Source organism: Rhineura floridana, chromosome 5, assembly GCF_030035675.1.
Source record: "Rhineura floridana isolate rRhiFlo1 chromosome 5, rRhiFlo1.hap2, whole genome shotgun sequence".
In the NCBI taxonomy this organism is placed as follows: domain Eukaryota; kingdom Metazoa; phylum Chordata; class Lepidosauria; order Squamata; family Rhineuridae; genus Rhineura; species Rhineura floridana.
In genome coordinates this window covers 157133924-157252924 of record NC_084484.1, presented here as the reverse complement: position 1 = coordinate 157252924, position 119001 = coordinate 157133924, and the positions used below count along the sequence as shown (strand labels likewise).

The following is a 119001-nucleotide window of genomic DNA, read 5'->3' as shown; positions in this document are numbered from 1 at the left end:
AGTTTACAGTGGAAGGAAGTTAGGTAGAGAAGAGCACAGGTAAAGGTAGGCAAGCCTAACCAGCTGGAGGACCCTAACTCTATCTTCCTTCTGGAATACAAACAAAGAACCCAAACAGGAGTTGCTCTTTCCCCACTTCCAACATCAACCACAAATGACTTCAGTGACCCATATGCTTTTACTATATCCCCAATACACAATATGCCACAACAAACTTATAGCATGTTCATTAACAAACCTAGTTTACAGGAAACTAATGTGAAGCTTTATCCATATGGATTGCAACAGCCGTTATCAATATGTGTACTATTTGAAACATACTTGCAGTTATAGGATACCCAGACAACAGCTGTTTTCCAATTGCATATGATAGCACTCCCACCTTTCATTCATATGGTCTGCAACATTTAGTCAACTCATCTGGACCAGATTCTTCAAGCTCATGTAAAGAAGTTCAGTGGCATAGGCAAGCATATGAACTACCAGGTCAAGCTCCACATTGATGGCAATGTCAAGACTACAGCCTTGCCACATAGATGCATTTCTTTCTATGAAATGGAAACTGGGATGCCTGGAAGCCCTGAATATAATTGAGAAGGTGGAAGGTCCTACCACATGGGTTTCCCTAATTGTAGTTGCCCCACAACCCAAACAACCAGGAAAAATCTGACTATGTTGACATGTGTCTTCCCAACCAAGCCATAAAATGAGAATGCCGCACTACATTCACTATAGATGACATTATTTCAGACCTAAATGGAGGAAGAATATTATCCAAACTTGATTTCACAGCTGGATGTCACCAACTAGAGCTTCACCCTGACTCCAGATACATCACCACATTTACCCTCATGTTGGTCTTCAATGGTACAAAAGACTATGCTTTGACATTTCTTTTGCTCATGAAATCTTTCAGAATGTGATCCGAGAAACCTCCCTGGGACTCTCAACCTCATTGATGATATTCTTGTGTTTTGGGCAACTCAAAAGGAACATGATGAGAGACTGGAAGCAGTTTTGGATTGCTTTCAGCAGAACAATCTTACACTGAATCCTAATAAGTGTGAATACAACAAGACTAAAGTAGAATGCTTTGGCTATGTTTTGTCTTCACATGGTGTTTTTCCTGATCCAAAGAAAGTGGTGGCCATAAAAGAAGCTGCAGATCCACATGCTTTAACTGAACTCAGGAGCCCACTTGGCCTTGCCATGTATTGTGGCCATTCTATCCCAAATTTAGCCACCGTAACTCACCTCCTAAGAGAGCTCACCAGCAAAGACAAAACTTGGGAATGGACTGATAAACATTGGGCAGCTTTATCTCATCTTATCCCTTTCTAGTGATACAACAATGGCATATTTTGATACACAGAAAAACACAGAATTCATAGTAAATGTAATCCCTGTTGGGCATGGAGCTCTTTGACACAAACTGATCCCAGTGGTTGTGTATTTACCATAGCATATGCAAGTAAAGCACTCTCAGCAGTTGAAAGTACAAATGGAAAGAGAAGCATTGGCTGTTGTGTGGGGTTGTTTGCACTTCCCTTTGTACCTGTATGAGCATCATTTCACAATCATCATGGATCATAAGCCACTAATACTCATGTTCACCAGTGCTTCGTTCCAACCACCACCCCGCATTTAATGCTGGATGCTGCAACTTCAGGCTTATAATTATACTCTGATTTATCATTCTTTCAAGTCTAGCACTGCTGACAATTTTTCACAACATCTGTGTTCTCAGACTTTAACCATTCACACTGCCACAGAACTGGCTGAAGTAGATGTACTCTTTGTTTCCTCTCATGCTATTCCAAAAGCCATGACCCTACAATAAGTTCAAGATGCCACAGATAATGATCCTTGTCTGCAACATATGTCTGACTGTACAAAAGGGGCAATGGCCTGTTGTCCTTCCTACACGTACCACTTTTTCTCCTGAGGAACAGGCTTTCCTTAAAATTTTCTTCAGCATCCATCAGGAACTGACAGTCACTACCACAAATCTATTCTTACGAGGACACTGGATTGTCATGGGCCCCAAGGGCTCATACCATATTGATAGTTCATGAAGGGCATCAAACGGTGGTAAAAACTAAGCAGCTTCTTTTGGAAAAAGTCTAGTTCCCAACCATGGACTCAGAAGTAGAACACTGTATCCAGTCCTGTGTTCTTTGTTAGTCAACAGAGTTAGATCACAGAGTTCCACCACTGCACATGACCACTTTGCCTTCACATGGCTTGCTGGAAGTCAAGGGTTGACTCTTGTGACCTCGCCCCTAGTTCTTACCTTCTTGTTATTGACTATTCTAGATTGTTGAAATGGTCTCCTCCACATCAGCAGTGGCTGTTATGCCACAACTCAACAAGATATTTTCCACTTTCGATATATCACACACAATGAAAACTGACAATGGGCTCCCTTTCAACAAGTTGTCTTTTGCAGTTTGCTGAGTATCTTGGTTTCCACCATCGAAGAATAACACCTCACTGGCCACAGACCAGTGGGGAAGTTCAGAGCTTTATGTGCACTTCAAAGAAAACATTACAAATTGTAAATGTGGCTGGGTGAACCATCAAACGAGCTATATAAATTCTTATGAAACTACAAAGCAACTCCACATGGCACTACAGGGGATGTTTGGATGTGTACTAAACTACCAGGGGATGTGTACTAAACTACCAGAACTCATAGTCACAACTCAGGATGATGGGAGTCGGATGCGAGACAAGGTACCTCCCCCCTCCAAAAAAAATAAAGGCGAATGCAGAGAAGCATCAAACCACACCACAGCCAACCCTACAAGTAGGAAATTCTGTGTTGGTAAAAAATCTGCAGCTATAAAACAAGCTTTCTCTGCCTACATACGCCACCGATACAAGGTCATAAGCATTGAACGGACTATGATCACAGCCCAGTGAGAACATCATAAAGTCACCCGAGACCTCATCAAATGCCTATGGACAACATGGAGCTACCAGCCCTGAATGCACCGCACAATGGTGCCCCACTTCTCATGTCACCAGTTCCAGAACCAGTTTCTCCAAGTACTGGAGGGGCCTCAGGATATCCATGGCAGACATATCAAAAATATACAGAGCATTTCAGAGATTGTTATGATGTAGCATTGTGGGGACTGTTATATAAAGACAATGTTCAGGCTTCAGGAACAGGTCAATGTAAGGTACAGTTTACTGAGTAGTTCTGTTGGAGTTAGTAGTAAGACAAGGGAGGTTTTTTTAGTGGGAAGAAATGAGGGATGTAGGGTTTTTTTAGTCCAGTCCATGTTTTGTGTGTGTTCTGGCTCACCAGGAGTAGTTCCACTCCAGGTCTTACACAGAAGCTCTAGAATAGGCCCTGAGGCAGCTAACTGAGTTTTTTTGTGGGTTCTTTTTTCATGCTTCATGTTTGTTCAGGTGTGTTATAAATAAAAGTATTTTGATTATCACCTTTTGTGCCAGTCCTACATCTTACAATAGCTGTCTTCCATTTTTCCCCATATCATTAACTTTATTATCTATTACATTTCTTATCTGCCTTTTCCTTAAGATGAAGACCCGAAGGCTGGCTACAAACTAATAAAATGACATTTATACAGGCGGGCCCCGCTTATACGACGGGTTCCGTTCTGGACCCCCGCCATAAAGCGGAACCCCATTGATGATAACGGGGTATGTCATGCCAAAATGACGTCAAAATGGCACGCGATGGAAAAAAACCGCCGTAAAAGCAGAACAAGCGCCTTAATGCAGGGACTTTCCCTAATTGAAAGCCACCGCATTAGCGAATCGCTGTAAAGCGAATCGCTGTAAAGTGGGGCCCTACTGTAATGATATTTGCAAGTGATGCATTTCAGATTAAAAAACATTCATGTGGCCTGATCATATTCATGTTTACTCTAATGTAAACCCCATTTTGTTCTATGAGACTTCCAAGTGTGCTTTACACAAGTCTTCTGCATACGATTGTGTATGTCACTTATGGAAACATCACTTGTGAATACTGTTAAATGCAAATTAGAGAGCTTAAGAGAAATATGTTTAATTACATGTACATTCTCCTCTAGCCTATGTAGTATTTTCATTTGATTTATATATCCTTGGGGAAATGCAATAAATTATATTAATTGTATTATTGTGAATACAGCCATCATAAGGTGCTTCCAGATGGGGGTTTCATTCTTTGAGATATTGCAGAGGGGTAATTGGCAACTTTTTATTTATTAGATTTCCCCCAGAAAGGGTAAATCTGGATTAAATGGCAAAAAAACATGGGCTGGCATTTTGTTGGCAATGATGTCATTGGATTGCTGCAAAAAATTACATGCTTGAAGAGGACCAATCCACAACAAACACTTGTCTGGAAGCACCACTAGATAAACTAGAACACTTGAATTTAAAATCAGGGTAGACCTACTGAATTTTGTAAAGGCCAGGAAAGATCCTGCAGGCTTTTTCAGTTGTGATTATCATATGTTAATAGTGTAATAATTTCTAGAAGGGTAGCTGTGTATAGTCTGTTGTACCAACAAAAACAACAAAGAGTCTTGTGGCACCTTAGAGACATGTATTCTGACACCTGCAAAAGTGATCCATGAATGCTTATGCCATAATAAATGGGTTAGGCTGCAATCCAGTATGCACTTACCTGGGAGTAAGTCCAGTTGAACCCAATGGAACTTACTTCTGAGTAGACATGTACTGGATTGCAGCCTTATTCTTGAAGGTGCTGCAAGCCTCATTGTTATGCTGAAAGTGGTTAACTTGGGTATCAAGGCTGCCTGTTGGCCATACAACCTCTGACCTGTGGACCCTGTCACCTAATAAATGGCATTCTGTATATGCCTTTGTTCATACTTTCTAAGTTCCAAATGTGAATCCTACTACAGAAAAAATAAGATTCTGAGGTTGAGCTTTGGTAAACCCCAGGAGACTGTAGTATCAATCAGCCCAGGGCCTTTTTATATCCCCATTTGAGCCACGGCACCTCAAATTTCCAGACTCGCTAGAGCCTGGCATGTGATAATGCACACATCAACACCATTTATGCGGTAGTGGTACACAAGGTTATAGCTCAATGGTAGAGCATCTACTTTGCATGCAGAAGGTCCCAGGTCCAATTCCTAACACCAGGTAGAGATGGGAGTGTCCATGTTGAACTAGCCGACTGCTGGTTTGACTCCCTGTAAGTCAAGCTTCCTGTGTTTGGCTTTTGGCGCCCCATTTTAAGAAATCATGTCGACAGCGCGCTTTATTTTTTAACAAAAAGCCCCATCTTACTGGCTGGAGCACGTGGCGGCATATCCAGACTACCTCACTACGTGCAGGCCTGCTAGGCGGGACTTAGTTGTTTGCGGCTCCTCGCGCACAAGTACTCAAGCAGGGTAGCTGCAGAGGAAGTGGAGGACGGGAGGAGAACTGGCGGCTGCTCGCTCCGGAAAGAAAACCGGTACCACGGCCCTTAAAGGCATTCAACGAGAGTAGATTCCGTTGATTTCAGTGGCACTCACGGCTCAAGTGAGCAACGCTCCTGCAGGGCGCTCAAGCTGAAGTTTATTCAGAAGTGAGCCCCGCTGAATTCCATGGCACTTACACCCCAGTAAACGTGCTTTGGATTGCAGCCTTTGTTTCACACAAGCACGCCTTCAGTCGAATTCCCCGTCCCTGGGAGGAGGAGGGCTTCCGTCCCGCTAAAACATCTGGGAGTTTCCCCGGCGTCCCTCGTATCTGCCCGTGAGACCGCATCCTACAGCGCGTTTACTGCCGGGCCTCTCTGAGCACGATGAGGCTTACTCCCAGGTAAGCCTGCCCGCGAACCTGCCCAGGCTTAATTTGGGAGTTGCAAACTCGCACATAATCGGGCTTACTTCCGAGTAAACAAGCACGGGGCCGCAGGTTCACACAGTGACGTTGCCAGCTGGCCTCACGCGGGGCTGACTTCCGAGCGGATTTGCACACAGTCGGGTTGGAGGGCTTTATTCGCTCGCTCTTCTCCCCAGAAAGCCCAAGTGTGCCATCGCTAGTCAACGACCAAACACTTACGCCGGGATCCTCGTATTTAAATAACGCTCTTTCCTTTGAGCCAATACCCGGCCGCCACCGCTGAGACTGCAGCCCCCCCCCGCACCTTATTTATCCTGTACACTTTCCCTCTCCTGTTGCCCATGAGTGCCAAGATCCAACCGCGACTGCAAAGTTTCTGATCCCAGCCATGTATTTTATTTACGCTGCACGCCGCCCAGCCGGGGAGTGTCGCAGAGTTGTAAAAGCCAGAAAGAGCGAGCGACTCTGCGCGAGGCGATTCAATGGCATCGAGCTGGCTGGGGCTGGGATGGAGGGAGCCGGGCGGCTGCTGCTGCTCTTCTAATGCAGCAGGTAACGTTGAGCGCTAGGACCTGGAGGGAACCCTCGCCGCCCGCAAGCTGGACTACCTTAAACCCAGCCCAAAGCCTCTTCCTGCGCCACTTTTCCCTGCGTGCTTGGATGGAAGAGGCAGAGTCGAGAGCCGCAGCTCGGGGCTGGAGTACGACGGTACACGGAGAGCCCCGCAGAAGCGACACCTGTTCCAAGGCAAGGCAGCGGGAAGAGATCAGCCTTTGGACGTGGCTGCTTTCCTCGTTGCTCGGGGTCGATCATCAGCCAGGCTGAACCGAGAGAAGCATCCGCTGTGCCTCCTGAGAATTCTGGATAATAGCATCTGGACGGCAAAACTTTTCTTTTATTGGGATTTTCCCCCCAAAAAACGCCCTTTCTCCTTTTTTCGGGGGGGATTTGTCTTAGTCGGCAAATGTGAGATTCCCCCCACCCTCCTCTTCTTTTTCTCTTCCCCCCCTTTCTCTCCTTGCAGGATTCATGCTGATGTATGCAGTCAATTATAGAGTAAAAACAGCGCATGCCTTTCTGGAGTCAGAATCCATAAAAAATCCTGGCATCGCCCGTGCATCTTAAATATCTATATCAAAAATCTATGTATGCACCTCCCTCTAGAACGCCTAAGGCGCTGAAGTTGCTATGGTCATTCTGCTCTTAAGCCTGATGGAGAAACTATGGATTTTTATTCTCATTACAGTCGGATGGGCAGAAGAGCTTACTGCTTGCTAAGAGCTGAGGAATATAGATGATCTCTCGCCTTATACCTCTCTAGACCCCCGTCTGATGTGTTTATAAATATGTCAGTGTCTGAGTCGAATGCGGTGGTTTCTTAAGACTAACAGCGGCTTGACCTTGAACCTGAGACCAGTCAAAACAGAAGATTACTTTTTAATATATATATTTAGATGGATTAAAGCAAGAACATTTTTTCCTCCCCTCAATGTAACTGCAAGTGGGAGGGGAGAGGAGTGGAAACCACGGGTTTTCCTATCCAAAAGAAAGGGAAATATATCTATCTATCTATCTTGGGTTTGGGCACCAGCATTACAGTTTTGCTGCAAAAAACAGCTAACCTTCCCCCCTCCTCCTCCTCCTCCCTCCCCCTCGCTCCTGATGGCTCCCTTAGGTGAAGTTGGGAACTATTTCGGTGTACAAGATGCGGTACCCTTTGGGAACGTGCCCGTGTTGCCGGCAGATAGCCCGGTGTTGTTAAGCGACCACCTGGGGCAATCTGAAGCAGGTGGGCTCCCCAGAGGGCCTGCAGTGACGGACCTGGATCACTTAAAAGGGATCCTGAGGCGGAGGCAGCTCTACTGCAGGACTGGATTTCATTTAGAAATTTTCCCCAATGGTACGATCCAAGGAACCAGGCAAGACCACAGCAGATTTGGTAGGTATGGGCAATTTAACCCTCTGATGGCCATGGGATGACAATGACAGAAGTTGGTCTTATTTTTTAAAATTATTTTTGGTCGGGAGGAAATGGGATGGAGGAGAGTCGGTGCTGAGGATTATTGTTGTTGTTGAACAGCTCAGAAGAGGAAATGCCTCCGGAATTTGCAGATGGCATGCAAACGGGACACCCCTACAATCGTCCAAGTAAGAGTTTTTTAAACCAAAAAGCCACAAGTATAGGAAAAAACCCAAAATATATGGACCACCGCCCCTCTAGATTTGTGGCTAAGCGAAAATAAAGGTGATAATACTGATGAGGCATTCTACGGTTATAAAGAAGGTGTTTTAGGTTTCCAGTTTCAAATCCATTCACTTTCCTAGAGGAAAAGATTGTAGCTTCTTGGGCCAAATAAAGTGCCTTCATACCCCCAAATACCTGTTTCCACTGGTCTGCCTGAATTGTAAAAAGGGTTCCTGCCCCTTTGTCTCCCCCACCAATTGCGGGGAGGGATCCCTCCAAAGAGTCAGCAGCTCCTGCCAAGAGAGCTCTCTGCAAACAGCCACCACCACTGTTGGTGCCTGCATCATAAGCCCACATCTCTTGGTCATGAAATAATTAGTGTAGTTGCTTGGAAAGGCACAACAGGCACCCCCTTTTTCTCTGTCTCTCTGATGTGTACCCACATGCTTGAACACAGGTAGCTAATGTCAGATCCACACCTGCAATTTTCCATCAGCAGCAGGCAGGCTGTTCTGCCCTAGGAGCTATTTTTTAAAAGGGTCGTTCACAGACTTCATTTTTTAGGATTCCGATTTGTGACTCAGCATAAAGGAGCTGGGGTTTTGTTTCACACAGTTCTCATTTGCTTGAGAGCTTAAATGGGCCCTCTCCTGCCTTTCAAAGACACTGGATCGAGTGCACAACTACCACTGAGTTCTTAGAAAGGGCTGGTGCTGGCCTGATTTTAACCAGAATAGTCTGAAGGCGTTTGGGGTGCCACTTTAGCTAGCCAGCAAAATAATGCCACTTTAGCTAGCCGGCCTCCAACTGCGGTTGGAAGGAGTTAACTTGTGAGTGAATCCACCTGACAGCACTTAAACCAGGTTGTAAAAAAAAGTCCTGTGGTGAATTCCCCTCCCTTGTCCACCGTCATACTATAATGCCAGATGCTGAACAAGATCTAAACTGTGTTTCACTGATTGCTATTGAGAGCAGTTTAGATAACGCCTGTGATTATGAGGAAGGGATGCGCCTCAAAGGGGGCACTACAGGAATGGGAGATTTGAACAGTTACTTGCAAAGTCATCCGGTTTCACCTTTCACAACTGAATGTGTCTCAAACAGCGTGATTTTAGTTCTATGTATTGTACACATACATAGCCCCTTTTCATGCTTGGGTGCCGTTTCTTAGAGGAATATGATTTCTGCCCCTGAAAATAACAACGCTTCGTGTTTTTTTTTAAATAGGAAGGGTGTTTAAAGTGGAAATACACTCTGCAGGGACTCCCAGCGCTGATACAAAGCAGTAGAGATTCAATAGGCAGCTCCCAAGTGGAGATAGAAAGTTAAGGGATTATGAAGGAGTTGGCTCTGTCCGCATATATATAGGCGTGCGCGCGCTCACACACGCAAAAGCAGACACACCTACCTCTTGGTCCGGGGTGGTTTTGCACACCCAGAGTGGAGCAGAGCAAAGGCGAGATGCGGTGAAGGGATGTGCATGCGCGCTAAAGGAAGCGGCTGCAGTCTTTACAGTACATTTGCTGGTAGATCACAAGCAGGAAGCTCTGGTGCGTTAAGAGGCGAAATTTGCACGCTGTGGTTGAGCCCAGCGGCAGCCCGCGGGCTCACGCCGCTAGCAGGTGTACGGCGGCCGAGCTGGCGCTCCTGCTACCTCGCGCATTTGCCTTGGCAGCAGCGGGAGGCCACCGCAGGGTCCTACGTCGCGCCGTTTGCTCTCCTCCCAGCCGATCGCCTGAGCTGGGCTATCACACCAGCTGCTCTTGCTTTCCAGAGCGCCAGAAGAGCCGTCTAAGGAGGGAGGCGGCTCATTTTACATTCGAAAAAGTTTATTTCCTGATACAGTGAGCAGAGATGTGTCAGCCGTGCTCCGCAATAATTTGCATCAATATCAATGTAAAATATAATACATATATACACAGTTAGATCTAATAATATGTTCCTTAAAAGAGCCAGTGTGGTGTAGTGGTTAAGGTGTTGGACTACGACCTGGGAGACCAGGGTTCGAATCCTCACACAGCCATGAAACTCACTGGGTAACCTTGGACCAGTCAGCCTCAGAGGAAGACTATGGTAAAATCACCTCTGAATACTGCTTACCATGAAAACCCTATTCATATGGTCGCCATAAGTCGGAATCGACTTGAAGGCAGTCCATTTCCATTTTTTATCTCTTTAATATTTTTAAATAAAGATAACCTTTAAGAAGAGCAGAGGCATCTACTGGTTTAAGGTGGAGAAGGTAGAATCATTGTCTAGGTCTAGGAGAGCCTTTGCTGACTTGATGCCCTCCAGGAGTTTTGGCTCTACATCTCTTATGAGCCCCAGCCAATACTGGTGGGAGCTGTACTAAAAAAAACAAAACCCTCAAGGGCACCAGGTTGATGGAGGCTGGTCTAAGGGGCCCAAATGCAAAAAAGAATTCCTGTTATGTTAATAACTGTGGGGTTTTTTTAAGTCTTTGGTAGGGTGCAGCTTATTAGGCAGGAATTGTAAAATTAAACCTACCTTCATATATGCAAGGGAAGTTCAAGAGCTCTGTCCTCAGGGCCTGGTTGCCCCATATACAGCTGCCCCGTCTCTTACTTGGAAAGGAATAGGTTATGTGTGGTGCACAGCTCCAAAAGATCTGTGAGCTCAGAATGAGGTAAGGTGAGGTTGTAGCACTTTATACAATGAATGGACCTATACCCTCTGTTCCATTGCACCTCTTCCTGTAAACGGATGAAAGTTGGATCTGGGACCAAAGGCAACATAATTCAGATATTGTGAGAATTCTGTGCTACTTAGGAGTAAGCTGCACTGAAACCAATGGGAGTTACTTCTGAGTAACTATGCATAGGCTCAGGCTGCAGGGCCCACAATCTGCTTTTATGTCAAGCTGTTCCAAGAGATGGTAGTTCTGGACATGCACAATTATATTAATAGAATGGATACAAATTTCTCCCACCACATCCATAGGGGAGTATCCAGAGATCAGCCCACACAGTCATGGAGGACAGGGCTGTCGATGGCCACTAGCTATGCTGGCTATGTTCTACCTCCACTATCTGACGTAGTGTGCCTCTGAATATTAGTTGCTGGAAATGACAAGTGGGGAGAGTGCACTTGTGCTCAGGTTCTGCTTGTGGACTTCCCAGGGGCATCTGGCTGGCCATTGTGAGAATAGGATGCTGGACTAGATGGGCCACTGGCCTGATCCAGCAGGACTCTTCTTATGTTCTGAGACTACAAAATCTCCCAGTATGACACCTGCACAGAGCTATTAGCCCGAAAGGAATCAAACAAGCAAGCCAAATCAGATTCCATGTTATATCTTAACTTTGGGAATCTCCTGCATAGGTTTCATTGCCAATGTTGAGAAGCCAAGGTCAGAAAGTCCTTTCCAGATTAAGCTTAAGAGTTTTAAGAGTTGTACACCCTGGGCCCTTGTACCCTGGTAGTTAAACTGTTAAGGTCAGTATAGAATGCAGAATTAACACAGTCCCTTGCTCAGGTAAGGCTTGCAATGTAAATAAAAGATGGACAGCATGGTTCAAAATGGATTGGTGTTCTATGACTGGTCAGTTAATTAGGGGCTGGCGGGGCAGATCGGTGGAAGAGGGCTGTGATGCTAAAATATACTTGGGCTCACTTTGATCCTAAAAATATTTACTTGAATTAGTCCAGTACATCTCAATGACACTTCCAATTGAATTGCTTGTGTCTTTCCTAGAAAATAAGACTGTAACTCTAAATAAATTCTGTTCTAGTTTGTTGTAGGTGGCTCTGGGCACTCTGTGGCATGGCTAGGGCACTCCAGAAGAGGTTCCAGGACATTTCAGCTCCTTCACCTTTGTAGATTCCCTACAATTTCCAGGGTACTTTGATTAAATCATACATTATTTTTAAAGGCCCCACCTAAAATATAGATGCCCAACACCAGCGCATTTCTGTAACTCGCATCTACTCAGAAATAAGCCCCACTGAATATTCTGGAACTTACTCTCAAGTGAGTGGATATAGGATTGTAACCCCGATTTCCAATCCTCAGTTAGTTGTGTTGCAAGGATAAAGTAGGGAAGTACTTTTGATTCCAAAGTAAGAGGAGCTATCCTTGTATTTGAAGGCTTGTGGGTGGGCGGGGTTTTAAAGCCATGCTCGGAAATAGGATCCGGGAACCAGGTTGCTGCCTTTGTTGTGCACCTCCTCTCCTCAGAAAAAGGCTTAGATCTGAAGTCTATTTTTGACACGAGCCTAGACATCTCACAAATCAATCTGCACTGGCTCGGGAAGCCCTTACATGTAACATTCTCCCCCCCCCAAGGCTTCCTTGAAAAGCAAACTCTGTTTTGCAGAGACTTACAGGGAGATCCAGTTTGTAACGCGATCCTGTGTGATCAAAGCGTTCGTTATCTCTTGGGGAACATGGGCTTTTAAAATGTCAGTTGTTAGGCAGTCTCCTTTGGTCTAGATAGGACGTTGACACCGGAGTCGTAAATGTAAGGAATTCCGGAGGGGAGGGGAAGGTAGGCGTGCCTCTTGCGTCAGCATAACCACTGTATGGAAAAACTGCCCCTCAAATCTAGGATAGGAACTGGCAAGAAAAGGGAAGCTAGAGAGCGCTGCTAGGAGTCACTAGCCAACCCTCATCCCTGGTCCGGTGAGATCAGGTCAGAAGCTCCCAGCAGGGCTAGTGGCGGCACCTGACAAACCTACACCCAACCACACCCCCATCCGGCTGGGGGGTTCACACGCAATTGGCTGGATCCGCAGCGCTAGTTTTGTCCTGGGGAAACATGGGCGGGGCTTCTGCACAAACTCTGTTCTGAGCGTGTGATGCGCGTCGTGGAGCCTCAAAAGAGTCAAAACTATAGTTTTTTTTTTTAAAGAGTGATGCCTATCCTTGAAGTGACTGTAACTGAGAGAAAGCGAATCGGCTCCCCTACTGTCCTCATGCCGGCTCTTGCTTCTCGAGCGACGTTCTGTAGAGGTCTTTGAAGTGCGCGGGGAGGTTGCAGACTTGCAGTGCACCTGACAAGGCTCGGGCTGCAATCTTAAAACACGCTTAACTGCGGAGTAAGCCCGGCTGAAGTCAGTGGGGCTCACTTTCCTTTTTTAAAAAAAAACCGTGCACGAGATCCTCCTGCTGCAGCGTACTTTTCGTCGGCTGGGCAGTGCCGTAAGAAATGCTGTTCTGCTGCAGAGAATGACTCGGAAAAGCAGAGAAGCGGGACCTGCAGTACTGGTAGCAGCCCCGCCCCGTTCCCCATCGCCCAACATTTCCCGGTACCCCTCCAGGCTGAGGCCTTGGAAAGACGAAAAGAAAAATGTTAGCTGCTTTAGGATCTGGCCGGCCCTAATCCGGGAGGGTAAAGGCAGGCAAGCCCCTCCCTCTGAAAAAATGGCCCTGCCTCATTGCACAATTTCATTTCCCTCGCTGCTCGAGCTTGCTAGTTAAAACTGAGTTTTGTCTTTCTTTGCCTTTTCTTTTTGTCTTCGCCTTAGTGCGGTCACAGGGTAGAAATGAAAATACAGATTGCGCTCTAGTTTAGTTGGTGTGCCTCGCCTATTATACTTTTAGCTTGTCCTTCCCTGCAAGGACTCTGAGGCAGTTTACATGGTTCCCCCCTCTCACACGCAGGACCATCCTGTGAGGTAGGTTAGACAGAGTGAGGCCCAAGGTCACCCAGTCAACTTAATGGCTGAGGGACTGAGGAAAGGAGATTTGAATCCAGATCTCATAGGCCAGAGCTCTGTCTGCTACACTATACAACCACTAGCTTTCTTCTGTTAGCTCTATACATCAGGGCTAGGGAACTTGTGGCCCTGCAAATGTTGCTTGGCTACAGCTGCCACCAGCCTTAGTCAGCATGGCCAATGGTCAGGAATGATGGGAATTGTCATCCAGCAACATCTGGAGGGCCACAGGTTCCTACCCTTGGTGTACATAATTTTTAATAATTAAACATCTGTAGAGCACTTGGTTTGCCGTGGTTTTTCTTCCCAAAGCTAGCCCTATGGGGTAGTTCAGGGATGGGAAACCTCAGGCCCAGGGGCCAAATGTGGCCCTCCAGACCTCTCTTTCTGGCCCTTCGGACTCTCCCCAGCTGTACCCCTCACCAGCCTTGCTTTGCACACTTCTTGAGTGTCTTTGCCTGGCTGGATTGTGCCCTTGAACTCTGATGAAGCCTCTTGCTTGCCTGGAGGAAGGATAGAGAGGGATGTGTAGAAACTAGCCTTCTGTACAGATGTAAAATTTATATTCCGCCCACCACTGCCATCTGGCCCCCCAAAGGTTTTCCAATAAGGAATGTGGCCCTCGGGCTGAAAAAGGTTCCCTGCCCTTGAGGCAGGTCATACCTAGGGCTGTAGTGATTCTGCTGCTTTGTTCAGTCTGACATTCTAGGCTCTTGATAAGCTGTAAACTCTTGTAGCAAAAATATTTTCCCAACATCAGTGTTGTTAGCCAGATCTTTGTAAGCTTTTCTCGTGATAGCCCAGTTATGAAATAATTGTGACTAGGTATGTCCGAAAGGGAAATGCTTATTTTAGCTATTCTGTAACAAGCTATCCCCTCTAATCACCTTTCATACTCTAGAGCAGAGGTGAGGAACCTGTGGCTCTCTAGATGTTGTCACTCCCTTCAGCTCCAGCCAGTGTGATCAGTGTTGAGGAATGATGGGAGTTATAGTCTAATAACATCTGGAGGGCTACAGGTTCCCTCCTTGCTCTAGAACAGATATGGGAAACTTTGGTCTTCCAGGTGTTGCTGAACTACAACTCCGATAATCCCGGTCCACTGACCATATATGCTGGGGCTGATGAGAGTTGTAGTTCAGCAAGATCTGGCGGGCCAAAGGTTCCCCATCCCTGCCCTAGAGTAGAATCCTGAATGGAGTTCACTCAGACTCAGCAGGGGACAAGTTTAGCCCTTATCCTGAGTGCTTTACTTCTTCTCATATAAAAGTGATGGCTAGTATTCCTTCCTCCTCTGGGGAAGAGGAAAGCATTGCACATAGGGAACTGATGCAGCAAAAGCAAAACCTACCCTACATCTCCGATAATGAGTGGATCAGTTCATACTGGCAGCAATCTTGTGGGATGCATATGCAATATGTGAGAGCCAGTTGGTGTCATGATTTGAGTCGGCACAGGACCAGGGAACTCTAGGATCAAATTTCCACTCAGCCATGGCTCTCACAGAGTGACCTTGGGCCAGTCACAATCTCTTATTACGTTACCTCCAAGTGAGGATAAAAGGGGTGGGAACCATGTATGTTGCCCTGAGCTCCTTAGAGGAAAGATCCCATACTTGCCCCACACAAGCTGTGTATGCACATATATGTGTATGCACACATACATTTACACACCCCTGCCTGCTCTAATAATGGGACTTGTGTGTGGTTGTTCCTTTTCAATAGAGCTATAGTTTTCTTTCATAAAAGATGCCAGCTAACTTTCATAGACTCATACTGTTCTGGAATAGGAGTCAGTCCTTTGGAAAAGGGGGCATTTGGCAATGACATCTCCCATTAGCTTGAGAGAGAGTTTGCCTTACCTGTTTCTCCAGGCAAAAATTCCTGGATAGGATATAATCTTATAAGAAGATGGCAAGGAAGCGTGATGTGAAAGCTCCACGTGCACAACGTCCTTTCCCCCTTGATTCTTCTGCAGTCCGTGACCTTCCATGGATAGCTTGTCCCTCCAGCTCCACATAGGTAATGATGCAGCACCAGCAGCATTGTTGCAAAGGCTGAGGGTTGCTGCAGTTGCAACATATCTGAGTATCTCCAGGACTGCTGCAGATGAATTGCAGTAGCTGTTTCACAGGTGGTGTGCAAGCACTCCTTTTTACATCTGGAAAAAGTGCCTCTTCCGGCTGATCAGGCAGAATAGGATCACAGCTATGATTGGCAGGATATTTTTGTTCTAACAGTCTGGGGATACCCAGTTAAGATTTTCCTGAAATTGGGCAATCAGTTGGCTGTTGCACAAATACTTTTTTTGAGTCTGTGCACCTGTAAGACTAACCAATTTTATTATGGCATAAGCTTTTGTGGCCTAATGCCAACTTCATCAGATGCATGATCGGTAGTGATGGGAGGGGATGCCTGGCTTGTCTCTTTAGTCCATTTTGTACCTTGCTGAACTGTCTGTTCTTGCTGGAACACATAAGTTTGCAATTTCTGTACTTTCACTTGGAACAGTGAATTTATTTGAATTTTCAGCTTCTGTGTCCTTACTTATGCCAAAGAGTCAACAGGGCCGGACTTCTAATTCTGCATGCTAAGTGAATGTGTGTGTGCAAAGTGAGACCTAGTGGACCTAATATATATCCAGGATACAAATATATCCCTTGTTCTACATCAACTTATGCCTTCTGCTGCTTTTCCATTTTTAATTCCCAGAAGTTCTTTTGTTTAAGTTTTCTGTAGCAATAGTATTTTTTTTTAATAATGGTAACAGATTACCTTTCAGTCTGATGAGAATCCAGGGCCCAAGTTTCTCTTGCATCTTTTGCACCCCTTAGAAAACAATCCTGAGGGTCAAAGCTAGTTAACTGAAAACAACAACGTTCTAACATTCAAAAGGGGGAAAATGTTTATTGGACAATAGAGGCTCACTGTCTTATTTTTTCATAGGAAGAAATCCATATGGGGAAAATGATAAAATACTGATCTATCTCCCCCTGTATTTATCTTTCAATATGTATGTAGATTTTAAAACTTATCTCATTACCGAGGCTTATTTCAAATAGCAAATTAAAAACAATACATCGAAATATGAAAAGTAAATGCTATGCTTGTGTGTTTAGTTGGAAGTAATTTCCGTTGTGTTCAATGGGGCTTACTCCTTGTGAGTGTGCTTAGGACTGCAGCCTAAATCAGACATGCAGCCTAACCTGACATTAAGCATGTTTACTGAGAAATCCCACTGAACTCAGTGGGACTACCATTTATTTCCTAGTAAGCTTGTTTAGGGTTGTGGCCTAAAAATATGAATCTTCACTTCTCAAAAGTTATGCTGACTTAACCTTGGGCTCTTTGCCAAAACATCCCAAACAGGAAGGGCTTCTAAAGAGATGCTTAGACTTTAGTGAATCTCTAAAAGGCTAGCCAACAAGGATACCTACATGTACACCCTTGCTGTCTGAAGCAGATACTATTGTTGACAGGGCTCCCTTGATATTAGGAACTGTAGTGGAATATAGCTTTTTGTTTTTTTGCCAAAATATCTCTTCTCTTTAAATTCAAACCATACTACTTTTCTTATGGCTAACCACCTCCACGTATGGGGGTGCGTGCATGTGTGGTGGTTACATGTATTTTTCTTCTCTCTTGGACTAGTAGGATCAGACTGGGAGGGACAGCATGTGTTTTTAAATTGCTTTTTAAAAATGAGTTTTTAAATTTGTATATTTGTTTTTAATGTTTTTAATTGTTGTAAACCGCTTAGAGAGCTTCGGCTATGGGGTGGTATACAAATGCAATAAATAAATAAATAAATAAATAAAATAGGTCCAAGGCAGTGGGTTGGGTTCAACAAAGTTAGATTCAACTAAACTAGTTATGCCCATTAATTCAAATTGGTTTACTGCTGAGCATTACAAATATTGGACACAATATAGTGATGATAGCTCCATGCCACAGTGTGGATTAATTTTGCTCGCCTTCAGGTAGGGAGCAATGTTCGGAAGCTCCGTATTGCTTGCAAAATACATTGCAGTACAGTGTAGCCTCATTGGCCTGGTTTACATGCAAAGCTAAACCATGGTTTGCACATAACATTAAATGAGCTGCAGTGGCCGCAGTGAAGAGACTGGAAGATTTTGCTTCCATTTTAGATTAACCACAGTTCAGTGGTACTTCCAAGCTCTAAACTGTGGTTAATCTTAACTAAATAGGGATTTCTACCCAAGGTGAGAAAATAAATATTTGGGTCTCACCTAGTGAAGACAAAATAAAAATGGGGTTTAGATAAGAAGTATCCAGTCTTGTCCTTAACCCCCAAAGAAACAATTTTTAAAAGGATGGAATGGGCCTTGAACAGGTCAGAATGTTCTCAAACCATGTGCACACTCACTCTAGTAATGGTATCAAAAAGTTTGCAAAAAAAAAAGTTACTGTCTCATAGACTGCTGGTTTTTGAAAACCAATACAAAGGGTGCAATAAACAACCTCTGTAGTGTATTGATTGACTGGGTTGGATTGACACATTGTTTTCTGGCCCAATGAAATTACAGTTTGGGGAGGATCAAGGAGGAGCTACCTGCTGTCTTTGCCTCCTATGGGAGATCTGCCACATACTTTTGAGAAGCATTGAAAGACTACAAAATGATGTTCTGTAACTCCATTTATTATGTGCCACTGGAAATAACTGGTATTGTCATAGCGGATCTATTCAATCAATATCCTGTTTCAAACAATGACCAGTATCAGGTACTTCAAGAAAAAGTAAGATAAAACTTTGGGTTTCCCATTCAGTGATACTTGTGATTGGAATTGACTGTTAATCTTTACCATTTTAAAGATCTTTGCAAGATCATTATGCCTTTCTTCAGGATTCATAAAATATTTATGCCATCCTGGGACTAGGAAAAAGCTTGAAAGTTCACTTTGTTCCCAAATAGTCACTGGAGAAACTGCCAAAAGAGAAATACATGCAAAAATAGTTTTTTTCCCCCTACAGAACAACATAAAGTTCGGGATGTGGCAAAAGGAAGTACTTCACACAGCACATGGTTACATTTTCTCCCACAAGATATAGTGATGGCCACCAACTTCTATGGCTTTAAAAGGGGAGTAGACAAATTTATGGAGGATAAGGCTACCAATGACTAGAACATAGGAAGAATCCTGCTGGATCAGGCCAGTGGCCCGTGTAGTCCAGCATCCTCTTCCCACAGTGGTCAACCACATGCACATGGGAAGCCCAAAAGCAGGAACTGAGTGCAAGAGCACTCTCTCCTCCTGTGCCTAGCCGCAACTGGTTTTCAGAATTGTATTGCATCTGGCTATGGTGGCAGAACACAGCTATCATGGCTAGTAGCCATTGATAGCCTTATCCTCTATGACTCCCCGAGTACACTAGATCCACGCTATACATTTAAAGTACTGTTAGAGCACTTTAAACAATCATGGCTTTCCTCAAAGAATCCTGGGAATTGTGGTGTGTTAAGAGTGCTGAGAGTTGTTAGACCCCTCATAGGACTACATGATACACCTGAAGATGCAATTCTTCACCCTGGCCTTTGACATTTGAGAGATAATTTTTAGAACATTCTGTGTAAGATACAGGACTGGCACAATAGGTGATAATCAAAATACCTTTGTTTATAACAAACCTGAACAAACCTTTAAGTAGGAGAAAAGAGTCCATCAGAAAACTCAATTCTTAGATGCCTTGGGGCCTAGTCTCTAGAGCTTCTGTGTAAGACTTGTGTAAGACAGAGTGGTAATCTAGGCCCTGGTGAGCCAGAACACACACAAAACATGGACTGGACACAAAACACTATGCTCTGTAGTTGTGAATATAATTTGTTATAAACTGTCTTTAATATTGTATTTTATGTTGTTATGACCACCCTGGGACCTTCTGGTAAAGGGAGGGTAATGAATATTAGTATTAGTATCTCATCACCCTTAACAAACTACAGTTCCCAGGATTCTTTGGAGGAAGCCATGAGTGTTAAAGTGGCAAAGAATGCTTTAAATGTATGGTGTGGATGTGACCTTAGTCATGATGGCTATATATTACTTCTAGTATCAGAAAAAGTATACCTCTGAATATCAGTTGCTGAGGTGCTGCTGCAGAAATGGTTGTTGCCTTCATGCCCTGCTTGTGTTTTCCAGAAATATCTGATTGGCTACTGTGGGAAAACAGGATTCTGGAATAGATAGGACTTTGGTCTGATTCAGCAGGACTTTTCTTAGGTTTATTTTTCAAGTGTTTTAATCCTGAATATGTTTCTAGTCCCATAAAAATTATTGCCTCTTATACTCACATTAAATCAGACATGTACATACATATGTATTTGTGCAAGTGTTGTGTGTAACACTGAAGTAAGTTATTTATTTCTTACTCTGCTCAACTGAGCCCTGCTCCCCAGGCGTTTGATGGTTCCAGATGGATTCCTGAATGCGGTTGGGGATTTTATGGAGCCTGCAGACGGGCACTTGGCTGAATCCCTGGTGAAGGAGTGGAATGAGGCGATCGCTGGGGCATTGGACCGGGTGGCTCCGTAATGCCCTCTCCCCCTGAATAGGACTCAGATGGCACCGTGGTATACTCCACGGTTGCGAACTCTGAGGCAGGAGGTGAGATGTCTAGAACGCCGGTGGCGGAAATCTTGCTCTGAGGACGATCGGACACGGGTTAGAGCGGCTGCAGCAGCCTACCATGTGGCAATAAGGGCAGCTATTGCGTCCGCACAGTGGTGTCCCAGGAGGCTGTTCCAAGTGGTCCGAAGCCTGGTCGGTCCAGTTGATTCAGAACCGATGGGACATTCTAAGACCTCCTGTGATGAATTGCAAAGCACTTTGCGGATAAAATGGATCGTCTGAAGAGTACGATTCCGCACGCTGTGGATACAGTGAGTGAGCCAGAGTCGGCCAGTGGTTCTCCGGTGATGTGGGATCGGTTCCAGCTTCTTCCTTCTGATGAAGTGGACAAGGTGCTTTCAACCTTAAGTCCAACCACCTGCTTACTTGCCCATCGTGGCTCATTATGAGCTGTAAGAACAGACTGGGCGAGGGGATCAAGGCAGTGGTAAATGCGTCCTTGGAAGAGGGCGTGATGCCATCAGCTCTAAAGGAGGCAGTAATAAAAGCAATCTTAAAGAAGCCCTCCTTGGATCCCCAAGATCTGAACAACTTTCGCCCAATCTCAAACTTACCATTCTTGGGCAAGGCGGTCGAGTGGGTGGTGGTGAAGCAGTTGCAAGCGCACTTAGAGGAAGCGGATTACCTGGATCCATTTCAGTTGGGCTTCAGGCCTGGACATGGGACTGAAGCAGCCTTGGTCGCCTTGGTGGATGATATGAGGAGAGCTTTGGATAGGGGGTAAATGCACCTTCCTCATCCTCCTGGATCTCTCAGTGGCCTTTGACACCGTTGACCACGGTACCCTTTTAGACCGATTGGAGGGGTTAGGCATAGGGGGCACTGTTTTGCAGTGGTTCCGTTCCTTCCTTTCTGATAGGTACCAAAGAGTAGCACTGGGGGATGAGGTTTCGGACCCTTGGCCTCTCACCTGTGGGGTGCCGCAGGGCTCCATCCTCTCCCTGATGCTATTTAACATCTATATAAAGCCGCTGGGGGCTATCATCAGGAGATTTGGGCTGCAGTGTCACCAATATGTGGATGACACACAGCTCTATCTCTCATTTAAATCTTCACCGAGGTTGGCTGTAGAAACCCTGTCCAAGTGCCTGGAGTCGGTGAGTGCCTGGATGGGAAGGAATAAACTGAAACTGAATCCTGACAAAACTGAGGTACTGTTTGTGGGAGACAAGGGAAGGTTAGGGGACTTGGACCTGGTGCTCAGTGGGGTACAGCTGCCCCTAAAAGACCAGGTCCGCAGCCTCAGGGTCATTCTTGACTCCCAACTGTCCGTGGAAGCTCAGGTTTCGGCTGTGAGCCGGGTAGCACTGTATCAACTCCATCTGATACGGAGGCTATGCCCCTACCTTCCCAATCATCTGCTCCCATCGGTGGTACATGCCCTGGTCTCCTCTCGCCTTGACTACTGTAATGCGGTGTACGTAGGGCTACCCTTGAAAACGGTCTGGAAGCTGCAACTGGTACAGAATGCGGCGGTGCACCTGATTAAAGGCAGCCGCCGGCGAGATCACGTAACTCCAGTGCTCAAAGAGTTGCACTGGCTACCAGTTGCTTGCCGGGCCCAATTCAAGGTGTTGGTTTTGACCTTTAAATCCCTACATGGTTTCGGCCCAGCCTATCTGAAGGAGCGCCTCCAGCATCATCAGCTATGCTGCCTAACAAGATCGGCCTCAAAAGACCTTCTCTCTATCCCACCAGTCAAAACAGCTAGACTGGTGAGGACTAGAGAAAGGGTTTTTTCAATTGTGGCCCCCACCCTATGGAACTCCCTTCCAAATGATCTCCACCAGGCCCCCTCTACAATGAGTTTCTGCCGGGCCATGAAGACCTGGCTCTTCAGGCAGGCCTTTGGGATGGGCTAGATTTTAACATCATTGCTTTTAGATTTTAATGTTATTGTATTGATGTGTCATTTTGTGCTATTTTGCTTATTTTGTACGTCGCCCAGAGTGACTGGTTAGCTAGCCAGATGGGCGACTAAGAAATCCAATAAATAAATAAATAAATAAATATAAATAAATTCTCCCCTGCTACCTGCTCCAGCTTTATCCCTGTCCTGTTTCCTTGGCTGCTGCCAGTTTGCCACAGCTATGCCCTGTCTTCATTCTGCTTTTGCCCCACTATACAGCAGAAGAAGCTGGTCCATTAGGGCAAGTGAGGCACTGCCCAACTTCAGTCTGTCTTCCCGCAGCACTCACATGCCTCCCTTCTTAGCGCCACCACTCTCTGGACTGGTTCTATCTGTCAGCTTCCTCTTTCTTAGTCTCAGGCTGCGAGCACACTAGTCGCCTACAGCAAAGTGTTTCCATTGGCCATACCTGGAGGGGGAATGAGTTTATCTGCCAATCTGCAAAATTTGTGTGAAGCTAAATTTTAAAAACATGCACTTGAGCTGATCCCACCAGGTTTTACAGTAAAAAGAGGAGGGGTTTGACTAGCGTTGTCAGGGCCAGAGCCAGGCATGATTGGGCTCATGGGCACCAGCCGCGCGCCTGCCTGTTCCACCTACCTCTATCCTGTGTTTTGCTGCTGTGCATGCTGCTTGTGCAGGGCTGTCATCAACCCAAACTGCAGCAGAGGCTTCTCTAAGGTGCTGATGCCTCCGCCACCATCTTAGTTGATGGTGCACATGCGCCGTACACTACGTGCACGCACATGCCTGCCATCAACCAAGATAGTGGTAGGGGCATCAGCCCCTTAAAGAAGCCTCCGCTACCATCCTGGTTGATGGCAGCCCTGCACACGCAGTGTGTGCAGCAGCAGAACACAGGAGAGAGGTAGGTGGAGTGAGCAAACGGGCGGGTGGCCTGGAAGCTCTGTCCCTGTAATCCGCAGCTGGAATCCTGCCACGGATCGCGGTAGGGGAGCGCTGCTCTCCCACCCTAATGAGGGGCCCTTCAGGGGCCCCTCTGGGCTGTGGGGGTCCTCGGCCAGGGCCCCACCAATATTGTATCCCACCAATATTGATGGGCAATAACCATTACTGCTATACTGCCAGAGAGTGAGGTGGCTGGGATTCTCTCTCAGTTTTAACTTGAGCTAGCAGCAGCTCTTGCAGCTCTCAATGTGCATTCTGGCTCTTGAAGTTATGGAGAAACCTGGGTATGGCTGTCAAGTTGGCGCATGGATTGGATAGTTTTGCCACTTGGACACTTGCCCAGGAGCAGTTGCTGCTTGCCTCAGTTGAGCAGGCAAGTGGCAAACTGCAATCCTGCCCTTGTTTTCCTCCCCCCAAAGAGCAATAAGTCATGTCATCTGTACAAGTACTTTACTTCTGAATTGAGTGTACAGCTGTTCCACTGGAATTTAAACTACAGCTTTGCCTTTTTTGCTTCCCTGTCTTTTGATGAGAAAAGGAGTGGCTATTCCATATTACCTTGAGTGGTAGCTCATGGAAGATGCAGCCTTTGAAAAAGGAACTTTACCTCTGACTGGAAGGGCTGAAACTGTTGTGCTCCGCTTGAGATTTTTTTTGTTGGGTCCCTTTGAAACAATCTGGGGAAATTGCAGCCAATTTAACTCCAGATTGCAATTGGTCAAATGCAAACCCTGAAAGGATCACATCCAACAGTAAATGGCCAGAGTGAGTACTCGTGTACATTTTCATTTCTAGTTAGATAACATTGGCAGCCTAATGATCCGCATCTAAGTCTCTTGCAACCTGATGTATGGGAAATCACTGCTCAGCAACCCAATTGTAATGTTTGTTGCAACAGCATAGAAGGGCTTAGAATGGTACAGCAATCCAGCACAGGCCATGATATTGTTACACACTCCCCAATATCCAAATCGTGAGAGATTTCGGTGTGTGTGTGCCAGCCAGCACAGACTTTGGATATGGTTTCCTTAGAATGAAGGTTACCAGACACTGTGGTGTCTTTGTGATATATAGTTTTATTTATTTATAAAGAGATCATATTGTTGGATAATAGAATGGACCAAGGAATTTCAGAAGAAAATCACCCTGTGCATTTATCACAGCAAATCCTTTGATTGTATAGATTATGAAAAACTATGGAAGAAATGGGGGTGCCACAGCATCTGATTGTCCTGATGCGCAACATATACTCTGCACAAGAGGCTACTGTAAGGACAGAATATGGAGAAGCCAATTGGTTCCCATTTGGAAAGGGTGTGAGACAGGGGTGTATTTTATCACCCTATTTGTTTAACCTATATGCAGAACATATACGGAAAGTGGGATTGGACCAAGATGAAGGAGGTGTGAAAGCTGGAGGGAAAAATATCAATTTAAGATATGCAGATGATACCATACCACTAGCAGAAACCAGTAATGATTTGAAACGAATGCTGTTGAAAGTTAAAGAGGAAAGCACAAAAGCAGGACTACAGCTCAACATCAAGAAGACTAAAGTAATGACAACAGAAGATTTATGTAACTTTAAAGCTGGGAATGGGACATTGAACTTGTAATGGATTATCAATACCTTGGCACAGTCATTAACCAAAATGGAGACAATAGTCAAGAAATTAGAAGAAGGCTAGGACTGGGAAGGGCAGCTATGAGAGAACTAGAAAAGGTCCTCAAATGCAAAGATGTATCACTGAACACTAAAGTGAGGATAATTCAAACCATGTTATTCCTGATCTCTGTATGGATGTGAAAGTTGGACAGTGAAAAAAGTGGATAAGAGAAAAATCAACATTTTAAATGTGGTGTCGGAGGAGAGCTTTGCAGATACCATGGACCGCAAAAAAGATGAATAATTGGGCATTAGAACAAATTAAACCAGAACTATAATTAAATGCTAAAATGATGAAACTGGGGTTATCATACTTTGGACACATAATGAGATGTCATGATTCACTAAAAAAGACAATAATACTAGGAAAAACAGAAGGGAGTAGAAAAAGAGGAAGGCCAAACAAGAAATGGATTGATTTTATAAATGAAGCCGCAGACCAGAGCTTACAAGATCTGAACAGGCTGGTTTATAACAGATGCTGTTGGAGGTTTCTGATTCATAGGGTTGCCATAAATCAAAATTGACTTGAAGGCACATAACTGTTGGAAGTGGGGCAAGAGCAACTCCTGTTTGGGTTCTTTTGTTTGCATTCCAAAGGGAAGATAGAATTAGGGTGCTCTAGCTGACTAGGTTTGCCTACCTTTACCTGTGCTATTCTCTACCTAACTTCCTGCCATTGTAAACTGATATGCTCAGGGAAGCTTATCTGCCCCTCCTTCCTTTGTCCTCTTCTTTGACTGTCCAAAGAGAGAGGAGACATCTTTGTCTTTGCTCTCTCTCCTGAGCCATGAGGGCAATATGTCTGGGCATTGTGCCTCCAACTTATTTCTATAAATGTATTTCTATAAACAGTAGCTTTTCTTATTTTACTGTCTTAAGTCTCAGTGATCTAAATACCAGGTAAAAGCCTGCTACTCGGGTAAATACACACACTGGCACACACAATCTCTGCATATACAAATTTCCATAACAAATGGTTATGGGTGCCCAGTAAGCTAAGTTGAATTGCAAGTTGTGCCTGAAAGCTAAAAAGGCTAAGTCTCAAAAGGAGATTCTAGTTAGTGAAAGAAAAGCAGAACAAAAATAGGAAACCATGGCTGAAGCATCAACACTTAAGACAAGCGTCCCAAGGCTGGAGAAGAACAATTATGTGCTTTGGAGTCTTCAAATGACTGTACTTCTGGAAGGGGAGAATCTACATGGAGTCCTAACTGATCTTGAACCCTCAGCAGTGGATGAAGAAGCCAGTTCATCCTGGAGGCATAAGCCTGCCAAAGCAAAATCTCTTCTTATTTCTGTTTTATCAGATGAGGCATTAAATGTTTGCATGGGATGTAGGAATGTGAAGGAAATATGGGAAAAGCTTGAAAATGTATATAACACAAAATCTAAAAATCATGTGATGTTTCTCTGTAAGTCGCTGTACATGCCGAAACAGTTTAGCACTCTAAATCTGAATCAACATCTGGAGAGATTTACAAGTCTGCTCCAAGAGTTAGAAAATTGTTAGATGAAGATTTACAAAAAGTAATTCTCCTGGCCTCTTTGAATGAACACCATTATATAACTGCTAGCATACTAGAACAGACAAATCAGCACCTGGATCAGATTATGTCATATTTGAAAGATCAGGACTATAAAGAGAGACAGGAACAAGCTCTGTCTGAAAAAGCAAATTTTACTGTGAGCAGAAACAGCAACCAAAGACAGGATAGATAGATGAGTCATCTCTCGAAGCCACAGGAGGGCACAGATAAATAGAGGAAGAATTGCTTCAAATGCAAATCTCCTAATCACCTTCAAAGAGATTGCCATAGAAGGGAGACAGGAGAAAGAGTTGATTTTAAACAAAGGCAAGCTGAAAGAAAAATACATGGCCAGACTAAAGTGAAGCATTCCAGTTACCACGTATCTGATGGAAAGAATGATTATAAAACCAGGTTTTTAATTGGCAATGGTTGTACTGCACATTTAATAAATGATAAAAAATTTGTTTAAGAATTTTAAAACTCATACACAGAATATAATGACTGTGTCTGGAGACAAGTTCTGTTCTCAAGGAATAGGCACAGTGTAGCTACTTTGCAAAACACCAGAGGGTGCCACAGAGCTTGAACTGAAGAATTGCCTATTTGTTCCAGCATTTAAAGATAATAAGTGCCACTAAAATAATGTTACTTGTAGGTGAACTTTATCTCAGTGGCAAAGTTTGCCAAGTTTTAGATCAAGGAGAAGTATGTTGTACTGCAAAATTGAAAAATGGACTTTTGCAGTTAGAATATTTTGAAACTATGCATGCAAATACAGCCAAAGAAACCTGTGATTTTGGATGTTTACATGTTTGGCACAGAAGAACAGGACATGCCAGCTTCGCCAGAATCAGTGCTCTAGAGAAGGAAAATATGGGTAGAGGTATTAAAATTAGACAGTGTAAATCTACAGAAAAATGTGAGTGTTGTCTAAAGACAAAAAGTGTAAAACCAAAATTTCCTAAGAAAAGTGAAAGGAAAACTACAAAACCTCTAGAATTAATTCACACTGACCTTTGTGGACCCATGAGAATGCCATCACAGTGGAAATTTATACATGCTGACTTTCATAGATGATTACACAAGGTATACTACAGTGTACCTAGTGAGAGATAAAAGTCAAGTACTTCAAACATTGAAGGACTATGTTAGAGTTGTGTCCAACAAATTTGGCAGAAAGCCACAAATTATAAAATCTGACAACAGAGGAGAATTTGTGTCCAGGACTATGCAAGACTTTCTATGTGAGGAAGGCATAGAGCACCAGACTACAATTATCTATAGTCCGGAACAAAATGGTGTCATGGAACGTATGAACCAAACTCTTGGACATATGATTTGTTTCTTGTTTGAAGATGCACAGTTACCACAGAAGCACTGGGGGGAAGCAGCGGGTACTGCCACCTCTCTGCAGAACTAACTTCTGGGGTCTGCAACCAACAAAACACCTTTCAAGCTATGGCATGATCAGACACCAAGCGTGTCTCACCTTTGTGTATTCAGCTGCAAGGCCTTTGTACACATCCCATAACAAAAGAGGTCAAAATTTGGCAACACTACCAAGGAAGTAATATTCATTGGATATTCTTCAATGCAGAAGAGATACCGAGTCATAGATCCCAAAACTGGTGAAATTGGAGTATACAGGGCTGTCCACTTTGATGAAGGAAAGTGTGCACACCAACCAGAAGGGGCGCCACACCAAAGAGATGACAGCGAAATGGAAGAAGAAACGGAGCTATTCTTCCACAGCAGAAGGTATAACAGTAATACACCAGCAGAGGAAGATGAGGAGTCTGAGCCAGAAGGGGCAGCCGAAGCGCCAGCACCCAGACGCTCTGAATGCACCAGCAAAGGTGTACCACCAGAGAGACTTGCTTACCTTGTGAGAGATGAACTTCCAGAGCAAGAGATTGAAGCCTTACCCAAAGCTGAAGCTGAGAGATGGAGGCAGCCAGCCAAGGAAGAGCTGGAAGCTCTACACAAGAATAAAATGTGGACACCGACCAAGCTTCCTCAAGGAAGGAAAGCTGTAGGCTGCAAGTGGATATTCAAGAAAAAGCCAGATGCTGAAGGAAATGTTGAAAGATACAAGGCAAGACCAGTAGCCAAAGGATACTCTCAAAAGTATGGACAAGACTACTATGAAACATTTGCTCCTATAGTCAAACACACAACTATCAGAACTCTTCTGAGTGTTGCTGCTAACAAGAAAATGCAGGTGGAGCACATGAATATAAAAACAGCATTCTTGCATGGAGAAATAGAAGAGGAAATGTACATGCAACCACCACCAGGGTTTGAAGTTCCAGGAAATGAAACCCTAGTGTGTAAACTTCAAAACTCCATCTATGGATTGAAACAGGCTGCCAGAGACTGGAATGATAAACTGAGCAAAATGCTCTTGAAAGAAGGCTTTGTACAAGGCAGAGCAGAGCCATGCCTGTACAGCAGATTCAAGAACAACGGATGGAGTTACTTACTGATTTATCTTCATGATCTACTGTTGGCTTGTCAAGACCCACTGGACAAGCAACAACTAGTGAATCATCTCAACAAGGAGGTTGAAGTGAAGTGCCTAGGTAATGTCACTCACTACCTCAGAATACAAATTGAAAGAGAAGATGATGGATCCTTCTTGCTGAGTCAAAGACAAAAGATCCAAGACCTTCTCTAGAGTCTGATTCATAGGGTTGCCATAAATCAAAATTGACTTGAAGGCACATAACTGTTGGAAGTGGGGCAAGAGCAACTCCTGTTTGGGTTCTTTGTTTGCATTCCAAAGGGAGGATAGAGTTAGGGTCCTCCAACTGGCTAGGCTTGCCTACCTTTACCTGTGCTTTTCTCTACCTAACTTCCTTCCACTGTAAACCGATATGCTCAGGGAAGCTTATCTGCCCCTCCTTCCTTTGTCCTCTTCTTCGACTGTCTGAGGAGAAAGGAGACATCTTTGTCTTTGCTCTCTCTCCTGAGCCATGAGGACAATACCCACGTCTGGCCATTGCGCCTCCAACTTAATTAGTTAGAACTAGGTATCCTATCTACTATGTATTTCTATAGATAAAGTAGTTTTTCTTATTTTACTAAGTCTTAAGTCTCAGTGATCTAAATGCAGGGTAAAAGCCTGCTACTTGGGTAAATACACACACTGGCACACATGCATCTCAGACCGCTGACGAGCTCTGCATATACATATGTCCATAACAATAACAACATCAAATTTATTTATAAAAGTATTGATATATCGTCCTTTCATAAAATATCAGGGAATATAAAGCAATATTTAAAAAAACCAAGTAAAAGCAGTATAATACACTATCTAGGCTGAGCATAAGATGGAAGAGCTCCAACATACTTTGCTCCCCGTTAGGGCCACATTCACATCATACATTTATTCCACTATTATTCTACTTCTTGGTTCCCCGACCACCACCACCCCAATCCTGGGAAGTGTAGTTTGTGAAGAGAACTAAGAGGAGATTTGTGTTCTCACAGAGTTACAATTTGTAGAGTGGTTTAACAGCCAGTCCTCTTCCCAGAGAACTCAGGGAATTGTAGTTCTGTGAGGTCTCCTAACAACTCTCAGCACCCTTCACAAACTACGCTTTCCAGGATTCTTTGCAGGAAGCCATGACTGTTTAAAGTGGAATAATAGTGGAATAAAGTTATGGTGTGAATGTGGTCTAGGTTTCTAGAGCGGGGCATGCAAAGCTATAGTGTTGGATTCAGCACAGAGAACAAGTCAAATTTCATAAAATCATAGAATCATAGAATAGTAGAGTTGGAAGGGGCCTGTAAGGCCATCAAGTCCAACCCCCTGCTCAATGCAGGAATCCAAATCAAGCATTCCCGACAGATGGCTGACAAATTTCTGTGCCTTTTCCCAGCCAAAAGAAGACTACACTCACCAATGACACCACCTCCAGCCAGGACAGTGGTGGAAAGGCACAGCCTGTGTAGCTCTCTACTGGGAGTATCTTCAGCTAGTTTGTGTGGCAACCAGTCACATGTAGTCATGCAAAGAGAGAAACTTAACGGACTTGGCTAGAGCCGCTAAACAAAGAGACTGGTCTGATATCTTTCGCAGTCTGTCTTTCTACAGAATGCCATCGTCCAGATATACAGCCATAGGCTTGAATGTCAAAGATGACATCCAGAGCAACCTCGCGAATCCCTCAGGATCATTATCCTGGAGCTGTAACAAGCCTGTGCTAGCATCAGGGTCATATTCAGCAGTGTATACTGATTTGGGTTTTAAAGCAATTAGGAAAAACCCACAAAATCCTGCAAAGAGCAAAGGGCAGGGCAGTTAGCCAGTTGATATCCCATTGTCTGGTTGATGCCCTGTAGGTGGACGTATGCACCTTGTCGCTTTGGCCATAGTGGCAAAGTTATGCTTGATCTTTGCAAATAAAGCATTATTGAGGACTGCATCTTTAGAAGTTTTGGGGTATGAATGGGTTTCGAGAGGCAGGATTCAAACCTCAGGAATCCTTAAATTTAACATGATTCAGCTCTTAAACTGTATGTGTGTGTTGCTGTTTATGGAATGTGCACATCAATTATATACTGAGAACTTTCAGAAGAGCCCTGAGTTAAATAAAAGAGCTATTAACTTGGCAAAACTCATGTTATGGACAATGGGCCCAATCCAGAATGTTTTGTACTTTGATTTCAGTAGGTTTCAAGCTTGCCTAGGATACTCTGGATTGTTTTGCCTAAGAGAGTGTGCTGAGCAAACAGTAGTATAACTGAAGCATTTCCCATTGCAATATATAAACTGTGCTCTTTGTGGGTTTCACAGACTTCTCAAGAACAGAGAGACGTGGAAAAGCAGCAAGCAGCAGTTACTTTTACTTTCAGATGGTCAGCAGTGTGTGACCCAGCCATCTCAAATTAGAGTAACAGTTTCACTTCCAATTTACTTCTAAACTAGCATGAAAGAGACCAGATTTATAAATCTAGAACCTACAATATTAGACAATAGGCATATAACCTAAGAATTGGCCTCCCTTAACATTGCTTGGTGATTATATGTACACAGGGGAAACATGACAGTTTGGTGAAAGTTTTACAGGAGAAGCCCCGTTAGCAAGATTTGGAGCCCCTGTTTATGTAGCTCCAAACAAGGAGCAAGCTTAAATAGTTTCAATGGGCTGTTTGTATCAGATATTCTACCACAAATATTGCACTTAGCAGAATACTGATTTTATTTTGTTGTACTTAGCACAAATGTAAAGCAATTTAAAATTTATAGTTTTTTTCGAAGTAGAGGTTATCAGTGCAATGATGAATAAAATATACAGCAATGATCCATAGTAATCCCTTAGAGAAGGTACACAGTGCTTCTCTTCTGTGTGATCTTGGTTACAAAGCTGTATCCTTGGGCTTCTCCTTGTTTGCTGGATTTATGTTGCTGTTTCTCAAGGCAGCAATTATTTTGTGAAAGATGCAAAATGAATTGATCCATAATCCGTGCAAGTGCTTTTCTGTTGGTCATGCTGTTGTTTTCATCTTCTTCATAATAATTCATTTATTTTCATGGGAACCTCCTTTCTCCCTTCAGAATGCTGCCCGGTAACTTCTGTTGCTCTGTTTGACCCGTGCCTCACAATCCATCTTTCTTCATTGGCATTATTTTACACCCACCCTATTTCCCTGCTCTTGTCCTGCACATCTCTGGTTTTGGTTTTAATATAGATTTTGACCTGATGGCTTGGGTCCTTGTACAGCATGTAGTCAACCCTTAGTTGAGCTTTAAACATTTCTGTAATAAATAAAAATGTAGGGTAGTGCAAGAAATATTTTGGTAATAGTTTTTGAGAGAGATTTAAAGGAGGATGGGAAAGAGATATGCACTAGTTCATTGATATTCCTGGTTGGACCATGGTACAAACAAAAACTAATGTTTGGTAGATCTGTCTGGGGAACTGGCATTTCCCCCCATCCCACTCCTCCTCCTCCTTTTCCTTCCCTCCAGTTCATCTTTCTCCTATGGGGAAGGGGTGGTACCTTGGTGGTACAGCATGTGCTTTGCATGCAGAAAAGTCCCAGGATCAACCCATGGCATCTTCAGGAAGGGCTGGGAAAGACCCCAGTCTTAAACCCTGGAGAGCCACTGCCAGTCAGTGTAGACAGTACTGAGCTAGATGGACCAAGCAGTTTTTATAAAGCAGCGTTGTGTGTTCCCAGATACATATGTTTACTGGCTTAGACAATACCGTGATCATTTCTGAAGCTTCTAATAGAGCAGGGGAAGGGAACCTGTGGACGTCTGGATACTACTGGACTCGTAACTTCCATCAGCCCCAGTCAATATGGACAATGGCCTGGGTTCATGGAGTTCAACATCTTGTGATGCCATGAGATATATCGTGATCTTTGATTACACTTGGTAGAATAGCACATTTTTAACAGCTTTATTTGGCAGGTCACACTCCTTGCAGAATTTTGTCCATATACTGTAACTTATATGATATGGCAAAAGCTGGTTATTGTTCATAGCCCATCTGCAAAATCCTCTGATAAGGACATAAGAAGAGCCCTGCTGGATCAGACCAAAGAGCCTATCTAATTCGGAATCCCACAGTGGCTAACCAGATGAGAAGCCCACAAGCGGGACGTGAACGCAATAGCCCTCGTAAAGTTGACTGATATGATAAAATTGTGACAACACTGTAAAAGTTGATGTGGACAAATCCTAACTATTAGGAGGGAAAAGTTAATGATGTAAGATGGAAAATCACTTCAGTTGTTATCCGAGAAGATTATTGGTTTGGTTGAAAGAAAAAGGTTGCCAAGGGCCTTGTAGAAGATTGGAGGGGCAGTGCTCTGCAGGGGGACTGGTAAGACAGTGAGCTAAAGAGGGTTAGTTGGCTGAAAGCTAAGGAGCTCAACTAAGCACTGAAGGAGGAAGAAGGGACTAAGTACTTAAGAAACAAGTGCAAAGTTCTACATTTTATATTGTTTTAAATTTTAAAATTGTGTTTTAAATTGTTTTTAAAATATGTGTTTTAAATTGTATATTTGTTTTAATCCTTTTGGTTGCTGTAAACCGCCCAGAGAGCTTCGGCTATGGGGCAGTATACAAGTGCAATAAATAAATAAATAAATAAATAAAACTAAATGCACAGTTATAAGATGGGGGATACTTGGCTCAGCAAAACTACATGCAATCACAAGCTGAACATGAGCCAGCAGTGCAGTGTGGCTGCAAAAAAGGCAATGTTATTTTAAGCTGCATTAACAGAAGCATAGTTTCCAGATCGCATGAGGTACTAGTTCTCCTTTATTGGCACTGGTTAGGCCTCATCTTGAGTACTGCGTCCGGTTCTGGACACCATACTATAAGAAGGATGCAGACAAACTAGAACAGGTTCAGAGGAGGGCAAGAAGGATGTTCAGGGGACTGAAACCAAAGCCCTATGAAGAGAAACTGAAAGAACTGGGCATGTTTAACCTTGAGAAAAAAAGAATGAGGAGAGATATGATAGCACAAGTACTTGAAAGGTTGTCATGCAGAGGAGGGCCAGGATCTTTTCTCAATCATCCCAGAGTGCAGGACACAGAATAATGCGCTCAACTTACAGGAAGCCAAATTTCAACTGAACATCAGGAAAAACTTCCTAACTGTTAGAGCAGTACCACAGTGAAACCAATTACCTAGGAGGTGGTGGGCTCTCCAACACTGGAGGCCTTCAAGAGGCAGCTGGACAAGCACCTGTCAGGTATGCTTTAAGTTGGACTCCTGCATACACATTTTTGCAAGCAATTTCTCCTAGTATAATGCATTTTTATATTGTACTTTCACCAATATATTTATTTTTATGCATACTTTCCACTAAAATATGCATTTTTGTAAACATTGGTTGGAGAAATGCATTGCAAAATTTGGATAAGTGTGACTTTTGAAGAATGGCTGTGTTTCAGTTCTCATATTGTTTCAGAAAATAAGAATTTAATAGATTCGGCTTTAAATGGAAACCGAATAGACTTTCTTCCCCATCCCTATTTACGAGGCTGGGTTTCTTAGGGGTGTGTGTGTTTGAAGCATAAACATGGCAGGCCGGGAAGAAAGTACTCTACTCGTCCTTCTTCTCCAAATTACCCCATCCTGGATTCTTTTTTCCTGAAATAAAAAGATCCAAAGAACCATCAAGATTTGGTTATTTACTGTCTGTTGAAATTTAGCTACTGAATTACGGCAACACACAGGTATTGGTAACATAATGGGTTTATTAACCAGCTTTTCTACAGTCCTCTGGCAAGGCTTTTGCTGCAGGCCTGCAGGAGGATTTCAAGGGAAGGGAGGGAGGAGTTGTGCTCAGGGTTGGCGTCTGGTCAGCATGGTTGGGCACCTGCCAAGAGACCGTCTTCCTGCAGGGGGTCCACTGATGAGAGTCTCCTGGACATGCTCCTCCTCTTCAGAATTGCAGTCTGTTTATTTGTTCACTTCCCTCTTGTTTGTGAGCAAGTAAGCAACAGAGGTGGTGAGAAGGCTTGGTAAAGCTTGCAAATTGCCATCTTGTCTTTTGGCTCAGTCTGCCAAGCAGCCGTGAGGCAGAGGAGCAGCAGTAGGTGGGAACAATTGGAGGAAGAGAGCAGACTCGCTGAGGGAGGGGCACGGAGGGTGTGTCTTGCCCAAGCACCCCCCAAAATCTGGAGCTCGTTGTACTTCACAGAAAAATGCACAAATAATTGATAGTGCCTGAACATAACACAGGCTTACATACATTTGTATGTGTAACATGTATTTAGACGAGGGATGGGGATCCAAGAGCCAAAAGTGGCCCCCCAAGCCTCTCTTTCTGGCCCTTGGGGCTCTCCCCAGCTTCAACCCTCACCAATCTTGCTTCACACACTTCCTGAGTGTCTTTGCCTGGCTGGATTGGGCCCTTGAACTCTGATGATGCCTCTTGCTTGCCTGGAGGAAGGACAGAGAGGGGTGTGTAGAAACTAGCCTTCTATCGAAATGTAAACTGTATTACTGCCCACTACTGGTATGTGGCCCCCCAAAGGTTGTCCAGTTAAGGAATGTGGCCCTTGGGCTGAAAAAGGTTCCCCATCCATGACTTAGACCCAAAGAAGTGCTTTATGAACTTGGCGTTTGGTTTTCAATGGATTCCGAATAACCTTCCACAGCCTATCACATAAATACCTTTTTAAAAACAACAACCAGCCTGCAAAACATGTTGCCAACTTTCTGCATGTCCCAGCTTGCCAAAGGATTGCTGGAACGCTGGGTATGGAAAGGTACTTGATTGGAAGGACTTATGAAAAATCGCTTTGAAGGAGTAGCCCTCTTTGAAGGGCTGAGGTTTTCACTTGGCACTCCTGTGCCGTCTGCATTGCATAATTTCAGGAGAAAGCTCAGCCCGGTTGCCTTTTATATGCTGAGGATGTCCATATCTCCTGTAATTACTCATCTGTTGGCATTCCTCCTTCTGGTGGAAAACATCTGCCATCTTCATAATACCTCTCAGTCCATTTAAAAGTTGATCCAAAGTACTGAATCTGTGAATGGAAACGGTATGTACATTTTTGTGTTGTGTTTTGCAGGTATCCTGGAATTTATCAGTATAGCAGTGGGCCTGGTCAGCATTCGAGGGGTAGACAGTGGACTTTATCTGGGGATGAATGAGAAAGGGGAACTATATGGCTCGGTAAGTTCCTTGTAGTTTTAAAAAAATCTTGGCCTCTGTGTGCTTTGAACTTGTTGCTATCGCTGTTTTGAAATGGTTATCATATGGAAGTTCATGGCTGTGGCTGTGTAACAAGATACTGTGCAGATATCTGGTCCAAGATGCTACAATCTAGTTAGGAAGAATAAGGAAGATGCTATTAAGAGTGGATATAGCTGGCTACAATTTGTAGGTGCCAAATTTCTTAATTTGACAGACTGATCCTAAGAGACCCACATTTTCATTAAATACACTTGAAAGCTGGGGTGTATTTGCATTGTCATGACCTATAGGTTTGTGCTGGTGCTGGTGCTCACCTAGGATGTTAAACTGGTATATCACTTTGGATGGCACCACTGCCCTGCTAACAGCTACCATTAGCAGATGCATCCCTGTGCTGTTTTCAGAACTCTTATGTGCCCTAGGAATAAGCAAGGGAGGGTGAGTGAAATAAGAAAGTCTCAAGTATGTGTAAATCTCCAAGACATTCCAGTTACCATGGAACCATTTGTGGCAGGGATAGCCAAAGTAGTGCCCTCCGTATGTTTTGGGCTACAGTCCTGTCACCCCCAGCTATGGTCCGGGATGATGGGGGGTAATAATCCAAAACATCTGGAGGGCACCATACCCTTGATCTGTGGCTACATCCACATTAACAAGATGAATGGCATTTTATATTTCTATAGGGCTTCTGTTCTTGTTTTCTTCTGTTCACAGCTTTTATATGAGAGAATGAGAAATTCCCCTTATTTCACCATACCAAGATGCATTTTTGTTGTGGCTCTTCAGCAATCCAGAATATCTTGAAGTCCTCAGTGATGCCCAGTGTAATGATTACATTTGTAGCATAAGTAGGCTTTATGTCCATTCCTTATTTTTCTTCCCACCTCTGAAGCCATGGGAGGGTTCTCCTTTACTCTATTTTTTTAATAGTAGTTTCTTGAATGAGGAAGAAGCAGTAGAGTCCATTTGAGGTGTAGAAGGGAATAGAGTTGTGCAGCATTGACCCCTGCAACTGGCAAGTAGTATGAGTCCTCTGCGTGAGCTAGGTCAGGTATAAATACCAGGAGCTAGGCCTTGGGCCCTTCCCAGTTGAGATGGACCAAGCCATTTTTTTGTTTGAGGCAAGACAACAAATGGCACTCCCTAGTTCATAGTATGCATGGCTGCTCAAGTTATTTTGGTACCTGAAACATCCTGCAAGTGCCCCTCTCACTGCCTCTCAGAAAAAAACATACAATAAATTTACATACAAACATTCAAAAAATTTACTGCCCTTTCATGATGCCCCAAACTGGCTGCTTGAGATGACTGCCTCACTTTGCTTAATGGTAGGACTGGCCCTGTCCAGGTCAACAGAGCAGCATACCATAGTGGCAAATTCAGAAGTGCAGGGTCCCTTCATGTTAGTCACGGCCACACTTCCCTCCTCATTATTATTGTTGTTATTATTATTATTTGCTACTTGGTTGAGAATGTGATCCTTGTTAATGCCTTCTTCCACAACAACAGACATCCCTAGGAGCCAATCAGTATGAAAGGGGAGGGTGTTAGCTATTGAGAAGAATCTTCTCAGTGGCTGACTTACCTTTTTTCACACTGATTGGCTCCAATCAGCAGAAAGGACAAGGAAGCATGGTAGAAGACTCTTCTCAGTGGCTAACACACTCTCCTTTCATGCTGATTGGCGTGTAGGATGCTGGAGACATTGGGATCCTACGTCCCAAAACTAAGGGGTCTAAAACACCCCCTGGGACCCCAGATGACTACAACCCTGCAGAGCAGTTTCTACGGTTTGCTGCAGTTCTGACTCCAGCTTCCAGCTTCTTGGGCTTACTCCGCTGGCCTTCAGGACTTTTGGCTCTGCTGCCCACATCCTTGGCCTGGCTCAGACATACTCCATACAATTTTTTCCACCCTCATTTTAATTCCTCTCTCAGGATGTAGATGTACGAATAGTCCCTGCATGGCAACCATCTTACATCATAAAGAAGGAATGATGAAGGGGTCACCAAATACAAGAATGTAGACAGGAGACCTCAAAGATGCACAAAGGATGATTGGTTGGCTCAACACGTTTTTGAGAAAAGGAGCAGGGAAGGGAGAAAGCAGTTGTGTGAGCTGCCTTCCATTCCTGAGATGCTTTGGATACAAGATATTTTAGTCAATGTATATCCAGCAATAGTAAAATACAGCTAGTAAGAAAAGAGCAGCAATAAAACAAAACATCTCTACAGGAGAATAATGAAACCAAGTGACTGGCAAAACAGGGATGTCTTCACTGCTCACCTAAAGGCCAAGAGCAGGATCCAGTTGGGCTTCCTGTGGGAGGAACGTCCATAACCGTGGCACTGTTATCGAGAAGGTTCTGTTACTTGTCCCTGCCAGGCCAGCCTCTGAAGGCAGAGGAATGTGGAAGAGGGCCTATGATGACAAATGTAGTGAGCAGTTAAATGGGAGAAGGCCAATCAAATACCCTGGACACAAGCAATTCAGGGCTTTATACCAGTACATGCAAGCCTTCATTTGATCAAATAAGAAACATGCACATCACATGAACCAGCCCTTTGACTAATTATTTTGCAAGTGATGTTGAGTATCCAGATTTCAGAACTTTATTTCTCTCCTAGCAACACCATTAGCCACAGCATGGGTAAGAGGGAACTAAAGTGGAGTCAAAAGCAATATTTGTAAGATGCACAGAAGGATGGATATAGTCTGTGACAAAAGAGGATAAAATGGGTGACCAAGAAGGATGGGGCGGGCAGTTGGCTCTTTATTTAGTGGTATGGTTGGAACAGGTGCTACTGGACTAACTAACTAAATAAGATGCAGAATATAAAGCCTAGCTAGGTGAGAATTTGTGAGTCTGTGAGGAATGTGATATTGTGATGGGGGAAATGAGGAATAGGCAGCACTGATGGATACCATTTGTGTTGTAAAACACAAATGGTGAACAATGAGCGATACGTAGTAGAGTCTGGTGTTTGAGGTGGAATGTGAGTAAGTGGAAACTATAATACAGAAAACACGAGCAAGAAGATCCAGTCAATCACTTAGATTTCTTTTGCACAGCAAAAAGTGTCCTTACAATGTGGTAATACCCAGATTTATGCAATAGCTCACTAACAGGAGTAGGAAGATTAAAAAATAACTAATGGCTGTTGCAATTTTATTAGTCAAGGAAGCCTTTATTGTATTATAAACAGGCCAGTACTTCAGACTTTTTTATCTTATAATTTTAAGTCTGAAAAGCAAATATTTCAATGTACTATGAAGGAAGGCATGAAACTAGCTTCTTTTACTAATGAAAGGGATTTGGAAAGTTGTTAATTTTGAATATGAGCTGGCATTTGTCCTTCCTGTGTTAATTTTTGCAGTGGATGCTTATGAGAGTTTTAATGTCATACTGAACTACAGAAGCTATTTTTTGCTGAATGTTTAATGTACAAGGAGCTAATGAAGTACTTGGCAGTTCTATGTCTGGGGCATAAGCTGTGCTTTTATGCAATTCCCACTTCCGCTGGTGGGGCTTGCGTAGGAGAAATTCCTGGTGGATTGTACCCCTAGGCTGGCTGGGTTGGCTTTAAAAACTACACAGAAGATGGGCCTTGCTGTCAGACTACAACATGATGAAAAGTGGCTGTGATCTAATTCCATTAGTTTCAATGAAACATAGCATCTAATATTCATGATCCTTTAGGGCCTTGTTGACACTGGCAAAATTAGTACCCATTTTTCAGTGACTGCCAACAGTAGCGCAAATACTGTTGTGGCCTGGAATCAATTCATATTTTCCTGTCATTTTGGGTCTTGATGTATGTGCCAGAAAATAAGTGCTCAGGATATTGGGCTATGCCAACCAGTGAACTGGTGCAGTATTGAAGAACTTGAGCTAAGATGGCATTGCAGAGTGCCTAAAACTGAACAATTATTGTTAATGGTTGCTGACATTGCAGTACTAGCTTCTGCTAAACGATGGGCGTACCTTTTTCTTGGGGGGGGGATGGCTACATTATAAATCACATGTGCTGAAGACAATTTCCAGAGGCATTGCCATGTTAGTATTTAAAGTGCCGAAAGACTGTATCATTGCAGCAGACTAACCTCTCTTAAAGTTGTCTGTAATATATGTCAAGAGTAGCCAAGTGGTGCCCTGCAGATATTGCTGGACTACAACTCCCACCAGCTCCAACCAATACGACCACTGGTTATGGTTGGTGGGAACTGAAATTCAGCAGTATCTGGAGAGTGCTGTGTTGGCTAGCTCTGATGTATATGGTCTATAGAGAAATGTAACTAGAGCTATGCAGATATGCAATGTTGTTGTTGTCATTCTGGTTACTGTTGTTAATAAGGTTAGAGGGAGGCCTGGGCTTCAGTACCAGGATCATATTTGAGGGGGCCTGCACAAGGTGCCCAGTGGTGAAACATGGCATGGACTCACATTCTTGGTGATGCAGTCTAGCATGGTCCCATCCTGCCCTGACAGGCTGATTGGGCAGTGGCAGGAGAAAGCATCCTAATGGTCATAAGAACATAAGAAGTTCCTGCTGGGTCAGGCCAATGGCCCATCTAGTCCAGCATCCTGTTACCACAGTGGCCAACTAGCTTCCCGTAAGAAGCCCACGAACAGGACCTGAGTGCAGACAGCACGCTCCCCTCTTGTGGTTTCCAGCAACTGGTATGTGGAAGCATATTGCCACCTATTATGGAGGCAGAGCATAGCCATCATGGCTAGTAGTCATTGATAGCCCTATCCTCCATGAACTTGTCTAATCCTCTTTTAAAGCCATCCAAGTTGGTGGCCTATTGTGGGTTGGGGGCAGATGTCCCAACAGCTTCAGACTGGCCAATGGCAGGTATCCCAGCTACAGTGCCAACAGGAGTGCTGTGCTCAGTCAGCTGGATTTGTGGGTGCCACCATTTTAATTCTGCTGGTGGTGTTGCATGTGTACAAGGGAAGTAGATGGCCATGCTGTGTTACAGGGGTGCCAAAGAAGTGGTGCTGACAGAACACCAGCTGGCCCTGAGAGCTATTTTAACTGCTCACAATGCAATGCCCATGATGTACATATATTGGGAGGGCATACCAGTTAAATGGCAGCATCTGCAAGCACCTCCCATGAGCAAAATTAATGGGTGGAGGGAGAGGGCAGATCAGATGCGGTGTTGGCAGTGATGGACCCTGCTAGGGGGCCCTGGCATTTGCCCATGTATGCCATGTACTAGTGCTGGGCTTATACAGTGTCATCTGTGTACAGATGACACTAGAATAATGTAAGGGGGAGGGAAGTAGTTGTGTTGGCTCATAAGAAAAAATCCAAAATCTGCATTAGGTCAATTCATTTATTAGGCCAACCAGAAATACTACAAAAATTATACAAGCTTTTGAGTTCTCTGGAACTCTGTATCAGGCTAGATGGTAAACAGAGGCGGGGGGGAGAACTGGGCAATGCTGGAGCCATGGATGGATTCTGCCTTGAGCCATAGCCTTAAGATTGAATGTGGGAAGAGGTAGAGGACATTCAAGCAATGACAGGTTTCTGTCCCAAATAACTTACAATGTAAATGCCATTTGGGGGGGTGGGGGACACAATTGAGAGAGGAAAGTCAAGGAAAAGCCTTGGGTAATAAGGGAGAAGAGTGATCAGTTGTGGGGCTCTGCATGTCTTTATCAGGAAACAGACCTGGACTTTGTGTTCTCCACACTAGAGGTGACACTAAATGTGCTTTGCATCTGATGCGTAATAGGCTTTTAAACATGCATCAACTTGTTTGTGGCAGTGGGGGAGCAGTGCCAGATAATTAAGAGAACCAGGACTGGCATGGAGAGATAATTTAACCCTTTATTTCCCTGCTGTGGTCCTAAGGAAGAAACCCTCCTCTGAAGCTATTATTTACATTGGGAGGAAATCGCCCATTGGTGTCAGTGAGTGATTTTTCTCCAAAGCTCCAGAAAAGGGATTTCCCTCAGAACTGAAACAGGCGAGGAAAGGGTTAAATTCCTCTCTGTTCTGATTCATTGGCAGCTGGTTACTAGGTACTTACATCTGGCCTGGTTGATTTAGAGGCCTCATATGGCTTCCCAACCACAAGGATTGATGCCGTAAAGCTCTTTTTTTTTTTTTACAATAATTTTTATTCAAATTTTCATAAAACATAGAAAACAAAATCATAAAACATTCAAAGACAAAAAACAAAACAAAACAAAAATGATTAAACAAAAAAAAATAAAATGTTGACTTCCCATTTGTCACATATCAAATCAGTTATAGGTCTACAATATATAACAATCCTGTCTCTTAAATCATATTATAAAATCACTTTCCTCCAGTAGTTATCTTAATTAATCATCAAATCTCATAAACATTACTTTATTCTTTCCACAAAAAGTCAAAGAGAGGTTTCAATTCTTTAAGAAATATATCTATCAATTTTTCTCCAAATAAACATGTCAATTAATCCATCTCGTTAATAATTATAATAATCTTATTGTCATAACCATAGTCCAAATAAACATTTCGATTAATCCATCTCATCAGAATCTGTTAGGTCCAATAATTTCAATAGCCATTATTCCATTATCCCTATTAGTTCCATCTTCCATCTTCAATAGTCCTGTTAAGTCCAGTAATTTCAGTGTCCAATCTTCCATTATCAGTATTCCATAATAATCTTGCTGTTGTAGCCATAGTCATATAATAAGAGTCTGATGGGAATTTCCTCTATCCCAAATATTTTCTTGCCATCCATTCTGAATAAGTTGCTGAAATACTGTTGTAAAGTCATATCTGTGTTCTTCTTTTTTACAAAATGCACTGGCTCATCTCTTAAGAGTTTTTCCATTGTCACATGGCTGCAGTTAATTCCATAGATTTTCTCTATATCAAGCTCCATCACATCATTCCAGTCCAGAAGATTATCCAAGCCATTGATAACTTTATCTCTAATATCTTCATTAATTTCTTCAGAGATAACGTTAAATTCCAAACAGTAGATTTTATTTCTAAAATCCATAAACTCCAGATCTTTTTCCAATTCCACATTTGTTCCAATCTCCAGGGCTTGTATCTTCCCTTTATTTTTTCTTTTCTCATCTCTGATCTCATTCTCCTCTCTCACAGGATCCCCTATTTCTTTACACTCCTGCGTCATTTTGCTCAGTTCAATTTTCAGCTCCTTACTACCCTGTCGCAGGGTTTGTTTCGTTATCTCAATCTCATCCATTATTTTCTGAAACATAATTACTTCCAGATTCTCAGCCACTTTCTTGATTGCCATTTTTAAAACCACGAAAACAAAGCAAAACAAAAATAAAGAAGAACCACTTCTTATTTCAGCAACAATTGGGTTAATATTCCAGGCTTGATGACATCACAGTATAAACAGAGCAACCTGCCTTATCTCTCTATGTTCAAGAATGCAAAACAAATTTAGTTCCCAGCATCAAAACAGTTAGTGGCGTCGTGAAGAAGCAGATTCGTCAAAATAAAATAGACCAAAAAGAGAATAGTCCCAGACAATATAATATTCCTCGGAATAGAAATCAGGAATAGAAATCCCTCTTCTGTTTATTATCTTTAGAATGCACTTCCAGGACAGCTTTTTGCGACAGAAACAGAGATAAGCTGTTAATTTCGTGAATAACAGAGAAGAGCTATATCTCACCCAGAAGTTGTCCAAAGCCGATCAATCTGACAAATCTCCTTTTGCTGCAACAATTTAAACCAAGTAAAAAAAATAATAGAAAGAAGGGTGCTTGCCTGTTAGTCCGTTCTCTCTTTAAAGAAAAGATAAACGTATCGCTTAAGCAGATAGAGCTTGTTAGGAAGTCCGTCCGGCATTGTTGGCTGGACCTTATCTCATAAATTAATGAAATCCAGTCCTCCCAACAAAAACAGGCTTTGAGGTTGATCTCTACGTTTCTCCCTGCCCGGGAGAAATTTCATCAGTCAAAAAAAAAAAATGTTCTGACTGATTTATATCTGAATAAGCTTCTTTTGAGGCGGGAGCCCGTCCCAAAAGCAGGCACAAGCGAAGTCACCCTTCCCGGAAGTCCGATGCCGTAAAGCTCTTGATGTCCTTGATGAAGCTTCTGAGACTTAACCACAAAGAATCCTAGGTGTCATCTTCAGGGCCATAAGATTCCCAGTTCAATTCACACATTTTCTGACAGGACAGAAGGGCTAAGCTGGGGTAGCCAGTGTGGTGCCTTCCAGATGTTGTTGGACTGCAACTCTCATCGGCCTCAGCCAGCATGGCCGATAGTCAAGGATGATGGAAGTTGTAGTCCAGCAACATCAGGAGAGCACCTGTCCAACCCCCTGCTCAATGCAGGAGTCCAATTTAAAGCATACCTGATAGGTGCTTGTCCAGCTGCCTCTTGAATGCCTCTAGGGTTGGAGAGCCCACCACCTCCCTAGGTCATTGGTCCCATTGTCATACTGCTCTAACAGTTAGTAAGTTTTTCATGATGTTCAGCAGAACTTTGGGTTTCTGTAACTTGAGTTCATTATTCCATGTCCTGCACTCTGGGATGACCAAGAAGAGATCCTGGCCCTCCTCTGTGTAACAACCTTTCAAGTACTTGAAGAGTGCTATCATATCCCCCTTCAGTCTTCTCTTCTCAAGGCTAAACATGCTAATGGGATAGTCAATGTGGTGCCCTCCATATGTTGTTGGACTCCATCAGCCTCAGCCTATGGTCAGGGATGATGGGAGCTGTGATCCAACAGCATCTGGAGGTCATCACATTGGCTAACCTTCTGCTAAACTATCATTTAGCGTTATGTCTGAATGAGACCTTTGTGTGCATGAGGGAATGTTGTTGAGGGTAACATACAAAGAAGGAGAAAAACATTTCTAGTCAAGTGGTATTGCCTTCAGACCACAGTATCAAAACTTGTTTATCCATCACTTTTGAAAAATAGCCTCAGGCACGTGTTTTATAGATCACTTCAGACCTACCGTGAGCCCAGGAAAATCTGAGAGAGCACACCTAGAATAGACATGTAATGTTGGTAGAGGTCTCTCAGTATCTCATTAACAGTGCAGTTCTATGCATTTTCACTCAGAAATAGCTCTGACTGTGTCCAGCAGGGCTTGCTTCCTAGTAAACAGTCTAGGATTTCAGCCTGAGGCTAGAAGCAAGGACTTGCTGCCTAGGTAATTAGAAATTGGAACACTAAGGTACATTGGAAGCATCCCTTTTTGTTTGCTGTTGACTTTAGGAGTGGAGAAGCCTGCCCTAGGTTGCCTTTGGGAGGCTTTACTGCCTGTGCTCAACAGGCATCACTTGTTTAGTTTATTATGAAACCAAGATCACAGCACACACAGTGGCATAACACAGAAGTGATGACAAGGTCTTTAGCCTTGCCCGTCATGGTTCTGTTACAAGCATCTTATAACTCTGCCTTTTATGGCTTCAGCGGTAGCGCTATTCTTTAAAAGTTCCACTGCTTAATAACTCAACGTGTTTGTTTACACATTGCACTGAAGGCAACACTGCTGAGGCGGCTCATCCTTGTGGCTTAACACCTATAGGGGTATCTAGCAATGTCTGAGGACCAGATGTCATGCTAGCGAGTCAAAGGAATGAACACGAGGGGACTGTCTCTCAATCATCCTTTGATTACCAGATTATGTCCAGTTTTACCTGCTGATTCCTGCTTTCTAAGCTGATGTTAAAAGCCATAGGAGAAGGCCAGGATGTGTCTCCCTGGCCAGTTGACAATCCTATTTTTTAGGAAGCCTGGTAATGAACCATACATTCTTAGCAAATACAAGAAATTGAACTTACTAAGTTGTTTTCTAATCCTGTAGTATTTATCTTGGCTGAGCTTAGTTCCTTGTAAGCTGCACTGAAGTTAATAGACAGGTGCATAGCTGATGGCAAGATCGTACCTTTTAAAGTGATATAGTTGTTGACAGACTGAGCTGTGAACCAGGAGATCCCTGGTTCATATCTACTTTCTGCCATTTACTTAAGGGCTGCATTCAGACAGCAGTTTATTCCTTTTACCTGACATCTTCTTATCTTCTAACTTCTGCACTGTATTTGATCTTTCACATGACATAAACACCACTTCTGGATATCTACTGGAATGTAGTGCTAATTTCCATTATTAATTGCTTCCAGAAAAAATCCGTTTGCAGCCCCAGAAAACCATGGGGCATTATTCTGGCATATGGTTCTCTCATGCTGTTTTCACGGGAGAACAGAAGTGTTCATGTGCTGAAAGGGTGGGAGAATACCAACATGTCCAGTGACGTCCATTGTTGTGTCACACCATGTCCACTGGTGTGAATGAAATTTAGCACAACATGGCAGTATATTAGTCAAAAAGCCACAGTTCCATAATGCCAAAGGGACTGCAGTGTGAAAGGAATGTTAGAAATCGGGACAGAAGCGCTACTATTATCAAGAGGAAACGAACGTGATAAACTCCATGTCTGAATGCAGCTGAGGACTGTTCACATGAGCTGCCCCTCATATGTTCATTGAGTGTGTACATGAAGGAGCAGGGCTGTCCCGCTGCCCATATAAACAGCATTGAGAGAAGACCCTATCTACACACGCACAGCTGTAGTGCACAGGGATCTCGGGAACCCTGGGCTGGCCACTAATGCCAACTGCATAGCTCCTGATGGGTGTGGCCAGTGGGCATGTTAGGGTTTGGAGAAACAGCCAAACATAAAGCACGTCATGTTATCTTATGGAGTGGCATACAAATGCCACAAACAAAATAATGTCCAGTGGGACCATAGGGAGCTGCCTTATATCGAGACGGACACTTGGTCCATCTAGCTCAGTATTGTCTACACTGACTGGCAGTGGCTCTTTAGGGTTTCAGACAGACATGGTCCCACTTGCTTCCCATGCGTTGTGTGTGTGTGATATCAGAACAGTCCTTCAGTAGAGGATAAACACTGACCTTCTGTTAGGGATGGGCAATGGAGGCTGGTGGCTCGGAAGTCAGTGTGGCAGTGAATCCGCTTGGGGTTTTAGTCCAAACTTTCAAGGAGCTGGCCAAGGTGCTGAGCACCTTGGACAGCTCCTCGAAAATTTGGATTAAAACCCAGAGGTTCATTGACGCACTGACATCAGAACCACCAGCCTCCACTGGCGGTGGGCAAATCCATCAGTTTTGATTCTTGCTCGTTTTTCAATATTAAATTCCGTTCGCCACATTCCACATCAGTTTGTGTTTTTTTAAAAAACAGTTCTCATGAAAATTCATCAGCATTTTTTTTTTTGCAAATGACTCCTAATGTATACTGTGAGAGCAATGGTCCATCCAGCTCTGTGTTGCCTACACTGACTGTCAGTGGGTCTGCAGGGTTCAGACTCCCAGCCCTACCTGAGATGCTGCAGGGATTGAACCTAGGAACTTCTGCATGCAAAGCCCATGCTCTACCATTGAGCTTAGGCCCATTCTCGGATCTCCTCCTTTGCCCATGGATCTCCCTCTCTGCCTGCAGGTGGTGGTGGTGGGGAACCAGGTTATCCTGTGGACTCTTGGATGCCCTCCCAAGGACCAGCGGATTGCAGACACACTATATTTAATAAACATGGGGTTTGTGATGAAGTGCTTGTTTGACATTTTTATTTTAAAAAAGTTTAGGAAATAATTTTAGCCATTTAAAAAAGGCAAAGCAGGGTGGGGGGAAGAACAGGTTTCTCTTTCTCTCTCCCTCCTTCTTCCCTTATAGGTTTTCAAAAATAGTAAAAGTAACTCCACAAATATGTTCGTCATTCCAAGCTTGACTGCTTGATATTTTTGTGCTCAGGAAAAGGGCCACGTGACACCTAGTAAGATGGCTGCCTGTTGTCTGACCTCCTCACTCATCAAATCATTTCAAATTTTAATAAATATGTAATGATCTATTAAGTAATTGACATAAAGTGTCATCAAAGTTGAAATTAACTATGCGGATAAAGTCTTGCCCAATTATGAATGGATTCCTGCGTGGGCAATGCATGCAGCAACAATCAGGGGTCTGAAGGCTTAGCTATACTAAGTCGAAACAGCTGCTTTCAGACTATTTGTGAGGCAAAGCTGTGTGGAAGATTTTAAAAATATATATTTCTAGAGATGTGCATTAAGATAAATCATACATAAAATAAACTCCAGTGTAACTTGGTTGTACTGTACTCTTTCTGGCACCTACTTAAAACATTTTTGTTTAGGCAAGCCTTTCGAGACATGTGTAAGTTACATGGATTTTAATCTGTTTTTAGCTTATTTGTTGATTTTAATTACTTTTTGAGTGTTTTTAAACGTCTCTTTTTCACTGTCTTTTATTGATAATAATCATTTTTTTGAAAGCCACTTTGATTGTTTTATTACATTCAAGTGGTGTATACATTTTGTTAAATAAAATAAAATAAATAGATTTATTACCCTCCCTTCACCAGAATAAAAAGTAACAACATAACTATTGTTCTAAAGTCACCTCACAAGAGGAAAAAAAGACAAAACTGAAGAAAAAATTGTGAAATGGAAAACAGAGCTAAATACATTGCATTATACATCTATTTTTTATTCATTTATTACATTTATATCCCAACTTTCCTTTAAGGAACTCAAGGTGGTATACAGATGTGGTTCTTCACCTCCCAATTTTATCCTCACAACAACTCTGTGAGGTAGATTAAGCTGAGACACAGTGACTGGCCTCCAAGGTTACAACCTTCATAGCCAAGTGGGGATTTGAATCCTGGTCTCCCAGGTCCCAGTCCAACACTCTAACCACTACACCACATTGGCTGTCATAAAGGATCACTGGCAGCCTGAAAGTTTACTTAGTCTTCTTCAATACTTAGGGCACTTTTTATCCAAGGTGACATGACCTTAGTGGGCTGTGATAAAACTGTGCTATGTTTTGAACGGCTGGGGAACTTGCAGCCCTCCAGGCTTTGTTGGACGCCAGTTCTCAGCAGTTCCAGCCAACAGTCAGGGGGCCCATTCATACCTAACTGCAGAATCAACATTTTCCATATTTGGTTGGTAGCCTCAGGATTCATACATGACCTGTTTGTGGTTGAATTATTGTGAAAACCTGATTATCCAGCATCCATACATATGGGTGTTTGGTGTTTTTTGGTCTAAATTGCTTTAGCATTGGCCATTCTCCTAAGTCCATCCCTTTTCAGTGATTGGTCCATAACGGTCACTTGCTTTTCACATGCTTTTTCGGAATAGTGCAGAAACCTCTATCCTTTTTTTTAAATTCCCACACATGCACAGGTTTGTGAATGTGCTGTTGGGTGGGAAGGAGACAAGGGGTTTGGCATATGATGGAGGAAAGCCTATTACAGGAAAATCCACGGCATCACATTTGAGGACACAAACATTAATGCAATTGATTATTGGTTTAGGAAAACATATCATTTTTTTTCGGTGGTGTTTCTAATGCAGATTTGTGAACACGAAAATCCATTCTAGCTTGCAACATCATATGGATGACAGTGAATTAATGAGGACACAAAGCTATAACATTGCAGATTATACAGTCGTAAGGACAGCCCCAGGGTTGATGAGAGCTGCTTTCCAGCCCCACCTGGAGCACCGTAGGTTTCCCACTACTTAAAACAATGCTAATTTTAAAATTAGCATTGTTGTAAGTAGTAGCAGTTGGCGAGTGGTGCTGCTGCTGCTGACCAGGAGAGAGGCTTAATGTGGTGTGCAGTGTTGGAGCCCATCTGATGCGTCTGTTGCCATGCGTAGCACCAAGGTCCCCCATGCCTATCCACTCTCCCTCTCAGTCAGTGGCAGTGACCTGCCCTGTTTGGAAGCCAGGAGAGCAATGGAGCCCCACCTCCACTGAATGCATCAATCAATAAAAATGTACATATGATAATTTATATGCATCAATGCAAATTTAGAAAAAATTACTATAATTTAGATAGAAATACAATGCATCTCACCATCTGAGGGAAGACTTTGATCAGGTGATCAGGAAGACTTTGATCAGGTGATATCTCTGCTCAATCTGCTGTCCAGGTGCTGCCAGTAGGCAGCTTCAAGGCCTCTCCTACTCTCCGTTCTTACGGATCTTTATCTTTAAACCAGACTTTGACTAAATAGCTTTTCAAATGAAGGATGCCTTCAAATAGAGGACTCTCCTCTTGCAGTCCTTCAAATAGAAGGCTATCATCTTTAAAGTAGGGCATATGGTGAACCTCCTGTCAATGGCAGAGTTAAGCACATACTTCAGTCTCTGCCATGGAAATGAATGGGATTTGAAATAGTTTAATTTTTGCCTGGATTGTGTCAGGAGAATATTAGAAAGGAGCCCATAGACAGTGGTTCCTAAACTTTCCCCTCCAAGGATCACTTGAAAAATGCCAGTGGTCTTGGTGGACCACTTAAGTATTCTTTGGCCTGTTATAGCAACTTTAATGTGCTATGCTAGGTGCTGTTTGATTTTTAATTGTATTTGTATTGCTTCTTTTATTTCTTATATATTGTATTTTATTATAATTTGCATTCCATAGAATTCAAATTGTAATGCCATAAAATACAATATAAGAAATAAAAGAAGCAATAAAAATACAATTAAAATCAATATGAATATTTAATACAGTCATACCACAGACCACCTGAATGATGCTCATGGACCACAGTTTGGGAACCCCGGCCATAGACCTTCAGCTTCTTTTCCTAAGACAAGTTACCTTCTCCAAAAAAAAAATATTCCATGGTTATCTTCTTTGTGTAGCTCCTCTGTACTTTTTCTTCATTTAAAAAGAGATTAAATGTTATGGACCAAGTTCTACCTAGCATCACTAGATGATGAAGGGTATTCTCATCAGAAGGAGTAGTGCTTGTTAAGAATATGGTGGGCCAAGTTTGGAAAGTTGTGGGAAATGCTCAGCTGTAGAAGTAGGTTCAGAATAGTTTTCTCACAACTTTATTTTTGCTTTCTAGTATTGTATCAGCAGCCATTCTTAGACTGGAGTTGACTCTCAGTCAGGTGATGTCTAAAAGTAGATTTATGATCTTGATTTACTGGCTGAAATTACAATTTATGCAGGATGTGGGGTTACCAACACTAAGTGTTGGAAGGATAATCTGGGTGATCTGCAGTAAAATTTCTAAAGGTTTCTCAGTTGTTTAACAATGACAACTAAAAAAAGCCCCCCCCCGATTAAATTATGCTGCTGAAATGAAGAAAGCTTGTGGCTACATACACGCTATACATTATGTCCCCCAAAGAATCCTGGGAACTGTAGTTTAAGGGGCCTGGGAATTGTAGGTCTGTGAGGGGTAAACTACAGTTCCCAGGATTCTTTGGGGGAAATAATATGTTTTGAAGGTGCTTTAAATATGCACATACATTTTAAGAGTGTTGGGTTTTTTAAATGAAAGGACTTCAAATTCCTAGGCTCAGAATGCGTGCAGAAGCACCTGTTCTTTAATTCTGTTTGTCTTTTGCTTCTGGTTCTGGTTGGTAGATCGTTGATTTCTAGTAAAAAACGAATGAGACACAACAAGCCTGACGTCTGCCCATCCTTGCATTAATTATTGCATAGGTATGAGTTTTCTGAAGAGTTTTGCTAGAGCAAGGCAATCCTAGAGCTAAATTGCTGATTAATAGTAGTACAGCAAATTCAGTAGGGCCCCACTCATAGGGCGGGTTAATCGCTTAAAAGTGGAACATAGCCCATCCAGAAAGAGTGAGCGAGTGAAGCTTGCTGCTGCATCGGCGCAATCAGCTATATCGTGGGGAGCTTCAGGGGCCAAGCACTGTCAGCTGGAGCATGGCAACTGGAGCTCCCCTTGCTATAGCTGATTGCACCGGAGCAGCAGCAGGCTTCGCTCTCTCTCTTTCTGGATGGGCTATGTTCCACTTTTCAGTGGTTTTCCGCTAATACGGCTTGAGCCCCATCCTCCACCCCCTTCTTCTCCGCCTCTAGGAGTGGTGGCGCGATCAGCTGTAGTGTGGGGAGCTTCAGGGGCCAAGCGCTGACAGCTGACAGCGCTCCAGCTAACAGCACTTGGCCCCTGAAGCTCCCAATGCTACAGCTGATCGCGCCACCACTCCTGGAGGAGGAGAAGAAGGGGGTGGAGGACAGGGCTTGCACTGTATTAGTGGAATGCCAAAAAGCGGGGCGCCGAAAAGCACGGCCCTACTGTATTCAATTTGAAGAAGCTCTCAAAATCCAAGATTGCTCCATGGTGTCATATGTTCTTGTAGAAGGCAGATCTGGTCATGGTTACTCATGGATTTTTGTTAATCCATTATCCAGATGCATGAATGTAATGCACTTTATGTGGGGCTGCCCTTAAAGAACATCAGCTGGTACAAAATGCAGTTGAAAGGGTGGTCATTGGCCATGCTTACTGGGGCTGATGGGAGTTGTAGTCCAACATCTGCAGGGCTGCATGTTCTCCACCCTTGGTATAAAGGGAAGAGCCTTCTCTGTGGCAGCACCTAGATTGTAGAACTCTCTGCCCCCCAATATATGCCTGATTTCTTCTCTTATGACCTTTCACTGCCAATAAACACTTTTTAAATTTTGGCATGCTTGTCTTTTGTTGGATGGATTTTAGTCTCCTGGTTATTATTATTATTATTATTATTATTATTATTATTATTATCATCTTTATTTATACCCCGCCTTTTTTCCAAACTGGAACTCAAGGAGGCTTCCAGATAAAAATAAGTACATATCATTAAGAACCTATACAAATATAAAACATATAAACATATAAAATCAGCATTAAAACAGGATTAAATTATTAAGATGTTAAAACCAATTAGATATACACTAAAAATACTGCAACACAGTTTAGGAGCATACAAGTAAAACAACAACATACAGCATCCTCTTCAGTCACTACCCTTAAAGCCTTCAGTTCCAAAGGCCTGCCGGAAGAAAAAAGTCTTTAGCTGTCGGCGGAAGGACTGCACAGAGGAGGCCATTCTTGCCTCCCTAGGGAGGGAGTTCCAGAGCCTAGGGGCAGCCACTGAAAAGGCCCTACCTCATGTCCCCACCAATCACACTTGTGAAGGTGTTGGGATCATGAGAAGGGTCTCTCCTGAAGATCTCAGGGCCCGGGCAGGTTCATATAGGGAGATACGGTCTGACAAATAGCCTGGACCTAAGCCATATAGGGCTTTATAGGTCATAACCAGCACTTTGAATTGTGTCCAGAAACAGACTGGCAGCCAGTGGAGCTGTTGCAGCGGGGGAGTTGTATTGTCCCTGTAACCAGCCCCTGTTAACATTCTGGCTGCAGCTCGTTGCACCAACTGAAGTTTCCGAACAGTCTTCAAAGGCAGCCCCACATAGAGTGTGTTACAGTAGTCTAAGCAGGATGTAACTAAGGCATGTGTCACCATAGCCAGATCAGACGACTCCAGGAACGGGTGCAGTTGGCGCACTAGTCTTAACTGTGCAAAAGCATTCCTGGCCACCGCAGAAACCTGGGCCTCCAGGTTTAAGGCTGAGTCCAGGAGCACACCCAAACTGCGAACCTGCGTCTTCAGGGGGAGTGTAACCCCATCCAGCACAGGCTGAACCCCTATTCCCTGATCCGCCTTTCGACTGACTAGGAGCACCTCTGTCTTGTCTGGATTAAGCTTCAGCTTGTTCACCCTCATCCAGTCCACCACTGCTATCAGACACTGGTTTAGGACTGAGACAGTTTCCTTGGAATTTGGTGGAAAGGAGAAGTAGAGTTGGGTGTCATCTGCATACTGATGGCACCGAACCCCAAACCTCCGGACAACCTCTCCCAGCGGTTTCATGTAGATATTAAATAGCATGGGGGACAAAACTGAACCCTGGGGGACCCCACAGGCCAACGGCCAAGGAGTCGAACAGGAATCCCCTAGCACCACCTTTTGGGTTCAACCCTCCAGGAAGGAATGGAGCCATCATAAAACGGTGCCCCCAAGTCCCATCCCGGTAAGGTGACCCAGAAGAATACCATGGTCGATGGTATTGAAAGCCGCCGAGAGGTCCAACAGAACCAACAGGGACACACTCCCCCTGTCCAGTTCTCTGCGTAGGTCATCTACCAAGGCGACCAAAGACGTCTCCGTCCCATAACCAGGTCTGAAACCAGACTGAAATGGATCTAGATAATCCGTTTCATCCAGGAATACCTGTGGTTATGTTGCTCTCTATACGTAAAAACCAAAAATAACCACATCCCATCATTGACACACATTCCTGAAAATCAACTTGACTTATTAGCATCAATAAACAAAAACCCAGCATTAAAAAAAAGCCCAGAAAGCTGAACAATAAGTAAATTGTTACTTAAGTAGCATAAGCAGCAATGGAATAAAAAACTCGGCAGTATCCAAAGCACTTTTTCCATTAGCACAAGGATGTACACTTGTGCAACAGAACTCCCCTCCTTTCCCTGTGTGCACCCTCCCCAAATCTGCTCTAGGAGGGTCAGGGAAAATCACTGGAACTGATTTAGCAGCACAAGGGGGAAATTCCATTGTGCAAGTGTAAATCCCTAACGGAATGAGTGACTTAGTGCGACTTTGGACCCAAGCCCTTGTTTAATAAGAAATGCCTTCAGATGTCAAAGTGGAACACAGAGATGAAGTTGACTTAACCTCTTGGGGCAGTGAGTTCCACATGTGAGGCCCTGCTAGCCTTGCCTTAGAAGGCAGTGGCACATTCAGGAGCACTGCATCAGATGATCTTAAAAGCCAGGCAGATACTCATGGGAGCAGCTTGGTCCTAAGCTGTTTGGGCTTTAAAGGTAATAACCAGCACCTTGAACTGCACTCAGAAACAAACCGGTAGCTGATATAATAAAGGAGTTGTGTGATCCCTAAGCAAGATTTGAGTGGCAGCACTCTGCACCAATTGAAAGTTTCCAGGTAATTTTCAAGGCAGCCGCACATAGAGCACTTTTTAGTTGTTTAATCAGTAGCATGGTAGGCTGGCCATTGTGGTACAAGTCTGCATATTTGTTAAATGATGTGAATACATATGTAAACTTAAAAGTGGCCAAGTTTGCTATTCTAGAGGTTTACAGCCGGAATATCTAAGCTCTCTTTTCTTTTATCCCTGCTTCCTTTTGTTTTGGAGCAAATCTCTCAATAGTACTGAATATAATGTGTACAATAAAGGTTGATGGATTTATTGTGTCTGTATGGCTATATTGGGATTACTTTAACATCAGATTCCATTTTTTCAGTGGCGGTCATAAGAACATGGCAAGCTGCTTTATACAGAGTCAAGCCATTAGTCTGGGTAGCCATTCTCCAGGGATCTTTTGCTGCCCTACCTGAAGATGCTAAGCAATGGAGGCTGGTGACTCTGATGTCAGTGGGGCACTGAATCCACTCTGGGTTTTAGTCTGTCCTGCCCAAAGTTAAAGGAGTCAGTCTCAGACGTATCTGTGATTTTTTCTCTTTTTATTAAAGTTATGGATACATCAAAAACAGTGTGCCTCGTTAACCTAACTACACTTTCTAGAAACTTTTGTCCTGAACTAACACTGACTAAGCATGTCTTCGTGGCTCTAAGACGTTGACTCAGCAACTGGGTCCCCCCCCGTCCCCTTAAGTAGGCTTGGATCTCATGCGCACACACAGGCTCCTCCTGAGCTCAAACTGTTGAACCTCCCGCTATCTGCTCCCTCCCTAGGGTCCCAGTCCAAGTCCTCATCCTCTGTTTCACCCTTGTCTATCCACCCCTTCCCTGCTTGGCTCACAACATAGTCTGAACTTAACAACATAGTCTGAATTCCTTAAAGGTTCAGACTAAAACCCGGAGCAGATTCACTGCCCCACTGACATCAGAGTCACCAGTCTCCACTGATGGTGATGATTGAACCTGGGACCATCCGCATGCAATACCATCAGTTCTACCATAGAGCTATGACCCTTCCTCTCAGAGACAATGCCAGAGACTAGCTGATCTGAGCAGCTTCCTGTGATCCCATTATTGACTGTAGGGGAACTGGCTGTCTCCTACATAGGATTCTTAATGGGCCCGCCAAAGTAATGGAAGATACCTGGGCTTAAAGCCTCAGCCTAACATAACAGAGAAGATTTAAGACAACCTTCCCCAGTCTGGTGCCCTCCAGGTGTTTGGGGCTACAAATCCCTGGGGCTACAAATCCCATCAGACCCAGCCAACGCATTCTTTTTTACATAAGAACATAAGAAGAGCCTGCTGGATCAGGCCAGTGGCCCATCTAGTCCAGCATCCTGTTCTCACAGTGGCCAACCAGGTGCCTGGGGGAAGCCCGCAAGCAGGACCCGAGTGCAAGAACACTCTCCCCTCCTGAGGCTTCCGGCAACTGGTTTTCAGAAGCATGCTGCCTCTGACTAGGGTGGCAGAGCACAGCCATCACGGCTAGTAGCCATTGATAGCCCTGTCCTCCATGAATTTGTCTAATCTTCTTTTAAAGCCATCCAAGCTGGTGGCCATTACTGCGTCTTGTGGGAGCAAATTCCATAGTTTAACTATGCGCTGAGTAAAGAAGTACTTCCTTTTGCCTGTCCTGAATCTTCCAACATTCAGCTTCTTTGAATGTCCACGAGTTCTAGTATTATGAGAGAGGGAGAAGAACTTTTCTCTATCCACTTTCTCAATGCCATGCATAATTTTATACACTTCTATCATGTCTCCTCTGACCCGCCTTTTCTCTAAACTAAAAAGCCCCAAATGCTGCAACCTTTCCTCGTAAGGGAGTCGCTCCATCCCCTTGATCATTCTGGTTGCCCTCTTCTGAACCTTTTCCAACTCTATAATATCCTTTTTGAGATGAGGCGACCAGAACTGTACACAATATTCCAAATGCAGCCGCACCATAGATTTATACAACGGCATTATGATATCGGCTGTTTTATTTTCAATACTTTTCCTAATTATCACTAGCATGGAATTTGCCTTTTTCACAGCTGCCGCACACTGGGTCAACATTTTCATCGTGCTGTCCACTACAACTCCGAGGTCTCTCTCCTGGTCAGTCACCGACAGTTCAGACCCCATGAGCGTATATGTGAAATTCAGATTTTTTGCTCCAATATGCATAATTTTACACTTGTTTATACTGAATTGCATTTGCCATTTTTCCGCCCATTCACTCAGTTTGGAAAGGTCTTTTTGGAGCTCTTCGCAATCCCTTTTTGTTTTAACAACCCTGAACAATTTAGTGTCGTTAGCAAACTTGGCCACTTCACTGCTCACTCCTAATTCTAGGTCATTAATGAACAAGTTGAAAAGTACAGGTCCCAATACCGATCCTTGAGGGACTCCACTTTCTACAGCCCTCCATTGGGAGAACTGTCCGTTTATTCCTACTCTCTGCTTTCTGCTTCTCAACCAATTCCTTATCCACAAGAGGACCTCTCCTCTTATTCCATGACTGCTAAGCTTCCTCAGAAGTCTTTGGTGAGGTACCTTGTCAAAAGCTTTTTGAAAGTCTAAGTACACTATGTCCACTGGATCACCTCTATCTATATGCTTGTTGACACTCTCAAAGAATTCTAATAGGTTACTGAGACAGGACTTTCCCTTGCAGAAGCCATGCTGGCTGTGCTTCAGCAAGGCTTGTTCTTCTATGTGCTTAGTTAATCTAGCTTTAATAATACTTTCTACCGGTTTTCCAGGGACAGAAGTTAAGCTAACTGGCCTGTAATTTCCAGGATCCCCTCTGGATCCCTTTTTGAATATTGGTGTTACATTTGCCACTTTCCAGTCCTCAGGCATGGAGGACCCGAGGGACAAGTTACATATTTTAGTTAGCAGATCAGCAATTTCACATTTGAGTTCTTTGAGAACTCTCGGGTGGATGCCATCTGCGCCTGGTGATTTGTCAGTTTTTATATTGTCCATTAAGCCTAGAACTTCCTCTCTCATTACCACTATTTGTCTCAGTTCCTCAGAATCCCTTCCTGCAAATGCTAGTTCAGGTTCAGGGATCTGCCCTATATCTTCCACTGTGAAGACAGATGCAAAGAATTCATTTAGCTTCTCTGCAATCTCCTTATCGTTCTTTAGTACACCTTTGACTCCCTTATCATCCAAGGGTCCAATCGTCTCCCAAGATGGTCTCCTGCTTTGAATGTATTTATAGAATTTTTTGTTGTTGGTTTTTATGTTCTTAGCAATGTGCTCCTCAAATTCTTTTTTAGCATCCCTTATTGTCTTCTTGCATTTCTTTTGCCAGAGTTTGTGTTCCTTTTTATTTTCTTCATTCGGACAAGACTTCCATTTTCTGAAGGAAGACTTTTTGCCTCTAAGAGCTTCCTTGACTTTGCTCGTTAACCATGCTGGCATCTTCTTGGCCCTGGCGGTACCTTTTCTGATCTGCGGTATGCACTCCAGTTGAGCTTCTGATATAGTGTTTTTAAACAACTTCCAAGCATTTTCGAGTGATGTGACCCTCTGGAGTTTGTTTTTCAGCTTTCTTTTTACCAATCCCCTCATTTTTGTGAAGTTTCCTCTTTTGAAGTCAAATGTGACCGTGTTGGATTTTCTTGGCAATTGTCCATTTACATGTATGTTTAATTTAATAGCACTGTGGTCACTGCTCCCAATCGGTTCAACAACACTTACATCTCGCACCAGGTCCCGGTCCCCACTGAGGATTAAGTCCAGGGTTGCTGTCCCTCTGGTCGGTTCCATGACCAACTGGTCTAGGGAATAGTCATTTAGACTATCTAGAAACTTTGCTTCTTTGTCATGACTGGAACACATATGCGGCCAGTCTATGTCCGGGTAGTTGAAGTCACCCATTACTACCACATTTCCTAGTTTGAATGCTTCCTCAATTTCATATCTCATCTCAAGGTCTCCCTGAGCATTTTGATCAGGGGGACGATAGATCGTTCCCAGTATTAAGTCCCTCCTGGGGCATGGTATCACCACCCACAACGATTCTGTGGAGGAGTCTGCCTCTTTTGGGGTTTCCATCTTGCTGGATTCAATGCCTTCTTTCACGTATAGAGCGACTCCGCCACCAATACGTCCTGCCCTGTCCTTCCGATATAGTTTATATCCAGGGATAACCGTATCCCACTGGTTTCCTCCATTCCACCAGGTTTCCGTTATGCTCACTATATCAATGCTCTCCTCTAAGACCAAGCACTCCAGTTCTCCCATCTTGGTTCGGAGGCTCCTAGCATTAGCGTACAGGCACTTGTAAGCAGTGTCTCTCTTCAAGTGTCTTTGGCACTTGTGGTTATGCCTGTGGTAATTTTGCTCTTCTGAATTTATATCCTGTGCCCCTGCTCTCACACTGCCTACTTCTAGGCCTACCCCTTTTACAATTTCATCATTTCTTTGGTTTTTATCCCAGGGGGGAGGTTTATTCCGAACCGGTCCTTCCTCAGCTCCTGTCGGGTTTCCCCCCTCAGTCAGTTTAAAAGCTGCTCTGCTACCTTTTTAATTTTAAGTGCCAGCAGTCTGGTTCCATTCTGGTTCAAGTGGAGCCCGTCCCTTTTGTACAAGCCCGGCTTGTCCCAAAATGTTCCCCAGTGCCTAACAAATCCAAACCCTTCCACCCAACACCATTGTCTCATCAATGCATTGAGACTGCAAAGCTGGGCCTGTCTGTCTGTCCTGTGCGTGGAACCGGTAGTATTTCAGAGAAAGCCACCTTGGAGGTCCTGGCTTTCAGCATCCTACCTAGCAACCTACATTTTGCTTCCAGGACCTCACGGCTGCATTTCCCCATGTCGTTGGTGCCAACGTGCACCACGACCACTGACTCCTCCCCAGCACTGTCTACCAAACTATCTAAACGACGGGCGATATCCGCAACCTTCGCACCAGGCAGGCAAAACACCTTGCAGTCTACACGCCCATCACACACCCCACTGTCTATGTTCCTAATGATCGAATCACCCACTACAAGGATCCCTCCACCCCCTGGAGATATATCCTCGGCACGAGAGGATAGCTGCTCATCCCCCAAGGAATGGGTCCCTTCTAAGGGATCGTTTCCCTCTTCCTCAGCTGGATGCTCTCCTTCCCTGAGACCATCGTTCTCCATGATAGCAGGAGAGCTATCATCGTTGGAGTGGGACACAGCTATAACGTCCCTGAAGGCCTCCTCCACACACCTCTCTGCCTCTCTCCGCTTTTCCAGGTCCACTACCTTGGCCTCAAGGCAATGAAGTCGTTCCCGGAGAGCCAGGAGCTCATTGCACCGAGAGCACACCCACGACTTCTGTCCAACAGGCAGATAGTCGTACATGCTGCAGGCGGTGCAAAATAATAATAATAATAATAATAATAATAATATTTAATTTGTTTGTCGCCTATCTGGCAATTAGCCACTCTAGGCGACGTACATTAAAAGAGATAAAATACAATAATAACAGATGTAATCACATTAATAACAATAGGTAAAATACTGGACAGTCATCAATACATATAAAAGCAATTATAATAACAACATACGATAAATGACAGAATCATGGTGATTTACCCAATGACCTCAAAGGCTTGCTGGAATAGCCACATCTTCAGGGCCTTGCGGAATACATCTAGGGAAGGGGCATGTCGAAGATCATATGGGAGGGAGTTCCAGAGAGTGGGGGCCACCACAGAAAAGGCCTTCTCCCTAGTACCCACCAACCTAGCTGTTTTGGTTGGAGGGACTGAGAGAAGGCCTTGTGTGGCTGATCTAGTTGGGTGGCATAATTGGTGGTGGTGGAGGCGCTCTTTCAGGTAAGCTGGGCCGAAACCGTACAGGGTTTTAAAGGTTAAAACCAACACCTTGAATTGGGCCCGGAAAACAACCGGCAGCTAGTGTAGGTCAAACAACACTGGCGTGATGTGATCCCGTCGGCGGCTGTTGGTAAGTAAGCGCGCTGCCGCATTCTGTATAAGCTGTAATTTCCGGGTCGTTTTCAAGGGTAACCCCACGTAGAGCGCATTACAGTAGTCCAATTGAGAGGTGACCAGGGCATGCACCACGAGCGGGAGCTGTTGAACAGGGAGGTAGGGTTGCAGCCTACGTATAAGGTGTAATTGATACCAAGCTGCCCGGCTCACAGCCGAAATCTGAGCCTCCATGGACAGCTTGGAATCAAGAACAACCCCGAGGCTGCGGACCTGGTCCTGTAGGGGCAACTTCACCCCACCAAACACCAGGTCAACATCTCCTAACCCTCCTTTGTCTCCCACAAGTAGTACCTCGGTCTTATCAGGGTTCAACTTCAACCTGTTCCTGCCCATCCATCCACTCACGGATTCCAGGCACTTGGACATGGTCTCCACAGCCGTCTCTGGTGAAGATTTAAATGAGAGATAGAGCTGAGTGTCATCCGCATATTGGTGACACTGCAGCCCAAATCTCCTGATGATCTCTCCCAGTGGCTTTACATAGATGTTAAATAGCATGGGAGAGAGGATAGAACCCTGTGGCACACCACAATTGAGAGGCCAAGGGTCTGAAACCTCGTCACCCAATGCTACCTGTTGGTGCCTATCACAGAGAAAGGACTGGAACCACCGTAAAACCGTGCCTCCCAATCCCAAACTCTCCAGGCGATCTAAAAGGACACCGTGGTCGACGGTATCAAAAGCCGCTGAGAGATCCAGGAGGACAAGGAAGGTGAATTCTCCCCTATCCAGTGCCCTCCTCATATCATCTACCAGAGCGACCAAGGCTGTTTCAGTTCCATGTCCAGTCCTGAAACCCGATTGGTATGGATCTAGATAATCCGTTTCATCCAAGTGTGTCTGCAACTGATTTGCCACCACTCTCTCAATGACCTTGCCCAAGAATGGTAAGTTTGAAATTGGGCGGAAGTTGTTTAAAATCTGGGGATCCAAGGAGGACTTCTTTAAGATGGGTTTAATAATAGCCTCCTTGAGGGCTAGTGGCATAACACCCTCTTGCAAGGATGCATTAACCATTGCCTTGATCCCCTCACCCAATCTCTCTTTGCAGCTCATAAGGAGCCACGATGGGCAAGGGTCATTTAGACAAGTGGTAGGCTTTACAGATGAGAGCACCTTGTCCACATCCTCAGCAGGAAGAGGCCGGAATCGATCCCATTTGACCGGTTTGCAACTGGTTAACTCTAGCTCACTCACTGTATCCACGGCGCACGGAATCGAGCTCCTCAGGTGTTCGATTTTATCAGCAAAGTGCTTTGCCAATTTGTCACAGGAGGCCTTAGACTGTTCCAAGGGTTCCTGAGCAACTGGACCGACCAGGCTTCGGACCACCTGGAACAACCTCCTGGGACAGCACTCAGCTGATGCAATAGAGGCAGCAAAGAATTCCCTCTTTGCTGCCCTTACCGCCACTTGGTAGGCAGCTATTGCTGCTCTAACCTGTGTCCGAGCATCTTCGGAGCGCGACTTCTGCCACCGGCGCTCTAGTCGTCTCACCTCCTGTCTCAAAGTACGCAACCGTGGTGTGTACCATGGTGCTACTTGAGTTCTATTCAGGGGGAGAGGACGTTTCGGAGCCACTCGGTCTAACGCCCCGGCGATCCTCTCGTTCCACTCCATCACCAGGGCATCGACCGGGCGACCTTCAGCAGGTTCCAATTCCCCAAGCGCTGTCAGGAAACCATCTGGATCCATCAGGCGTCTGGGGCGGACCATTCTAATAGGACCTTTACCCTTGCAGAGGGCATGCGGCATCGAGAAATCCATCTTTACCAGATAGTGGTTTGACCATGACACAGGGGTAAAAGAATTAGCCCCTAACTTCAGCACGCTACCCTCCCCTCCCGGGACAAATACAAGGTCAAGAGTATGACCGGCTACATGGGTGGGCTCAGTATTACTAAGGCGCAGTTCCCAGGAAGCCATGGTTTCCAGGAAATCCCGAGGAGCTCCAGTGAGAGTGGTCTCAGCGTGTATGTTAAAGTCACCCAGAACTAACAGCTCCGGGGACAACATTCGCACGTCTGAGATCACCTCGAGCACCTCGGCCAGGGAGTCTGCCGTGCAGCGGGGCGGGCGGTACACGAGCAGGATCCCTAAACTGCCCTTCGAGCCCAACCTCCAGTACATACAATCAACAAAGCTAGTCCCACGAAGGGGAGGTCTGGCAAAGAACGATTCTCGATAAATAACTGCCACTCCCCCTCCCCGCCTTCCGACCCTCGGCTGCTGTGCGTAACGGAAGCCTGGTGGGCACACAGCCCCAAGAATAGAAGCTGAGGCTTCGTCCAACCAGGTCTCCGTAATACATGCCAGGTCTGCACATTCATCCAAGATCAAATCATGAATGATAGATGTTTTTTGTGCTACAGACCTGGCATTACACATCAGCAGTCGAAGGTCAGTAGGAATCCTGCGTCCCCCAGCTTCCTTCTGGTTCTGGACAGACCTGGAACAAGGGATGGATATTATGTATCTATCCCTTGTTCCTCTCCGTTGACATGGTCTGCCCCCAGCACCATTCCAGCGCCTGCCGCCCAATCTTGTTATACTTTGGCCCCCAACCCCTCCCTCCTCTTCCCTCCCTGGTTTACACATGCCCCTATCTCCTCTGCAATCAATCAACAAGCCCAGTTGAAAAGGTCAAAGATGTTGTAAAAAATATTAAGGGATGGGTAATCAGGTCCAGTAGGGTTAGTCAGTCCTTCCAATCATGCGACTACATATACATAAACAATCATTCAATACCTTCATACCACAAAACAACCAATCATACAATATTCACACCACACTAATCCATGCACACATGTACACAACACAACCAACGTTAAAATTAGTCCTCTTCCAACATACAACAGCATAACAACACTTCAGTAGCAGCAGCAGACGGCACCACGCCCACACGAGCAGCACCGTGCCCGGGCACTCCACTGGCGGCAGGACCGGCATGCAAGCAGGTAACGACAGGCGATGGCACGACCACAGCGTCTGCAGGAGGTGCTGTCCTTCACAACGTTCTCCTGCTGCTGCCGTCGCCGCCAGCCGGGCCATAATGACAGCCTGGTCTCCTCCAGCGATGCTCTCACCACCGCCAGGCCAGGATGCCTCCTCCAGCGGTGCTCTCACCACCGCCAGGCCAGGATGCCTCCTCCAGCGGTGCTCTCACCACCGCCAGGCCAGGATGCCTCCTCCAGCGGTGCTCTCACCACCGCCAGGCCAGGATGCCTCCTCCAGCGATGCTCTCACCACCACCAGGCCAGGATGTCTCCGGCAGGACTCCACACTCAGCCGCTCCGTGTGGCGCTCTCTCGCCGCCGCCACTCCACGCCAGCCGCCCCGAGCCGCGCCCAGAGCCTAACCAGCCTATCAGCTCTCCTGTTGGGCTATATTCAATCAGTGTCCTCCTCCACTCAAGACTGCTGAATCATAGATAACAAAGCATGGCCTACAGAGGCCTCTCACAAACATTCATCAGCAGTATTCACCCAACAGGGTGGAACCAGCTCAACAGTCAAAGTAGATGATAAACTTAAAATATCTTAAAACACTGGAAAGCCCCCACACCCCTGCTGGCTTCTTACCTGCATAGTTTTGTTTAAGGTTTATTACGTCAATGGGTTGGAGACTGCGGTTTAGTTGAGGTCAGGGAACAGACGGGCAGACTGGGGGGCCCTGGCCTCCTCGCCCTGCTGCCGAACTCGCTCTGCTGCTTAACTCGCCTTGACGCTTTGTCAGCTGGGGCCTTGACGCTAGCTCGTGGAGCAGGCTCCCTCGCTAGGGTGCTCTGACTTTATATGTGTGGCTGGTTCCTCCCAGCTACTGCTGCCAGCCAATGATGTGTTACTTGAGGCTGATGGCTCAACTATCAGCTGGGGCTTAACTCTTTAGGATTATCTCAGGCTTCCTTCCTTTGAAGGCAGGAAGGCAGGCTTCCTTCCTGAGCGAGGGGCGGGGTTGTTTAAGCTTTTGGCTGATTTTAATCTAAGCAAGGGGCTGTGACTTCCAGGCAAGTCTTTTTTCACCAATATATGCACACTTTCCCCTAACATATGCATTTTGTAAACAGTGATCGGTTGGAGAACTGCATTGCAAAATTTGAAGAAGTGTGAATTTCAAAGTGTGGCTGTGTTTTGGTTCTCATATTGTTTCAGAAAGTGCAAATTTGATAAATTTGGCTTTAAATACATAATTGAATTTCTCCCTCAAACCTAATAGCCAGCAGCATGTAACATGACCTACCATGGCATGTAAGCACTCATGAATGAGTGCATGTGTGAAAAATACAGCCAACATGCAACTTGAGGTCTCTTGCTCAGGGCTGGGTAATGGAATTTCCTATTAAAGGGTGAAGAACCTATGGCCCTCCAGATGTTACTGAACTACAAGTCCCATCATCCTGGCCATTGGCTATGCTAGCTAGGGCTGCTGAGTTGTAGATTAGCAATATCTGGAGAGCTTGAGGTTCCCCACTGCTGTCGTTGGAACAAGAACTAATATTAATGCTAGTTTGTGGATTTTAATTGTGTGCCCATCAACTTGACAGCAAGATGGAGAAATCAAATCTCATTAAATACTATCTGATCCAAAGTTTGCTGCTATTAAATTGATGACAGTCAATGTGGTGGAGTAGATGGGTTGTTAGTCTTGGGCTGGGAAGGCCTGGATTCAAATCTCTGCTCAGCAATGAATCTCATCAAATGGTGTTTCAGCCTAACCTGCCTCACAGGGTTGTGATTTTTAAAAATGGGATAAACCCCGGAGGAAGGACGGACTCTTTAATTGCATAGACTGCTTAAAGACATAGGCTTCTTTCTTTTACACATCTTTGTGGTTTACATAAATGATTAAATGCAAGCAGAAGCATATGTATTGATTTAAAATGCTGAAATCCAAACAGAATGAAGAGTAGCCCCACTAAATCAAAATCTAAAAGCCCCTCAGAGCCCATGTGTGCCTGGAAGAAGAGTTATAGTCAAAAGTCTACTTTCTGGCCCAAATCCAATGTAACTCAAAACCACAAAACGCAATGTGGGTGAATTATTTTATTTGTTTATTATATTAAATTTGTATCCCACCCTTCCTCCCAAAGAAGCCCAGGGCAGCAGACATCAAAATGTTTAAACAACACAATTTAAAATAAAATAAAAACACATTAAAAATGTAAGACCAGTTAAAAACATCTAAAAACATTTAAAGGCAGTTTGGGAAATGAAACCAGTGTGCCCATGTTTACTGCAGCTCCCAGCAGATTATCCCGGGGGGGGGAAGGGGAGTGACCCACCCACAATCTAAAGCAGATATATGTGCATTAATTACAACATCCATACAATAGAAATGTTGAATCCTTTCGCTTCTCCTCAGACAGTGCAATCCTATGTATGTTTACTCTGGAATAAGTACCACTGCACTAAGTGGGATCAACCCCTGTGTAAATATCCATAGGATTGCAGCCAAAGTCCAGTAATATCTGTTGGGAATATATTGGAATGAATACACCTATATCCTTTCAGAGCAGGGGTTGTGAGCCTGTAGCCCTCCAGATTCCAGTTCCCATCAGACCCAGACAGAATGGGTGACGGTCAGGGGTGATGGGATTTGTACTCCAGCAAAGTCTGGAGGGCCAAATGTTCCCCATCTCTGTGTGACTAAGTGGTTAGAGTGTTGGACTATGACCTGGGAGACCAGAGTCCAAATCCCCACTCGGCTGTGAAGCTGACTGGGTGACCATGGGCCATTCACTACCTCTCAGCCTAACTTACCTCACAGGATGTTTTGAGGATAAAATGGAGAGGGAGAGATGTATACCAGCTTGAGCTCCTTGGAGGAAAAGTGGTGATATAAATGCAATAAATCAATCTCCACACATTGAGAAGAGGTGGGGCTGGAGGAAGGCAGGCAAATGACTGCCCATTGCCTCATCTTGCGTTTACTTAGATTTCCAATTGTGTGAATAGGTTCTGGACTGGAGGCCCCTGTTGAGGGGTGTGCAAGCTTGCTCCTTGAAGGAGGTCTCTCCTTGTGGAGATTCCTCTTTCCATGTAGATTTAAACTGAAGACTGTTAATAGTTTTCAAGAGGTCTGCTCAGCAGATTCAGAGAGGTATCAGCCCCCAACACATTTCTTTTTGGTCCTCTGTTGCTTCTGGACAAACAGGTTTTAAAACTACGTATGCATGTCTGAATTTTATTTCAAATATCCCACTTGTATCCCACCTTTCTAAGAAATAATATAAATAAATAAATAAATAATAGCTAAACAAAACGGTAGTGAAACAACAAATAATCTACAAACAGTGATGACAACAAAATTTAAATCCACAGCAACATCAATGCATCCTCATTAAAGGCAACATTACGAGGAAAGGTTGCAGCATTTGGGGCTTTTTAGTTTAGAGAAAAGGCGGGTCAGAGGAGACATGATAGAAGTGTATAAAATTATGCATGGCATTGAGAAAGTGGATAGAGAAAAGTTCTTCTCCCTCTCTCATAATACTAGAACTCGTGGACATTCAAAGAAGCTGAATGTTGGAAGATTCAGGACAGACAAAAGGAAGTACTTCTTTACTCAGCGCATAGTTAAACTATGGAATTTGCTCCCACAAGGTGCAGTAATGGCCACCAGCTTGGATGGCTTTAAAAGAAGATTAGACAAATTCATGGAGGACAGGGCTATCAATGGCTACTAGCTGTGATGGCTGTGCTGTGCCACCCTAGTCAGAGGCAGCATGCTTCTGAAAACCAGTTGCTGGAAGCCTCAGGAGGGGAGAGTGTTCTTGCACTCGGGTCCTGCTTGCAGGCTTCCCCCAGGCACCTGGTTGGCCACTGTGAGAACAGGATGCTGGACTAGATGGGCCACTGGCCTGATCCAGCAGGCTGTTCTTATGTTCTTATGTTTAACATTCTGGACAATTGCCCTGATTTGTAACTGCCTTTGGTGCTTCCCTAAAAGAGAGGAATGTAGAAGCATTGGAAGCTACCTTATACTGAGTCAGACCGTTGGTCCACCTAGCTCAGCATTGTCTACACTGACTGGCAGTGGCTCCCTAGGAATTCATGCAGGATTTTCTCCTAGCCCCACCTGGAGATTCTGGGGATTGAACCTGGGACCTACTGCATGCAAATCAGATGCTCTACTGCTGTGGCCCTGATGAAGCCCAACATACCTTCCTTGGGAGGCTGTTCCAAATTATGGGCATATTTTTTTATGAAACCATACACAAACTTGCAACACTTGTTTACCAGAGGCAAGCATGGAATAAGTGTACACTTCACAAGCAGTGATCCTCCTTTCAAAGAACATTAAATTATTTGAAGCAGTTTCTATTCCTACTTGTAGGAAGGCACTCCAGAGTGCTTTTTCACATGGCAGGCTGGAATGCTGTTCTTCTAATCAGATCTGTTGCAGATAAGTGTCCAAGCTTGGACCCTGAAGGGGACAGTTCTCTCCAATATCACAAGGAACATTTCAAGGATGTTGTTTGTATACCGCCCCATAGCCAAAGCTGTCTGGGGCAGTTCTTTCATGAGATAACAATTTTTGCTATACAAAATCTAGAAGTGGATCTGAAATCAGGGATGCCACACGGAACCAGGAGTGGACTCAGTGGTGGCTGGTGGCTTCATGTCAGTGGGGCAGTGGAATCCACCTTGGACAGCTACTTGAAAGTTCTGACTAAAACCTGGAGTGGATTCCACTGCTCCACTGATATGGAGCCATCAGCTGCCACTGTGTGGACTGCATCACCTGGTTTCAAAAATCTCTTAGGATAGCCTAGGATATCGTTGGACTACAGCTCCCATCAGGGGCTAATGGGAATCTTAGTCCAACAACATCAGGAGGGTATCAGGTTGGCAATGGTTATCCTAGGAGATATCCTTGACAAGACAGCTGATTCTGTTGACATTCAATTAGTAACTATGCTCAGTTTTCCTCCTCCAGATTCAAAACAGTTTGCAAAAAGTGCCTCTGAGAGGCCTTCAATTAAAGAGGGAGATATACGTTATCAGTTTATTCTTTTCATTAGTTGGAACTAAATTAGCAGATGTTTTATTGGAAGTGTGCTCCATAATATGGAATGAAGTAAATTGCAGACATCTGCACATTTGGGTGCATTATGTTTCTGTTCATACATTTTAAATGATTTACTCCACAGGGATAGAGCTTACAAAATTACTCATCAAAGAATTCCTTGTGATGTTGTACTTTCCTTCATTTTACTAACACATGGCAGCATCTGAATGGGGCAGGTTGAAAGTTTTGATATTATAATTACTGTTTTGTTCCAGTTCTATGGAAATTCAAAAAAGGGAGAGGGGTTTCTAGCACATTTGTTCCAGGTTTTTCTACAGCACACCAGCTTTATTTTCATTTCTCATTAGACAAATGTGATTAAAATCCTGTGAATCACATGTGTCTAAACATAAATGAATGGATAAATCTTATAGCTCTTCTAAGGTCAATTCACTTGACACGTTTTTACATGAGAACTGGTCAACATGAGGTGGCCTTCAGTTTATGCATGGTGTAATAATCTTGTGAAAACACCTCTTCAACCTGCCTAAGAGAGGGAAAAGTTATGTGCCTTTTAAAGTTTTAAGTGTACGGGCAGAACTTCTTATCATAGCCTTTAGAGTTGGATCTTCTTTTGTATTTTTAAAATATCTCCCCAAACCTTTGTATGTGCAAATCAGGTGAAACTAGTCAAAATGAATAAATAAATCCAATCAATTAACTGGCACTCTACAAACAATCAATATATCTCATCTATAGTTAATGACTTCAATTAAACTTCCACATTTGATTTCAGAAATCAGCCAATCACCAATAACTAACTATGATGCTCACATAACTTGTTTCCATTTTGTGAAAGCATATGATTTGCATTGCAGCCTGGTGGTATCCTGCAGTATTGTTGTAATTGATTTAAACCTTCTAGAGTAGCCTTTCCCCAAGCGTGGCTCCCCTCCTCTTTTTTCCGGTAGAGCTTCTCTCAACTTTGGGCCCGCAGCTGTTACTGAACTACAACTCCCATCATCCCTTACCATGGGCCATACTGGCTGGGGATGGTGGCGTTGTAGTCCAACAACAGCTGGGGGCCCAAACTTGGGAGGAGCTCTTCTGGAGAAAAAGAGAAGTGTTCTTAAATGATGTGTCTTGTTCTCAAATTACCTTATGAGTATTTATGATTAATTAACTGATTCAGAAAAGGACAGAAATACATGTAAGACGTTCTCTGTTTTTAACACCCAGGAGGTTCTGCAGTGTACATCATGTGATCTAATTTGCTTGCAGAGAGCGGAAAAACTTGGATTTCAATGTATTTTATGCCCCCACCCCAAGATAGAGCCCAACATACTCTACTTCCACTTAGCATCTGCTTCTGCAATTGAAAGAACGTAAAGTAATTTTAAAAATTGCTCCAAGAAATGGTTAGACCACAAGAGCTGTATTTAAAGACTATTCAACAAATATAAAGAAGACATTGATTACAAAGCTGCCTGCATTCTTTTCTCTGGATAGGATATGTGAGGCTGTTGGAACACATTCAGTTCTTACCTCTTGTTGTTTCAGCTTTTTAGGGCAGATCCACTGGTATTGCTTCTGTCTAAAGATTTTCGGTTGAAACCAATGTAATGGTGGTCATGGGTAAAGTGCTTGCCTGTGTAAACATTTGTAAATCTACTCTCACCCCACCGTCACTGGGCCACCTGTAAGTTTGTTTATAACATTTAGTATCCTACACTTTATGGAAACCCACAGCATAACAATGATGACTATGACACAGGAGGTGGCTGCAGAGGAAGGCTCTGAAGGGGAGCCTCACCACCAGCCTCTGGTTGAAATGGACGAGGAAGAGTGCTGCCTTTGAGGGTGGAGGGAAGAGAGCTACCCACTTTTGCTGCTAGACTGTCCTTCATGTTCTTGAATGGACAGATGGGCTTGTGTTCAAGGTGCAGAGCTGGCCAGGCAGGAATCTCCCCCAAACTGTTTTTTTTTTAAAAGTGTTTTTAAATTTGTATATGTGTATATTTGTTTTTAATGTTTTTAATTGTTGTAAACTGCCCAGAGAGCTTCGGCTATGGGGCGGCATACAAATGTAATAAATAATAATAATAATATAATAAAAATAATAAAATAAAATTTTATTTTTGAGTCGCCTATCTGGCCGAATGAACGGCCACTCTAGGCGACGTACATAATACAGTAAAATACAATATAAAAACCAAGAAAGGGCCGTAATCGATAATTAATTTAAACACCAGTTAATAACAACAATTAAAAGACTAACCTACCCCAGAAATCCCATAGGCCTGCCTGAACAGCCAGGTTTTCAAGGTCCGGTGGAAACTTGACAGGGAGGGGGCATGGCGAAGATCGAATGGGAGGGAAATCCAGAGGGTGGGAGCCATGATCGAAAATGCCCTCTCTCTGGTCCGCACCAGCCTAGCTACTTTAACTGGTGGGACCGAGAGAAGGTCTTGTGTGGCTGATCTTGTCAGGCGGCATGATTGGTGATGCTGGATAATAATAATAATAATAATAATAATAATAATAATCTGTTGTTAATATTGCTATTATTTATATTGCCATTCTTAAAAATTCCATTCCAGATTTTTTTTGCTTGAAGAAGCAAAGGTGGATTATATTTGTGCAGGTGGAGCAGGGCTGGAGTGCTTTTGGAGCCACCCTGTGATCAGCTTTGCAGGGCCACCCAAATGGTTTATGGGGTCTGGTGCAGTTATGATGTTGTTGCCTGCTACATGTGTGTGCATGTGTGTACAAAGCTGAGGGCCACATGTGAGAATTATTGCATGCATAGACTACATGTGAGAATGTTTGCCTGCAGCTCCTCCTTGCCCTGGGATCAAGCAGAATGATAAATGTGCTTCATTTTTCCTTAAATGAGGATAAGGGAATAGGGATCTCCTGAGTACCTCCTCCAAATTCCAGACACCTGGCAGACCATTTTTTGCTTCCTGGGGCTCAGTCTCATGGGTTTTTCTGGTTCTGGCCTACTGCTGGCTTTCTCCACTGCTCACTCAGGAAGGATCCCTCCCTTAAGTTGTGGCCTCACACCACTCCTACGCTATTCCCTGTGGTAACTGCCACAGAGAATTAGTCTCCAGTAGCACCTTATCTGGAAATTTTGGGGGCATTCACTTACTCGCTTACTACTTGAATTCTTTCTGCGGTGGGCGTGGAGTTCTTTCTGTAACAACAACAGGTCACCTAGTCTGCCACAGAATCCCTCCTTAAAGCCTCCCCTGTCCCTTCTCACCTTGCAACAAACTCTGTAACCAGGGCTATTTAGCCTGGGTCAGTCATAAGCAGGCCTGACCAATCTTGTCTCTATTGCTGTCCAGACATAAAAAAGTTTTTTACATCACTATGATTGGTTTAGACTCCCTTACAGTTGTGCAGCAGGCCTAGCTAATAAGCAGCCCCCCCCAGCTTCTCAAGGGTACTTTTTACAGCCAGATTAAGCCTCAAATTAGCATCTGTTCTGTTTCATACACATATGTAAAATATTTACTTCATCATGGCCTGTGGAAGGTCCCATTATGTCACAATTACATGTTCAGATTCAGTGCCATTTTACACTCTGATATTCCATTTCCTCTTTTTATGAAAACTTTAAATATGAAGGATTCTGGTGAGCAATGTGGCAGGGTCAGGGCAGGGGCCAATGGTGTGCACAGGAACTAAGGTAGGGGGCCCTTGGTTTGTGGAGGCCTGGGGCAAATGGCCCCAGCTGCCCTCCTCTGGGCAGCCCTGCAGCTTGCAGTGTTACCAAGTTGTATGGCTTGTGCAGGATTGCAGAACAACACAGTGTAACAGACCCTGCTACTCCCAGCATGGCCCAGAGTGAGCTCTCTCTTATTTGCTGCTCAACTTTCAGTGTACTGCTGCTCCAATTCTAGGATTCCAATGAATTCTCTGTCACCTGGTGTGGATAGCTCTCAAAGGATGACTCTTATGAAGTTGTAGGCCTATTAGGGTTGCCAGGTCCATGGCCTGAGACTGATCCTGTATCTTTAGAAGAAGAGAAAGTCAGCCAAGTGCAGGTGTTCTTGCAACTCTGTAATGAGAAAAACCACAAGGTGGCATTCTCCCTTTCCCCTGCACAACTTTTAAAGATACAGAAGACCTCTTGGAGGACAGGCCTGGCAACCCTACGGCCTATACTCTTTATTATGTTCAGCACACACACAAAATGGCTCTTGCTGCCAATTTTTCCAGAGCTCAAACACGCCTTCCTTAGCTATCACAGGTTTTGTAGCAGTTCCTTTTAGTAATCATTCTTTATTTTAGAATATCCATTATTTATATTTTTAAAAACAATAAATCAACATTATAAATCAAAATGTATCCAGCTGGCCTCTTACAGCTTATGGCTTAATTTTATTATTTATGTACTGTTTATAGTAGTTGAAGTGCTAAGTGCTCAGTAACATTGCTGTGTTCCACTCATTTTTACCTAGCACAAATAACATCAGAGCGGAAATTGTAAAAGAAACATACTTTAAAGCTAATTGAAGAAAGATAATTTTTGTAGTTAGTATCCAAAAAACCTGTAAAACCTTGAAAAACAGGCTACAGGCAGTAGCTTTTTGCCACCCTGGCTCATTGCAGACAGTACATTAAAAAAACAGCCACTGAGCTCAGTTTGGTGCCCCCCTCAGCTTGGTGCCAAGGACATCTACCTAGCTTGCCCACCCTTAAGGCCAGCTGTGGGTGGGGGAGGAGTGTGGAAGGGTTTGGCGGAGTCAGGTTGATTGATGAAAAAATCCAAAGTGCAATAAAGAATTTAAATCGGCAAGAACCATTTTTAAAAATTGACAGTATCAGGACATTTGAGCGCAGGATAAAATCCAGGGAATTAAAAAACCTGGGTTAATTAAAATGTTTTGTCTGCAACCAAAAAAACCCTACAGCTAGACTCTAGATGAACTTCTATGGGGAGTTTCACAGAAGAGGTGCCACCACTGACAAAGTCCTCTTCTGGTTGCTGTTAGCCTTGTCTTATGAGGCAGGGGCACCTAAAGAAGGATTTCCGAAGCAGTGCTTGAAGTGGGGATGAAAAAGGGATATTCCAGTTTCCAATTAGGCAAGGCTCAATTTAGCCTCCTGGCCAATTCACAGTCTTTATAGTGGCATAAATTATTTGCTAACAAGCTTAAATTAGTACATTCACACTGAAATAATTACAGTCAGTTACCAGTCATTTGCATGAAAAGAAAAGAATGTGTAGAAATGAAATCAAAACCACATTGCTTGAACTGGGAGAGGATGCCATCCCACTTCTCGGGTGAAAATTTTGTTTTGTATTCTGATGTTAGCAATCTTATCAATAAAGGTTAGCCTCCTTTTACAGCAATGGTAACATTTATAATTTGTACCTGGGACTCACAAATCTATATGGATTCATGTAATTACAACAATCCTTCAGTGTATAGAGCAGGAATGGGGAAACTTTGGCCCCCCAGATGGGCTGCAACTTCTATCACCCCTGACCATTCACCATGCTGATGGGGACTGATAAGTACATAACAAGCTGGAACATCGGAAGCTGTCTTATGCTGAGTCAGATCATCAGTTCATCTAACTCAGTCTACACTGACTGGCAGCTCCTCTCCAGGGTTTCAGGCAGGAGTCTCTCCCAGCCCTTCATGGAATTGCCAGGGATTGAACCTGGGACCTTCTGCACGCAAGGCAGATTCTCTACCACTGGGCTACAGCCCTTCCCCAACTTGTTCGTGGAGTCCAACAACTTCTGGAGGGCCAGAAGTTCCCCTTTTGTGGTGCAGAGCCAGTGAGTTGGCCAGGAATACAAATGTTCCTGAGGGATAATCAAACATAATTTGATACCGTATGGGGAGGTGGAAGGAGAGGAAGGAGGCTGTCCCTACACTACAAAATGGCAACCCCTGGTTTTTCTAGTTGGTGCTTGGCAAATTAATTAATTAATTAATTACTAATTCTTTAATCCTTTTCTCTCTTTCTGTTTCTGTTCACAGGAAAAGTTAACCCAGGAGTGTGTGTTCAGAGAACAATTTGAAGAGAACTGGTATAACACATATTCCTCGAATCTATATAAGCATGTGGACACTGGACGACGATATTATGTTGCATTAAATAAAGATGGGTCTCCAAGAGAAGGGACTAGGACTAAACGGCATCAAAAATTCACCCATTTTTTACCTAGACCGGTGGATCCTGAGAAAGTCCCTGAACTATATAAGGATATTTTAAGCCAAAGTTGACAAAGACATTTCCTTCACTTGAGCCCTTAAAACAAAGTAACCACTATAAAAGGTTTCATGCTGTGGGTTCATAATTGATTAGCTGTGTCATCACATCAGCTCCACTGTTGCCAAACTTTGTCGCATGCATAATGTATGATGGAGGCTTGGATGGAACATGCTGATTTTGTTCTGCACTTAAAGGGTTTGTCTTCCTGGAGGAGAGCCTATGCCCGCTTGCTTGGTTTATTATGAGAGGAAGGAAGGAAGAGTGAGAACGTGTGAGAGTGAAAAAAGAAAGAGGATGAAAGGGAGAAGCTGAAGCAAGAAGGAAGGGGGAGGGGGAAAGGCCTGATGCATGCTGGGAAACAAGACACGCTTTTAAATTTTTTGATCCATTGTACTTCATCCTATATCAGCATAGCTGCCATACTTTGACTCATCAGGAATATTGGCTGGTGGCCTGCTCAAGTGTACACTGCATTTATAAAAAGAAAAAAAAGGAGGCATGGAGGGCACGGTCTTAGTAAAACAAAAAAAAAAGAGACTTATTTTTTGGTTTGACTGCTCAAGTGGGAGTCATCCCTTGCTGAGTGAAAAGCAAAGACCTCTTAGGTAAAACAAGAAAAGATAAAAAATAAAAATAAAAAATAAAAATAAAAAGGTTTAAATTTATTTATAGAAATTCCAAAGGCAACATTTTATTTATTTTATATATTTATTTATTATATAGAGTTTATTTTTAATTAAATATGTACAGGCCAGATAGGCAGTTTGGAAGCTTTAGGCTCTGTAAAACATTTCGACAGTGAAGGCTGCTCTTGAACCTGTGATAAAATTCATGCAAGTTGAACATAAAGGTGCATGGAGGCAAAAAGAAATCTAGTGATCTTAATGTACTAAAGGCGACAATCTCTTTTGTGCCCATATTATTGTAAAAGTATGCACACCACTCATGACACAGAGTGCTCACTCTTCTGACTGCTTGTTTCATAGCTTAAACTTCCACCCCTCTTCCTCTCCCCCCTCCCCGAGGATTAAAGATAAAACTGGGTCTTCAAAACTTTAATTCTGTGTCTGTAATATTTCCTCTTTGGTAAGTTGACTTATTCCATCTTTGTAAGCTTCACAGTTGTGGAAGAAAGAAAGAAAAGAGAGAAAAGAATATAAGGATTGGTATATATTCTACTTGTTCAAATCTACTGCAGATAATACCAAAGCTAAATGATAAATATGCTCTTTTTATTTAAGCAGAATGCCAGGAACATCCTAATATTGACATTTTGTACTAATTTAAGGTTTTCACAAGTAGTACAAGAGGCCAGGGGCAGGGTTCACTCTTGTAAACTTGTTTAATTGTGCACTTGACTATCTACTTTGAAATGACACAAGTTCCATAGGGGTTATTACTGTAACATCATTTATGGAAAAAATGCTTTCAGTGTGAACTGTCATAATCCATATTAACACCCTTCTTAAAGTAAGACTCTTGCAAAATGAAACTAATAAATCTCTATTGAGAATTGCAATGAGGGGGCAAGTACTATACTCGTTTTATTTCGTGAAGCTATCTTTCAAATGTTCCTGAAGTGTATTATGCAGGCTCCACTGCGTAATGCATGTCATTAATATTATGTAACATAAATAGTGCAAACATACCTTTCGTTGGTGGTTATAATTTTGGAACTTGCCCTTAGAAAGGAGATTTTGTCATAAACCCCTGGGAATAACCGAGGCAGAAATGCTGACAACGACTGTGGTCCAATGCACTGTGTGTGCTGTTTCAACAAAAAGTATGTGCAGTTGTGCAGAGGAAATGTACAAGGTTTTGGAGCAATGCAATCAGCTCAACCTGGCTTTAGTCGTTGCCTGGATTTTATGTAGTTTGGAATGTTGTGCGTTGCACTCCATGTGAGTGATGCCTTCTTCTTTGGTTTGCAGTCAGTGCCTAAAATGACTGAAAGGACGGTTCTGACATTGATCTTGCAACACTCCTAAAGCAACTTGCTGTGGAGTAGTTATTGTGTTGGATGTGATCTAGTTCAATTACCATTGAAATCAGTGACATTGTTGATATTACATGTAGCCTGGGACCATTTATTTGTAACTTTTGAGTTTCCACATGCAAATATTAGTAAGCAGTTTCAAAATTGAGGGTTGTCTCCAACTAAGTTATACTCTGAGTAGACCTATTGAAATTAATGGACTTAATAGTCCATTGTTCATTGATTCCAGTGGGTCTACTTTGAGTATGACATAGCTGGAGACAGCCCAGAGAGATTAAGTACTTTTTATGAACAAATTGGAGAGAACTATCAATATGTTCAAAATGAATTCAGCATTCCATTACATGGTTGTAAGCTGCATAGGATGAGTTCACATGTTCAGTTTTGGGGAGTGGGAACTGCATTGTACTCCTCATAGGGCTACAACTGAAAATAACATCCCTGTGTGTGGTTCTTGCCTTTCTCCAGCATGATGTCAGGTCAGTCTTCCCTTTGTTATGATGTCATCAAGCTTCAAGTTTCCCTGCCCTTGCTAATGGCAATCTGTGCTCTGGAGGAGGGGTGAGGAACTGATGTTAACACAGGTGTGTTTAAACATGGGAGAGGTGGAAAACGCAATATGGGGTGGGAGTTTTCAGAGGCAGCCTTGTGCCATATTTAATGTGTAGTTCTGCCGTTATGGGTAGCCAGTCTATAGTACCCAGTGATGGGGTAACTTTTAGCTGTGATAAGATGCAGTTATTCATGATAAACTGAAGAGATCTGTTCCACATAATTGATAGATGAAATTTATTTTGTGAGCACCATAATGTCTGCACTCAGTTATTCTGAGTGGAATCAGAACAGGAAAATTGTTTCCCCCCCCATTTAAACTGAAAAGCTAGTCCTAATCTGTTCTTGTGTCATATTATAACCAAGACCTTCCGAATTTAGGATAAATTACCAAAAGCTGGGATGGGGCTAAATCTTTCAGTATAAATAAATGAAAGCTAGGTTAATTCCAAGGAATGTTGGACATATAATTGCCAGAACATTTCTGCTTACATCCAATATGAATTGACTTAATTGTTGATCAGGACTTCATTTCTGTTTAAGAATTTGATCCCATTTTATGACAGCTCTTCTATCAAAACCCATTCTATGGTAGTCCACTAGAGACAGATAAACTTTTCCCCCCTGCCTGCCTTGTAAAAATAGGGAGATTGTTAAGCACTTGGAAGGCAACAATAATGAGCTGTGTAACAGTTTGTTGTTACAAACTGTTCAACAGTTTGTTGTAAGACTGTAATCATCACCCCCACTTTAAAAGAAATAATTCCACAATCTTCAGTAGGATTGTAATCGTAAATTACTTTTCAGTTGTGTTTTTAATAATTGGGACCAGAAAATTATTGTTCTCTCTGTTCTAAATGAAGAAATGAGTTAAAGGTCATATAGCATGTTCAACATCCAATAATAAAAGACATATATACATTTTGCGTAAAAGTGGATTCAAGTAGCAATAAGTATCTGAATTTGCACTAAGTCCACAACAAAAATGTTAAGGACACCTATAGTGAAGGTCAGCTTTGCCATGAATTGACCACAATAACAAGACCATACTTTTTAGCCTTAATGTGGAATTTGCTGGTATTTTTGATCATAGACAGATCATTAATATTACTTAATGTGTTTTTTATTTAATTTATTTTTTGTATTTTTTAAAGAAAGGACTAAAATGAGCAAGAAAAATGTTATGACTTTATGGCCGTTGATACAATAAACGGTAATCAATTTATTCAAATAACCCATAGTGCTGTGTATATACCTATTGGATTTTTGTAGATAACTGAATTAACACATACATTATCTTGGTAATGGATGGTCCAACACAGAGCCTTTTAACATTTAGCATATAACAGAAGTCAAACAAAAGTTTGATTGGTCACTTCTATAGAAACCCCCATGTACTGTATGTCTTTAAGCTGGGAGCAGCTTTCATAGGTTATTCATTGTTCGTACATGTTCACTCCTGTGGTCAGGACTGAATGGGAATGAAAGTTAGTAAGCCCTCCATGAAATAATCCCAAAATAGGATTTTTTTAAAAAAAAACACGCTTATATGGTGGATAAGTGGTGAGAAATTAAATTTCATGGAGGCCCCAACAGCAGCAGTAGCATGAGTCCTGGGACCTCATTTCCTTCCTGAATACACAGACATTCACTTTAGCATCATGGTTGGGTTGTCAATCTGAAAAATGATCATAGGTGGATCCTGGTCCATCAATTGCCAAACTTCACTAACACAGATGGTTGCTTATTCCAATCAAGACGTATTTCTTACAAACAGCAAATGACTAAGGCTACTCCTTATACTGTTGCTTTTCGATGCCTTGGAAATATGCAGAGTGCACTGTAGTGGGTGGGTTAACAAGTGGAAACTGTTATTGCTGCTATTCTGATGCTACGGACAAACAGAAGCCTTCGTAGCACCTCTTTAAAATTCACACAGAGCAATCTGAACAACCTGGTGTTATATGCTTGATAACATGTAACTGTACATACAAATGGAAATACGTTCTTTGGATAAATGTATTGTTACAGAATTTTGAAAATGAGTATTATTTCCTCATAGCTCCATCAGTTCCAAAATAAGATAATTTCTGCGGCGGCGACAACAGAAACACTCATAGTTTTTAAGAGAATTTATGAGAAAGCCTCGTATATGAAGCAATTAAGGAATGATTTCTATTATGTGTGCCTTGTGCCAGAAAAGCAGGATATATATTTAAATAGAAATTAATGAGCATGTATGATCATTTAAATATTGGGGTGGATGGGAATTCTCTTTTGGCCACTCGGGCTAGCTTCACTGCATAAGCAACACGTGGTTGCTTGGAATAGCTGCTAGTGAAGCAGCAGACCATGCAAGAGGCTCATCCCAGAATATTTTGCAAAGTAGCAGAAGATGCTAATCCAAGGTGGGATCCAAGACTACTGCTCTCATGTCAGCTGCCACATTGTGAGGAGGGATCCTGCAACCCACCTCTTGGACCACACAGTGCTGCTATTTGGGTGTCCTCAAATGTCTTGGCCTGGCTCTATTTCTGACACAGTCAAGTTTTCAGATACTGCTATTGGCAAACCCGTTAAGAGACTGAGCCTTAATATGGAAATATTATCTTTGAGGTCTAAATTAATCTTCTCTTTTGAAAGCAGTACTCAAAAGGCACAATCCTCTTACATGAAAGTCAACGGGATTTCCCCCTTTCTATTACTGAGATCAGCACTGTGGCCAAGTTAACCAAGTTAATTGACTTCATGTACAGGAGCTTAGGCATAATTTAGTGTAACTACCTGTTCAACACAAGTCTTCATGTTATTACTGAATCAAGCCTCCCATTTCATGGGAGTGTCTATGCTGTATTTGGAGCCTGTAGGAGACGGAGAATGCACTTTTGTTAGGTACATTGGGTATCCTCATTGCTAAGTGTTTTGCACATCATTTTAACCTTTAGGCACAGATTCTTGTTATGCTTTCATCTGCTAGACTGAGGAGGAGCCCTTTTGTTCTTGGAATTGGCTTCCTATGAAGGGTAGATTTATGCCCTGCAATCAAACTATTTTCTGTCCTTTTTGGTACGATAAGAAGATTGCATATTCAGATTGCAGTCTGTGAATCTGTTCCAATTAAGGCCTGTTTCCCAGCCATCAAATTATTATTTGCAGCATCTCTGTGTAGTATAAATGTGGACAGTAGGATTTAACACAATGTTCTCATTGACATCTCCAGAAGAATGAGATATCTTTAGCACAAGTGGATGCTGCTATTTGTGAGACGATTTGAGACAAAATGATCCCAAACCCCACATTATTACTTTTAGTGGTGCACTGGAGGAACTAGCCCCATGGTGGTGGTAGTGATGTTACCCAATCTGTACATAGCCTTGCTGTGTGGGACAGCTGTTCTCATGTTTGCCACAATCTAAATCGGGATATGTGTACTCCAGCCCTGGTGATGGGGAGCGGACAGATTTCAAAGTTTGTGAAACAAATACATGAAAAGGTTCAACAAAGGGCAGTGCATTGCTCCAAGAAGGAGGGTATCTGTGCTTGTATTTGCCTGGTATTCTCCTTTTTTTCAGCAGTATGGTACAGAGACTGCTCAGCCTCCAAAGCAGGGATGCAACACCTCTTTCAACCCAAGGGCCACATTCCCTGCTGCGCAACCATCAGGGGAGCCATGTGCCCAGTAGTGGTTGAAGCCAGCAGCAATTACTCTTCTCTTTGTATAATAAGCTACATTCCAGGAATGTAGACTCACTCTGATATCAATGCTAAAGCACCTTGGACAGCTCCTTGAAAGTTCAGACTAAAACCCTGAGCGGATTCACTGCCCCACTGACATGGGAGCCGCCAGTGTCCACTACATTCCAGCTAGGGATAGGTGTGTAATACGATACAGTTCACATTTCCGGCTGAATCTGTCAGATTTGCACTTTCCAAAACAATATGAAAACCAAAACATCCTTCAAAGTTTGCACTTACCGGAATTTTGAAATGCAGTTTGCCAACCAAGCAGTATTTACAAAAATGCATTTTATGGGAAAGTATGTATAAAAATGCTTATCTTAGTGAAAATGGCATAAAATGCATTATATAATGAGAAATGACTTGCAAAAATGTATACATTAGTCCAAACTGCCAACAAAATGTGTTTATTCTGAGAACTTCACACTAAAACGCTGGAGAATTTTCATGAGAATTAAAAAAAAATCACAAATTGCTGCAGAAATATGGAGAACTTAAGATTGGGAAAATGAGAAATGGAGAGAACTGAAAATTGGCAGGTCTTTCCATTCCTAATTCCAGACCTGTAAAAGTAAGAGGCACAATAGTTCAAGGACACATTTCAGTCAGGGAAAAGTCTCAAGGAGGGCACAGAGCAGGGTGATGAGGGAAGTGACCTTGGGAAAGTCTGAAGGACCAGCTAGAGAGGCCTGGACCTGAGACTCCCCACTGCTGCTGAGGAATTAAACATAAGAAGAATTAAACACAATGGCAGGGATGGGATGGGCAAGTTGTAATGTGATATTCCTGCGACAGAAGCTCTACTTTAATGACTCCCAACAGGTCATACCACTTTTACTGTGCTATAAACTGATCACCTTGAGAAGCTCAGTCTGTCATTGATAAAGAATGGAATGTTGCTTTACTTTCAAAATGCTATGTGGAGAGCAATCCTATCAGGAGTGTAGTTGTCTGGGGTCCTGGGGGATCTTAGACCCTTTACTTTTTTGGGAGCCATGTCCCAGCAGGGTGCCTATGTCTCCAGCGTCCTATGAACCAATCAGCATGAAAGGGGAGTATGTTAGCCATTGAGAGGAGTCCCAGTGAGTGTCGACTGCAAGCAAGCCTTTATTAATTCCTGCTTCAAAAAGCTAAGGCAAGTTGTGGAGAGTGAGAATTCTGTAACTGCCGAAGAAGAGACAGTGAATCCTGATGAAAGCTTCCCATCTTACATCATCAAACAGTTGGGCAGCAGCAGGAGATAAACATATAGACATTGAATTCAGTAAATCCAGCAATGTCTCTGACAATGAGAAAGGACAGTCAAATGGTGACAATGACAGAGAAGCAGAAAGCAAGATTCAAGTCTGGCCAGATTATTCTGTGATTTTAGAAGGTAGTGTAAACTTAGAAGTGGTTGTGACCACCATGAAAGGACTCTGCACTTCTGAATTTGCCGCTACACTACTGAATCCTATACATATTTACTCAGAAGTAAATGCCAGTGAGTTCAGTGGGGCTTGCTCCCAGTAAGTGAACATAAAAAAGCCCTCTTCTCCAGAGAGTTTGGAACGTAGTACCATTTAAAAACTGGAAAAATATTCCAATAACATTTGGTTGAAAGCATAGCTTTCATGGTCTTAAAAGCTTGACGGTAGCCACCAAAGGCAACACTTTGGAAAGAAGCTCCTCTGAGGATGCATGGGAGGAAGAAGAAGAATGGAGTTAATGGATTATATGTTGATGAAATTTGCAGGTTATACACGGAACAATTTATTTATTTATTTATTTATTGTATTTGTACACTGCCCCATAGCCAAAGCTCTCTGGGCGGTTTACAACAACTAAAGGGCAACTCTCTCCACTAATTTCACTGGCCCCAAAAACAAGTGTATGGGCTAAACCCAAAGGACCAAAATTACTCCTGATGTTGGGTTTATACTTTCACTGACCAATGTAATGGCCTTAGAAGAAAAATAATTGGATCATTTCTAACATGGCACAATAGTACTGCATGTCTCTGTTGACAAGGCTGTCTCCATGTGTGAGGTCCCGGGGCAGTAGCCCCCATTGCCTCCCTCCCTCATTAAAAAGGGCCCGCTCTCTTGTAGGTGTACTTAGGTAAGGTCCTCCCATGTATGTTGATTCTACATAACCAAATGCTTGAATAGGACTTCAGCTGCGTGATCTTCAACATGTTCACAAAGAAGTAAGGCCTACTGAGTTCAGTGGGATTTGTACTGCTTAGTGAGTGTGTTTAGGATTGCAGCCTTAACCACTATTCTATATCAGCACAGAATCTACAATAAGGGCAGATTCTAGACTAAGCCTGCAATCCCATACATGCTTACCTGGGCTGAGTGGGAGTAAGTCCCACTGAATCAATAATACCTTATTTCTGAGTACACATGCATAGGGTTGCACTGGAATCTGCAAACCGACACCAAGCATACTGGAGAGTAAGTCCCATTGAGGTCAGTGTGACTTCTGAGTGTAGAAAAATCTGACAAGTCAAGTTTTTTTTTAAAAAAAACAAACAAATTTCCTAATATGGGACAACTTTAACAAAAGATAAGATATTTTATTCTAGACTTGGTATATACACTCTATTCCTATACACATCTATTTATATGCAGAAAGCATTTTGAAAATTTGCAACTGTATCAAGCTGACAATATAAAAATTTTGCAACACCTGGAAGACTTTTGCAGCAAACACATTTTTCCACTCTCAGCTGCTTTGCAAGCAAAGTCACCTTGACTCATTTAGTTTTTTCTTCAGAGAGAAATAGTTGCATGTGGAATGTTAATTAATCTCCACTGTGGAGGGTAGTACACTCATCTTTAATTTACTCATGAAGAATAACAGCAAAGAATTTCTGAAGAACATTCCACAACCTTTACAGAAATGTGACAAAATTTTACTGGGACTTAGTCTCAGAGTTTCTATGTAGCCATTTTATTGGGATCATTAAAGAGTGAAGTTTATTCAATTTCTAGGCCTTCCCCAGAAGGCTCACAGTACCTTCCAATATATAAAACATCCAAGTATCATTATAAACATACAGTACTAACAGTCATAAAGCTAACAATGGTTAAAATTCCAATTAAAAAAATACAAACTCAAATACAGGAAATTCAGATCTCAAGAAGTACAATTTCAGTAAACACCTTTCCTTAAAAAGTGAGATACAGAAGGCCTGCGCTGGTTTTGAAGGAAGTGGAATGTTGGGCTCAGGTGGGCCATTTCAGGGGGGTGGGGAAGATTTGTAAGCATGACAACTGGCAAGATGGTACTCTGCTTGTCAGCTGACCCCCATTTTCAGCAGCAGAGCTGCTAACTTGTAATTTAAAAAAAAAATCCTAATACCTGGGCAGAAGGAAGAACCTGATGTGGGTCTGGGGGTGGCACAAGTGATGGAGCCCAGGTATTTCTGGTGGGGCAATAAGTAGATACCAATAATTTTGGGTGGGTCCCACGTGACACCTATCTAATTCTCTAAAGCAAGTGTGTGTGGGTCATTTTCAGCCTGAGGGTCTCAGGGGCCACGTTCCAGGGGCCACATGATAGAGGGGGGCAGGGGCAGAGGCAAAAGTAGTCAGAACAAGAGGTATGACTCTTACCTTTGCACTGTAAAGCTCAGAGGTTTCGACATGCACCTGCACTCCACATACACTGCTCTGTTCTCCATCCAAGCAAGGAAGAGACATTAGCGCAGTTCAAGGAGACATTTTGCCCACGTAAGAAGCACTCAAGGAGGATGCTAGGCAGGGCCATTGAGGGTTGCCTGGAGATGGGTGTGGCCTGGGAAGAGTCCTGAGGTCCATAGAGAGAGGCTCGGAGGGCCGCATTCGGCCCTTGTGCCTAAGGTTCCTTAACCCTGCTCTAAAGTGAGTGTTACCAAATCTCAGAGGTCTCACCCCATTTCAAGGTTTCAGCCTCCTTCTCCAAAGGTCTGCGGGAAAGGAATTAAACTTGAAGCTGAGGAATCTCAGGCCAGAAGCAAGGGAACCAAGCTGTTTTCCATCAGCCCTTTGTCCACTTTTCTCTGCCATTCTCTTTTCCATCCCACCCTATTTCCCCCAGCATGTTTCTGTTCTCCATGGAGCTTTCCTCTCTTTCTGAAGAAACCACAAGGAGGCAGACACCAACAGAAGTATAAACACACGTTTATATTCAAAATGCATGGGAGACAGGGCAATGATCTTGCACTGGAGGTCAGCTGTCAGTCTTGCCTGCTTTTCCAGTGGTTGCCCCTATAGCTCCTTGGTGTTTTGTCATGGAGATGCACCTACAAACACAATGGCGAGGCAGGCATGGCAGGTGAGTGGCTGCAGCACTAAAGGCAGCTCCTAGTGAGCAATTTGCTCCAGTGAAGGCTAAGCATGCCTTCACACTGTAAGGATTTTGTGGGAGGGATTCCGTCACGTACCAGAAATGTAGGTTTGTGCACTTTGGACAGCTCCTTGAAAGTTCAGACTAAAACCTGGAGTGGATTCTCTGCCCCACTGATACTGGAGCCACCAGTCTCCACTGGATGTGACAATGCTAGTGTAGGAAGGAATCACCCCATTTGTCCACACTGGCAGGATGCTCTATCCAGATGCTACCATAATGGCATGGATGGACCCAGCCATTCAGAAGGACCTTCCATGCCCCTGTGGTTCCAAAGTCACAGGTTTTGCAGCCTGCCACTGCAGAGAAAACATGCAGAGTAGGGGGAAATAACTTAGACCTGAGTTTTGTTTCTTATTATTTTTAAATAATAGTCTTACGGTGGACAGATATTTTCTGAATGTGTGACCAGGCCAGAGTGAAATCACAACCACTGGAGGTCACACACCTTATGCACATTTGAGAGAGTGTCTGAAAGAGCCTACATACATACACACTGTCCCTGTGTAGGCTATGTTCACATGACTGGAGTACTACAAACACATATCTGTCTGCGTGAACAACACCAATATGTGTACAACCTGTATGTGCATAGCTCTTTTAGACATTATGTCAAGTGTGCATTGAGGGTTGGGCCAGCGGATGAGATTTTGCTCTGGCTCCCTCCTTCTATGTATGCTCAGAAAATGCCTGAATCGATCAGATAGTCAAAGTGACTCATGTACAACATGGCCAATATGAACATGATAGTAAGAGAACACCATCCTTTCTTGCAATGGGAGGAGAAGAAAGATCAGCATATCAATATTTCATCAAGGATACTGAAGTGCTTGTGATTGAGCCTACAGACAAGAAAAGTACAGAATTCAGAAGTGTCCCCTCTGGCTTCCCTCTGAAATTCAAAGGGGAGGATGCAAATGACACACTGAACTAAGGGCTGATTTTGAACACGGCATTATTGGAGATCTGTCCTCAAAATGTTATGTTAAAAGAGCTGGGTCACAGATCACAATGGCAGACCTTGAGTTTTGTCTAATGTGGCAAGTTTTTCCTTGTTTTTTTTTCAAATCAGTGCTGCAGTGAGTCAGCAAAAGTGCAGGAAAATCCTGCAGTAGAATTTGTCAGTATTTAATGGAAAGGATTTTCCACTCTTTTGTGACACTTGTGCCAGCTCTCCTGCCTGTATGTTAACTCCAAAACAAATTAAATAGGCTGCAATCTGTGTTACATACACAGAATAAAATAATACATCAGCCACTTCCAGATCTATTTCAGTAAATTTTATCTCTTCTACAAGAAGCTGAACTATTTATTTATTATTTATTTACTTATGACATTTCTATACCGCTTTATATTATTTGGAAAACAAATCTCAAAGCGGTTTACAACCTAGATTAAAACATTGAACAATTCTAGTTGAGACATTAACCTGGAAGGAATCTAGTTCATATTTTGATGCATTTTTCTAATTTATTCTCTGGGGTTTCCATTTGTTGTAGTCTTTCAGGTCAGCTTGTTGGATGGGGGAGGGAACTCAATTTCAGTTGTCCTGTTCTAATCTGAGTGAAATCTCATCAGGCGCTGGGTGGACTTAGGTTAAAGAAAAAGCAGAGAGTCATTACTGTCAAGGATGCTTGGGCAACGAAGGGATAAATCAGTGGTGCCTGGTGATATAACTCAGTGGTAGAGCATCTGCTTTGGAAGCAGAAGGTCCCGATACAGAGCTTCATGTTTTCAGTGAGCAGATGATGTGAAAGATCTCTGTCTGAGACCTTAGAGAGCTATTTTTAGCCAGTATAGAGAGGAGTGGGTTTGATAGGGATGGGGAAATTGTGGTCCTCCAGATGTTACTGGACTACCATACACATCATCCTTGACCATTGGCTATGCTGGTTGAGGCTGATGGGAGCTAGAGTCCTACAACATGTGGAGAACCTCAGTACAAGGATGATCAGGGTACTGGAAACAAAGCCCTATGAGGAGAGACTGAAAGAACTGGGCATGTTTAGCCTTAAGAAGAGAAGACAGATAGCACACTTCAAATACTTGAAAGATTGTCATACTTGAAAGTACTTGAAAGAGGGCCAGGATCTCTTCTCCATCATCCCAGAGTGCAGAACACAGAATGGGTGAATGGGCTTTTACCATCTGGTCAAGAGAAAGTTGCTGTGACACCCTCAGCAGCCTGTTGTACTGTAGCAACTTTGCAAGGCACATTAGGGACAAGGTTCGTTGCCACAGTTGTAGCAAGTCCAATGGAGGAGTCCATTGATCCCATTTGTACTGGATCAGTTTTGATTATTGCAGTCTGAGGATGTGGACAAGCTGCTTGAAGAAGTGCGGCCAACCACCTGCCCCCTCAAACCTTGCCCATTTTGGTTTCTTAGAACCAGCAATAGGGGATCATTCAGTGTATCAAAGGACCGATCAGTGCTTTAATGGAAGAGGAGGGAGTACCATTTGCTTGGAGGTGGTGGTGATGTATCACCTCCTTAAGAGATCGCCCTGGACCCAGAAATGTTAAACAACTATCGTCCATGTGAATATCCCCTTTTTGGGCAAAGTGCTTGAGAGGGTGATGGCAGTCCATGCTTGGAAGAAACGGATTACTTAGATCCATTCCAGTCTGGCTTCAGCTCTGGTCATGGCACTTAAACTACCTTGGTCACACAGATTGATGACAGTTGTGAGGAGAGAGACGAGGGGAGTGCAACCCTGCTCATTCTTCTTGATCTCTCAGTGGATTTAGATACTGTTGACCACAGTATCCTTCTAGAGCAGCTCAGGGAAGTGGGGATTGGGGGTACTGTGCTTCAGTGGTTCTGCTCCTATTTCCAGGGCCATTTCCACAACGTAGGTGTGTGAGGCCATTTTTGGCACCATTAGAGTTGTGCTGTTGTGTCCCTCGGGGTTCCATCTTGTCTCCTATGCCATTTAACATCTACATGAAGCTGCTGAGAGCTGTTATCAGGAGATTTGGAGTGTGCAGATGACACCCAGCTTTATCTCTCTGTTCCATCTGAATTGGGAGAGGTGGTTGGAGTGTTAGGCTGGTGTTTGGAGGCAGTGATAGGCTGGATGTGGGCCAATAAATTGAGGCTGAATCCTGAAAAGACAGAGGTGTTATGTATCCTGAGTTCTCACATCCAAGAAGTGGGGAGATGACCTGTCCTGGACTGGGTTGTACTCCCCTGGAAAGATCAGGTCCATAACTTGGGCATGCTCTTGGATTCAACCTTGTCACTACAGGCTCAGGTGGCTAGGAGTGCCTTTTTCTAGCTCTGACTGGCTTGTCAGCTATGGCCCCTTTTGGACAGAGTTGACTTGGCCACAGTATTCCATGCTCTGGTAGCTTCCAGATTGGATTATTGCAGTCTGCTCTATGTGGGGCTACCCTTGAAGATGACTTTGAAACTTCAACTGGTCCAAAATGCAGTGGTCAGATTACTGGCTAGGGTTGCTCTTAGAACTCATATAACTCCTGTCCTAAAACAGCTGCATTTGTTGCCATGCTAGGGTTTGATGCCATAAATGACTTGGGTCCCAAATATATGAAAGACCACCTCCTTCTCTCCTAGGGTTACCAGGTTTCTGGTTTTTGCCCAGAGACTTCAGATTTCTGGGGTCCTCTCCAGGTCTCCAGGTGAGTCACCCCAATCTCTGAATCAGCTTTCAATAAGTTTCTAGCTGGTCTGGTTCAACAGATACACATCAAAACATCAGCTGCCCCCCACAACTTTTGTTAAATGAGCTTGTAGCTGGCTGCTCTAAACCACCCACTTTCAGGTTTGTAGCCAATAAGTGAAGTCAGAATTGTGATTGACAAGGGATTTGTTGACCTCCAAGCAATAACTAGAACCCATTGCAAGTCCAGAAAACTGTTGTCTTTTCCTGCTTGTCTGAAAATCTCATGAATTGAATAAGTTTATAGGTTTCAGCAGTAGTAAAAGTCTCTCTCTCTCTGTGTGCAGGAGATGTAGAACAAAAAATGACAGCAGGACCTTGGTAGGCAATTGTTTAGTGTAAACAATTTCAGTTATGATTATAATAAAAGTTTTACATGCAGGGTTTTTTAAATTACTTGCAAAAATAGCATATTATACATTTTATCTTTCAAATAATTTTTGAACAGAAATTTAAAAGAAGTGTACATGCAACTTGCTTGCTTATTTATTTATTTTATATCCCGCATTTCCTCCCAGCAGGAGCCCAGGGCGGCAAACAAAAAAACTCAACACACTTAAAAACATCATAAAAACAGACTTTAAAATACATTAAAATAAAATATCTTTAAAAACATTTTTTAAAAAGGTTTTCAAAACTTTTTTTAAAAAAGATTTAAGAACTTTAAAAAGCAATTCCAACACAGATGCAGACTGGGATAAGGTCTTTACTCAAAAGGCTTGTTGAAAGAGGAAGGTCTTCAATAGGCATCGAAACGATAACAGAGATGGTGCCTGTCTAATATTTAAGAAAAGGTAATTCCACAGGGTAGATGGCACCACAGTAAAGGTCTTTCCTATGTTGTGCAGAACGGACCTCCTGATTAGATGGTATCTGCAGGAGGCCCTCACCTGCAGAGCGCAGTGATCAAAGGGATAAGATGGTCTCTCAGGTATCCTGGTCCCAAGCTGTATAGGGCTTTGTACACCAAAACTAGAACCTTGAACTTGGCCCAGTAGCTAATAGGTAGCCAGTGCAATTCTTTCAGCAGTGGAGTGACATGCTGGTGATACCCTGCCCCAGTGAACAGTCTTGATACTGCATTTTGCACCATCTGCAGCTTCCAGACCAACCTCAAGGGCAGCCCCACATACAGCACATTACATTAATCCAGCCTGGAGGTTACCAGTGCATTGACAATAGTAGTCAGGCCATCCCTGTCCAGAAACGGCCTCTGCTGTCTTACCAGCTGAAGCTGGTAAAAGGCACTTGATCACTTCAGCCTCTAGCAACAAAGATGGATCCAGAAGCACCCCCAGACTATGGACCTGCTCCTTCAGAGGGAGTATGACTCCATCCAAAGCAGGCAACTGAACAATTATCTGAACTTGGGAGCCACCAACCCACAGTGCCTCCCTCTTGCTAGGATTCAGACTCAGTTTATCGACCCTCATCCAGCCCACCACTGAGTCCAGGCAGTGGTCCAGGGCTTGCACAGCCTCTCCTGATCCAGATGTTACCAGGAAATAGAGCTGGGGATCATCAGCGTATTGCTCACACCTCATTCCAAATCTCCTGTTGACCACTCCCAAGGGCTTCTTATAGATGTTAAACAGCATGGGGGACAAGATGGTACCCTGCAGCACCCCACAGCACAACTGCCAGGGGGCCGAAAGACAATCACCCAAATGCTATTCTTGGAAAACAACCCTGGAGATAGGATCGGAACCACTTGAAAACAGTGCTTCCAATACCCATATCACCAAGTCAGCCCAGAAGGATACCATGTTCAATAGTATCAAAAGCCACTGACAGATCAAGTAAGAGTAACAGGGTCACACTCCCCCTGTCCTTCTCCCGATAAAGGTCATCCATCAGGGCAACCAAGGCCAATTCAGTCCCATAACTAGGCCTGAACCCAGACTGGAATAGGTCAAGAATAGCTGTGAATATAATTTGTTTTAAACAGATTTTAATATTTTATTTTATATTGGTGTGCCCCACCCTGGGACCTTTTAGTCAAGGGCAGGTAATAACTATAATGATAATAATACAAAGGAGGCATCTACAGTGGGCCCTGTTGGGGACTTGGCAACTGGTCAGGGATGCTAAATGCTGATATCAGGCTCTGCATGCCAGGGCTTAACAGGACTCATAGGACCTTTTACAGCCTGAGGGCCACATTCCTTCTTCAGTGACCTTCCAGGGGGTGCATGCTAGTGGTGGCCAGGGAACATGGGAAAGGGAACATGGAGAACCAGACAGACAGAAACCTCTCTGCATTTTTCTCCTCTGCTTCCCAACAGGAGCACATTCTGGGAAAACTGGTAGGAGGCAGAAGGTGGGTGGTGTGCTGGGGGACGTGAAAGGAAAGGAAAGATCTACAAATGGGACTTGCAACAATGCTGCAATGCTCCTTGTTCAGGGCTCCATTCATCCAGTCTTGCCTTCTTTCAGGATACTCCATTACACTCTGCCTTCTCCCATTTCCAGTTCCTCCCACAGGCACTCAGCATTCCATGGCCACTGAGCATTGGGTTGATTGGGGGGTTCCCTCCCCCCTAGGTGAGATTATAAAGAGTGTTTTATATATCTTGGGTTCTCCCAAGCGGGCTGATGCCTCCCTCTTGGGTGTGGATGATGCCATTGTGGCCACATAAGAATCAGCTCTCAGTTAATGGGTGGTGTTCAACTAACTTCTTACACTAGCACTAGAGTTTGCACTAGTACAATGGGGATCCCTCCTCTTCTTCCCCCATGTATACTCTGCGCCATCCCCAAATCTGCTCTAGAGGGTTGAAGGAAAACCCAGAACAGATTTAAGGGGGACGCAGGTTAAGGAGAGGGGAAGATTGTTCTATCACTCAAGGAGAAACCCTTGCACTGATGGAATGATTGCCTTAGTGCTATCAACCCAATGAGTTTGATATTAGTATATAGGAAGAAATTTGCCCTCCCTGGGCCCATACCACCTAGGCCCATACTTTTGCTCTGTAGCTCTGGACACCCCAACTTTATACTTACCAATCATACATCCTTAGGACTGGTGGCATTTGATAATGAATTTTATTTTTTATTATTATTTACACTTACATTCTGCCTTTCTTTCATCAAGGAACCCAAGGCAGCATACATGTGATTCCCAGGCAATATCCCATCCAGGCAGTGACCAGACCCAGACCTGCTTAGCTTCAGCAAGGTGGTGGCCTCATGTGCCTTCAGTCCATACCCTAGGCATTAGAACAACTTAAGCACACTCTGCCCCAGACTTCTGGAATCCTTTTCTAATTGCTAGAAATAATTACTTTTGCTCCCACAAATCATGTATTTGTTTGATGATGATGATAATAATAATAATAATAATAATTAAGAAGATTTATTAGTCACTTGATACTCAAAGGTACCCAAGCAACTTACACAATGTTAAAACAGAAACAAATAAAACACACTATAAAACATAACAATAAACAACAACAAAACAATTGCAACAGCACCCCCTATATCAGAGGGGGTTACAGCAACATTTTATAAAAACTTAAAAAGCAGTACAGAACAACCATTAAAATGACTGGTTACTCAAGAAAAGTTTAAACAACTGCACAGGCCTGTCAGCATAAAAAGTCTTCAAGAAACACCTGAAAGTCAAAAGCAAGGATGTCTGCCAAATCTCTGCCATAAAAGATGCCCCGCTCGCCACGCAGCTGACGAGCGGGGCATGGTTGCAGATGGGGGCGAAGCTGCCACCTCCATCTTAGTATGGGGCAAAGTCACGCGTCGTGCCTTATTACGCACGCACGATGTGCAGCATGGAGGGGCGGGGCTTCTGCGACTATTTAAGTCCAGCTGCCCCTCCTACCTTCCTCTTTGCAGCGCACGAGGGACAGCGAGTGTAGAGAAGAACAGCGGTGGCCGTTTTAAGGCGGCCGCAAGATCGGTGCCGTTTGGAGGTGATGATCTTTGGCAGCACAGGCTGAGTTGGTGGCCTCTGCGCCATCAAGCGTTGGTTTGCTGCAGCTCAGGCCACTTTCAGTGGGCCGTTTAGGCCTATTCTATTCCCCGAAGGGAGCGGTGATTGCAGCCGAGCGGCGAGGGGCTTGAGCAGTGGCTGCAGCTGGAGTAGGCCTTTTAAAAGGCTTGCGAGCCGAACGCTGTGCCCCCCCCTGTCAGGAGGGGGAGGGAGGTGCACCACCTCTAAGGCTATTACTATAGCCAGTTAAAGCAAGATCACAGGTGGAGGCTTTGGTTTTCAAGTCTTTGAATATACAAGGCTTTTCCTGCAGCCAGTTAAGCAAGATCACACATTGCTTACAACGTTGGCTTTAAAATACTCAAGGCTGTTTCTGCAGCCAGTAAAGCGAGATCACATTGCTCCAATATTGACGTTAAAATAGAATCAGTAATTAAAATACCTCTTGTTATAAGCTAAGGACTGGGCATAAGTGCATTACTCCATACAGTCAGTGGCTTGTAATAATAATAATTTGGACTTATTGTTATAGACTGAGGTCTGGGAATAAGTGAATTACACCATATAGTCAGTGGCTTATAATAATAATAATAATAATAATAATAATAATAATATAACAATAATAATTTTCTCATAATTATTATTACAGGACAGGGAGGATTTGAGTAATCTTGCCAATTGAGAAAAGAAGGGGGGGTGAAAGGTCCCCTCATTAAATGCAGGCCTTTGGGCAATTTTAAATCACCACCACCCCGTGCACATGGGATAAGTTTCTGGTAGTGGTTGAGGTGTCTGGACTGTGACCCGGGAGACCAGGGTTCGAATCTCCCCAACAGCCGTGGGCTGCAGGTTCAGAACTAATTACGGGAGAGGAGGCTGCACAAGCCTTTCTAGTCTCAACAGGCCCTATTTATCCCCCTTTGGTTGCCAAGGCTTAGGGTTGCCATATTGCCCGGTTAGCCAGGTTTTACCCGGATTCTTTGCATGCCGCCCGGCGCCCGGCTAGCCCCTTAGGTGGCCCAGATTCTCACCTTTAATTTTTTTAAAAAAATTAAGTTTCTAGGTGGTCCGGTTCTGGAGATATACAGAAAAACGTCAGCCGCCCCCCGACTGTTAAATCTTTCTTTAAACAGTACTGTATACAGTACTATAGCACTTCGTAGCTTTAGCCCCGCCCGTTCAGCATTGCAGCCAATCAGAGAAGCCAGGATTGTTTCAGTTTCATTGACCTGAGGCAGTGTCTAGAAAACAAAATGGTGGCTCCCCCCCTCCTGTTTATCTGAAAATCTCATAAACTGGGTAAGTATATACATTTCAGTTTCTTTTCCTCTTGTGTGCAGGAGTCAGATCTTGTGCAGTGTTTTGAAAACCTTCCCAATACTTGCTTTTTGTAAAAGCAATGCTAATCCCATATGTTGCTTATCACTTGAGGTTGCATTTCTGTCCCTGTTTGAGTAGGCCCCACTGAATACACTGGGACTTGCTTCTGAATAAATAAACCTAGGATTGCACTATAAATATCTTTACAGTTTGTGTAAATAATAAATATATTTGATAGTCATGCTTATATAAATATTTCTTCATTTATCATATTTTTGGTTTTTTGTTAGGAATCCTGACTGGTTGTGAGATGCTTAGTTTTCTGCCTTACTCATAGGAATCTTGTGGTTGGTATGGTATTACATTTAGGAAAGTGATACTGCCTTTTGTGTTGTTTTTTTCCTATTTGCATTTCACTTATCTTTAACCTCACTCCGTTACAGCCACAGAAGCAACAGCAGCATATGCAAGATAATTAACTCCCATGAGTGATAAGAGCAAGAATTTATAATTATTATTTCAATTAAAACAAGAGGCTTATCAATACTTTGAAGAGGACCAGATACTTATTTTCTTTCTGAACCCAGGACTGGGTCTTTCATGATGCCTGGTGGGGGGGGGAGCAGGAGAGTAGTCGATAAGACAGACATCCTGGCATTGGTAATCTAATTAGCAAGGTATGTTTGGGGTTGTTGCACACTTCCAGGCCCAGTTTCATTTTGAGTATGGAGGTGGAACCTGTGTAGATGTGGTTGATCAAAGGGAGAAGAAATTTTGAGTTAAGCAAAGCTCTGCTTTTATAAAACCTAAGAAACATACAGATACTTTGAATGTCTGAGTGCCTGCACCAGTGGAATACTGGAGGAACTTGTAAAACTTGCTGCAACAGTATTTAGAACTGAGCATGTGGTGTGAAAGACTCCTTTTCCTAACATTTTGGCTTCTTGTTTTTCTCCACCCACCACATCTTTGAAATATATCGTATATGGTTAACGGTACTGCTGCCCTGACTTACTTTATGTTTGTTGCTATTTTGTGTTTTTATTATGTTTTTATATTGATTGTGTATTTTTATTGTTTTTATTATATTTGTAAGCTGTGCTGAGCTCTGTTTTTAACAGCAGAAGGGCAGGATATAAATCCTCTTAATCAATCAATAAATACTCCATAGTGTTGGAAACTAGAGTCTAGGGATTTAAGGCTGAAAATGTTGCTTTTAAAAAAAAGATTTGTCACATCTTTCCCCAGTTTTTGGTGGTAATTCCTAGGCACAAAAACAAAACAACTGGACAATCCAAATATTAATATGCAAATAATATGCATAATATGCAAATAATATGCAAATACTTTGCTTAATATGCAAATAATTTACATAATATGCAAACTAGCCTGCCCGGATTTATGGAACTGGAATATGGCAACCCTACCAAGGCTGGGTGTGAGTTCAGCCTAGGTAAGGGGTGCAAGACAGTGAAGGATGTGGGTGAGGCCTTGGCAGCCTCTCTTGGCCGTTGTGAAGGGTTCTTTCGTTAGGCTTGCGGCCTTTGCTTGACTCGGGCCTATATTAGGTTCAAGGTACTTTATTCTTAGTTGTAGGAATTCTTAGTTGTATTCTTATTGTAGTTCGGAAGCTACAACTAGTGCAAAATGCGGCGGCCAGATTGCTGACAAGGACCAAGCGGTCCGAGCATATAACACCTGTTCTGGGTTTCCGGGCTAGATTCAAAGTGTTGGTATTAACCTATAAAGCCTTATACGGTGCGGGACCACGATACCTTGCGGAACGCCTCTTCCGATATGAACCGGCCCGTGCACTACGTTCTGCTACGAAGGCCCTCCTCCGGGTTCCAACTCACAGGGAGGCCCGGAGGGTGATGACAAGATCTAGGGCCTTCTCAGTGGTGGCCCCCGAACTATGGAACAGTCTCCCCGAGGAAGTACGCCTGGCGCCGACTCTGCTCTCCTTCCGGCGCCAGGTCAAAACCTTCCTATTCTCTGAAGCATTTTAAGTTACACTGATTTGCTTTTTAAAATGTTTATTGTATTGGATTGATGATTGTATTTTAGTATTATTTTGTTATTCATTGTATTTTTATGCTATTTTATGTTCACCGCCCAGAGAGCTATTGCTAGTCGGGCGGTATATAAATTTAATAAATAAATAAATAAATTCTATTAATTTTATTACAGGGTGGTTGCTTGCCGGTGGTGGAGCTCTTTGGTTAGGCTTCTGACTTCCTGCTAGGCCCAGGAATATAGTAGGTTGAGGTAGTTAATTCTATTATTATATTACATGTGGCCTTTGAGGGGCCAGGTGAGCCTTTTGGGCCTTTCATATTTGGATACTAATGGTGTGCACAGATGACAAGGTTTGCTGGGAAATGTCTAAATCACAACCACTACTTAGGTGACAGTGATCCTTTTCCAAGTGTCAGTTACACATTCCTTGTTAACTCTGAGTCAGAAGTTGCAGTTATTTGAATTTGGTCTCATATCAAAAACAAAGCATATGGCATTTGTTATATTTACAGAAGGACATGCAAAGTTCTGCAGGGAATTGCAGGTCTCGCAGATGATAGTGTGGCTGGATGGGTGGATAGCGATAAAGAGGAAAGACAGATCACTTGTCAGGATCTTATCCTCATTTCCAAGATCTTGGACTTTACTGAAACAGGGGCTGCCTTGATGGAAGATTAGACTCTGTTTTTGACACAGAGGCTGCATTTTAAGATCCAGGCAGACTCTTCACCCTTTCCTGATGACTTCACAACAATAACAAAACCTTTATTTGTTGGGATTTTTGATAACAATTACCTGAAGTCTCTGCTTTAAGGGAACTGGGTTAGCTGCAATGAACTAGTCGTTGGTAAAGTGTACTTACTCATAAATGATTTCCTTCCCTTTTGCAGAAGGATATATGCAACAGTGAGATAGGAGACAAGAGCCCTTCAAAGGGGTAAGAAGAAGCCCCCAGCATAAGCTGCTCAAGGACATGTGTCCCTCCCCGGTTAGACTCAAGGTACTACGAACTTTGCTTGCTGGCTACCCGATTTAAGGGAAGGTTTGTCTGTGTTATGGTGTTTTCCTTTTGGTTTCCTAGTCCCATACGCCAACTCCCGATTGGCCTTTATGGCCTCCAACTCCAGGCTGGCCTTCATGGCCTACAGTCTTTGATCTGTTTTCGTTATGGCAGTAATTTGCCAGGGACAGAGTGTAAAGATGCAAATTACACCTGATTCACCACCAGTCTTATTGAAGGGGTTCGGCTGTAAGTGGTTCATACCTGATAGTCTAGGTACCATGAGCTACACTTCATTTAACATGGTGCGCGCATGTGGCAGAGGTACTTTATGCATTTATGCGGCAGAACATTGCCTATGGACTGCTATATTTCTTACATGGAGTGCTTCAGATTCTTCTGGGAGAGAGCAATCAGGAGACATGTGGGCCCAGAAGTAGTGGGGCACTATCTGTGTGATTGGCTGTTCAGGGTATGGCAGATTTTGGGATGCATGTTAGCACCTGAGGTCACAGCTTATAGTATGGCTATGTACCTAGGGATTCCTTTGACAGCTGGGAGTAGGGATGATCTGCCCCTGTCGGAATGGCCATAATAATAATAATAATAATAAATTTATTTGTTAGTCGCCTATCTGTCCGAATTAATGGACACTCTAGGCGACTTAAGCCTATCCATTGCCTTAGTGTGATCGCCAGCTATCAGAATGCAGAAAGGGCTGCAGAGGCTGTGCAAAGATGGCCTATTCCTGTGAACTGCGCACTGGAATTTCTGTAGATTCCATTTCCCCCGGCATGCTCGCCAACTACCACAGAGCAGGTAGGGCGATTCAGGAATTCTGGGCCGGCAAGGAGTATGTGCCAGAATGGCCTTTTCCGTTGAGTCACCTGTTGAAATTCCCAGTGGATGGCAGGAGAAGGGGCCTGTTAGTCCAAGCACCTCAAGGTAAGCTGGCGGGACTTTCCTTCATAGCTAAGCTGGTGGTTTTTCCCTATCCCCGTCGCCCCCCTTTTTCACTGGACATTTTATTGGGTATGGTGAACCAGTGGGAATACAGTATGCCCTCCAGCTGTGAAGCCAGACTATTCCAGGCAGTAGCCCTTACGCTGGTTTTTTGGAGCTTTTAGGATAGGTAAGGTGATGGCTGGATCCAAGTGAGACCCGTCTCGGCGTGCCCTCCAGCTATCAGACATCTACATGGAAGGGGGGTTGTGCCTGTATACAATTGAGAAGGTCTAAGATGGACCAGAGGTGTATGGGGCTGACTGTACATTGGCCAGGGGCATCTGGAGAAGGATATTTATTCCCCCATGCAAGTGAGGACCCCCTCACAAAATACTAGTTTTGGGTGCTCACAAAGCAGGCTTTTACAGGTCTAGGGCATGACCACTCAGAGTTTGATATCCACTCTTGGACTTGGAGCTGCTTCTACGGCAGCAGGTTAGGGGTTTTCCCAGGCAAAGGTGCAGGCTGTTGGACGCTGGTCCTCAGGTTTATAAGGGCTATATTCACCCCTTTTAGAGGGCCTGGGAATTTCAAAGCCTAACAAGTTATAATTATTTAACAGGTTGCTGGACGGGGACAGAGCAGATGCGCATCCTAATAGGCGGCCACAGCATGGGCTTCTGGGCAGCCTGGAGGGCCTCGAAATTGAGCATGGGCTCACAGTTGGGCCTCGGTCAATGGGCTGCACTACAGTGGCTTGCCCGGAGAGGAATGCATTTCGATGGGCTCCTACCCACTTTGTTCCAGCATAATTCAGTATGGACGGGTTCGCAAGTGGTGGTCCTTCCCCCGGGTGGGAATGGCCTCAGTTACTTGAGGCAAGGTCCTCAGATCACCGGCATGTGACGACATGCAGCTAGAAAGGCTGTGACGGCCTCAATTACTTCAGGTCAAGACCCTCAGTTGGCAAGCATGTGTGACATGCAGCAGTGAGGCTGTGCCGGCCTCAGTTACTTAAGGGCAAGACCCTCAGTTGGCAAGCATGGATGACATGCAGCGGAGAGGCTGCGCCGGCCTCAGTTACTTAAGGGCAAGAGCCTCAGTGTGCAAGCATGTGTGACATGCAGCGGAGAGGCTACGATGGCCTCGGTTACTCAGGGCAAGACCCTCAGTTGCAAGTATGTGTGACATGCAGTGGAGAGGCTGCGCCGGCCTCAGTTACTTAAGGGCAAGACCCTCAGTTGGCAAGCATGTGTGACATGCAGCGGAGAGGCTGCGCCGGCCTCAGTTACTCAGGGCAAGACCCTCAGTTGGCAAGCATGTGTGACATGCAGCGGAGAGGCTGCACCGGCCTCAGTTACTCAGGGCAAGACCCTCAGTTGGCAAGCAAGTGTGACATGCAGCGGAGAGGCTACGACGGCCTCAGTTACTTAGGGCAAGGCCCTCAGTTGGCAGGAATGTGTGACATGCAATTGGCAAGGCAACAATAGCCTTCAGTATGTCTGCTGTGGTCAGACATGCTCACATGCAGGGTTTAGCGAAGGAAGGCTAACCAGCTGATTTGGTTGGCTCTTGGGCATGGGGGTTAGTCATTCTGCATACCCACGTTCAGCACTGGAAGAGTGAACTATACAGGGCCGATGACGTTCACCTGTAAGATGCAGGTAACGACATATTTGGGGGACCTGCAGAGGTGTCTGCGAGAGGTGCTTCTCGGCAGTGGGGTAAAGGGGGACTAAATAGAGATTTGTCCCCCTTTTGTGGCGGGAAGGTGTGGGAGGGGAAATAGGTAAGGACAGCTAGGTGGCCCCCTTAGGCACCTTTGGAGGTGATTGGCGGTTTCGGAGGCCTGTCTGTCAGGGCTTTTCCGGCTCGAGGACAGGATATGGGCTGCCTCTGGGGCCAACTTATCTCATCTACCCAAATCTCTGCCATAACAGCGGTCCCCAGCATGGAACTGGCAACACTAAATGTCTGACTTCTGGTTGAGGTCAGTTGGCCTAAGTAACATGGAGGACATGGTATTCTTTCATTTTCCAATTTTTTGTTCTGGAGTTTCAAAGCTTTAACAGAGCCTTTGCCAACATGGCACCCGTCAGTCCCAACCAGCATGACCATCTGGAGGGAACCAGGTTGGTAACAGCTATGTTACCTTATTGATCATCTGTCTCACTTATGATCCACTGAATATGTGTCAACCTATGCTAAGTATTCTGCCCATTCCTTAGTCATACAGAAACCTCAAATGCAGTTCTGCAGTACTGCAGGCAGCCAAGCACTAATTCTAGTCCAAATAAAGCTACTGCTCATCATATATGTCTAATTGCATATTATTTTTGTACACTGGAGTAAAAAAATGGATATATATTTAATGAGGAAAGACATGATCTGAAATTATTAGCGTCTTGCTCCTGCCAAATTCTTGAAAGACTTAAAATTAATCCAATATGCTACGAAGCCAGAGTATTTATCCCAACTTGTAAAATTCCTTTAAGTGGTATAAACGTTATGTTTGAGCAAATTGGGGATTTTGTGTCACTTTGATATCAAAGATTACATCTTGATTAAAAACAGCCAAACTTAGTGTTGGCGGTCTTTCATATTTTGTTGAATAGTGTATGCCATGTATGTCATGTGGTCCTTATTAACGGAATTTACTTTCTTCCTACCTGGGGCTTGACCCTGCCCTGAGAACCTCATAGCACACAGTGGCATTCCAAATGCTGCACCCGTTTGTGGCTGCTATTCCATTTGGGGACAAAAAGCAACTGGCACCACCAAGTGAAGACCAATCTAAATGTACCTGCTCATAGCAAGAGATCCAGGGGAAAGGGCTGCAGCTTCGGGGTAGAGCACCCACCTTGCATGCGGAAAGCTCCAGGTTCAGTCCCCAGCATCATGGTAGGGATGAGAATGTCCCCCGCCTGAAACCCTGGAAAGCCACTGCCAGCCAGTGTATCTTGTTTGTTTGCTGGTTGGTCGGTTTGTTTGTTAAAGTGATATCCTGCCCTTCCTGGCCCGGTCTGCAAACAAGTGACAAAATACTAAAAGCAAAACATATTAAAAGCAAAAAGTCTTTAAAAAATCATAAAAGCAAAATAAAGCTGGACTAGATGGAGGTCTGACTCAGTATAAGGCAGCTTCTTATGTTCCACACACAAGACATTCTTGTCCTCCTCCTCCTCCTCCTCCTTTGCTTAATTGTCGGTTTACAAGTATAAAACCAATTACACTTAATTAAAATACACAATACATCCATTTCTTCAAAACATTAAAATAAAAATCCGCAATTAAAATGTATAATAAGTCATATGTAATGTAGAATACAATTAAAAGAGTTATACTAATAGGGCCTCTTGCATTTCAGCAGGGAGAGCATTCCACAACACTGTAAGGTCTAGAGCAGTGATTCTGGCCACAGATAAGGCCATAGAATATGGGCTGTGGCTACATCAACATGTCTGTGTTGATGTCAGGTCCCAGCCAGAGGAGAATTCATCAGAGGAAGGCCGGAAGGCTCTGGTCTTGGGCCCAGCCCTGGCTTAGGCTCCATCTAAGGGTGAGGGGCCAGAATCCTGTGACAAGGCCCCGGATGGGCCATCTGCACCCGGGGCAAGTTTGGCCTCAGACACTGAGGCTGAACAGCCTCCAAGCCCAAGGGAGAGGTGTTGCCTCCAACACCAGATGGACACCTGGCCCATCTGGAGGAGTGCCTGACTACAGGCCCAGACTCCTCAGGAGTAAAGGCCTGGTTGCAGGGGATTCATAAATCAGCTGAGGTTTGAGGTGTGGTTCAGCAGCTCCAGAATAAAAAGTTTAGTGCTAGGCTGGAAGAGCTGCTGGAACAATGTTTATACACCAGTTCTGTATCTGTCCAGTCTGAAGAGTATCTGTGGCCCCTAGTCATGTTTCTTGCCTTGCCTTGTCCCTTACCTGCATAGCTTACGGGCTGCTTGGCTTCTGATCCCTGGACTGCTCTGACCCTGATTCTTGCCTGACCCCCTTGGCCTCGAGGTAGACTCTGGAGTCTGACTTTGGACTGACCCTGGATACTGCCATGGTGCTGCTCTCACCTATGTTTCTGCTGGAGAATCTCTTGTCTCCTTAAGGAGCCTGGTGAGAACAGGACTGCTAGGCCTGAAAACCCTATGCTGGGATGTGTCATCACTAGGCATGGACAAATCCATCAGTGTTAGTTTCTAATTTTTCCCATCTTCAGTTCTGCTCTCCATATTTCTTGATCAGTTTGGGAATATCCTCAGAGAAATTCATCAGCATATTTCTCCTTGGAAGCAGTTCCCCCAAATATAATGCATTTTTGTACTTCACATTCACTTAGGTATGACTTTTTATGCACACTTTCCCTAATACATACATTTTTACACACATCATTTGGTTGAAGAGCTGCACACAAAAGTGCAAGCTTGAAATGATGGCTGTGATTTTGGTTCATGTATCATTTTGGAAAGTGCAAATTTTGCATTATGACAATGAAACCAATTATCTAAGATGGTGGTAGGCTCTCCAACTCTGGAGGCATTCAAGAGGCAGCTGGACATGTGAATGGAGGAGGGTGAAAAATTAGGGGGGAAGGAGATGGCAGAGAGAAAATGTGGAGCTCCACCCATGTTTGATTCTGGCCCCACCCACTATAATACATAGCTCCCAACTAGCGATGCCAGTCTCCAGTAAACGGCCAGAGACTCCGGCCCCGCCCTTGGTTTTCTCACCTCCGGCCAGAATTGCTCCCCTGTTGTTTAATCACTAGTTTTCGGCTGGAGTCTCCGGTTTTTTGGGGGGCCCTCTGGCTCTCCAGCTGGCACCCCTTAATCTCTGGACTCTCAGCTTCAATGTTAAAAAAAAAAGTTTCTAGGTGGTCTGGTTCCTGAGATATACACCAAAACGTCAAACCCACCCACCCGGCTCAACTTTTTACAGATCTTTAGAACAATTCCTTGCTCTGGCTACAACTCCCATCAGCCCAATCCAGTGGCCATGCTGGCTGGGGCTGATAGGAGTTGTAGATTAAAAAAGTAACTTTTCAAAGCTCTGGCTGTAACCCCGCCCTTTCAGGATTGTAGCCAATGAAGCCAGGGTTGTGACTTGTTGATCCAGGCATGCCTAGGCTTAATTTCAACGTCAGAAAATGGTGGCTTTAAGATTTTTGCAGTCTGTGTAAGTAATATGGCTTAACGATTTTTTCCCTCTTCTGTCCAAGAGTCAGACGCTGGGCTATGAAATATGAAAGTATTTAATCCAATATCTGCTTTTCTGGGAGTAAAGCAATTCTAATAATCCCATGTACCTGGAGTAAACCCCATTGAACTCCATTAGGACTTACTTTTGAGTAGACATGATTAGGATTGTGCTGTAAATTAATGGGACTTTTGAGTAAACATAGCGCAGACTTGTGTTTGTGTTGTAAATCTTTCTCTCCCCCTCCAACCCTATTTTTAAAGAAATTAGGCAGGGTTTATCATAGTTTTTATTATGTAGGAAACTAATACTGATTTTTTTTAAAAATGAATGAAGTTTATTTATTTCTTTTTATTTATTTATTATTTGATTTATATCCCGCCCTTCCTCCCAGTAGGAGCCCAGGGCGGCAAACAAAAGCACTAAAAACACTTTAAAAATAATAAAAACAGACTTTAAAATATATTAAAACAAAACATCTTTAAAAACATTTTTAAAAGCTTTAGAAACATTTTTTTTAAGAAAAGGTTTAAAAACATATTAAAAAGCAATTCCAACACAGACGCAGACTGGGATAAGGTCTCAACTTAAAAGACTTGTTCAAAGAACAAGTTCCTTATCACTTCAGGGTACAGTTTTCCCTGGTTGACATAGGATTGCACTATAAATATCTTTACAGGTTGTATAAATAATAAACATATTTGATAGTCATGCTTATAGAAATATTTTCATAGAATCATAGAATAGTAGAGTTGGAAGGGGCCTATAAGGCCATCAAGTGATAAGCATGCTCTGTACCTCCTCATCCAAGTAGTTAATAAAAATGTTGAAGAGCACTGGGCCCAGGACTGAGCCCTGTGGTACCCCACTTGTTACTTCCGCTCAGTTTTGTCATGCTGTGTCCCTATAAGTATCTGATTTCATACTATGGTTGTACAAACTCCCTTTACATTTTGAGTATGCCTTGGGGTAGTCATGGTTCTCCATTGTTTTCATCCTGAGGGGCATATAGGCTGAGAGATGGTGAGTAGCCCATGGTCACCCACTACAGTTTATAGCTCATTTCCATTTTGAAAAATTAATTAAAACGATTTACATGCAGGCAAAATTTATTAAGTGGATTCACACAATACGTGTAAAGCATATCCAACTCTCATTTAAAGCTCATGACTTCCCCTAAAGAATTCTGGGAAGGGTCATTTCCCCCTCACAGTTATAGTTCTTACCACTCTTAACAAACTGCAGTTCCCATGATTCTGTGGTGGGATTCATGTGCTTCAAATGGGTGTTGAATGTGCTTTAAATGAATGGTGTGGATCTGCCCTAGGTATGATGTTCATTCAAGAGTGAATTGAAAAGAACAATTTTAAATGATACTTCTTACTCTTACTCATTTCTCAGACCTCTTTCTGAAGGGTCAAATCTGTAAAAAAGTTTGGAGCAGCCATGTTAAAAGATAAGGGCAGGGTATTCCAGGCAGGGGGTTGCCAACCCTGCTTGGATATGGATGTCTTTGCAGAAGAACCCTAGTCAAGCTTTACCAACAGCACAATCCAAACTATATCTACTTAGAAGTCAGTCCTGTTGAGTTCTATGGGGCTTAATCCCTTAGTAAGTGTGTTTAGAATTGCAGCCTTCAGGAGCATCCATCTTTACTCCCCAAAGCTCCCATCTAACATCTCCACAACACTAGGCTCCTTTGTCCGTGCAGTGGCCTTCTGGTGACTGCCCTGGCCTGAAGGCACTGAACCCTTCTTGCTGAAAGCAAGTAGGCTAGATTAAATGTTCCCTACCCAGGCTCCATCTTTTAGCTAATATTTCTATCTTAATTTCCAATCAGATTTTTTTTTAATTGTATGCTCCAAGCAACTGTGATTGATGCTTAATGTATCATGTTTATTGACATCACTCGGGCCCACCCCGTGACATCACTAGGGCCCGCCCCATGACATCATTAGGGCCCGCCCCATGACATCACTAGGGCTCACCCTCAAATCTCAGGTTTTGGGATGCTTCTGACCTGGCAACCCTACTCCCAACAGATTACCCCTAAGGGAATATGGGGGAGGGGAAAGGTTGCCTGCTCCTGATGTAGAGAATCTCCATACCACCAGCAGACTTCCTAGTGGCAGATGATGACGGCATGTAGACTTTTCATGTATTGATGATGTCCCATTTTGTGAGCCAATCCAGATGGACTATACATGGTATGGATAATTAGCTCCCCTTGCTGTGCTCATAAGTGAAGACTGTGCCCTTTAGGTTGGTGGAGGGCAATGTGCTGGATGACCTTTTGATATATTTGAATGCTACAATTTCACTATTGCTTTGACTTTGGCATTATGTTTTGTATCCTGCTGGGAAGGCTTTCTGTTTTTTAGAGATAATATCCCACTGTGTATGGCAGGGTCAGGTGATTTTCTAATTTAAAACATTTTTTCTCCTTCAGACCCTTAATTAGCAGTGCTCAGAGCTAAGCAATGTCATGGGGCCTGGAAGCTAAGAGACAAAAAGCACCTGTTCGGGTCATACAGTTCACCTCCCTGGCTGGGCAGGATTTGTTTGCCATGCTATATTTCCTAGGTGCCCTCCCTCGCTTCTCTTCCCCAACTCTTTGGAAGAATATTTTTACAAAACTGGGCTGTTTCTTCGGAGTGCAATGATGATTGTGATTTCAAAGCTGCATGCTGTACAGTCATTATTTAAAAATTGCGTGCCCTGCCCATAGGCTCACTGTCTAAAACCATTCTCAGGGGACATGGCATTTCTGGCAACTAGAAAAGTGAGGCTCGAAACAAATCAGAAACTAGAAAAGGCTCTTTGAACAGATGGTGGGAGGGGGAAAACCAATCCCCTCTCTAGGCAATTGTGTTGTTGTTGCATATGTACTCAGATGGGGAGATACATCTGCGTCTGCATCAGATATATCCATCGAGTTCAATGAAGAAGACATGACTAGCGCTGCAGAGTTGTATTTCGTTGTATTTTGGATGCGCATCCATATCACAGATTGATGCAAGACGTTATAAAGATGGCCTAAAGCCCTCTAGGTCTTTCTCTCCAGCCCTTGAGTCTCTCCACAGAACACACCCCCTGTCCTCAAGCCACACCACTCACTGGGTCTGCTCCATGACCTCATCAATTGCTTTTGCCTGGCTGGAATATGTCCTTCAACCATGATAATGCATTTTGCTTGCCTAGATGGAGGTGGGGGTTAGAAACCTCTGAGTTTTATATGGTTGGAATGTAGTCTACTGTGCAAAGATAGGAGGACTTGATCACCCTCTACCCATTTCTCCTCAAGGGAGAACTAACCTCTACTCACGACCTCTGCCCCCCTTCAAGCTACAACAAGGCAAGCCCAGTCCTTAATATTGAAAGAACAGCTTTAGGATGGTTATAAATGTAGCAGGATGCCTCCACACCAGTGCATGTGATAAAGATACAGGTCTCTCTGTCATAAAGGTGGCCTCTGAGAAATGGCTTTGATTCCCCGCCATCAAATGAATAAATAAAATAATCAAATCTCCTAGCTCTTGAAAATGCTGACTTAACTCCTGCAGTTGTTGACAACCCACCAGCTGTTAAGAATCTAACTGGACAACTCCAGGATGAACACCAGAGAACTTAAGACACGCTTTTTAAAATGACTATAATTATAGAATTATCAGTAAACAATGAGAAAGTGTCTCTCACAGAGTTATTTTACATCTAAAACCTTATCGGCATATGTTATTGCTAAATGCAACGATGTGAATGGAGAAATCTGAAGTGTACATTTGGTTTTGTTGAAGTGTTTAAAGTAATCACTTCAAAGCTTGTTAAATTCCTCGGTACATCTGTGTATCTTTCCCAGTAGATAAAACAACAACACATTAGGTACACCTGGTCCCCAAAGACCTGTATGTAGGTATTTGTTGGCATAATAGATGTAATTACAGTGCAAGTAGACAGACACTTAATGTAAGCATTACTGAAGAATTGATGCTTAGGTAATTGGCTCCTTTCCACTATTATATGCCTGACTCTAGGAAGAAGGTATGAGAAAAGTAGAACGTTTATGCAGTGCCTGTGATAATTTAATACAGAATCCAGAAATGTACAGGAACTCTAGATAAGTAACTTACTGTCATATCTGTATGATTTCTTTTAATTGCTCAAAGGAGAGAAATAAGTAGGCACGCTGTAGCAAATCACTGATTTTTGAAGTAAAGGTGTTGACCATTATGAATAATTTTAGGAACGTAAAAAGGCCTTTCTGGAAGAAGCTTGCTATCTACCTGGGTAAGAAACAGGACAAAACTGATTTGTGTGTGGCATGCTCTAGTACAGGGATGGGAACCTTTTTATCAGGATTGGCCTTGTGGGCCAAATGTGAAAGGTGGGTGTGGCTGCCACCTGTCAATCATGTGATATCATTATGATATCACATGATTGACAGCCAGGTGACCCTGGCCACCTGTCAAAATCCATTGTGGGGAGAGGGCATTCCCAAGCGCCAGAAGCAAGCACTGGCTTTCTACTGTCCTTTCTGCCTCCCGTGGCGGTGGTGGCAGCAAGGGGGGTGAAGAAGGGAAGTAAGCTTCTTTCTCTCCTTTGGCCCTTTCACACCCAGACACCATGCTGTCGGCAGGGAAAGCAGGAAGCCAGAGCTTGTTGCTGGTGCTTGGGAACCCCACTGGCTTCCTTCTCTCACTTCCTGCACCACCCAAAAGGAAAGAAAGGAAGCCTTTTCCAAGTCTCCCCTTCCTCCATTAAGTTTCCAACATTGGGGACTTGAAGGGGGAGGGGAGACTTTGAAAAGCCTTTGCAAGTCTTCCCCCCTTCCTGCTTTACGTTCCTGACATTGTGGACTTGAAGGAGGAGGGGAAGCAACTTGAAAAAGCTTTTCCAAGTCTTCCCCCTCCCTTTTTGTCCCCAGTGTCAGGGAGACTTGGACAAGGCTTTTAAGACAGCCTTTGTGCTCCCATCTGAAGTGTCTTAAAGCCTTCAAAGGGCACTTTTAACCTCCACTCAGCTGGTGAGTGAGGATTAAAACCTCCTGTTGCTGTGCAGTTTTGTTCCCTGCTGGGAATAGGATCACACAGCCATGGCAGGATTAAACTTTGTCCTCCTGCCCATCAGATGATGTCACTCATGACATCAGCTGGTGGGTGAGTGGGCGTGGTTTGGGGAAATGGCCTCAGGGACCAAATGGCCTCAGTGGGCGTGGTTTGGGGGAAATAGCCTCAGGGCCATGATTAGGCTATTATATGTGTTTGTTTGTGTGTGTGTGTGTGTGTGTGTGTGTAATGACTGTAGGCTTGCAAGATGAATCTGGAAGGCAGCAAAATCATTGGCTAATATAATATTTAATTACTCCACCCTCCAGTCAAAACTTCAAAGGAATTATACTCCAGGCTGCATGCCCTGAAGGCATATGATGCAGCAACCTTGCTGAAGCTAAGCAGATCTTGGTGTGATCGGTGTCTGGATGACAAATTGCCTGGGAACCCTTTGTATGCTGCCTTGAATTTTGTCATGTAAGATAGATGGGATATAAGTAAGTTAAAATTTAAAAATAATTGGAGCAACAATCTGAACTTTTACAGAGTGGAAGGGCTGCATCTACATCTGTAGCCCTGTCACACATGACAGCCAGGGTGGAAGGTGGACAGGCAGATCACTGTGCCCAGTACCTTGAACTGGTGCAGTGATCAGGCCCAGATCAGGCCCAGCAATAACAGCAGAACCAGCTCAGGATCCAATGGATCCTGGACCAGCTCAGCTCTCCCCTCCCTGCCATAAAAGCCCCATTTCCACTGCAGCCGGGGGGGGGGGATGGAGAAGCTCTGTGCTAGTGGAGTGACGCTGGTGAAAAGCTGACAGAGGCTGGCAGGGCTGGTGGTGGGACAACTCCTCCTATCCACCCCCACAGTTGGGTGCAAAGAGGGTTTGAATTGCTCTGTAAATTAAGCTAACTATAAATCCAAAAATCCACATTAAAAATATCAGCTTATCTCATGGCTATATTCACACTATACACTTAAAGCACTCTTATACCACTTTAACCATCTAGGGAATTCTGGAAACTGTAGCTTGTAAAGGGTGGGCTGGGAACTGTAGCTCTGTGAGGTCAGCACCCTTCACAAGCTACAGTTCCCAGGATTCTTTGGGGGAAGCCACAACTGTTAAAATAGTAGAAGAGTGCTTTACATGTATGGTGTGGATATGACCACATGCCTATTAAAAAAAAGAAACAGTTCTGCTTCATAAATACCTTGGATGATGTATATAGATATATAAAACAAGGGTGGGCAACCTTTTTTTTCAATTGAGGGTTGCATCCCCCAGGGTAATCTGTCAGGGTTTTTTGCTGTCTGGGTGGGGTTGAAGCCAGTGGTGGGCAGGGCCAGAGCAAAAAGTGTGCACAGCCATCCATTCTTTCTCTCTCCTCTGCCTTTCCGACATCCACCTTCTTTCATTCCTCTCTCCCTGTTCCTCCCTGTCCATTGGGCTGCTGGAAGAGGGTCAGAGTGCTCTTGCAAGATGTTTGAACTGATTGCGGAGGAGCTTTGAAATTAGGCCAAGGGCAGTAGGTTGCACATCAGTGAGATAAAGGACACAAAATAGTGATGGGTGTTTTGCCGTAAACATAAAGGCTTTGATCCTAACATTTTTATGGAAGGAGTTTCCAGACATGGAAGGAAAGTTGTACTCATGGCAGGGGTCTTCTCTTGAGCAGATTTTATTTATTTATTTATTTATTAAATTTATTAGTCGCCCATCTGGCTGGTTGTCCAGCCACTCTGGGCGACGTACAAAATAAAAACATACAAATATATTAAAACATTAAAAATCTCAACAACAATAATAAAACCTAGCCAACCCCAAAAGCCTGCCTGAAGAACCAGGTTTTCAAGGCCCGGCGGAAGCTCATCATAGAGGGGGCATGGCGGAGATCATTTGGGAGGGAGTTCCACAGGGTGGGAGCCACAATTGAAAAAGCCCTCTCCCTAGTCCTCACCAGTCTAGCTGTTTTAACTGGTGGGATAGAGAGAAGGCTTTTTGAGGCTGATCTTGTTGGGCGGCATCGCTGCTGATCCTTTCCTGAGTCCAACTGTTCTTTCACGAATGCAACCTCTGTCCATTCAGGGAACAAAAAGTTAGGATCCAAGCCCAAAGACTGTTTTCATTGACACAGGATGTTGCAATGGCAGCTATCAAAATGATTTATAATGAACTGTTTGCGTTATTGGAGTCTTGCCAGCTCAAAATGGAACTTCCATTTTCAGGACTATACTGTACTCCTGATTACTAGCAGTGCAGAAATAGTGACAAAAGATGGACTTCATTGAAGCCATGCTTGCAAACCTCCTTTGCTACTGTTACTAGACCAGATGCTAAGTTAGATGGACCTGACCTAACATGTTCTTTCCTATTGTCATTCCTTTATTAACCAATTTATCAGTTAGTCCTTATGACAGGTTATGTCTCATGTAGCGTTTTTGGCCTTACTGGGTGGGGATAAATACATTCAAATCAATTTAGGCTAGCTTTGGTCAACTTGACCCAGTTAGTTTCCTGACACATTACTGTCTTGTAAGAAGCAGGGTAAATAGTTGCCTTTTAGAATATTATTCCCCCTTTGGCATAAAGAAAAATGGGAAGTGGTGGGAACTTCTTGGATTTTAATGTGGAATTACACTTTCTTTGGTTGTTTCCAGACCATCTGTTTATTAAAGCATTCATCCTGATTAATTTGTGGGGAGGTAATACCATGGTGACTGGTATTTTGTTGTTGTTATCTGCCTTCAAGTTGATTATGACTTATGGCAACCCTATTAATCAGCAACCTCCAATAGCATTTGTTATAAACTACCCTCCCTGTTCAGATCTTGTAAGTTCAGGTCTGTGGCTTCCTTTATGGAATCAATCCATCTCTTATTTGGTCTTCCTCTTTTTCTTCTCCCTTCTGTTTTTCCCAGCATTATTGTCTTTTCTAGTGAATCATGTCTTCTCATGATGTGTCCAAAGTATGATAACCTCAGGTTCATCATTTTAGCTTTTAATGATAGTTCTGGTTTAATTTGTTCTAACACCCAATTATTTATCTTTTTCGCAGTCCATGGTATGCACAAAGCTCTCTTCCAACACCACATTTCAAATGAGCTGATTTGTCTGCTTTTTTCACAGTCCAACTTTTACATCCATACATAGAGATCGGGAATACCATGGTCTGAATGATCCTCACTTTAGTGTTCAGTGATACATCTTTGCATCTGAGGACCTTTTCTAGTTCTCTCATACCTGCCCTCCCTAGTCCTAGCCTTCTTCTCATTTCTTGATTATTGTCTCCATTTTGGTTAATGACTGTGCCGAGGTATTGATAATCCTTGACAAGTACAATGTCTTTCTTTTCAACTTTAAAGTTACATAAATCTTCTGTTGTCATTTCTTTAGTCTTTTTGACGTTCAGCTGTAGTCCTGCTTTTGTGCTTTCCTTTTAACTTTCAACAGCATTCATTTCAAATCATTACTGGTTTCTCCTAGTAGTATGGTATCATCTGCATATCGTAAATGATTGATATTTCTCCCTCCAATTTTCACACCTCCTTCATCTTGGTCCAATCCCGCTTTCCGCATGATATGTTCTGCGTATAGGTTAAACAAATAAGGTGATAAAATACACCCCTGTCTCACACCCTTTCCAACTGGGAACCAATCGGTTTCTCCATATTCTGTCCTTACAGTAGCCTCTTGCCCAGAGTATAGGTTGTGGATCAGGACAATCAGATGCTGTGGCGCCCCCAATTCTTTTAAAGCATTCCATAGTTTTTCATGATCTACACAGTCAAAGGCTTTGCTGTAATCTATAAAGCACAGGGTGATTTTCTTCTGCAATTCCTTGCTCCGTTCCATTATGCAACATATGTTTGCGATATGATCTCTGGTACCTCTTCCTTTTCTGAATCCAGCTTGGACATCTGGCATTCCTTGCTCCATATATGGTAAGAACCTTTTCAGTATTTGTCTGCTGTCCATTTGAGGTGCTGGCTTTGCTTGGACAGGAAGTATTTGAAGGAGACACTAAAGAACATTAGAGCCCTTCTGGATCACACCATAAGGCCATCTGGACCAGCATCCTGCTTCCCACATTGGCCAGCCAGTTATCTCTCGGAAGACCACAAGCAGGACAGGAGCACAGTAGGGTTCTGCCAGTCCCCAGCCACTGGTATTCAGAGGCATGTTATCTCTGAGCTTACTGGTACTATATAGCCATCATGACTAGTAGCACTTTCGAACATAGTGAGGCAGCATAGCTTCTCCTCTTGACTAACTGACTCAGCTCTAACTTAGGCTCTGAGAAGCTTCATCCCAAAATTTATTCTGAGATCACCCATAATGCTCAATGGCAGATCTGCACCTAGTCGTAAGAACCATGAGCTAGTAAATTAAAATCTCAATGGTGGCTGTATTGTATATATGACTAATCCCATTTCAGCTTTCCCTGAAGCGATTGCTGAATTAGAAAACAAAATTGGGACTATCTCAGAGTTTAAGGCTAATTAAAGCAAATTGGAAACAATTAATGTGAATTTCCCTAAGGATATTGAAGCCTTCCTTAAAACCTTCCGTATCATTTTCTTGGCCTACCTTTCCTAGGAAGCATTTGAGTATGCATTTATCACCTATCCTTGATTCTCATATTTCACCCCACTCCTTATAATTGAGAAGAAGCCTCAATCCTGGTAGCAGGAAAACAATTTTTTTCCTGGGTTATTTGATTTTTATTTTTGTCCTGGCTTGCCTACCAGCTATGTAAATTGCAACCTATCCTCCATACATTCACTTGGGCAGGTAGAAAAACCTTGGATTGAGAGAAATGTCTGTCTGTCTGTCTGTCTGTCTGTCTACCTATCTACCTATCTACCTATCTATCTATCTATCTATCTATCTATCTATCTATCTATCTATCTATCTATCTATCTATCTATCTATCTATCTATCTATCTATCTATCTATCTATCTATCTATCTATCTATCTATCTATCTATCTAATCTCCCTCCGTTCCTCCTAGCAGGAGCCCAGGATGGCAAACAAAAGCACTAAAAACTTTAAAACATCATAAAAGCAAACTTTAAAAGACACTAAAACAAAACATATTTAAAAACGTTTCTTAAAAAAGCTTTCAAAACATTGTCTAAGATTAAAAACATTTTACAAAAGGTTTAAGAACATACTGTATTAAAAAGCAATTCCAACACAGACGCAGACTGAGATAGGTCTCAACTTAAAAGGCTTGTTGAAAGGGGAAGGTCTTCAATAGGTGCTGAAAAGATAACAGAGATGGTGCCTGCCTGATATTTAAGGGGAGGGAATTCCAAAGGGTAGGTGCCGCCACACTAAAGGTCCATTTCCTATGTTGTGCAGAATGGACCTCCTGATAAGATGGTATCTGCAGGAGGCCCTGACCTGCAGGAGGCAGTGTTTGACTGGGTATATAAGGGATAAGGTGGTCTTTGAGGTATCCTGCTCCCAAGCTGTATAGGGCCTTGCCCACCAAAACCAGAACCTTGAAATGGGTAGCCAGTGCAATTCTTTCAGCAGTGGGGTGACATGTTGACGATACCCTGCCCCAGTGAGCAGTCTCACTGCTGCATTCTGCACCAGCTGCAACTTCCGGACTAACCTCAAGGGCAGCCCCACATAGAGGGCATTACAGTAATCCAGCCTGGAGGTTACCAGGGCATGGACAACAGTGGTCAGGCTATCCCGGTCCAGAAACGGCCTCCGCTGCCTTACCAGCCGAAGCTGGTAGAAGACACTCCTAGCTACTGAGATCACCTGGACCTCTAGCGACAAAGATGGATCCAGGAGCACCCCCAGACTATGAACCTGCTCTTTCAGAGGGAGCACAACCCCATCCAAAGAAGACAACTGACCAATTATCTGAACTTGGGAACCACCAACCCACAGCACCTTGTAGAAAACACAGATCAAAGATGGTCAAGCTGCCACTAATATGGAAAGTAATTGTAGCACAGTTTGGAAGTCAGGACTCATATATTCAAGGAACACATGAATCCTGGAGAGGATCTGTGCTGGCTTGTCCTGACCCCCCCCCCGCTGCCTCCACCCCTGAACCCTGAACCCATGTATTGGGCACATATGTCTAAAAAGGGCCTCCTATGTATAAGCAGCTGATTATGCATCAGTATTTCACATGATCAGCTCTTTTTAGATGTCTGTGCTGAACGCTAGGATAGGGTTGCCATATTGCCCGGTTAGCCGGATTTTACCTGGATTCTTTGCATGCCACCTGGCGCCTGTTTAGCCCCTTAGGTGGCCCGGATTCTCATCTTTATTTCTTTAAAAAAATTAAGTTTCTAGGTGGTCTGGTTCTCGAGATATACATAAAAATATCAGCCGCCCCGACTGTTAAATCTTTCTTTAAACAGTACTGTATAGCACTTCGTAGCTTTAACCCCGCCCGTTCAGGATTGCAGCCAATCAGTGAAGCCAGGGTTTTATTTATTTATTTATTTAATTTCATTTATAAACCGCCCATAGCCAATGGCTCCTTGGGCGGTGTACAACATACAATAATACAATAAATGAACAAAATCACAGATAAAAATACAAATTCATAATAACACTAAATGATATTAGCATAGCTAAAACATTAAAACAGTAAAATACATAGAAATATATTAAATATATTAAAATGCCTGGGAGAATAGGAAGGTTTTAGCCTGGCGCCGAAAGGATAGCAGCGTAGGCGCCAGGCGTACCTCCTCGGGGAGACTGTTCCACAATTCGGTTGTGTTTCAGTTTGAGGCAGTGTCTAGGAAACCTCATTGCAATGCCAGAAAATTGTGGTTTTCCCCCGTTTATCTGAAAATCTCATAAATTGGGTAAATATATACATTTCAGGTTTTTTTCCTCTTGTGTGCAGGAGTCAGATCCTGGGCAGTGTTTTGAAAACCTTCCCAATGCTTGCTTTTGTAAAAGCAATGCCAATCCCAAATGCCCAGAGTAAATCCCAATGAATTCAATAGGACTTACTTTTGAGTAGACATGGTTATGAATGTGCTGAAAATCAATGGGACTTTGGAGTGAATGTAAAAAAAAATTGTGTTTGTGTTCTAACTCTTTCTGTCTTCTCTCCAGTCCTATTTTAAAGCAAGTAGGCAGGGCTTACTTAGGTATTACAGTTTTTATTCTGTAGGAAACTAATACCGATTTTTTAAAACTAATACTGATTTTTCTGCAATGACCAACTGGTTTGACAATAAACTATTATATGAGCTGTATGTATTTATACATCTGCAGTGTGTGTGTGTGCGTGTATGGAATCTTTCCAACAACCCTGTGAGGTAGGGTTGGAAACCAAGGCAGCTCACAACAAGAAATAAAGCCATTTAAAATCCAATAACCATAAAAACAATTATAAACAGTTGCAAAACAGCGTAAAGTGGCATGATTCGGAATTTTGGATTGTGTGAATGAAATTGCTTATCACTTGAGGTTGCATTTCTGTCCCTGTTTGAGTAAGCCCCACTGAATACACTGGGACTTGCTTCTGAATAAATAAACCTAGGATTACACTATAAATATCTTTACAGTTTGTGTAAATAATAAATATATTTGATAGTCATGCTTATATAAATATTTCTTCATTTATCCTATTTTTGGTTTTTGGTTAGGAATCCTGACTGGTTGTGAGATGCTTAGTTTTCTGCCTTACTCATAGGAATCTTGTTGTGGTTGGTATGGTATTGCATTTAAGAAATCATGGTACGAAGTGGCCTGAATCAGTATAAGGCAGATTCCTTGGTTCCTAAAAGTGGGAAGAGACTCAAGGGCCACAGTGACTCCAACATTTATTTATTTTTATTTACAACGTTTATATACCACTTTATTGTAAAAAATCTCAAAGCAGTTTACAGAAAGAATTAAAACAATAAAATTATTGGCAAAAGCGTTAAGGACAGATACTTAAAAACATTCAAAATAATAAAACCAACAATGAGTTAAAAACAGTTTTAAAAACACAATAGCTTCCACATGCCTGGAGAGGCTTGCCTCAAGAAAACTGATTTTAGCAGGTGCTGAAAAGAGGCGTCTGCCTAATGTCAATAGGCAAGGAGTTCCAAAGCGTAGGTGCTGCCACTTTACAGGACTGATTTCTTACAAGAGCAGAACAAGTACTATGTGGCACCCATAACATGGAAAGCACAGCTTGAACTTGGCCTGGTAGCAAATCAGCAACCAATGCAGATTTCAGAGCAGAGGTATTATGTGCTGATAGGATCTCACTCATGTCAGCAATTGTGCTGCAGCATTCTGCATTAACTGCAGTCCCCAGGTCAGGTTGGCATGGGGATTTCTGTGACCTTGGCTGACTGGCTGCTAGGATTTTTTTAGTTTGGGTTTTTGGTTATGAATCCTGACTGTTTGTGGGATGCTGAGTTTTCTGCCTTACTCATAGGAATCTTGTTGTGGTTGGTATGGATTACATTTAGGAAAGTGTTACTGCCTTTTGTGTTGTTTTTTTCCTATTTGCATTTCACTTATCTTTAACCTCACACCGTTACAGCCATAGAAGCAACAGCAGCATATGCAAGGTAATTAACTCCCATTAGTGATAAGAGCGAGAATTTATAATTATTATTTTAATTAAAACAAGAGGCTTATGAGTACTTTGAAGAGGACCAGATATTTATTTTCTTTCTCAGCCCAGGACTGGGTCTTTCATGATGCCCGGTGGGGGGGTGGGGAGCAGGAGTGTAGTCGATAAGACAGACATCCTGGCATTGGTAATCTAATTAGCAAGGTATGTGTGGGGTTGTTGCACACTTCCAGGCCCAGTTTCATTTTGAGTATGGAGGTGGAACCTGTGTAGATGTGGTTGATCAAAGGGAGAAGAAATTTTGAGTTAAGCAAAGCTCTGCTTTTATAAAACCTAAGAAACATACAGATACTTTGAATGTCTGAGTGCCTGCACCAGTGGAATACTGGAGGAACTTGTAAAGCTTGCTGCAACAGTATTTAGAACTGAGCATGTGGTGTGAAAGACCCCTGTTCCTAACATTTTGGCTTCTTGTTTTTCTCCACCCACCACATCTCTGAAATATATCGTATATGTAATGGTTAACCATACTAAAACATGTAAATAAGTTTATTTCGGTCAATGACCAGCAAAGGTTAACCATACTGCTACCCTGACTTACTTTATGTTTGTTGCTATTTTGTGTTTTTATTATGTTTTTATATTGATTGTGTATTTTATTGTTTTTATTATATTTGTAAGCTGTGCTGAGCTCTGTTTTTAACAGCAGAAGGGCAGGATATAAATCCTCTTAATCAATCAATAAATATCCCATAGTGTTGGAAACTAGAGTCATAAGAACATAAGAAGAGCCTGCTGGATCAGGCCAGTGGCCCATCTAGTCCAGCATCCTGTTCTCACAGTGGCCAACCAGGTGCCTGGGGGAAGCCCGCAAGCAGGACCCGAGTGCAAGAACACTCTCCCCTCCTGAGGCTTCCGGCAACTAGTTTTCAGAAGCATGCTGCTTCTGACTAGGGTGGCACAGCACAGCCATCATGGCTAGTAGCCATTGATAGCCCTGTCCTCCATGAATTTGTCTAATCTTCTTTTAAAGCCATCCAAGCTGGTGGCCATTACTGCATCTTGTGGGAGCAAATTCCATAGTTTAACTATGCGCTGAGTAAAGAAGTACTTCCTTTTGTCTGTCCTGAATCTTCCAACATTCAGCTTCTTTGAATGTCCACGAGTTCTAGTATTATGAGAGAGGGAGAAGAACTTTTCTCTATCCACTTTCTCAATGCCATGCATAATTTTATAGTCTAGGCATTTAAGGCTGAAAATGTTGCTTTTAAAAAAAAGATTTCTCACATCTTTCCCCAATTTTTTATTTATTTATTTATTTATTATATTTCTATACCGCCCAATAGCCGAAGCTCTCTGGGCGGTTTACAGCATAAAAACATCCAGTATACAATTAAAAACATATATCAAACACATTAAAACAATATAACAAAATAACTAAACATAGTTAAACACATGGACAACGACAGACACAATCCTAAA

The 119001-nt window shown here is 43.5% G+C and overlaps 1 protein-coding gene across 2 annotated transcripts; it reads left to right on the top strand.

The window, feature by feature from the left end:
- The first annotated feature begins 5414 nt into the window (after positions 1 to 5414).
- FGF9 (fibroblast growth factor 9) lies at positions 5415 to 76838 on the top strand. Of its 2 annotated transcripts, none has more exons than XM_061628558.1 (3): positions 5415 to 7765; positions 35909 to 36012; positions 37726 to 39618. In XM_061628558.1, the coding sequence occupies exons 1-3, from the start codon at positions 7192 to 7194 to the stop codon at positions 37975 to 37977; spliced, it is 930 nt and encodes a 309-aa protein (XP_061484542.1). In that variant the 5' UTR covers positions 5415 to 7191; the 3' UTR covers positions 37978 to 39618. The 2 variants fall into 2 exon arrangements, with proteins under 2 accessions (XP_061484542.1, XP_061484543.1); XM_061628559.1 differs by lacking the exon at positions 37726 to 39618 and adding an exon at positions 74899 to 76838 and having other exon boundaries at positions 5416 to 7765.
- Positions 76839 to 119001: the final 42163 nt, after the last annotated feature.

Excerpts from the sequence above, each read along its gene's own strand:
- FGF9 (XM_061628558.1), top strand. The coding sequence starts at position 7,192 with ATGCGGTGGTTTCTTAAGACTAACAGCGGCTTGACCTTGAACCTGAGA. Across the intron at positions 7,766-35,908 it reads GCAAGACCACAGCAGATTTG|GTATCCTGGAATTTATCAGT; the intron begins GTAGGTATGGGC and ends TGTGTTTTGCAG. Across the intron at positions 36,013-37,725 it reads AAGGGGAACTATATGGCTCG|GATGCTGGAGACATTGGGAT; the intron begins GTAAGTTCCTTG and ends ATTGGCGTGTAG.